Source organism: Coregonus clupeaformis, chromosome 2 (assembly GCF_020615455.1).
Source record: "Coregonus clupeaformis isolate EN_2021a chromosome 2, ASM2061545v1, whole genome shotgun sequence".
Classification (NCBI taxonomy): domain Eukaryota; kingdom Metazoa; phylum Chordata; class Actinopteri; order Salmoniformes; family Salmonidae; genus Coregonus; species Coregonus clupeaformis.
This window is the reverse complement of record NC_059193.1, coordinates 4,602,986-4,740,496: the sequence shown is the minus strand read 5'-3', so window position 1 is coordinate 4,740,496 and position 137,511 is coordinate 4,602,986. Positions and strand designations below refer to the sequence as shown.

The 137,511-nt window shown below is 43.2% G+C and overlaps 6 protein-coding genes and 1 pseudogene across 9 annotated transcripts; 4 read left to right on the top strand and 3 right to left on the bottom strand.

Annotated features, from left to right (window-relative positions):
* Window positions 1-3,928: 3,928 nt before the first annotated feature.
* Window positions 3,929-13,040, bottom strand: LOC121586320 (next to BRCA1 gene 1 protein). Of its 3 annotated transcripts, none has more exons than XM_041902923.1 (21): window positions 12,832-13,040; window positions 12,557-12,619; window positions 12,191-12,209; window positions 12,044-12,066; window positions 11,737-11,925; window positions 11,420-11,497; window positions 11,046-11,293; window positions 10,590-10,709; window positions 10,024-10,281; window positions 9,564-9,723; window positions 8,973-9,221; window positions 8,573-8,704; window positions 8,340-8,415; window positions 8,109-8,210; window positions 7,731-7,889; window positions 7,264-7,422; window positions 6,503-7,067; window positions 6,177-6,262; window positions 5,772-5,853; window positions 5,415-5,514; window positions 3,929-5,124 (listed from the first exon to the last, which is right to left on the bottom strand). In XM_041902923.1, the coding sequence occupies exons 1-21, from the start codon at window positions 12,931-12,933 to the stop codon at window positions 4,945-4,947; spliced, it is 3,150 nt and encodes a 1,049-aa protein (XP_041758857.1). In that variant the 5' UTR covers window positions 12,934-13,040; the 3' UTR covers window positions 3,929-4,944. The 3 variants fall into 3 exon arrangements, with proteins under 3 accessions (XP_041758857.1, XP_041758867.1, XP_041758875.1); XM_041902933.1 differs by having other exon boundaries at window positions 7,264-7,416; XM_041902941.1 differs by lacking the exon at window positions 10,590-10,709.
* A 68-nt stretch (window positions 13,041-13,108) lies between these two features.
* On the top strand, window positions 13,109-17,799 carry psme3 (proteasome activator subunit 3). Its single transcript, XM_041843385.2, has 11 exons — window positions 13,109-13,267; window positions 13,744-13,776; window positions 13,885-13,947; window positions 14,044-14,148; window positions 14,242-14,290; window positions 16,425-16,543; window positions 16,654-16,722; window positions 16,843-16,910; window positions 17,001-17,055; window positions 17,225-17,311; window positions 17,417-17,799. Exons 1-11 carry the CDS (start codon window positions 13,226-13,228, stop codon window positions 17,495-17,497), a joined length of 771 nt encoding a protein of 256 aa, XP_041699319.1. The 5' UTR covers window positions 13,109-13,225; the 3' UTR covers window positions 17,498-17,799.
* An 11,206-nt stretch (window positions 17,800-29,005) lies between these two features.
* g6pc1a.1 (glucose-6-phosphatase catalytic subunit 1a, tandem duplicate 1) lies at window positions 29,006-33,844 on the bottom strand. 2 transcript variants are annotated; one of them, XM_045225966.1, is made up of 5 exons: window positions 33,448-33,844; window positions 33,153-33,262; window positions 32,554-32,686; window positions 30,471-30,586; window positions 29,006-29,984 (listed from the first exon to the last, which is right to left on the bottom strand). In XM_045225966.1, the coding sequence occupies exons 1-5, from the start codon at window positions 33,663-33,665 to the stop codon at window positions 29,476-29,478; spliced, it is 1,086 nt and encodes a 361-aa protein (XP_045081901.1). In that variant the 5' UTR covers window positions 33,666-33,844; the 3' UTR covers window positions 29,006-29,475. The 2 variants fall into 2 exon arrangements, with proteins under 2 accessions (XP_045081901.1, XP_041758883.1); XM_041902949.2 differs by having other exon boundaries at window positions 32,581-32,686; window positions 33,448-33,841.
* A 1,617-nt stretch (window positions 33,845-35,461) lies between these two features.
* On the top strand, window positions 35,462-38,882 carry LOC121586342 (glucose-6-phosphatase catalytic subunit 1-like). The gene is made up of 5 exons (XM_041902962.2): window positions 35,462-35,771; window positions 35,961-36,070; window positions 37,068-37,179; window positions 37,608-37,723; window positions 37,838-38,882. Exons 1-5 carry the CDS (start codon window positions 35,542-35,544, stop codon window positions 38,341-38,343), a joined length of 1,074 nt encoding a protein of 357 aa, XP_041758896.1. The 5' UTR covers window positions 35,462-35,541; the 3' UTR covers window positions 38,344-38,882.
* Window positions 38,883-40,900: 2,018 nt separating this feature from the next.
* On the bottom strand, window positions 40,901-48,282 carry LOC121585578 (annotated as a pseudogene).
* Window positions 48,283-51,446: 3,164 nt separating this feature from the next.
* On the top strand, window positions 51,447-53,472 carry LOC121536087 (putative protein PTGES3L). Its single transcript, XM_041843392.2, has 7 exons — window positions 51,447-51,622; window positions 51,843-51,956; window positions 52,082-52,148; window positions 52,353-52,454; window positions 52,778-52,867; window positions 52,947-53,009; window positions 53,139-53,472. Exons 1-7 carry the CDS (start codon window positions 51,582-51,584, stop codon window positions 53,145-53,147), a joined length of 486 nt encoding a protein of 161 aa, XP_041699326.1. The 5' UTR covers window positions 51,447-51,581; the 3' UTR covers window positions 53,148-53,472.
* Window positions 53,473-69,351: 15,879 nt separating this feature from the next.
* LOC121586352 (formin-like protein 1) lies at window positions 69,352-132,006 on the top strand. Its single transcript, XM_045225954.1, has 26 exons — window positions 69,352-70,223; window positions 92,646-92,729; window positions 97,685-97,768; window positions 97,999-98,072; window positions 102,577-102,660; window positions 112,046-112,171; window positions 114,570-114,678; window positions 115,000-115,076; window positions 117,232-117,325; window positions 119,147-119,221; window positions 119,430-119,540; window positions 121,450-121,599; window positions 121,805-121,906; window positions 122,022-122,274; window positions 126,734-126,961; window positions 127,118-127,242; window positions 127,565-127,767; window positions 128,164-128,398; window positions 128,535-128,603; window positions 128,724-128,804; window positions 130,003-130,296; window positions 130,508-130,609; window positions 130,835-130,939; window positions 131,073-131,190; window positions 131,577-131,683; window positions 131,918-132,006. The coding sequence occupies exons 1-25, from the start codon at window positions 70,065-70,067 to the stop codon at window positions 131,666-131,668; spliced, it is 3,234 nt and encodes a 1,077-aa protein (XP_045081889.1). The 5' UTR covers window positions 69,352-70,064; the 3' UTR covers window positions 131,669-131,683; window positions 131,918-132,006.
* The last annotated feature ends 5,505 nt before the right edge of the window (window positions 132,007-137,511 follow it).

The window sequence follows — 137,511 nt, the reverse complement described above, 5'->3', positions numbered from 1 at the left end:
ATTTGAAATGGAAATCATCTCTCAAATATCACTATTTCTAAAACAAGCCATAGAAAGTTGGTTGCAATTTCAATTTCATCCACCAGAAACGAAAGAACAAATAATACAACAAATATTGTGGTTAAATTCAAATATACTAATTGACAAAAAAAACAATATATTTTTGAAAAAATGTTTTAAAAAGGTAAAATCTTTCGTAAATGATATCATAGTTATGCAGTTATGTCGCACATGCAGCTAACAAAAACATATAGAAATGTCTGCTCTACCCAAAATTACAAACAACTAATTGCAGCATTACTGCAAAAATGGAAGAGGAAAGTGGAAGGGGGGAAATGTAAGGAACTTGTCTGTCTGCCCTGCATTAAAGACGTTAATTGGTTAAAGAAAATTGTGATAAATAAACAATAAAATGTTATTTATATGGGGGATACAACCTTCCCAGCTCTGCACATTTTGCAGCGAAGAGACAGAATCATTAGATAATTTGTTTGGGTACTGTCCATATGTAGCTTGTTTTTGGTCACAGGTCCAGGAATGGCTGAGGAATTGCAAAATTTACCTGGAACTAACCCTGCAGATAGCACTACTGGGTGATCTGAAAAGTCATAGTCAATCGATCAATAATATAATAATACTTTTAGCAAAAATGTTTATTTTCAATTTACAATCTGTAGAAACAATGAGAATAGAAAGGTTCAGAACTTTTGTGAAACATCACAGCACAGTTGAAAAATATATGGCAAATAGAAATCCAATATGGATGGTGTTAAGAGATAGATGGGAGGGGTTGAATGGAGCTGAAGGTTGGGACAAATAACAAATAATAACAACAAGATAACTAATATAAAACATACTATGTCTGTGAAACGTATATAGGTTATAGGTTAAGAACTGTTGTGAAAGTTTGCCAAGAGAATGCCAAGAATGTGCAAAGCTGTCATCAAGGCAAAGGGTGGCTACTTGGGAGAATATAAAATATAAAATATATTTTGATTTGTTGAACACTTTTTTTGGTTATTACATGTGTTATTTCATAGTGTAGAAAATAGTAAAAAATAAAGAAAAACCCTTGAATGAGTATGTGTGTCCAAACCTTTGACTGATAATGTATATACACTACCGTTCAAAAGTTTGGGGTCACTTAGAAATGTCCTTGTTTTCGAAAGAAAGCACTTTTTTGTCATCAAATTAATCAGAAATACAGTGTAAACATTGTTAACGTTGTAAATGGCTATTGTAGCTGGAAACGGCTGATTTTGATGGCACGTTGTGTTTGCTAATCCAAGTTTATAATTTTAAAAGGCTAATTGATCATTAGAAAACTATTTTGCAATTATGTTAGCACAGCTAAAAACTGTTGTGCTGATTAAAGAAGCAATAAAACGGACCTTCTTGAGACTAGTTGAGTATCTGGAGCATCAGCAATTGTGGGTTCGATTACAGGCTCAAAATGGCCAGAAACAAATAACTTTCTTCTGAAACTCGTCAGTCTATTCTTGTTCTGAGAAATAAAGGCTATTCCATGCGAGAAATTGCCAAGAAACTGAAGATCTCGTACAATGCTGTGTACTACTCCCTTCACAGAACAGCGCAAACTGGCTCTAACCAGAATAGAAAGAGGAGTGGGAGGCCCTGGTGCACAACTGAGCAAGAGGACAAATACATTAGAGTGTCTTGTTTGAGAAACAGACACCTCACAGGTCCTCAACTGGCAGCTTCATTAAATAGTACCCGCAAAACACCAGTCTCAACGTCAACAGTGAAGTGGCGACTCTGGGATGCTGACCTTCTAGGCAGAGTTGCAAAGAAAAAGCCTTATCTCAGACTGGCCAATAAAAAGAAAAGATTAAGATGGGCAAAAGAACACAGACACTGGACAGAGGACAGAGGACGATTGGAAAAAAGTGTTATGGACAGACGAATCGAAGTTTGAGGTGTTCGGATAACGAAGAACATGTGTGAGACGCAGACCAAATGAAAAGATGCTGGAGGAGTGCTTGATGCCATCTGTCAAACATGGTGGAGGCAATGTGATGGTCTGAGGGTGCTTTGGTGGTGGTAAAGTGAGAGATTTGTACAAGGTAAAAGGGATCTTGAAGAAGGAAGGCTATCACTCCATTTTGCATTGCCATGCCATACCCTGTGGACGGCGCTTGATTGGAGCCAATTTCCTCCTACAACAGGACAATGACCCAAAGTACAGCTCCAAACTATGCAAGAACTAGTTAGGGAAGAAGCAGTCAGCTGGTATTCTGTCTATAATGGAGTGGCCAGCACAGTCACCGGATCTCAACCCTATTGAGCTGTTGTGTGTGCAGCTTGACCGTATGGTACGTAAGAAGTGCCCATCAAGCCAATCCAACTTGTGGGAGGTGCTTCAGGAAGCATGGGGTGAAATCTCTTCAGATTACCTCAACAAATTGACAACTAGAATGCCAAAGGTCTGCAAGGCTGTAATTGCTGCAAATGGAGGATTCTTTGGCGAAAGCCTAGTTTGAAGGACACAATTATTATTTTAATTAAAAATCATTATTTCTAACCTTGTCAATGACTACATTTCCTATTCATTTTGCTATATTTCCTATTCAAACTCATTTCATGTATGTTTTCATGGAAAACAAGGACATTTCTAAGTGACCCCAAACTTTTGAACGGTAGTGTATATTTGCAAAAAAATATATGGGGGATTGGAAGTGATGCAGACAATTACATTGATGGAAGCTACAATCTATCTGCAATATTAAAGCTGATATACCCCCTAAAAAAAAAGAGAGACTTGGCCAAAGCAATGTATGGAAGTCGGTAAGCCAATGTCCAATTTCTAAAGATACTGAGCATAACTTATTTAAAGTTGCAAACAAGGTTGTAATACCTTAGTGCCAATGTAATGCCCAGTAATTCAGTGTACATCCAGTTTGAGAAAGTAGAACATATTTTATAAAGCCATTTCAGTATAATCTTTATGTATTCCACTAACCACAGCTACAGAAGGCTATAGAAAGGAATTTCATAAGAAACAGCCTTGGCCAATTGCAACCAATGGGTAGAACTTAAAGGGATAGTTAACCCAATAAAATGAGATATTGCTTTCCTTACCCTGCAAGCAGTCTATGGACAAGGTATGACCGCAATCCATGCTTTGGTTTTGTTAACCTGGCCACTGTTTCAAATGCTAACTTTTTTTGCATTCGTGGCACAAATCCAATGCAGTCAATGGTACCTATATTAGCATTTTCATAATTTATGTCCAAATCATCTTGTATCTAAAACTGATTGTTTAGCTCAATGAAGTCATATAAATGATGTGGACATGAAGCGCACAAATGCTAATATAGGTACCATTGACTTGCATTGGATGTTTGTAATCCTGTAGACAAGTTATTCATGGTTTACATAAATTGTAAGTAGCCAACACCAACATGGGTAAATTGCCACAGTAGATTTGTTGTGGTAAACAAGGGAATACTTCATTTCAGTTGTAGGGAATTATTATCAAATAGTTCAATCTGCACATAGTCTGCTCAATGAGTAGGTTTAATTTATACCGAATATAATCGCCTGTAGCGAAGAGGGCAAAAATGTCTTGAATGATTTTGGGAGAAAGCAGGACTAAAAGTGAACACCGACAGCTTAATGCGTATTGATGCCGTTTAGATGATAACCAGACCTTCTATGTCCTCAAATGAGGGAAGTCCAATTTTTGCTGTAAAACTGTGCTTACATAATAAAATACCATCAAGCATGACAGTTACCCTCTGTTCTCTACATGTCAACTCTTTTGTGCCGTACACATTAACTAAAGTTAACCTAAGTTCAACAAGTCATCAGACACAAAATGTACAGAAACCCATACAATAAATCCCATAAAAAGCAGTGCCAGTCAAACAGCCATGTTGAAAATACAACATTTCAGCCACTAAAAGAGAATTGTGCAATTTGTTTATTGGCTGATTGACAATTGCAGGGTACTTACATACTGATTGAAAGGAGACCCCTTTAGCAAGCACAATTAATATATTCAGCATTTCTTTAGAAAGCATGATCTTTAAACTGTTAGCATTTGAACATATCACAACCACAAACATGTGTCCAGTTACAAACCTCTATTTTCTTTCTAAAAGGAAAAGTACACACAGACAGGCCAAACTGTCAGACATAGTATAGGCCTACAAGGATTAAAACCTATGCACTTAAATCACCATAGTAAAGCATTAATCGTTCACGGATTTACCGTTCATAAAAACAAACTATGAGAAACTTGGTTCCATTAACAAACTTAGGAATGTCTCTTACAGAGGTTATGGTTGGTTATACGTAGTGTTGTATGATGTAAATATATGAAAGAGGATGATTCTTACAATGTAAAAGGAGGAAAATGAGGACGTGATGCAGTGCCAACATTTATAGCTGTGAGTCCTATGGTACCACAAGTATATGACTCATATGCTTAAAACTGACATGCAGGTGTCTCCTAAAAATAAACAGCTTATTTCCTTAGTTTGCAGTGTCTGTTCCTTATACAATCAACAGGTCAAATGTTGCTTGTGGCCGAACATCTAAAATAACAGTACTTTTGATACATACATACATACAATATTGCATTGTTTAAGCCGATTCAGTACTATATCTAAGAGAAATCAAAAGGAATCTGACATCAGTTCTTTAGCATTCCTATGTAATTGAATCCCCCTGTGAATCAACCATGTAAGTCCTTCAAAACAACAAGAGTAGTCCCAATACCATCCACGATGAAGAAGAGTCGACTTCTAATTCTGATTACATTCAATACCCACAACCTCCATTATCTTTGGACAGAGAACCCACCCTGAACCTGTCAATAGGTAGGGCCCATGACCTGACATCAGTGCCATAATGAAAACCCCTCTCTGTCACTGGGTGTCAGAGGTCAGGGGCCGTGTAGGGGCCCGGCTGATTGGCCAGTTAGTAGTGCGTGTTGGCACGCCATTCGTTGTCGGCCATGGCAACCAGCTCGTTGACAGTGTGCAGCAGGTTGTGCTTGTGCTTCCTCAGCAGCCACTGGTTGAGCCGCTGATCCCTGAAGCCCATCTCCAGCAGCACGGCCATCATGGAGGTGTCCTGGCTGGCCGGGTACACACCACGCTGCAGTGGTGAAGGGGGTGGGGGAGCCAGGTCAAAGGTTAGTTCTGGTTTGTCATGTTAAAGTGCACAGGGTTTATACAATAATACTGTACATACAATACTGTAAAAGAAGACATGCATCACTTTGGTCTTTTGAGCCAAAAGCGCTTTCAAATAGATAAGCAACTTTTATCACAATTGTATGTAATAATCACTATAATCTTTATGATATTATAACCATTTATCATAGTCTAGTTTATCTGATGGCAGTGTGTGACGAGGTGGCGTATTGTGCTGTATGTGGGACCTACCTGTGTGGAGCAGCTATGTCCAGGGAAGAGAGCCTTGTAGGCAGACGCTGCCACTGACAGAACCCCCTTGACTAGTCCCTCTGTGATACCGCCTTGGCCCCTATAGAACAGGAAAGATGTGGTCAGCCACTATGGGGAACAATCTGTTCCAGGGCCAGTGGTTTAGAGCTAGCAATGCTTTCACAAGACCCAAAATGCCACAAAACGTGTGTCAAGAAGAGTTGTTATGTCACATTGTTATATCACATCATAAAGGTCTTTAAATATCTTCTATTTATAGCGGTTTTATCATTTACAGTTACAAATGAGGTACTAGGGAGGCTGGAGTGGGTCTTTAATATTGTGTAGGTGTTTCACCTTGGGTGCAGGGAGCTGCAGGGTCTGGAGTTGTACGTCTCCAAGGCACTGGCTGAGTCTGCTGGTCTGGTTGGACTAGATACTGAAATATAGATGGGGGGAAAAAGAGAGAACACATACTGGATGAGAGAGAGAGAGCCATTAGAACAGTCAATACATTTTGCTGTTCCCCTCTCTCCAAAGACACGTTTCCTTTCTGGCCAGTAGCCGCAGACAGTGATGTGAACACATCCTCAAAAACATGAGTGCACAAACACAAGACTTGCTAGTCACATTAGTTAATAGCATATTATTTTCCTGTGTGATCAGAGCTTCCAAAACATGTTGTGTCTGCTTCATGCAGTGAAAAGGCTGTTTTTTGTAGACACTTTTCCAACCTGCCGTGTGTGTGTGTCTAACACTCACCATTGAAATGGACCGCTGGTTGGCATGGTTCTACTGGTCCAGACGCTTGTTGACTTGTTGGCTCTGCAACATGGACTACTTCAGACCTGGAAAACACACCAAACATGATGATATACTGATCGGAGAGAGAAGGGACAGTGGACAAGAGTATAGTATGATTCCGATAGTCCTCCTACAGCAGATACTGAACAATTTGCACACTTCACTTCAATAAATCACACTGCAAACGTGTGATTGAACAGTAACATATATCATCTGTCGTGATATCATTGTCTCCTGTAATATCTAAGCTGATAGTCTACTACTGCATCAGAGAGCCCTCTCACCTGTGTGTGTACATGCCCTGTGGGGGCAGGAGAGGGACGGGCGGTGGCACCACCTCAGGGGTAAGGGGCACGGCATCCAGCGTCTGGGAGGCACACAGCATCTGGTTGACACTGCTGTGGATGGTGGCCTCCGTGACTGTGGCTGCAGCCTCGGCCTCCTCTTGCCTCTCCCCCTCTGGGGTGGCTCTGTCCAGCTCCTCAGGCTCAGAGTCTGGCTCCTCCTCCTGCTCCGCGGCTGCAGTAGTGACAGGCTCCGAGAGGGCGGAGCTGCATATGGACTCGCCCAGTGGCTGATTGGTGTCGAAGCAGTCGGGCAGGACGATGATGTAGTCCTCGCAGGAGGACGAGGACAAGGTGGAGATCTGGCTGCTCACCTCGTCCCAGTCTGCGGTCTCTTCTTCTTCCTCCTCTTCAATCTCAACGTAGTTCTCATCCTTTTCATCTTCTTTATCCTCCGCTTTCTCGTCCTTCACATCCTTTCTGGCTTTGTAGTCATCCTTGTCCTCCTCCTTCATTGCATACAGCTCCATGTACACATTTTCAACCTCTGGAGCCAGAAGCACCTCTGAGGACAATGCATTGAGAACAAATATCCATTAACCAACCAACCACTTTCTGATTATGTCTCGTAATCATGGCTTGTGCCAATTTACAATTGCCAATGTGTAAAAGGTGAGAACATTACTTGGTGCGTTTTGACTTAAGTTACTAGCGAGTCTGTAAACAGAAGCAGACAGGCTGCAGTGAGAGTTGTTCCTTACCTGTGACAGTCTCCTCCTCTGACAGTGTGATCTGGGGAAGGCCTGGAGGTGAACCTTGACCTCTCATAACCCCCATCATCAGCACATCTGGTCCTGCCCCTCTTACTGCTGTGTCAAGTACTTTCCTCTCATAGTCAAAGACGGGTCCCGGGGCTACAGCTTCAAATACAACTTTAGTTTTTAACTTCAATTTAGACTATTTAGTTATTTAGCAGACACACTTATCCAGAGCGACTTACAGTAGTGAGTGCATACATTTTCATACTGGTTCACCGTGGGAATCGAACCCACAACCCTGGCGTTACAGAGTATAGTATGACGGTCAGATAACAAATACCACAGATAGTGAGTGCACAGAACAACCATAATTTATTGTTCAACTGAGTCTCATATCATTGTCACTTAGTGATGTTTGCATGTTTTCCCATTTTGTTGGGAAATTCAACTAAACAAGATGGCCGCCTCACCTTTGGGCTTGCAGTAGCTGGGCTGATGTCTGCGGGGGGGCTTGTGGTCAGGAGCCTCCTCGAGGGTGAGGGAGCGGATCACAGTCTCACACACAAACTGGGTCCCGCTGATGTCCCCCTCCTCGTGGCCAGGGGGGTCCGAGTTCTCCCCCTTCACTCCTGACCCCAACACACAATACAAAGATTAGGGCTGTGTCTGATACAGGGTCATCACTGTGATCAAAGCTTTTTTCTCTCAACTTATTTTACTCAAGCTGACATATCCCTTAGTTAACACAACAAAACATCTCACAATTTGATATATATTGTTTTCACTTATTTACTGTATAAAGCAGTATGGTGAAAGACCACGACATTCACCTCTGCCCTCTGTCTTACCTAGCAGGTTGTTGACCTCAGTGTTGTCTTTGATCAGGTCAGGGCCTGGGTTCTCCAGTAGCGGGCCATTGTGGGGCAGAGGGGACATACAGGGGGTCAGATCTACCAATGAAACAAAAATAAACTAATCTCAGTTTGACACAAGCATTATGTCTTGAAACTCTCTGAATATCAGAAAAATGCCCACCAAATAATCTTGACATGCATTGTGGTGGTATCATTATTTCTTACCGACTGGAGTGTTGTTTGGAACTTTCTCCAACTCTTGCACAATGTTAATATCCAGCAATTCAAAGGACAACAGATCCTATTTAAAAAAAACATACAAAAAACCAAAGCACAAATATTGTTGAGTCATTGAATAAAGCATGAAGTTGCCCCATGGTGTATGATGATGTCATACTACCACATCTACCTTTATGGCAAAGCCAACATACACTGCCTTCACCTAAGCCTTTCTTCACCTGTGCAGTGAGCAGGTCTACAGAGGAGAAGTAGTAGTCTCTGTGGCAGTAGTCTACAGACATGGCCAGACCACTGTCGCTGGAGCTGCTACTCGACATCCCCTCCACAACCACAGGCCTGGGCTCCTCCTTCTGAAGCACAGTGCAGGAGAATGTACGAACATGAGCAATGCTTGGAATGATATAATGATATTAATAGTGGTGGATTTTGAAGTTTTATTCCTGAACATTTTACCTGATGTAAATGCTTTGTTAGTCCAGCCCTATATAAGTGTCTGCATTTGCTAAGTAAATATTATTGCTTTGTACCTGGTTCAAATTTGCTTAGTAAATCCGTCCCTGCACTAGTGTATGTACTGGGTAAACAAATGTGAATGGGACACAGAGGTGGTTGACTTGCCAGGCGTTTGTTCTGAGGACAGTGGGCGTGTGGGCTGGTGCTGTGGGCCACCACAATGCTGCACCACACGCGAGGGCCAAACTGCTCTCCGCAATGCGACAGGCGCCAGTGGGAGGTGTAGGTGCCCTCCATCACCGGGGCAATGAAGGCCACACTGACCACGCCCACCTGGCCCGGCTGCAGCAGGGGCACGGCCACCTCGCGCTTCTCCTCCGATGCCAGTGCAAGGTTACCCCACATGCACTTCAGCTAAGGACACACACACACACACACACAAAGACACAGGCATGCAAAGAAGACGCACATACATTGACACAAACCCAAGGACCAAAACACCAACACTTAAACAGAGAACTTACACTGAATTCACAAAAGGCTGTAGCACTGGTCTGGTTAATCAGACAGGGTAAGTACTAATCACATGTAATCAATAGTTACAATTAGGTGGGGTTAGTTCTAGTATTCGGGTTAGGGAATGAGATAGTTGTAGTATTCCAGTTATGGAATGAGATAGTTGTAGTATTCCGGTTAGGGATTGAGATAGTTCTAGTATTTGGGTTCGGGACTGAGATCGGTCCGCTTGGGGAGTACCTTGGTCTCTGAGGTCCAGTTGATGATGCCCGAGTTCTTCATCTTCCAATACTTGAAGAACTTGGTGCCGGGCTCTCGGCGGGTCCCGTCGGGCAGATTTTCATCCAGAAACAAGGCAGCCATAGTGGGCACCAAGGTGGTGTAGGAGACCTCGGGACCCCTAGTGTTTCAAGTGTACAGAGCATTGTTGAAAATAGCCCTGGCTTCAGACCCATCCCTCTTTTTTATGAATCATCAAAAAAGCAAGATCCTTTTTGCAGCTCAAAGTAATTTTTTGTTTAGAAATATATGAAGCAGCAGCATCAGATTCACACGTGAGGTAGTTCCATCATCCACCAGCGATAAACTCTATTACAACTATTACAAAGATGGGCTATTTCTTGAGAAAATATTTGATTTTTGCTCCATGCTGGGCCTAGAAACACCCAGCACTCTGACGCCCTCCCGGGGTGGCGCTTACTCTGGACTGGAGGCCTGGGGGTCTGGGGAAGGGCCTGGTTCTGGGGCCTGGGTTGCAGCAGGGGCCAGGGCTGGAGCCTGTGTGGTGGCCATGTTGGATCTGGCTGACGTAGAGGCTGGGCTGCTCCATTGCAGGCCCCTCTTCTCCAGCCTCAGCTTCTTCTTAATCTCCTTCACCTCAGCTTTGAGCTGCCTCCTCTCGGCTTTGAGGCGCTGACGCTCAGCCTTGCGCACGGTCCTGTCTCCTCGCCTTGGAAACCTGGGTACAAACAAAATATAGAGAGAGAGGTGTGAAAGCTGAGCATCTCCTGACAACACAAGAAAGTAAAATAGGTAAAGTAACGCATAGACAACATCACGTGGTCCTCTGTAGCTCAGCTGGTAGAGCACGGCGCTTGTAACGCCAAGGTAGTGGGTTCGATCCCCGGGACCACCCATACACAAAAGAAATGTATGCACGCATGACTGTAAGTCGCTTTGGATAAAAGCGTCTGCTAAATGGCATATTATTATTATTATTATATTATTATCACAGTAAAGGCAGGATTCTACATCCAGCAGACTAACCTTAATTCTCCTGACATCCCATGCTCAGGGATGGAGAGGGGTGTCTTGGTTCTCACCAGGTTGTGGCTGGGGTCGTGGCTGTGTCGACACAGCTCACATAAGATGCAGGACGGACACACACTGGAGAAAAACAGGACACCAAATAGAAGGTAAGGGCAAGGTTACTTATATTATAAATAATAATAATATGCCATTTAGCAGACGCTTTTATCCAAAGCGACTTACAGTCATGCGTGCATACATTTTTGTGTATGGGTGGTCCCGGGGATTGAACCCACTACCTTGGCGTTACAAGCGCCATGCTCTACCAGCTGAGCTACAGAGGACCATATTACTAATTGATAGTGACATATTTCATGAGGAATAAGTAAAATAAACATTTTATATTATTTCAACTTCTGAGTTACTCATTAGTAACATAATAATATTGATCTGTTATTGTTGTGCTGTGTTTACCTGCACTTATAAGCTCCATCAGTGGCTGGTCTCTTGCATTTGCTGCAGTCTGGAGTGTAGCCCAATGAGGAGTAGGCAGGGGGGCCGGTGGAGGAGGAGTTCACCTTTGTGCCTTTGATATTGACTCTGCCCACTGCTCCAAGGGCCTCGAGGGGCCCATCAGGGTCAGGGGCCTTGTGGGTGCAGCACTGGCCAGAGAAGTCATTACACATCCTCTCCACTACCTCCTTCACCACCTCATCCTTGAACTGACAGGAGAGAGGGATCCAGTGAAAAGGGTTCTTAAGTAAAAAAGTAGATTTTTAGGGACTTTTTTCTTTATATTTCTGAAATATAAAGAAATAGTAAAGAATATCATTTCAATATGGACTTACTTTTTCCATGTAAGATCTGAACCAAGCTGGGGGAAGCTTATCCTCTGGCTTAGTCACTTTGTTGTCCTTCACAACCACCTATAAAATCAAATGATTGACATTAAACTCATTAGGATTAATCAAATTCATACTATGAAACCAAATTGTGTGTTCATCAAATCTTAGCTCTAGTTTTATTATTACATTGTCACATTTCATGAAGAGAACAATTATAGAGAACGAATACACCATCCTGACACGTATAACACTTTTCTTACATTCAGACAACATTGCATCAACATTGCATCAACATTGAAAGCTGTGTGTGGTGCTCTTACAGCATCTCTCTCGGGGGTGACCTGTGTGCCTTTGTCCACAGTCTTGACCCTGGAGGGGTACGGAGGGGCTGGCCGGAGGTCCCCCTTCAGCTCCTTCACTTCTTGGGTTTTGACCGGCCCAGTGCCAGCCTGACCCTGCTTCGCCTTGTAAACGTTCATGTGCAACTGGTTCCCCTGCTTCTCTGCACTCTGGAGGAAATACATACACCACATGCCACTGGCACTTTCAGTAATTACATACAGCAGGTTCATAGAATGTATTTTCTTAGCCATTGAAATCCATGAAAGAACATGTAAGTTAGAATACCTTCACACCCTCCTCATATTCCTCTGAAACATAGACAAGCAAAACAGATCAGAGAATACGTTTGTGTTGGTGAAGATTATGAACTGTAAAGCTTTAATAACAGTCACAATAAAGAAAGCCTATTAAGTTAACACTTTATTTGCATACCTTGGCTATTGATGGAAACCTGGAACAAAGAAAAAGGAGATACAGAAACAGATAGTGTTACACAATGTCTTCAGTTGTATACTGAATAATAAACTATTGTTAATATTGGGGAGGCAGGTTGTCTGGTTGGGGAGGCAGGTAGTCTGTTTTTAATACCGGAGCAAAAAAAGACACGGGCGCTGTACAATGCATTGCGACCCTGGCCGTGACCCCACTCTCTGGGGAGTTACACTTGTGTGTAAGAGGACAAATATAAGCTAATGTATCGCTTGTGTGTTATTATTACTACTGTTGTTGTACATCAGAAATGTTGGCACTGCATTCGTTTAAATAATACACAGTAGTACAAAATACATTTTATCTCACCTCCTCATTGTCCTCATCAAAATATTTCACTTGAAAATGGCTTATTCCAAATGATGCTTTTATCTGCAGATTCAATTAAAAAAGCTTGATGATTGAGGATCAGCTTAACAGGATAACATCACATATAATAATAACTTGATTTGTTGTTAGAAAGATAATTTGCAGACAAATGTCATTCAAGTGGTCCAATGTTGTGCTAGCTAGGCCATGGTTAGGCCTGCTATACTCGAGCCTAGAATAATCCAGGCTAACTAAACTGCGCCAGCGCTACTTACCCAGGCTTCCACCGACTCCCATTCTGACTTGTCCAAATCTGGAGCCACAAATCTCTTTACATTCCCCCTGAAATTCACTTTAATAGTAACAGGGAGCCCCATGGCTGCTTTTTGCGATTAAATAAGGACAATCATTGAAGATACTAGTGGACAAAACGAGCTCTCGCACTCGCCAATCCTCTTGTTTACATCCTCAGCTGCGTTTAGGAAAATACGATGACGCGTTCAGTGCATGAATAGTGCGCATGCGTATTCGTTTGTCATGTTGTCGCATGTTGAATACGTCATTTTTAAGCTCACAAGTGTGGCTGACAGGAGTGGGAAAACCACACGTTTAGCCCCGAATTGAATGTAGTGAGGACAGTCGTACTTTTTCCATTTGTTGTTAAAGAAGATGAATTCTCTCCTCAAGGTGGACAATGAACTCAAAACGAAGGTAAAACGTGATTTATCAACGCCCCATGTCACTAGACATCATGGGGGAAAGTTGCTTGTTAGCTAACTAGCTAATGTAATGCTAACGTGACCTAGCTTGCAATTATATGAATCAGAATGAGGCCAAGTGTTAAAGGTAAATTGCTTTATCTTCCTGCGCCCGTCATAGCGGACAAGGCAAACTGTCTAACAACAGGGTGCACCTCCCTGAACAAAAGGGTTGCTGTGCCGCATGTTTCATAAAGGGCGTGTATTGGTAGCTAGCTAACGGTGTCGAGGTACCGGTAACTCAATTCGGCACAATTTTTAGGCCTAGCCAGTAGAGTAAGCATGTTGAAGTGACGTTGATGAACTGATGACTGGCATCATCTTTCAGAAAGTAGTCTACTCGAATCCCACTCACTTGTTTTATTCAAGCAGGCCTGCTGATTATTTTACCTGTGATATGACAGTTGTTTGGTGGTTGTATTTGTACAGGTCGATGCTTTCAGAGAACGAATTACTGGGGAGGTGAGTTTCCTTTCAGTTTATTCATTTTGGGACAAAAGCAAATATTGTACCTAGCTACCTGTATCTAGATCTGAATGTCATTTCCCAAATAAACTCTTTGTTTCATAGGCGGAGGAGCTAGTTGCAAGTTTTTTCCCAAATAAGTTATTGGAACTCGACCATTTCCTCAAGGTAAACTTATTTATGTCAACAAAATGAAATGATTAGTCAAATGTCCTCCGACTTCCCTTTATAGAGTGTGTATGTGTTGTTGGTCATCTTTTGCAGGATCCCGTCTTAAACATATGTGAACTGAAGGAAATACACTCAGAAATCAACTTGACGGTGCCAGACCCCATTCTACTCTCAAACCTGCATGACGGACTTGAAGCGGTGAGACTTGGAATGGAATTTAACACCCTGTAATGACCAAATGCCATCTGATTGCATGTGTCCATTGTAAACAACTTGATATCCTCTTCACAGCAAAATGCCAAAAAGAGGAAGATGGAAGATGGCTCTGGGGAGGACAAGGGTGAGTAATTCACCCATATTTTCCCCACACTGTGTGAGTTTTCTTCTGGTGTTTAGTTTTTGTTAGGAAAAGCCTAGTCCATGGGTGCCTGGCTTTGTCTGAAACTGTCTTGACTTTTTGGTGCTGTTTGAAGCACTGTCACAATGTTTATTATTTTATATTAACTTGTCTCAGCAGCATACATATTTGATGCAGAGAAGGTAGAATGGCTTATTTGCTTGATATTACTTATCAAGCCAAGCAAAAGGACCCTGCGCAGGATAAAGTGACTAAGGGGGCAGTTGAAATCGGTTAGGGGGCACATTTTTTGGGGGGGTTCTTGCATTGGAATTTATATTGAATTCTGCTTATATCACACTATATCACAAACATAAAGTTCAATTGCTGAGACTCAGAGACCATTGAGTGCTTTTGAAGTGACAGGTTGGCGCGAATACTGTAGCCCATCTCCGCTGCGCTGTATCAGCACAATGGACAGCGCCCTACACACTAAAGCAAGGCCATTTTGGCAATGAATAGGCTGTAGGCTACAAGATAGATAGGCTGTTTGTAATAGGTTAATTCACCTATTACAAACAGCCTACAGTGAGGGAAAAAAGTATTTCATCCCCTGCTGATTTTGTACATTTGCCCACTGACAAAGACATGATCAGTCTATAATTTTAATGGTAGGTTTATTTGAACAGTGAGAGACAGAATAACAACAAAAAAATCCAGAAAACGCATGTAAAACATTTTAGAAATTGATTTGGATTTTGTTCCACTCCTCTTTGCAGATCTTCTCCAAGTCATTAAGGTTTCGAGGCTGACGTTTGGCAACTCGAACCTTCAGCTCCTTCCACAGATTTTCTATGGGATTAAGGTCTGGAGACTTGCTAGGCCACTCCAGGACCTTAATGTGCTTCTTCTTGAGCCACTCCTTTGTTGCCTTGGCTGTGTGTTTTGGGTCATTGTCATGCTGGAATACCCATCCACGACCCATTTTCAATGCCCTGGCTGAGGGAAGGAGGTTCTCACCCAAGATTTGACGGTACATGGCCCCGTCCATCGTCCCTTTGATGCGGTGACGTTGTCCTGTCCCCTTAGCAGAAAAACACCCCCAAAGCATAATGTTTCCACCTCCATGTTTGATGGTGTTCTTGGGGTCATAGGCAGCATTCCTCCTCCTCCAAACACGACGAGTTGAGTTGATGCCAAAGAGCTTGATTTTGGTCTCATCTGACCACAACACTTTCACCCAGTTCTCCTCTGAATCATTCAGATGTTCATTGGCAAACTTCAGACGGGCCTGTATATATGCTTTCTTGAGCAGGGGGACCTAGCGGGCGCTGCAGGATTTCAGCCTTCACGGCGTAGTGTGTTACCAATTGTTTTCTTGGTGACTATGGTCCCAGTTGCCTTGTTGTCACCTTCTCACCAAGCTGCTTGGCGATGGTCTTGTAGCCCATTCCAGCCTTGTGTAGGTCTACAATCTTGTCCCTGACATCCTTGGAGAGCTCTTTGGTCTTGGCCATGGTGGAGAGTTTGGAATCTGATTGATTGATTGCTTCTGTGGACAGGTGTCTTTTATACAGGTAACAAGCTGAGATTAGGAGCACTCCCTTTAAGAGTGTGCTCCTAATCTCAGCTCGTTACCTGTATAAAAGACACGTGGGAGCCAGAAATCATTCTGATTGAGAGGAGGTCAAATACTTATTTCCCTCATTAAAATGCAAATCAATTTATAACATTTATGACATGCGTTTTTCAGGATTTTGTTGTTGTTATTCTGTCTCTCACTGTTCAAATAAACCTACCATTAAAATTATAGACTGATCATGTCTTTGTCAGTGGGCAAACGTACAAAATCAGCAGGGGATCAAATACCTTTTTCCCTCACTGTATATAGAATTGACATATCTATTTTAATACAGACTAGCTCAAAACATTACTAATCATTGAAAATGACAAATTACCCAATGGATCATGATCATTTTCTAGTAAAAAAGTGGGGATGCAAAAACACAAGTTTGCACCCCTATTTTGAAAGTGAGGGTGCAGCTTCTCCGTTTGCTCCATTGGTCATGCACCTATGGTCAAGTCCACAGAGGTAAGAGCTCTGTTCTCTTGTTCATCTTCTCTTCCCCTTCTACAGTGGCTGGCACCAAGGTCTTTGTCATGCCTGGTGGGATGATGAAGAGTAACGCCAAGCTGGTGGACCTGATCGAGAAGGTCAAGCCAGAGATCAGGACACTGATTGAGAAATGTAACACGGTACATAGCTTTATCCCACACAGTTTCTTCCTTAATCTATTTCGGTGGGTGCTCATGTCACTCATTACTTATCACCCATGATCTAATAATCAGTCTTTCTTGTTCTTCAGGTCAAAATGTGGGTTCAGTTGCTTATCCCACGAATAGAAGATGGCAACAACTTCGGAGTTTCAATTCAGGTGCCACGTTTACTTTATATGTATTAACAGGTAAAGTGTTATTGCTGTCTGTACCTAAGGTCTCATCTAAGTGTATAGCTAAATTGAACCATTACTCAATTACTGATTTGGCCTCTGCAGGAGGAGACAGTAGCTGAACTCCGAACAGTGGAGGGGGAGGCAGCATCTTACCTCGACCAGATATCCAGGTACTAACCTCAACCCAGTCTTTACTTTGTTTACACTGAGTACTCTTACTAGTAGGCTATATGAACATCTTATTTCCTATCTACCCATAGATACTACATCACAAGAGCAAAGCTGGTATCCAAAATAGCAAAATACCCACATGTGGTAAGTGTGATTGCTAACTGTAGGTCTGGTTGGCAGGCTTCTTCCAGACAGAAACCTATCTACACAGTGGGCATTTACTGAGGGCAAAATGACGGTATGAACCGTAGAATGCATTCTTTTACCTGCAACTACATGACTATTTACCTTATCTCTCTCTTTCACTAAACAGGAGGACTACCGGCGCACAGTGACAGAGATTGATGAGAAAGAATACATCAGCCTCAAGATCATAGTTTCAGAGCTGAGAAATCAATACGTGAGTCAAATGTTCTGTTATACACAGGAATAGTTTTCCTCACCATCCGTTTCTATCCACAAGTTAACACATTGCGTTCTAATCCTGAACTCTGCTCTGCTACAGGTAACGTTACACGACATGATCTTGAAGAACATTGACAAGATAAAGAAGCCTAGGAGCAGTAATGCTGAGGCATTGTACTAAGACTGACCCAACCACCCTTCCCCTGCCATGTTGTCGAGGTAGCGGTACCCCAAGCCTGGGTTTGGGTCGTCTGACAGAGTAGAGCTAGACCATCACATCCAGATCAGTACAATCCAGAAACCATAGCCCCAGTAGAGAAAACCGCACGCATATTTTCGTTTGATTTGTAAAATATCGTCATTGTTTTAAAAACCTTTGAAGAATACGTTATGAGATCGCTCGACGAACGAAGAGAGATAGGTCTAGAAAAAGAAGAGTGCTATGTATTTTTTAAAATGTAATTAAAAACCATTTTGTCCATGCATCTCCCACTGTCTTTTGTTGAACTTTATTTAGACCTGGCTCTGTTTTGGATTGGTCCAAGATAGCTTTTACCATTTTGTTATGTCTACTGCTTTATTGAATGTGTTCTATGGCTGCAATAGCAGACAAGTCTCATGTATGTCACTAAAGAAGTGCTTTTAGTGGCTGTGTATTCAATTACCCTGGTTATAGTGGTAATGGCTGACTGACTTTATGCTGGATATTATGGACTCAAAGCAGAACAATTATTTCAGAATGTCTGTAAGATTATTTTTTGGTATTTCTTTTAAATGTGTTTTTAAAGACATGCTCCGGAACTTTGGTGACTACTAAACTGTGCTGCGCCATTTTCCTCATGTGGGCCAGCCCCCTAGCAATATGAGTTCTAGCCAATGAGCTTCAGCTCCTCGCCATTTGAGTGACGGCTGGCAAGATGCACACACAGCGGAGTGAGAGAGCAATGACGTGGTGCATATATGTGATGTAGTATGTAGTTTCCGGGGACCAATTTTTGTTCATGAGTTCAACATTTAGAACTACTGGTTAAAAAGTACGGGAGAATCTCTTTAAACAGGGAAATCCCATTGAGACCAAGGCCTCTTTTACAAGGGAGCCATGCACACAATCATACAAATTCACAATATTTACAATTCTAACGCAATGAAATACTTTTTACAAGCAATTGAAGAAAAGTAACTTACAAAACATGATCATGAAAAACAAACACGTTCCTCAGTAAAAGTCAAATACATTACATTGTAAGGGCCCTTGTTAGATTAACTACAACAATAATGTTAACTCCAAAAGGTGTTTCTTCAACTAATTTTACTGATTAAGAAGGCATTTGGAATAGTTTAACTTTTAATCATAATTGATGTTCTTCAGGGGTGAAAGGGATCACGCAATATTACAGACATCGTTACACTCATTTCATAAACCATTGGAGTAACCATAGACTGTCCCGTAACCCATGTTTTAGCAATGCCCTTGTCAACCAGTAGATGGCGCTAAATAGTACATGAAAGGCTGATGTTCAATGAAGGTACCCATCAGTGCAAAAGTCAATCATGATTTACATTTTTATAATAATCATACATCTGATTCCAACAAACTGCATCTTGATCACTTACATAATGGACCTTATGTTTTACAGAAGATTTGATTGGAAAATGTCCCTTTGTATGCATCAGTTCAGAGAACAAATGTGCCTGTCATTAGTTCACATTAGTTACAGACAATGTTTTAATTTGTTTGTTTTGTTCTGGTATTCAGAGGAAATTATATCCACCTTTCAAACAATGTATATGAATGATAAGAGGCCATCTGTGCTCTTTTAAGGTCCCTACTACTGAATAGTCTGTTCCAGGTCCATAGGAGTTAAAATAAGAATATTGGAAAAGACCACATGCTGTCGAAAAAATGAATAAATCCAAAACTGAAGCTTAAATGCAAAATAAATGTTTATTAAAACATCATAGTCCCCAAAAAATCATAATGCAAGAAAGTGCATAACTCAACGTTGAAAACAAAGAAGTTTCGGCCTCAGGCCATAATCATTGTAAATCAGCACACACCTGGCTTCTATCTCAAGGATAATTCCATATGTCACATGATTTTTATTTTTTATTTTTTTATTTCACCTTTATTTAACCAGGTAAGCCAGTTGAGAACAAGTTCTCATTTACAACTGCGACCTGGCCAAGATAAAGCAAAGCAGTGCGATAAAAACAACAACACAGAGTTACATATGGGGTAAAACAAAACAAAGTCAAAAATACAACATAAATAAATATATATACAGTGCGTGCAAATGTAGCAAGTTATGGAGGTAAGGCAATAAATAGGCTATAGTGCAAAATAATTACAATTAGTGATCAGGTGTCCTTAATGATTTGTATACTCAGTGTATATGTTTTACATGCTTTTTATTTATTTTACATGTCAAAATGCCTTTGTTGTAAATGTTTTCGCACCAAACTGGTGGCACTTGTGAAAAAAGTCAATAGTTGGAAGCGTTGCAGAGTTAATTGAAGTTAATGCCACTGTTGATTATATTATTTTTTCATTAAAAACTCCTTAGAACCCATAGCGGCCGTCAACGGCCTTTCTTTAAATTACTATAGCGGCCGCGAACGGCCTTGTTTTTCTAACAATATCTGTGTCGCAAAATGTACTTTCTAACAAACTGTTGTCGTATTCGCGTGGCTGTTGTCATCAACCGGAAACGGTATGCTGTCATTCGACCTTTAAAAGAAAAATAACTTCATTACTCTAAATGACGGCACCGAAGAGGCCACGACTTTTTCCTCGTTTTGTTTCGTTACAGCCTTATTCTAAAATGGATTCAATAGTTTTTTATGTATGACGCTACAAGCTTGGCACACCTGTATTTGGGGAGTTTCTCCCATTAATCTCTTCAGATCCTCTCAAGCTCTGTCAGGTTGGATGGGGAGTGTCGCTGCACAGCTATTTTCAGGTCTCTCCAAAGATATTAGATCGGGTTCAAGTCCGGGCTCTGGCTGGGCCACTCAAGGACATTCAGAGACTTGTCTCGAAGCCACTCCTGCGTTGTCTTGACTGTGTGCTTAGGGTCGTTGTCCTGTTGGAAGGTGAACCTTCGCCCCAGTCTGAGGTCCTGAGCGCTCTGAAGCAGGTTTTCATCAAGGATCTCTCTGTACTTTGCTCCGTTCATCTTTCCCTCGATCCTGACTAGTCTCCCTGCCTCTGAAAAACATCCCCACAGCATGACGCTGCCACCACAATGCTTCACCGTAGGGATGGTGCAAGGTTTCCTCCAGACGTGGCGCTTGGCCTTCAGGCCAAAGAGTTCAATCTTGGTTTCATTAGACCAGATAATCTTGTTTCTCAGAGAGTCTTTAGGTGCCTTTTGGCAAACTCCAAGTGGGCTGTCATGTGCCTTTTACTGAGGAGTGGCTTCCATCTGCCCACTCTACCATAAAGGCCTGATTGGAGTGCTGCAGAGATGGTTGTCCTTCTGGAAGGTTCTCCCATCTCCACAGAAGAACTCTGGAGCTCTGTCAGAGTGACCATCAGATTCTTGGTCACCTCCCTGACCAAGGCCCTTCTCCCCCGATTGCTCAGTTTGGCCGGGCAGCCAGGTCTAGGAAGAGTCTTTGTGATTCCAAACTTCTTCCATTTAAGAATGATGGAGGCCACTGTGTTCTTGGGGAACTTCAATGCTGCAGACATTTTTTGGTACCCTTCCCCAGATCTGTGCCTCGACACAATCCTGTCTCGGAGCCCTACGGACAATTCCTTCGACCTAATGGCTTGGTTTTTGCTCTGACATGCATTGTCAACTGTGGGACCAATCATGTCCAATCAATTTAATTTACCACAGGTGGACTCCAATCAAGTTGTAGAAACATCTCAAGGATGATCAATGGAAACAAATTCACCTGAGCTCAATTTCGAGTCTCATAGCAAAGAGTCTGAATACTTATGTAAATAAGGTATTTCAGTTTTTTATTTGTAACAAATTTGCAAAAAATTCTAAACCTGTTTTTGCTTTGTCATTTTGGTATATTGTGTTTAGATTGATGAGGAATGTTTTTTTTTTGTTGATCCATCCGTAACAAAATGTGGAAAAAGTCAAGGGGTCTGAATACTGTCCGAATGCACTGTATACCCTTCCAATTAGTGGATTTGGCTATTTCAGCCACACCCGTTGCTGACAGGTGTATAAAATCGAGCACACAACCATGCAATCTCCATAGACAAACATTGGCAATAGAATGGCCTTACCGAAGAGCTCAGTGACTTTCAACGTGACACCATCATAGGATGCCACTTTTCCAACAAGTCAATTCGTCAAATTTCTGCCCTGCGAGAGCTGCCCCGGTCAACTGTATGTTTTGGTATTGTGAAGTGGAAACATCTAGGAGCAACAACGGCTCAGCCACGAAGTGGTAGGCCACACAAGCTCACAGAACGGGACCGCCGAGTGCTGAAGCACGTAGCGAGTAAAAATAATCTGTCCTCGGTTGCAACACTTACTACCGAGTTCCAAACTGCCTCTGGAAGCAACATACAAGAATTGTTCATTAGGATCTTCATAAAATGGGTTTCCATGGCCAAGCATCCGCACACAAGACTAAGATCACCATGCGCAATGCCAAGCATCGGCTGGAGTGGTGTAAAGCTCTTAGCCATTGGACTGGAGCAGTAGAACGCGTTCTCTTGAGTGATGGATCACGCTTCACCATCTGGCAGTCCGACAGATTAATCTGGGTTTGGCGGATGCCAGCAGAACGCTACCTGCCCCAATGCATAGTGCCAACTGTAAAGTTTGGTGGAGGAGGAATAATGGTCTGGGGCTGTTTTTTTATGGTTCGTGCTAGGCCCCTTAGTTCCAGTGAAGAGAAATCTTAACGCTACAGCATACAATGACATTCAAGACGATTATGTGCTTCCAACTTTGTGGCAACAGTTTGGGGAAGGCCTTTTACTGTTTCAGCATAACAATGCCCCGTGCACAAAGCAAGGTCCATACAGAAGTAGTTTGTCGAGATCGGTGTGGAAGTTGTCTGGCCTGCACAGAGCCCTGACCTCAACCCCATCGAGTACCTTTAGGATGAATTGGAATGCCGACTGCGAGCCAGGCCTAATCACTCAACATCAGTGCCTGACCTCACTAATGCTCTTGTGGCTGAATGGAAGCATGTTCCCGCAGCAATGTTCCAACATCTAGTGGAAAGCCTTCCCAGAAGAGTGGAGTCTGTTATAGCAGCAAAGGGGGGACAAACTCCATATTAATGCCCATGATTTTGGAATGAGATGTTCGACGAGAAGGTGTCCACATATCTTTGGTCATGTAGTGTATTTTGGTTGGTGATACGATTTGGACATGTCCTCCTTGCACTTTTTAAACGGTGTTGTTGAAGTTTGATGCTGTGAAATTTTGGGAAAAGCAGCCAGATTAGAAAATCCTGTCATGATCACTTGGTTGCCTACAGGCGATCACATCAGTGGTGGAGCAGGATTGCTCTCTGTCTCATGGAAATAGTTGCAGTGTTTAGCTGTATATAGTCAGCTAACTAGTTGGTTGTTTTGTCCTGTTTCTACTGATGTAATTCCTATGGTAATGTACCAAGCTGATTGCTATAGCTAGCTAGCTAATCTGCAAAGTAAGAAAAGTGTGTGGCGGTAAATTTGGGCTGCGTTTGCCAAGCGTCAACCTCAACTGTCACTTTCACTAGCTAGGCTCACAGACAACCAGCTAACTAGCCACCGGAATGGAGATTAGAGTAATTTGTGTTTATCTGTTTAGGTCATGGTTTGTAATGTTTGCTAGGTACAGATATTCATAGGCTATACATTGCTTTGTTTTCTATTATTTGACAGTTTAGCTGTCGTGTTAGGGTAGATGCCCGCGCAGTGGAGCTCATACGATATTGAGTTGCAGTGATACAGCCAGCTACAAGTTGCTTGTTTTGTCCTGTTTCTACCGATGAAAACTGTCCCAGCTTCGTAACTAATTAGCTAACATTGGCAAACTCTGTAGTAGTCTGTCAGGCAAGAAATATAGAGTTGGAGGCAACATTGTTCTTCGCTTGCGACGCTGTCACTTGATCGTCTCACTCCCTCCCTACCAAGACAATGTCGTATCGAGTGAGTGGTGGCAATTATTGCTGATGAACAAAAGGAGTCTGCTCATACTGAACGTTGATCATAAGGTTTATTCAGATCAGAAGCTTCAGCATGAGTGACAGGTGACATGACACCCGGAGAGCGACGCCTCAGAATGGCTGCTCGTTCTGCCTTTCTTCTTCGTTTTCCCCCCTATTTATAACCAATGATGCTCCCTCTTCTGGCCAATCCCCAGTCTCCCCTGTCTACAACACACTTCCGGTCTGTTGTATGTGACGTTACACCTAAAACATTCCCTCTTGATACTAACATAAACAACATTCCATTTCTTCATGAAAAACATTTAACACCATCATAATCTTAATACACTACAACAACCAGCTAACTATGCCCATCGAAATAGATGAAGAATTATTCTAAACCTGTTTGGCTAAATTGCACATTTTTGTAATCTTCTACTTTCAAAATCTTAAATAAATAAACAATAGTTGATGTGTTGAATCTGTTAACCATTGTGCCACGTATTTTGACTTCTTACCATCTATGAAAAGTAATCTGACCATGGGTCTTGAAGTGTGCGTATCCTATATAGCCTTTATGGTTATAATCTGACCCATCTATGAACATATTCATGAATGTATTTTTGTGTAAATTATCCTGTCTGATTATGCGTCAGTCTGACATATATAGGCACACCATGAACTGAGAAACAATCTGACCACTAAGGGCTTCATAAAATAATTTTGATTGATTGAAAATGCTGTATAGCATCATGATGATACTGTTTAAGGTTTACTGTGTGTGTGGGTGTGGAATGGGAGGCGGGTAACTGTATCACACAATTTATTATGGAAACCCCTAATATGTGATGTGAGTATGTGTATGGTTGAGAAAAAGAGAGGAAAGAAGAGAGACAGAGAGAGATGATGTTCCTAACCAAAATTGTATCCTATGTGATGCTCTGCTCCTCTCTCTCTCTCTGTCTCTCTGTCTCTCTGTCTCTCTGTCTCTCTCTCTCTCTCTCTCTCTCTCTCTCTCTCTCTCTCTCTCTCTCTCTCTCTCTCTCTCTCTCTCTCTCTCTCTCTCTCTCTCTCTCTGTCTGTTCCTCTAGGTCAGTGAAAGCGAGGGAAGTGATGTGGAGAGTCAGGGGTCAGCAGCAGAAGGCAGGGAGAAGAGGAGTTAGAGATGATAGGAGGGATATAGATGTGGAGCGAGAGAGGAAAAGTAGAGTGAAGAGGAGTGAGGGGAGAGGAACATGGAGAGGAGGAAGCAGAGGGAGAGGAGGAGGAAGAGGGGGAGGAAGCAGGGGGAGAGGAAGAGGGAGAGCACACCCGAGAGGGGAGCCTACGTTTCCATGAAGTGCATCTGCCACAAGTCCCACCGTTCACCCTTTTGCCACACAGCCTGGGCCTAAAGTGACGGTGGCAGGGGATTTGGAGTTGTTTTTAAAAGTGGTAGGAGTTTTTTTTTCTTCAGATCTGGTGTTTAACACCAACCTGTCTGCCACCACATCCAATTCACTGAGTTGTTGTCAAAGTAGGCTACTATTTCTAAATTTTGTGTCAGGCCTAGTCTCTAATATTTTTTATTTATTTATTTTATTTCACCTTTATTTAACCAGGTAAGCCAGTTGAGAACAGGTTCTCATTTACAACTGCGACCTGGCCAAGATAAAGCAAAGTAGTGCAATAAAAACAACACAGAGATTACATATGGGGTAAAAAAAAAAACATAAAGTCAGAAATACAACAGAAAATATATATACAGTGTGTGCAAATGTAGCAAGTTATGGAGGTAAGGCAATAAATAGGCTATAGTGCAGAATAATTACAATAGTATTAACACTGGAATGCTAGATGTGCAAGAGATTATGTGCAAATAGACATACTGGGGTGCAAAAGAGCAAAATAAATAACAATATAGGGATGAGGTAGTTGGGTGGGCTAATTTCAGATGGGCTGTGTACAGGTGCAGTGATCGGTAAGGTGCTCTGACAACTGATGCTTAAAGTTATTGAGGGAGATAAGAGTCTCCAGCTTCAGAGACTTTTGCAATTCGTTCCAGTCATTGGCAGCAGAGAACTGGAAGGAATGGCGGCCAAAGGAGGTGTTGGCTTTGGGAATGACCAGTGAGATATACCTGCTGGAGCGCAGACTACGGGTGGGTGCTGCTATGGTGACCAATGAGCTAAGATAAGGCGGGGATTTGCCTAGCAGTGATTTATAGATGGCCTGGAGTCAGTGGGTTTGACGACGGACATGTAGTGAGGACCAGCCAACAAGAGCGTACAGGTCACAGTGGTGGGTAGTGTATGGGGCTTTGGAGACAAAACGGATGGCACTGTGATAGACTACATCCAATTTGCTGAGTAGAGTGTTGGAGGCTATTTTGTAAATGACATCGCCGAAGTCAAGGATCGGTAGGATAGTCAGTTTTACGAGGGCATGTTTGGCAGCATGAGTGAAGGAGGCTTTGTTGCGAAATAGGAAGCCGATTCTAGATTTAACTTTGGATTGGAGATTCTTTTATGTGAGTCTGGAAGTTGAGTTTACAGTCTAACCAGACACCTAGATATTTGTAGTTGTCCACATACTCTAGGTCCCGACCGTCGAGAGTGGTGATTCTAGTCGGGTGGGCGGGTGCTAGCAGCGTTCGATTGAAAAGCATGCATTTAGTTTTACTAGTGTTTAAGAGCAGTTGAAGGCTACTGAAGGATTGTTGTATGGCATTGAAGCTCGTTTGGAGGTTTGTTAACACAGTGTCCAATGAAGGGCCAGATGTATACAAAATGGTGTCGTCTGCGTAGAGGTGGATCTGAGAGTCACCAGCAGCAAGAGCGACATCATTGATATACACGGAGAAAAGTGTCGGCCCAAGAATTGAACCCTGTGGCACCCCCATAGAGACTGCCATAGGTCCAGACAACAGGCCCTCCGATTTGACACACTGAACTCTATCTGAGAAGTAGTTGGTGAACCAGGCGAGGCAGTCATTTGAGAAACCAAGGCTATTTAGTCTGCCAATAAGAATGCGGTGGTTGACAGAGTCGAAAGCCTTGGCCAGGTCGATGAAGACGGCTAATAAATCTTATTGAGAGAGGCTATCTACATTTTGAAATAGTCTCTGAATAGTTGTTTGAATTTTTACATTGTTACAGAAGTAAGAATCGTTGTCAATCAAATCGCCTATTTTGTGGGTTTTGAAATACTTTCTGAATATTGTCCTCTGGTCACATTTTGGATTATTTTACAAATATTTAAATGTAAATAATATTTATAAGTTTAATATATTATACTTAGTACATTTTGAGTGAGTAATTTAATCAAATGTACTACAATTTAAATACTCTAGAATTTTGTTTTAATCGTTTTTTGATAGTGAGTGTCTTTACACAATTAAAGACAAAATAGTGTTATTCCTATTGACATGAATGTGGCGTCATGTTAAAGAAGAGGTTGTGCTCTTTAAAACTTGTAATTGTCATTTGGTATTTGTTTTTGAGCTATGTCTGTTTGAAATGTGTAAGAAAATGAGCTTTATCTTGAAAATTCTCATTAATCTACAGCAGCATTCTAGAATTCTATTGGGGTCTACAGGGTTAATTAGGCTATTTTCTCTTTAACCATATAGTCTATCCACTAGAAACTCAAGGACAATATGGACACAGATATAAACAATGAGTACGTATGAATACTTTAAAAAAAAGTTATTAATGTATAAATGACCAGTTGCCATAGATTGCCTATTAATTACCGAATATTCAACTTTGGCACATTACTGGTAGCTTTGCAACCCTAGGTTGGATGGATGTACAGTATTATGTCACCATAGGAAATATGCATGTACGTCACAATACTTGTCTATGATAGGCTGGATTGTCACCGACTTCATATCGGGGTTAAGGTGATTTTGTACAGTAGTGTTGACATGTGACAATGTACAGTAAAGTCTTTATTGATTTATTGCTGGTATGTTTGTTTGAAACAGTATACTGGGTATGTATCACTAATGCACAGATACACATGGTGCACACAAAAAGTACTGCTCTTTGAACCTCCATGCCCAAAACCCCCAACGTCAGTGGCATGAGGTACAGAGAAATAGTGTTGCTATGTATTGAGCTGAGGAATGATGGCCTGGTAGTTAATGTTTAATGCCTGGCTCTGGTGAAAATTAATCAGCATTGGCATTTTGGAAAAACAGGACCGAATCTTTCTCGGAAGAACAATCAAACTCAAAAGTATGACAATCTCTGTCTGATATTACTCATTAGTTAATCTCGGCAATCTTGTTCACAATATCTAGTAAATAAAATGTAAAAAATGGTCAAACACTTTAACTTCTTAAAATCAACCAGGCTAACTGCAACAACAACAAAAAAAGTCAGATGCATGATCATATTCACCACCTGTGCATAACCATATCCATATATAAGTCTTGAATGTCTAGGATTCCATCAGAAGCTACACAGCAGCATCTACAGTGGTAAAAGTAAAAAGAGTTAGTCAGCAGTCTGACATCCCTGTGGTACATAGATTATAGTACAACCAGTCTTGATCCTCACTGCTCATGGTCCAGAGTCCAGGGCCTGATAATCACCCTTTGTCCTCCTGTTGTCATTGAATGAGCCACACCAGCACAGTATCATTCACCAGCATCATTCACAAGTTTCAGATAAAAGAGCGTGTGTTAATATGAACCCAAGAGACATAACCACAATGAAATAGAGAAACTCCAGTATAAATGCTCTGAGAGAGGTGCAATTTTGGAATTTAGTTGTGCATCAGCACTTAATTAGCTAATGTCAGCAATTTTGGGGGGGGGGATTGGTAAATTAGTCTAGCGGCCAGCTATCTAAACTTGTAGAAAGCATGGTCGAATTACCGACCAGGGTGAAGCCCATTGATCATCAGTTATCATATTAAAAACTGCAATCATTTGCCTCCACCCTATGGCAAAATGTTTAGAATTGCTGAAAATCTGCTGTAAAACTGCATGAAAATGGGGGGGGGGGGATTTTAGTCACTGGCCTACACACAATACCACATAATGTCAATGTGGATGTATGCTTTTCGAATACTTTTTCTTCTAATTAATTAAAAATGAAAAGATGACATGTCTTCAGTCAACCCCATTGTTATGGCAAGCCTAAATATTAATTTGCAAACATTTCTAAAAATATGTTTTCACTTTGTCATTATGGGATATTGTGTGCAGATGGGTGCGATAAAAATAAATAAATGTAATCCATTTTGAATTTAGGCTGTAACACAACAATATGTGGAATAATTCAAGGGGTATGAATACTGTCTGAAGGCACTGTACATCTACCTCTGTACTAAATGTGGTGCTGTTATCTCAAAACAGTCCTTCTGCATTGTATAACAGTTTTACGATATTTACATTTACATTTTTACATTTTAGTCATTTAGCAGACGCTCTTATCCGGAGCGACTTACAGTTAGTGAGTGCATACATTATTCTTTTTTTCATTTTTTTATTTTTTTTCATACCCCCTGTGGGGGTATGAAAAACCCACAACCCTGGCGTTGCAAACGCCATGCTCTACCAACTGAGCTACATCCCTGCCGGCCATTCCCTCCCCTACCCTAGACGACACTGGGCCAATTGTGCGCCGCCCCATGGGTCTCCCGGTCGCGGCCGGCTACGAGAGAGCCGGCCGCCAGGGGCCAAATCTGTGGGGTTTCCATTTCTTAATTCTTTCAGGGTACATAATGTACCTACGTAGCACATTTGGTGCAGTTATCTCAAAACAGTCATTCCAAATTGTAAAAAAGTATTACATTATGTTGCCATTTTGTAAAATGGCTGCTGTGTCCAAGGGGCCAAATCTGTGGTAACTCCATATATACATATTTTCAGGGCACATACATCTACCTCTGTAACAAATTTGGTGCAATTATATCAAAACACTCCTGAATTGTAAAATGTTGTGTTACTTTCAGTGGCTATTTTGTAAGATGGCTACCATGGCCTGATATCTAAATATTTATATAAACCTACCTCGGCCAAATGTAGTGCTTTTATCATAAAGTGAATGGTTGTTATGAAAATTTCAGCTTAGCCGCCCCACTACCTGGGAAGATCCAGGAGAGTCCTCCGGGAACCAGAGCTGTGGGGATGAAGAGAGCAGCAGCACTCTTACTAAAGGACAACACATAGAACATTGCCTGGTCTCTGGAGGAGAACGTCAAGCCATCCAGGACCTGTAGCAACAATAAAGAGACAGTGATACATCCCACCCTGAAGGGGATGCTGCTCTTCTTGCTCTCAGTGTAGAGGGGCGAGTGCAGGCCCAGGCCCAGGCCAAACAGGGTGCCCATGTTGCGCAGGAGGCTGGCAAAGGGGGTGGAGTCCATGTGGACCCATTCGGCTCTCACACACCACTTCTGGGCTTTCTCTAGGGTCCACAGCAGGTCCACGCCTAGAGCCTTCAGCAGCTCGTAGAAGCCCACAGCGAAGGAGAGCAGAAAGAGGGTGGTGTAGAAGTACTTCTTCAGACTGGCTCTGTAGATCCATTGCACTCTGGAGAAGACCTCAGCCACCATGATACCTGCCATGGATGTAGACAAGAACATTGTAGAACAGAATCGAAACCCAATACCCCTTTTATATTGTAAAGAACAATCTAGTTCTTTTACGGTAACTTACTGTATTTTACCATAAATTCGAAAGAAACTTTGGTTTAATAGTACATTACTGTAAACTTTACAGTAAAAACTGTACTGTAAAAAGTACAGTATGTTACTGTAAATTCCAAAGAAACTTGGGTTTGACAGTATATTACTGTAAAGTTTACTGGCTGCCAGTAAGTTACCATAAAAACAACAGTATTTTTTTTACAGTGTACTTGCTGATCCAAACCAAGCTAAGCCGAGCTGTACTGTGCTGGCCTGGTTGCGCATTCAACACAGTTCCTGGAAAGGACGACAATGTGAAAGGAAAATAACCAAGCCAGCACAGTTCGGTTCAGGTCAGCACAACCTGCTAGGGGTACAAGCTGCATCTTGAAATCTAGGTCAAGCCCTGGTTCTCTGACCTGTGATGACCCCACTGATGACCTGGTGCGGGAAATGGGCAGCCATGTAGACTCTGGACATGCACACCAGCAGCTCTACTGTACACAGCAGCATCCACAGCCCCACTTGCAAGAAACTGGGGAAGAAAAATTAACTAAGGCCCTGCTCCGAAACAACAATAGATCCTTCACCCTAACTAAGTTTTTTTTTTACAGATTTGTTCGTCCAAAAAATATATTTGAGGGCCAGAGAAAGGGCAGTTATTTGAAAATATATCGGTCTATTACCATTTCAACATACTTTATACACTGCTCAAAAAAATAAAGGGAACACTAAAATAACACATCCTATATCTGAATGAATGAAATAATCTTATTAAATACTTTTTTCTTTACATAGTTGAATGTGCTGACAACAAAATCACACAAAAATTATCAATGGAAATCAAATTTATCAACCCATGGAGGTCTGGATTTAGAGTCACCCTCAAAATTAAAGTGGAAAACCACACTACAGGCTGATCCAACTTTGATGTAATGTCCTTAAAACAAGTCAAAATGAGGCTCAGTAGTGTGTGTGGCCTCCATGTGCCCGTATGACCTCCCTACAACGCCTGGGAATGCTCCTGATGAGGTGGCAGATGGTCTCCTGAGGGATCTCCTCCCAGACCTGGACTAAAGCATCCGCCAACTCCTGGACAGTCTGTGGTGAAACGTGGCGTTGGTGGATGGAGCGAGACATGATGTCCCAGATGTGCTCAATTGGATTCAGGTCTGGGGAACGGGCGGGCCAATCCATAGCATCAATGCCTTCCTCTTGCAGGAACTGCTGACACACTCCAGCCACATGAGGTCTAGCATTGTCTTGCATTAGGAGGAACCCAGGGCCAACCGCACCAGCATATGGTCTCACAAAGGGTCTGAGGATCTCATCTCGGTACCTAATGGCAGTCAGGCTACCTCTGGCGAGCACATGGAGGGCTGTGCGGCCCCCCCAAAGAAATGCCACCCCACACCATGACTGACCCACCGCCAAACCGGTCATGCTGGAGGATGTTGCAGGCAGCAGAACGTTCTCCACGGCGTCTCCAGACTCTGTCACGTCTGTCACGTGCTCAGTGTGAACCTGCTTTCATCTGTGAAGAGCACAGGGCGCCAGTGGCGAATTTGCCAATCTTGGTGTTCTCTGGTAAATGCCAAACATCCTGCACGGTGTTGGGCTGCAAGCACAACCCCCACCTGTGGACATCGGGCCCTCATACCACCCTCATGGAATCTGTTTCTGACCGTTTGAGCAGACACATGCACATTTGTGGCCTGCTGGAGGTCATTTTGCAGGGCTCTGGCAGTGCTCCTCCTGCTCCTCCTTGCACAAAGGCGGAGGTAGCGGTCCTGCTGCTGGGTTGTTGCCCTCCTACGGCCTCCTCCACGTCTCCTGATGTACTGGCCTGTCTCCTGGTAGCGCCTCCATGCTCTGGAGACTACGCTGACAGACACAGCAAACCTTCTTGCCACAGCTCGCATTGATGTGCCATCCTGGATGAGCTGCACTACCTGAGCCACTTGTGTGGGTTGTAGACTCCGTCTCATGCTACCACTAGAGTGAAAGCACCGCCAGCATTCAAAAGTGACCAAAACATCAGCCAGGAAGCATAGGAACTGAGAAGTGGTCTGTGGTCACCACCTGCGAAACCAGTCCTTTATTGGGGGTGTCTTGCTAATTGCCTATAATTTCCACCTGTTGTCTATTCCATTTGCACAACAGCATGTGAAATTTATTGTCAATCAGTGTTGCTTCCTAAGTGGACAGTTTGATTTCACAGAAGTGTGATTGACTTGGAGTTACATTGTGTTGTTTAAGTGTTCCCTTTATTTTTTTGAGCAGTGTATTTACAGTAGTTTCAGATGTTCAAGAATAGCCTGGAGTGGTTTTTTAAACCAAAATAATAATTTCCCCAAAACAAACAAATCTACCTCTGTATGGTCTCCCTCGCGGGCCGAATAACATTGACTGGAGGGCCGTAGTTTTCCCACCCCTGCCCTAACTCCCAGGCACTTTGTGTAGATCTGTAAGCATTGAATTGGGTATAAGCAGTAACACCACCATTGACTCCACTTCTCTTTGACCCACTTGTACAGGAGAGGGGGGAACCGTCTTTCTGCCGCCACTGAGAAGACAGCCGTTATCATCACGTACCACACCCCAGCCGAGCCCATGGCATGACCCGAAGGGCTTCCTATGAAAAACAGCACTTTGGCTTCATTGACCATTTAGGATATAAGAGTTGGCTAAAGCACACACATATCTGGCTACCAGGGATATGATGGTAAAGTCTCTTTGTTCAGTATCTATTGTCTGCAGTATTTTCCCATAATCACATTCCACCTCTTTCCCATCCCTGTTTTGTTGTCTTATTTGGACAGTGGACACACACCCTGAAGATGCAATTAGTGAAACAAAAATGACACACTACACTACCGAATTCCTTTCCAGATAAGATTATTCTCTATGTATTTACCCTGCGGAATGGGAATCAATAAGTGCAAAGGTTGTTATGGCACTATAGTACTGTTATCAGTCATTTATTAGATATAGGTTAAGCAAATAATGCTTCCATTTGCCAAGACTGCTATAATCTTGAGGTGTGTTGAGTGATAATCAGTGCTAGACTCTGGCACACATCTATCTATGGCATTGCCTACCTGGTCCAGTTTCACAGGTGATGGGGAATTGTTTTAAGGCAGGGGCTGGATCTTTCCCATAGAAGCGGGTATCATGGACCCACCAATAGGGTCTCTCTCCAAATAGAACCCTGCCATGGAGAGAGAACATCGTTAAACTCTTTGAAATGTTACGACTTTGCAATATATAATGACAATTTCCATTTTAAATTATGTTCAAGTCAGCGTAAGTTCTTGTTTATGTGTACTAAATCGCAATGTGTACCAAAATCCATGACAAACCAATGACAGAAAACCAATTGAATCCGTTCCTTACCACTTCATGACCAGGTTGAGCCAGTCCCCGATGACAGCCACCCAGATGAGCTTTACACCCACATCCCTGCGTAGATAGAACCAGACTGGGAAGAAACAAAAGAAGGTGGTATGCAGGTCTGCCACTGTAGAGGCTAGGCTAAACCAGCCCTCATAATGCCCATACTGGGTCTGCAGATGGACGGCCACCTCCACCCCCCAGCTGTGGAAAATATCCATGACTGTGGTGTTGATCCAGATCAGTCCCCAGGGAAGGTACACCAAAGCTGGGAGAGGATTGGAGAATGGTCAGGAGTAGTCCTCTTGAGCTCCAGGACTGTCGTTCAGTCTGTTGTTCCCACTGGACTTTATTCAAGGTTAGGGCATTTGTTTGCCTCCTGGAGGTTGTTGCAGACATACTCCCTAACCTTTAGCCTACACAGGGGTGGACTTAGTGATTTGGAGGCCAGTCTGAGGCCCCTGGCCTAAGTGATATTTGGTTAACCCCACACCCACCTCGCGGGCAAAACATTTTAACGGCCTCCCTCTTGGCAGCGGAGATAAAAAATATATAATTTTAAAGTTAATTTCCAGCAATTATACACATTTTGCTATGAATAGAGAACGTTGCAGTTTCAAAGCTGCTTTCCTGCAATTCTACACATTTTGCTATGGGGAGGAGAGAAAATGTTGCAGTTTTAAAGCTAATTTCCTGCAATTCTACACATTTTGCCTTGACTTATGCGATGTTCATACTAAATTATATCTGGTTGACTAACAAAATCAATGGGGGCCCCCTGGAGGTCTCACTGATGATATGAGGCCCCAGGCAATTGCCTTGGTTGCCTAATGGTAAGTCCGCCACTGAGCCTACACCCCTCCATGGAGCTCCTGCTGCCAAAGGCGGTAAACAGAGGTGGTCTGCTCTGGAGTGATAAGCTAGCCCCTGAAACAGGATGACTGTGCAATGGTGGGTGAATGTTTTTCCACTCCAGGACTATACGTCTCTTGGCGAGGATAGTAGCAAGGACACTTTAAGCAGTCCAATGAAAATTGATTGACCTATTTATGTCCTACTACCTCAACCACATCCATCATTAACATGTGAAACGAATGGGACTAAATCCATTGACAATTCACAATTGACTTTGTGACCTGCTATAATGATAATAGTTCATTGGCTATTTCTTTCCGAGATAAAACCCTGGCTTGGGGGTTGCCTAGTCTGACCTATTTACAGTAGAGTGATTACCATATCCAGGACCTAGTTTTATTGGTCATTTATCTTCTCAGCATCTCCTGAGTAAGTCCCAAACCATTTAATGATTGATTCCTTTATGTAACCGACAGGTGGGCTAGCCGCTGGATTCTGGCCAGACTCAATTTTCACAAAGTCGTCAGAAATGTATTATATAACTGACAGATTATTGTCTGCAAGTTGTCGAAGGATGGGCGTATTTAGCATATTGTCAATATATATATATTAGCCTTTTTATAATTCAAATGTTTTTGATTTCTTATTTTTTAAATGTGTTGTTTAAAACTGGCCAGAAAGTGGGCTTAGTGAAGTCTGTGCATTTGTGTGACTCTTCTAGTCCCTATCTTATCCATTTCATGGTCTTACAAGGACAACTTACTGTATTACAGATAAAGCAGACTGTAGTGTAGTAAAACATTGGGTTTTGCATTTCAATAGATAAAAGCAAAAGCAATGCCGTTGTCCACACATCCCCTTGCTTGGCTTGTTTTGCCACAAACTGTATTGTGTAGGCTATTTGTTAGGTTTGAATTTGAATTCCACTGGTCAATCATAAATGAAGTATTTTTGTCTATTTCAGGGTGAGAGACACAGAGACACTGATTGACTATTGTTTTTACCCATTCTTTGTACTTATTTGTATGGTCTCTCTCCTTAGTACAACCCTCCCAAACTCCCCTGCCCCGCTGTGTTTTATTACACATGTGCAAGGTCCAAAGATCAGGCTGTACATGCCTTTGGGTGGTGGGTCGCTCTGGTATAAAAACAACAGGCAGACTCCTATATACAGTGCTCTCATACCCCACCACATCTCATATTGGCTTCCTAGACTGACAATTCACTAGGGACAGCTCGAAAATGGAGACAGTCATGAATGCCATGCAGGGCTATGGGGTGAGCACCACTAATTACCTCCAGACCAACTATAAGGATGCCCAGGGTTTGTTCCTGTGGGTGTCCTGGGCTGCTGACCTCAGGAACACCTTCTTCATCTTCTTCCCTCTCTGGTTCCACCTGCGGGAGTCGGTGGGCATCAAGCTCATCTGGGTGGCAGTGATCGGAGACTGGCTCAACCTGGTCTTCAAGTGGTGAGTCGTACTGTTTATGAATGTGTTATGTATGGTTTATGCAAATAAATGGTTACTGGGCTACATCTGGCAAGTTGAAATGTTGATAAATGTGCACAGTCCCTGTCAATTTAATTAAAATAAAATGCAATAGACTTAAATTCCCCGCATTCATCTTAATTCTAAGTGGCTTGTGCTTTCCTTCCTAAGGATTCTGTTTGGTGAGAGGCCGTATTGGTGGGTCCATGAAACACCTTACTACATCAATACCACTGCACCTCACATTGAACAGTACCCCATGACCTGTGAAACTGGCCCAGGTAAGAAGCATCACTTTACTTCCATATACTTTTACCATAGTGCCTTATGATATGAAATATACACTCCCCTGCATATTTATTTGGAAAGTGAAGTGAAAACTTTTAATTTGGCTCTATACTCCAGCATTTTGGATTAGAGATCAGATTTTTCATATGAGGTGACAGTACAGAATGTCACCTTTTATATAAGGGTATTTTCATACATATCTGTTTTACCATTTAGAAATGAAAGCACTTTATGTATCTAGTCCCCCCATTTGAAAGTGTCATAAGTATTTGGACAAATTCACTTTGAGGGTATTTTCATACATAGCTCTTTTACCATTTAGAAATGAAAGCACTTTGTTGAAAGCCCTTTACAAAAAAAGTTATTCAAAATGACACAATACATTATTAACCATTCATTTCTATTGGGCACAACATCATCCGAAACGCAACCAAAACAAACTGCAAATGCATCCAGCAAGTATGTAGTCAAAGGTTTAGAATTTGATCCCATATTTCTATCTCACAATGACTACATCAAGCTTGTGACTCTGCAAATGTATGGATGCATTTGCAGTTTGTTTTGGTTGCATTTTAGATTATGTTGTGCCTAATAGAAATTAATGGTAAATAATGTATTGTGTCATTTTGGAGTAACTTTTTTGTAAAGTGCTTTCAACAAAGTGCTTTCATTTCTAAACGGTAAAACAAATATTTTTTAAAATACCTTCAAATAAAAGGTCACATTCTGTACTGTTGCCTCATATGAAACATTTTATCTCAAATCCAAAATGCTGGAATATAGAGACAAATTAAAAGTTTTAGCTTATATGTGTATGGGAGTGTATATGCTATGATTCAGTGAATATAGCCAACGCTTTATAATTGTAATGATGTTGATAATATTCATGGTTTACAATATTATATAGTATTGTGTTGGGTTTTCATTTTACTTGAATAAAGTGCTATGACCATTGACTGAAGTATGCTTCTCTGTCTGTGTGCCTGGTAGGCAGTCCCTCCGGCCACGCTATGGGAGCCGCAGGCGTCTACTATACTCTGGTCACCTCCATCCTAGCCATCATGCTGACCAAGAGTGAGACGAGATCTTCCTCCAAGGGCCTGTAAGTTCCAGAACCTTCAACCCCTCTTTCTCTTGTCCTCAGTGATCTTGTTCTTGTTTGCCATCTTTCGTTCAGTGCTTATCAGTTTTCTCCCACCTATCTGTGAAGCACTGTAGTTGATGATTTACCCTGAAAACTAACTTCAGTTGTCGAAGGGAAGGGGATGTGCAAAAGATTCCATTCGAGCGGTTTTGTTGTAAAATCAAAGGAAGCAACAGTCTATTAAAAGTATTACATGTGTAGCAGTAGAAGCCTATTTACCTGTAGTGACACAGGAAAAACAAATTCCCCTGCTGTGAATAATATTCATTTGCACATTTACTGGTATTCAAGGTTTCTTATACACTATCTTAGCAGCCAGACAAATTTCAAAACGCTTAAAGATGTATTTGCTGAAGGTTCCTCTCCCTCTCCCCTTGTCTGGGCAGGTATCTGCGGGGCACTCTGTGGGCATTCTTCTGGGCGGTCCAGGTGTGTGTCTGTCTCTCCAGAGTCTTCATTGCTGCCCACTTCCCCCACCAGGTCATCTGTGGAGTCATCACAGGTCAGTATGAAGCCCTTATACCAGCCCTTATAACAACCCTCATAAATATGGTACAAAATGTGCAGATTGTTCAACTACATGATGCTAATATTACGTTTTCTATTTGATTTCCAGGTATGGTTGTGGCCGAGGCCTTCAAAAGAACCCAGTGGATCTACGGAGCCAGTCTGAAGAAGTACTTCTACACCACCCTCTTCCTGCTCTCCTTCGCTGTGGGCTTCTACGTGCTGCTGAAGGCTCTAGGCGTGGACCTGCTGTGGACCCTAGAGAAAGCCCAGAAGTGGTGTGTGAGAGCCGAATGGGTCCACATGGACTCCACCCCCTTCGCCAGCCTCCTGCGCAACATGGGCACCCTGTTTGGCCTGGGCCTGGGCCTGCACTCGCCCCTCTACACTGAGAGCAAGAAGAGCAGCAGCACCCTCTTTAGGACGGGATGTATCGTCACCTCGCTGCTCCTGCTGCACCTCTTTGACTCCTTCAAGCCCCCCACGCACACTGCCACTGTCTTCTACCTACTGTCTTTCTGCAAGAGCGCCACTGTCCCCCTGGCAACCGTCAGCATCATCCCCTACTGCGTGTCTGGAGCTCTGAGCAGCGTGCAGAGCAAGAAGCATATGTGAGGTCGTTGGTGGTCAACACGTACAGATATGGATATGACTCCAGAATTGAACCGTGCTTTAATCCTTAATCATTTCATACATTGACTTTCTTCCCAAATAGCCCAAGCGATCAACAAGCCCTTGTGGTCTTTGTCTTCCCTACTTTCATCCAGTCACTCACTGCAAATGTCTTATTTTCCTATTTACACACAGTGTGAACACTAAAATGAAAGGACTATCCAGTGAATTACTCAGTGGCACTTAAGACCCTGTGATTTGATTGTATAAAAAATGATAATTTATAAGTAGTTCAGTGCGAACTCATGAGTCCAGCAAGTTAATGTTCCCATTTTGAAAACGAGATAAAGCCGGATCAAATCCAGGAGAAAATGAGCCCAAAAGCTCTGTCAGGGACTTTAGTGGCCCGCTTTACAGTGCGTTCTAAGAATATGTTATATATAAATAACTTTGTTAATATTTGTTTTGTAACAGTATTTTTCCTGTTTAATATATTTTTTGAAATTCTGTCAGATATTTATAATAAAAATCTTTCAAATATATCACTGAACATTACTAAACATACTATTAGGGATCAGTTCAGACACATGATTCTACATTCAGTTTAATTGTTTCCTAACATTAATGACAAATTACTGACAAACTATCAGCAAGTCCACAAAACTTTGAAACTGCAGCAGTGGTAAAATTGAAATCCTCACACTATCAGTGACATGCGTCTACAGAACAAATACACATTGTAAAAAAAAAAAAAACGATTTGTACAGTACATATAAACAGAGTCAAACCAGTGGTCATCAACCCTATATGGAGCCCTGGCCTCTGGCCCCACACTCACTGATAATCCCTGATGACATAGGTCCACACGTCACACAGACGTCACTCCCTGCAAGTACTTAGAACTGACAGACTTGGCTGAACCATCAATATTTGACTGCCAGGTTTTTAATCGATAGTCTGGCCTGCTTTTGGTTATGTATTTGCTAGCCTCAAAGCGGACCAAATAAAAATGACTGTCCAAACGTATTTATTTAAATACACTGGCTCGCAGTCGGTATTCCAATTCATCCCAAAGGTGTTCGATGGGGTTGAGGTCAGGGCTCTGTGCAGGCCAGTCAAGTTCTTCCACACCGATCTCGACAAACTATTTCTGTATGGACCTCGCTTTGTGCACGGGGGCATTGTCATACTGAATCAGGAAAGGGCCTTCCCCAAACTGTTGCCACATACAGTAGTTGGAAGCACAGAATCGTCTAGAATGTCATTGTATGCTGTAGCATTAATATTTCCCTTCACTGTAACTAAGGGGCCTAACCCAAACCATGAAAAACAGACCCAGACCAGTATTCCTCCTCCACTAAACGTTACAGTTGGCACTATGCATTGGAGCAAGTAGCGTTCTGCTGGCATCCGCCAAACCCAGATTCGTCCGTCGGACTGCTAGATGGTGAAGCGTGATTCATCACTCCAGAGAACGCGTTTCCACTGCTCCAGAGTCCAATGGCTGCAAGCTTTACACCACTCCAGCCGACGCTTGGCATTGCGCATGGTGATCTTAGGCTTGTGTGCAGCTGTTCGGCCATGGAAACCCATTTCATGAAGCTCCCGACAAACTATTGTGCTGACGTTGCTTCCAGAGGCAGTTTGGAACTCGGTAGTGAGTGTTGCAAACGAGGACAGACGATTTTTTGACACTACGCGCTTCAGCACTTGCCGGTCCCATTCTGTGAGCTTATGTGGACTACCACTTCGCAGCTGAGCCCTTGTTGCTCTTAGACGTTTTCACTTCACATAACAGCACTTACAGTTGACCAGGGCAGCTCTAGCAGGGCAGAAATTTGACGGACTGACTTGTTGGAAAGGTGGCATCCTATGACAGTGCCACGTTGAAAGTCACTGAGCTCTTTGGTATGGTAACATAAGACAGATGGTTACTTAAGGCAAAAACAAAAGTAGGGTGGTTGGTTGGGGTGGATGAGTAGGCGTATAGCGCGAACATCTAGCAACCTAAAGATTGCGAGTTTGAATCCCATCATGGACAACTTTAGCATTTTAGCTAATTAGCAACTTTTCAGCGACTTACTACTTTTTAGCTACTTTGCAACTACTTAGCACGTTAGCTAACCCTTCCCCTAGCCCTAACCGTAATCTTAACCCTTTTACCATCCCCTAACCCTAACCCTTTAACCTAACTCCTAAACTTAACCCTAACCCCCTAACCCTAACCCCATAGCCTAGCTCACGTTAACCAGCTAGCTATGTTAGCCACCTAGCTAGAATTTATAACATATCATACGTTTGGCAAATTTGTAACATATAATACGTTTGGCATATTTGCAACATATTGTAAGTTTTGCAAATTCTTAACATATAATGCAAATTGTCATTCGTGACATATCATACGAAATGGGTGATGGACATCCACAAATTAATACACACCATACGAAATGTAACATATTATACTAAATGGAGTGTCTCGGATTTACGTACAGAATAATATGAAATGCTCTGAGACCAGGTTGGTGTTTCTGGGGGGGGATTCAGACACTCCAATCATCTATTACAGCTCACTCTTGCAGTGTTCCTGTAGTAGGGAGCCCACCTCACTTCGGGGTGCCATGCTGTTGACTTTGCCCTGGAAGCTTCAGTTCTTCCCAACCCCTTTGCCCTGGAGCATCTCCAGCACACTGCAATACAGACACAGATACAGTACCACGTTGTTACAAATTTCAGTTAAAGTATTTGTTTGAGTTTGAAATCTGTTTTGAAATGCTGTAGCAAATCTTCCATAATCTACTTTTTTCTTGTAAAAGTGTGCCCCCTGGCTTGGTGACTAATTCACTGCAAGAACCCACTTTACATAAGTCAAAACTCAAAACATCCAAGCTCCTGAACAGGGGCCAATCATGGATTTCCCAATGCAGAGCCCTTTCAGTTCTTACCGACCCACTGGGTCCTACCAGCAGGAACCACCTGGTATCTTCTCCTCTCCAACAGTCAGGAACACTAACGTCTCCTATAAGACAAAAAACAGGAGGGTTTATTAATCAAATCAAATCAAATTTTATTGGTCACATGCGCCGAATACAACAGGTGCAGACATTACAGTGAAATGCTTACTTACAGCCCTTAACCAACAGTGCATTTATTTTAAACAAAAAAAGTAAGAATAAAACAACAACAAAAAAAGTGTTGAGAAAAAAAGAGCAGAAGTAAAATAAAGTGACAGTAGGGAGGCTATATATACAGTAAAATAAAGTGACAGTAGGGAGGCTATATATACAGGGGGGTACCGTTGCAGAGTCAATGTGCGGGGGCACCGGCTAGTTGAGGTAGTTGAGGTAATATGTACATGTGGGTAGAGTTAAAGTGACTATGCATAAATACTTAACAGAGTAGCAGCAGCATAAAAAGGATGGGGTGGGGGGCAGTGCAAATAGTCCGGGTAGCCATGATTAGCTGTTCAGGAGTCTTATGGCTTGGGGGTAGAAGCTGTTGAGAAGTCTTTTGGACCTAGACTTGGCACTCCGGTACCGCTTGCCGTGCGGTAGCAGAGAGAACAGTCTATGACTAGGGTGGCTGGAGTCTTTGACAATTTTGAGGGCCTTCCTCTGACACCGCCTGGTATAGAGGTCCTGAATGGCAGGGAGCTTTGCCCCAGTGATGTACTGGGCCGTACGCACTGCCCTCTGTAGTGCCTTGCGGTCAGAGGCCAAGCAGTTGCCATACCAGGCGGTGATGCAACCAGTCAGGATGCTCTCGATGGTGCAGCTGTAGAATTTTTTGAGGATCTGAGGACCCATGCCAAATCTTTTTAGTCTCCTGAGGGGGAATAGGCTTTGTCGTGCCCTCTTCACGACTGTCTTGGTGTGTTTGGACCATGATAGTTCGTTGGTGATGTGGACACCAAGGAACTTGAAGCTCTCAACCTGTTCCACTACAGCCCCGTCGATGAGAATGGGGGGCGTGCTCAGTCCTCTTTTTTTTCCTGTAGTCCACAATCATCTCCTTTGTCTTGGTCACGTTGAGGGAGAGGTTGTTGTCCTGGCACCACACGGCCAGATCTCTGACCTCCTCCCTATAGGCTGTCTCATCGTTGTCGGTGATCAGGCCTACCACTGTTGTGTCGTCGGCAAACTTAATGATGGTGTTGGAGTCGTGCCTGGCCATGCAGTCATGGGTGAACAGAGAGTACAGGAGGGGACTGAGCACGCACCCCTGAGGGGCCCCCGTGTTGAGGATCAGTGTGGCAGATGTGTTGTTACCTACCCTTACCACCTGGGGCGGCCCGTCAGGAAGTCCAGGATCCAGTTGCAGAGGGAGGTGTTTAGTCCCAGGATCCTTAGCTTAGTGATGAGCTTAGAGGGCACTATGGTGTTGAATGCTGAGCTGTAGTCAATGAATAGCATTCTCACGTAGGTCTTCCTCTTGTCCAGGTGGGAAAGGGCAGTGTGGAGTGCGATAGAGATTGCATCATCTGTGGATCTGTTGGGGCGGTATGCAAATTGGAGTGGGTCTAGGGTTTCTGGGATTATGCTGTTGATGTGAGCCATGACCAGTCTTTCAAAGCACTTCATGGCTACAGACGTCAGTGCTACGGGTCGGTAGTCATTTAGGCAGGTTATCTTAGAGTTCTTGGGCACGGGGACTATGGTGGTCTGCTTGAAACATGTTGGTATTACAGACTCAGTCAGGGACATGTTGAAAATGTCAGTGAAGACACTTGCCAGTTGGTCAGCACATGCTCGGAGTACACGTCCTGGTAATCCGTCTGGCCCTGCGGCCTTGTGAATGTTGACCTGCTTAAAAGTCTTACTCACATCGGCTACGGAGAGCGTGATCACATAGTCATCCGGAACAGCTGGTGCTCTCATGCATGCTTCAGTGCTGCTTGCCTCGAAGCGAGCATAGAAGTGGTTTAGCTCGTCTGGTAGGCTTGTGTCACTGGGCAGCTCGCGGCTGTGCTTCCCTTTGTAGTCTGTAATAGTTTTCAAGCCCTGCCACATCCAACGAGCGTCAGAGCCAGTGTAGTATGATTCAATCTTAGACCTGTATTGACTCTTTGCCTGTTTGATGGTTCGTCTGAGGTCATAGCGGGATTTCTTATAAGCGTCCGGGTTAGAGTCCCGTTCCTTGAAAGCGGCAGCTCTACCCTTTAGCTCAGTGCGGATGTTTCCTGTAATCCATGGCTTCTGGTTGGGGTATGTACGTACGGTCACTGTAGGGACGACATCATCGATGCACTTATTGATGAAGCCAGTGACTGATGTGGTGTACTCCTCAATGCTGTCTGAAGAATCCCGGAACATGTTCCAGTCTGTGCTAGCAAAACAGTCCTGTAGCTTAGCATCTGCGTCATCTGACCACTTTTTTATTAACCGAATCACTGGTGCTTCCTGCTTCAGTTTTTGCTTATAAGCAGGAATCAGGAGGATAGAGTTATGGTCAGATTTGCCAAATGGAGGGCGAGGGGAGAGCTTTGTATGCGTCTCTGTGTGTGGAGTAAAGGTGGTCTAGAGTTTTTTCCCTCTGGTTGCACATTTAACATGCTGGTAGAAATTAGGTAGAACGGATTTAAGTTTCCCTGCATTAAAGTCCCCGCCACTAGGAGCGCTGCATCTGGATGAGCGTTTTCCTGTTGATTAATGGCCTTGTACAACTCATTCAGAGCAATCTTAATGCCAGCATTGGTTTGTGGTGGTAAATAGACAGCTATGAAAAATATAGATGAAAACTCTCTTGGTAAATAGTGTGGTCTACAGCTTATCATAAGATACTCTACCTCAGGCGAGCAAAACCTCGAGACTTCCCTTAGTATTTGATTTTGTGCACCAGCTGTTGTTTACAAATATACACAGACCGCCGCCCCTTGTCTTACCAGAGTCAGACGTTCTGTCCTGCCGATGTAGCGTATAGCCTGCTAGCTGAATGTTATCATTGTTGTCGTTCAGCCACGACTCCGTGAAACATAAGATATTACAGTTTTTAATGTCCCGTTGGTAGGATAACCGTAATCTTAACTCGTCCATTTTATTCTCAAAAGATTGAACGTTGGCTAGTAGGATTGATGGGAGAGGCAGTTTACTCGCTCGCCGTCGGATCCTTACAAGGCACCCGGATCTGCGTCCGCGATATCTCCGTCTCTTCCTCACGCGAATGACGGGGATCTGGGCCTTGTCGGGTGTCTGTAGGATATCCTTCGCGACCGCCTCGTTGAAGAAAGAATATTCGTCCAATGCAAGGTGAGTAATCGCTGTCCTGATATCCAGAAGCTCTTTTTGGTTATAAGAGACGATGGCAGAAACATTATGTACAAAATAAATTACAAATAACGCGGAAAAACACACATAATAGTACAATTGGTTAGAGGGCTGTATTAGGTATTAGGTATTCATAATACAACAGAACACCTCAATTTCCAATATAATCAGTCATGGTACAGTTAAGCAATAAGGCCCGAGGGGGTGTAGTATATGGCCAATATACCACGGCTAAGGGCTGTTCTTAAGCACGACGCAACGCGGAGTGCCTGGACACGGCCCTTAGCCGTGGTATATTGGCCATATCACAAACCCCCGATCTGTAAGGGTTGGGGTGAGGTGTGACCCAGGTGCGGTGCAGGATATACAGTAGGCAGTAGGCAGAGGTGAAACAAGGATCTTTACTGGTGGTCCCGAAGCTAAAATACAAAATAACAGACTTATCACGATAAAAGAAAGGCGGAGCAAATAAGTCTCCAAAAACCGGCAGACAGCCAAAATACGAAATAATACCTAAGACTGAAACAAATAACGAAACAGGGAGAACACTTCTCACCTGTACATAGATCTCCAATCAGACACTGAGTAGTACTGCTGGACATAGAGAAACTAGCAGAGAAAACTGAGCAAGAACACAGGGAAGTGAGGGCATAAATACACAGGTGAACCGATAGACACAGGTGACACCAATAGGATGATGATTAGTCCCAACTGTGAGTGAGGAGGTGCCTAAGGTTGTCGGAGGATGACACCTAGTGGGTCGCTCCGGAACTGCGACCCCCTCCTGTAACACCGCTCAGCCTTATTGCTGTTATAAACTAGTTACCAATGTAATTAGAGCAGTAAAAATAAATGTTTTGTCATACCCGTGGTATACAGTCTGATATACCACATCTTTCAACCAATCAGCATTCAGGGCTCGAACCACCCAGTTTTTAATGCTACTTATAACTTAGATGCATTTCAGTAAAGAAGATTAGACAGTAATACCTCAGTGCCTATTTCATTGGCTATGATGCTCATGAACTTGTTGTCAACCTCTTTTCTAAATGGGGAGAAAATGGAACATTATCTTTACTATTTTAATAAACTGATACGTTTTTAATGACAGATTAGCAACCCAGTCATTTCATTTGTCCATCTGAAAATAGGAGTATGTGTGGAAAGACCCTCCCTTGTGTAAGGTGAAGAAGTTGCCTCTCTCTGGGTTGCTCTTTCTGGGACTTTTAGAACAGCCATGTCTCTCAGTAGGCCCAGGTTACTCTGTCAAATGAAAACAGTTTGGTTAATGATTAAATTGAAGGCAGAATAAGGTAACTTCAGAGCAACAGGAGGTTTTCAGTAGCTTACCTTCTGTAGTGCCTTCAGTCTTCTGGATCTTGTCCACTCCATCAACATGATCATATGGTCCTGTTCTGTCAAACACAGTCAAATCAAGTGTTTGAGACTTTATTTCTTAACACATGTATTGCATTTAAAAATCACTATAATGTATATACATAATTTATAGCATTTTACGTTTTTGCCACATTGAACATTGCTTTGCGGGACACACTTGAGGAGGGACACCAGTGAGCGTTCTCTGCTGTAGCTTTTCTCAGCATACTTCAGGACCTGGTTGCCCACTAGGAATAACAGGATGATTTTGTTCTTCTTTCCTTCGTCAGTTGCCAGGAGTTTTATGACCTAATAACAGAATGTGGCTTAAAATAGCTTTATGGATTAAATGCTACTCTCACTTTTGACAGATTGAATCACCACATCAGATTCAATCTGTCAAAAGTAAGAGAAGCATTGCATCCATAAAGCCACATTAAAAACATAAGAGGTGAGCTATATCGTATCACATATTAAATCCATTGGCAAAGTAGTAGAGGAGGTGTTGTAGTTATGGCATAAACATAACATAATACTGTACATAGAAAAAGTTTAAGATAAAGTTTACCGTGTTTAGTTTGAGAGTCACCTGTAAGTGAGGCTGGTCCCACAGCACGTTAGCATCAACGCCCTTAATGTCGATAATCCGGATAGGCCCTGCTGCGTTGTCTAGGAGACCACCACTCCTCACCTTGTAGATGTACAACAATGACGAGTTTAAAATGTACAGTAGTCCCTCTACACAGCTCATGGGTTAATATATCACCATGTAGCTTTGGCAAGTGACATGAAATATGGAGAAATAGTGCAGCAGAGTAGTGACTTATTGTATTATACTGATAGTCTTTTCTCTGGTGCATGTTTGAGTGTTTACTCTATATGCATGTTATGATGCCCATCTTTTCCAATGCAGGGTCGTCTAAGTCGTCTAACGAGAGGACCTGAACAGTGACAGGGACATGAGCACAAATCTTCTCACTGACTGCTGCCTCCAGGGCCTCCATCTGGGCCGGCTTCATGGAGTGTCCAGCTCTACGGTGCTGCGCTGATGCCCTATCTCCCTGGAACATGCCAATGGAAGAGAAAGATCGGTGCAGAAATGGTCACTTAATTTAATGGTCAACCAATGCATTACTTTTGTGTACAAGTGCAAGCACTGAAATCAATGTGCTTACTGCATACTTACGAGGATGTGGTCTTGTACCCAAACATGGAATCTGCAATAGCTGTGATTAGATGTTGCCCTAAGGACCAAGTAAAAAATAACTCAGTATTTATGCAACTGTACCTTCAAGTACACTTAAAAAAGCACCTGAATGCACCGCTTAATCATATTGCATAAATAGCCTACATGTAATGGTTTCTGAGAAGCTGAATTGTAAAGTTCTGCACTGCACATAAGGTAAGCCTGTCTCTGCTCGTACCTGAGTGTTGCTGCTTGTGGTCAAACCTCCGCTCCCAGTCCACCTTCAGCTGCACCTCCTGGCCCACCTCTAGGGCTGAACCCCTGCCATGTCATCTGCAGCACCGGCACGTCCCCAATCAGCCTATGGTCATCTGGCTGGAGATGGAAGATACTAGGTGTTAGCCTGCTTCCTACCACTTACAGCCCACCTCAACAATGACCCCATCCTTATCTCACCAGAAAGAGAGGGGTAGTTCAGTGACTTCAAAGATGATAGAGTTGATGCATTCTGGCCTTCCTGTATTTACCTGACCACCTCCCTCAGGAAACAATATGCTGTGTTGGAGCTTGACATTGAAGCCTTGAACTGTTTATTCCTTCCCATTGATTTCTTCTTTAAGTTCACCAGGTGAGCAGGCCACCACTGAGATGACAAACTGCAGAGAGATAGACAATTTGCCGTCACTACTCACAACATGTAATTGGATGAGCACGTGCGTTGGGATGTTAAACACAACTAGACCCATGCCAGTTCAGTCTGGCTAGCTAGCTTGATTTATTGTGTGGCTAATGTGCCTTTTGATTAACATTTCATCATGGCATTGGAAGACTAGACATCGTGGAAGGAATGTCTCACTCTGCCTGTCAACAACTTGCTAGCTAACTAAAGTGGGCTACACACAAAATGAGGACAAGTTACTGTAAGAATGTTAGCTAGCTAGCTAGCTCGTGCTAGCTGTAAGCTAATGTTAGCTCGCAACTTTTCAGCTAGCACCTTTTCAGCTAGCAAGCTCCTGACTGTGCCAGCTAAGTCTGAAAAAAGCACAAGGTAAACAAATATGATGTTACTCTCTCTCATACCTCTTACATGTAACAGTCCCTTTGACACTGAAATGCCATATTTAAAGCAGCAATATGTAACTTTTTGGGCGACCCGACTAAATTGACATAGAAATTTCAGTTATAGATCTATCATTGTCATTGAAAGCAAGTCTAAGAAGGTAGATCTGTGCTATATGCACTATTTCTATGCTTCCTGTGCGCAAGTTCACCACAGTTTAGATGGTACAATGATTCTCTACACTATACTTGCTTGTTTTGTCACATAAACTGAAATTAGGCGAACTATTAGAATTTTAGCAACCAGTAAATGGTGGAGCAATTTCTGCATATTGCACCTTTTTAAAGAAATATAATATCATAAATCCAAGCTCTATTTTAGATCACTGTAATATGGATGAGTTTACTAAGCTAACTGGTCTACGCAGCAGCTCAGTAGCCAGAACTGGCTGTGTTCTTTTGGCAGCAAAGAAACAGTAGCAACAGTAGCTAGTATTTCCAATGTCAGCTTCTGCCTTCAAAATAAAAGCCGCTAAAAATACTTTTCCAGCGAGAATGGCTTATAGCATTTATTGAGAACTTATTGAAATGCACTTAAATTCTAAATACAAGTATACAGGTAATATATCTTTCATCCACTTTCTATTTGAATAATATAAATATGTGATATTCTGAAATGAATTTCCCAAATGTTGTAGGCCTCAGGTGTGACTTTAGTTTCTTCCACAACTTTGAGTATATTTGTATTCCAATTCTGACCAATAATAAGCACATTTACAATAAGATAATGTTGTTCTTCAACCCTATTTCAAAATTGCAGTAAAAGGAATCTGCCAATAAGAAATGAAATTTCTGAACTTATGCAGGAATATGATATTTAACTTTTAGAAGAGAGCCATCAACTACAGGTTAAACACAAATAAAGCATAGTACTTAATGGCAAATAAACCTGGTAAACATCTCACAGGGCTCACAAAACAAATACACGCCAAACCAGTTATAATCTTAAAAGATAAGGATACAGACGTGTTAATTAGAAACAACGCGATTAATGAAAATGTTTAGCGCTTCTATGAAAATCTATATAAATTAGAATAAACAGTGGGACTGATGCTACAGTCTTCTTAGACTCAACAACCCTGAAGCAATTATCAGCAGACAAAAAAAAAACAGAGATCACCCCAAAATAAATATTAGACACTTAAAACATTTGCATGGAGAAAAGCACCAGGAATGGACAGCTTTCTTACAGAATTCTATTTAACATTTTTGGGAAAAGTAGCACCCCTATTTACACAAATGACAACACATGTCACTCAATTCAGTGCTTCCTAGTTCCACGTATCAAACAATTATTTCAGTTATATTAAAACAAGGAAAATCTAGAGAGTCCCCTACTGATTACAGACCCATAAGTTTAATAAATTGTGACAATAAAATAACAAAGCTCATAAGCAATCAAATTGCAAAAGTTTTACCAGCCTTGATACATATCAATCAAACAGGGTTTACTACAAATATACACTTACAAACAAATACAAGAACATGTTTCAGTTGAATACAATAAGTTAAAAAACAAGATATAGATTTATCAATACTGGCTGTTGTTGCCGACTGTCTTGAATGGCCTTTTCTATTCAAAACTTTGGAAGCTTTCAACTTTCCATCTGAAATAATACATCTAATAAAAATATAATAACAAATAATACACTATCGAATGAAATTGCTTTAGAACGGGGTCCAAGATAGGGATATTCTTTCTCTCCCCTCCTGTTTGCACTGGCAATTGAACCGCTTGCAGAAAGAATTAGACAGGACCCAAACGTACCAGGTATCAGTATTGGTAAACATTAATATAAACTAAACTTATTTGCAGACGATCTCCTGATATACCTGACAAATTTTGAAAACTCAATGCCCCCCTGCTAAATAATATTTTCAGAATAATCTAAAATCTCAGGATATCAAATTAACGTGGAAAACCGAGAAATAATGGCAATAGGAAAAATAATACCTCATGATCTACAGCAATCCTTTAAGTGGACCACAAAATATCAAATACTTAATATGTTTAATAAGTGACAACAAATAACAAATATATAAAGATAACTTTATCCCATTACTCAACAATATGAAAGCAGACCAAATTAAATTGAACAATCTTCCCATAAATCAGAATGGCATGGCTCCCAAAGTTATTTGTCACGTATACTCCCTCTCCGGCCTCGAGGTCACCAGGCTGCTCTTTATTACGCACACCTGTCACCATCGTTATGCGTGCCAGCGCCTCATCAGACTCACCTGGACTCCATCACCTACCTGATTAATTTCCCTATATCTGTCACTCCCCTTGGTTCATTCCTCAGGTGTTATTGACTCTGTTTCTGTTACGGTTTCATTTCTGTGCGTTGTTCGTGTTCTGTTAATGTATTAAATATTCACTCCCTGTACTTGCTTCCCGACTCACAGCGCACACGTTACGTTTTTATACTTATTCTCAATAATACCAACTACTCCACCGAATACATTATTTTAAAGTATAGTCGGTCATAAGACTATATGGGCAAATAAAATTCATAGAATAAAAAGGAACGTTTTTACACTTCCTAAGTCTGAGGGTGGTTTTAACCTTCCAGACTTGGAATTGTATCAACTCGCCACCCAAGGCATTTACTTGCGACATAGTTAAATGCTCTAAAGCGGAACCATGGGTACATATTGAAGATGCGCATGCTCATCCCCAGAATCTTTTCATGTGTCTATTTTCAACGGATTAAGCTAAGAACATTAACAACTTCATAGTTAAGAACGTTATAACAACATAGAAGAAAATGTAACTTATTCTTCAAGAACCAATATCACAGAAATAAAATGGTGCAGTTTGAGGCCATGTGCCTGAGATTGATGCAGGAGATGGGGGTGTGAGCATGTGGGTCTGGGCAGGGGTGATGTAGTTGATGTTTGTGTGATGTCGTTTGTGTGTATGTTTTGTATTGTTTACAAAAATAAAATACGATCTTAAAAAAAAAAAAATTAAGCAGCTTTCAGTTTCTGTCTGTCTTCTGGCAAACTTTCCTCTCCCTCCCCCATCCTCTTGAGTTCACAGAAGGTTGGGTGGTCCTGGAGTGAAAACTGAAAATGTCCCTTCTTTCCAGAGAGTTCCACTACAGCCTATAGGGAAGGGGGGAGAGATATGTAGCCCTAGCAGCTGATAGCATCTGACCTAAAAATAGTGCAGGTCCTAACAAATAGGCTGCTAACAATTCTGAGTAGGCCACTTGCTCTCTCAGTCAACCACAAAAGAACAATACACGTCCAAGAGCATATTATCTCCGTAGAATCAACAAAGAACCAACAAGATGGCCATGTTACCGAAAAACCTTCCCAGACCAGAGGAGTGGTATGTATTCATGTGAAGCCGTTTTCTAATTTGACAGATTAGGTCTACACCCTACCACTGTAAAATTGAGTTTCCAGGTCTTTTACCCGAGTCGGTAGATCACTTGTAAATATGTTGAATGATACATGATAATGATAATAACATGGTATTTAGTGATTAGTGTGTTAACAAATGCAATATAACAATTAATTCATGATGTTTTCCCTGTTTCTAACAATAGTCAAGGAGCACGGACTCTATGGTATGACCGGAAAAAATACCTCATCATTAATTTCATGGTGCAAAACCCCAAGGATGTTGAGGTTGATATTCAGGATACCTTTATAGTTTTAAGGTGAGTTTGATTAATTTGCAACCCTGAAGTGTGCGTGATCTAGCAAATTGTTAGTCTAAATAAATAGTATCTAAGTAGCCTACGTTTAATAACATTGTTTGTCTCTGGATTTGTGTCCATGACAGTTGTAAAGACGTTGATGACAACAGCATCTACAATCACATTTACTTCTATGACAAAGTCATTAAATTCGTAAGTATTCACATTTCTCTATCATATCAAAGTTAATTTGCTTCTCACAATTAACACAGGTAACAGTTGTAAAGATGTATAAATATGCAGCATGCTTCAATGTTCAGCACGGTAATGTATAAATAAAATGGATACAAGTTACAGAGCATTATGGATACTGTAGTAAATAATGCTACAAGTAAGCTTTGTCTATTTATCTAACAGGACTCCCAAGTGAAAGTCTATGACCGCAGTATCCACATCTTGATTAGGAAGGCTAAAGAAAATGTAGCATGGCCTCGTCTTCAGAAAGATGCCGATCTCAAGGTACTGGAACATTTGATCTTCTGCTTAGAATAGTGAAGAGCATTGTAAGGGTAGACTAATGCTTCATGTGTTAAAGGTAGACTCAGCAATAGGACATCATCATGAACAGTGGGGTGACAAAGACTGTTTGTGCCCTCCCTTGGGGCATGCTCAGACTGGAAAGAGCCAATAGTCTTGGCTGATTCAAATGTTGTTATTGTTGACTTCTGAAAGCAGAAAGTCACAATGCTACACTATGATAGTCAAATTACAGAATCTACCTTCTATCTGACAGAATGTATATCAACATGTTCTCTCTCCTATCATTATTCTGTCCCGTGTAGCCAAATTGGATGGCTGTAGACTTTGATAACTGGAGAGACTGGGCGAACGAAGAGGATGAGGGAATGGCGGAGTACGAGCAATATTTTGACGTAAGTGTAACTCTGCCAAATGGGTTACTCTATGTCTATGTTTGAAAGTGTGACTTAAATTCATGGTTTTCCATTTTAGATGGTTCAGGATATGGGGAACAAGAAAGGAGGGCCACCTGCGATGGATGATCTTGATGATCTGGTTAGTACAGCAAGAATCCACCTCCAATTCGCATTTCACAACAGTCATTAGAGACATATTACCCCTGACTCGTCAGCAAGTAAAGAAAATGATGAAGTTTATAAAATTAGTTGTTTCCTCTCTCCACAGAGTGATTGAACCCTTTTCTGAAGAGAGCTTGGACAGTTTGATGTGCATTGAAAATCGCTGATGAAGACTCATCAAAGATCATGTCATGTTGATCTATTTGTGTATTTATTGATTATTGCTATGAATGCAATGTGAATTAATATATTGAATTGCTAGGTACTTTTCCTGGTACTGTTGTCTGTGTAATTTGCAGAACTTTCAATTGAATGTTATTTATTAAATCAACTGAAGTCTTGTTTCTACTTTTCTGATATGTAATCGCTTAAGTAGACTGAATAAAATATAAACGCAACATGTAAAATGTTGGTCCCATGTTTTATGAGCTGTAATAAAAGTCCCCAGAAATGTTCCATATACACAAAAAGCTTATTTATCTAAAATTTTGTGCACACATTTGTTTACATCCCTGTTAGTGAGCATTTATCATTTGCCAAGATAATCCATCCACCTGACAGGTGTGGCATATCAAGAAGCTGATTAAACAGCATGATCATTACACAGGTGCACCTTGTGCTGGGGACAATAAAAGGCCACTCTAGAATGTGCAGTTTTGTCACACAACACAATACCACAGATGTCTCGAGTTTTGAGGGAGCTTGCAATTGGCATGCTGACTGCAGGAATGTCCACCAGAGATGTTTCCAGATAATTGAATGTTCATTTCTCTACCATAATCCGTCTCCAATATCGTTATAGAGAATTTGGCAGTACATGCAACCGGCCTCACAACCGCAGACCACGTGTAACCACGCCAGCCCACACATGCGGGATGGTCTGAGACGACCCATCCGGACAGCTGATGAAACTGTGGGTTTGCACAACCAAAGGATTCCTGTACAAACTGTCAGAAACCGTCTCAGGGAAGCTCATCTGCGTGCTCGTCGTCCTCACCAGGGCATAGACCTGACTGCTGTTCGGCGTCGTAACCGACTTCAGTGGGCAAATGCTCAACTTTGATGGCCACTGGCACGCTGAAGAAGTGTGCTCTTCACTGATGAATCCCGGGTTTCAACTGTACCAGGCAGATGGCAGACATCGTGTATGGCGTCGTGTGGGCGAGCAGTTTGCTGATGTCAACGTTGTGAACAGAGCGCCCCATGGTGGCGGTGGAGTTATGGTATGGGCAGGCATAAGCTATGTACAATGAACACAATTACATTTTATCGATGGCAATTTGAATGCACAGAGATACTTTGATGAGATCCTGAGGCCCATTGTTGTGCCATTCATCCGCCGCCATCACCTCATGTTTCAGCATGATAATGCATGGCCCCATGTTTCAAGGATCTGTACACAATTCCTGGATGCTGAAAATGTCCCAATTCTTCCATGGCCTACATACTCACCAGACATGTCACCCATTGAGCTGTTTGGAATGCTCTGGATCGACGTGTAAGAAAGGGTGTTCCAGTTCCCGCCAATCTCCAGCAACTTCGCACAGCCATTGAAGAGGAGTGGGACAACATTCCACAGGCCACACTCAACAGCCTGATCAACTCTATGCGAAGGACATGTGTAGCACTGCATGAGGCAAATGGTGGTCTCACCAGACACTGACTGGTTTTCTGATCCATCCCCTTACTTTTTTTTAAGGTATCTTTGACCAACAGATGCATATCTGTATTGTCAGTCATGTGAAATCCATAAATTAGGGCCTAATGAATTTATTTGAATTTACTGATTTCCTTATATGAACTGTAACTCAGTAAAATCTTTGAAATTGTTGCATGTTGCGTTGATATTTTTATTCAGTGTCTATTTAACAGCCACAGAAGTATAAGCCTATATCAATTAAATGAATGCACAAACAGGTATTGCAGTAATTTACTTAATCATCTCAATTGAAATGCAACCCATATCCTGTATCTCACCCTGTAACGCTATAACTGAAAACCTAAAACTTTGTCTACTTTTGTGATCCCTTGGCCTACAGGTTGTCAATGCAGCTTGTCTGACAGGGTAAGTTGGCAGCATTAGTGACGTCTTCAAAATACTTCTGGGTTATGTAAATACAAATCCTTCAAGATAAAAGCTCCTATTTATAAATGCTCCCATTGCTATTCCATGACTATAAAACAAATATAACTTAGGTTACTAATTACAATCTATACTTAATCTTTGCAAAATAGTATTGCTGTAATTGCATGTTTAAATATATATATATATATATATATATATATATACACAGTGGGGGAAAAAAGTATTTAGTCAGCCACCAATTGTGCAAGTTCTCCAACTTAAAAAGATGAGAGAGGCCTGTAATTTTCATCATAGGTACACGTCAACTATGACAGACAAAATGAGAAGAAAAAAAATCCAGAAAATCACATTGTAGGATTTTTAATGAATTTATTTGCAAATGATGGTGGAAAATAAGTATTTGGTCAATAACAAAAGTTTCTCAATACTTTGTTATATACCCTTTGTTGGCAATGACACAGGTCAAACGTTTTCTGTAAGTCTGCACAAGGTTTTCACACACTGTTGCTGGTATTTTGGCCCATTCCTCCATGCAGATCTCCTCTAGAGCAGTGATGTTTTGGGGCTGTCGCTGGGCAACACAGACTTTCAACTCCCTCCAAAGATTTTCTATGGGGTTGAGATCTGGAGACCTTGAAATGCTTCTTACGAAGCCACTCCTTCGTTGCCCGGGCGGTGTGTTTGGGATCATTGTCATGCTGAAAGACCCAGCCACATTTCATCTTCAATGCCCTTGCTGATGGAAGGAGGTTTTCACTCAAAATCTCACGATACATGGCCCCATTCATTCTTTCCTTTACACGGATCAGTCATCCTGATTTCTTCAAACCAAGCTGCTTACCTATTGCAGATTCAGTCTTCCCAGCCTGGTGCAGGTCTACAATTTTGTTTCTGGTGTCCTTTGACAGCTCTTTGGTCTTGGCCATAGTGGAGTTTGGAGTGTGACTGTTTGAGGTTGTGGACAGGTGTCTTTTATACTGATAACAAGTTCAAACAGGTGCCATTAATACAGGTAACGAGTGGAGGACAGAGGAGCCTCTTAAAGAAGAAGTTACAGGTCTGTGAGAGCCAGAAATCTTGCTTGTTTGTAGGTGACCAAATACTTATTTTCCACCATAATTTGCAAATAAATTCATTAAAAATCCTACAATGTGATTTTTTTTATTTATTTTCCTCAATTTGTCTGTCATAGTTGACGTGTACCTATGATGAAAATTACAGGCCTCTCTCATCTTTTTAAGTGGGAAAACTTGCACAATTGGTGGCTGACTAAATACTTTTTTCCCCCACTGTATATATATATATATATATATATATATATATATATATATAAACACTGCTCAACAAAATAAAGGGAACACTTAAACAACACAATGTAACTCAATCACACTTCTGTGAAATCAAACTGTCCACTTAGGAAGCAACACTGATTGACAATAAATTTCACATGCTGTTGTGCAAATGGAATAGACAACAGGTGGAAATTATAGGCAATTAGCAAGACACCCCCAATAAAGGACTGGTTTTGCAGGTGGTGACCACAGACCACTTCTCAGTTCCTATGCTTCCTGGCTGATGTTTTGGTCACTTTTGAATGCTGGCGGTGCTTTCACTCTAGTGGTAGCATGAGACGGAGTCTACAACCCACACAAGTGGCTCAGATAGTGCAGCTCATCCAGGATGGCACATCAATGCGAGCTGTGGCAAGAAGGTTTGCTGTGTCTGTCAGCATAGTGTCCAGAGCATGGAGGCGCTACCAGGAGACAGGCCAGTACATCAGGAGACATGGAGGAGGCCGTAGGAGGGCAACAACCCAGCAGCAGGACTGCTACCTCCGCCTTTGTGCAAGGGGGAGCAGGAGGAGCACTGCCAGAGCCCTACAAAATGACCTCCAGCAGGCCACAAATGTGCATGTGTCTGCTCAAACGATCAGAAACAGACTCCATGAGGGTGGTATGAGGGCCCGACGTCCACAGGCGGGGGTTGTGCTTACAGCCCAACACCGTGCAGGACGTTTGGCATTTGCCAGAGAACACCAAGATTGGCAAATTCGCCACTGGCGCCCTGGGCTCTTCACAGATGAAAGCAGGTTCACACTGAGCACATGTGACAGACGTGACATAGTCTGGAGACGCCGTGGAGAACGTTCTGCTGCCTGCAACATCCTCCAGCATGACCGGTTTGGCGGTGGATCAGTCATGGTGTGGGGTGGCATTTCTTTGGGGGGCCGCACAGCCCTCCATGTGCTCGCCAGAGGTAGTCTGACTGCCATTAGGTACCGAGATGAGATCCTCAGACCCCTTGTGAGACCATATGCTGGTGCGGTTGGCCCTGGGTTCCTCCTAATGCAAGACAATGCTAGACCTCATGTGGCTGGAGTGTGTCAGCAGTTCCTGCAAGAGGAAGGCATTGATGCTATGGACTGGCCTGCCCGTTCCCCAGACCTGAATTCAATTGAGCACATCTGGGACATCATGTCTCGCTCCATCCACCAATGCCACGTTGCACCACAGACTGTCCAGGAGTTGGCGGATGCTTTAGTCCAGGTCTGGGAGGAGATCCCTCAGGAGACCATCCGCCACCTCATCAGGAGCATGCCCAGGCGTTGTAGGGAGGTCATACAGGCACGTGGAGGCCACACACACTACTGAGCCTCATTTTGACTTGTTTTAAGGACATTACATCAAAGTTGGATCAGCCTGTATGTGGTTTTCCACTTTAATTTTGAGGGTGACTCCAAATCCAGACCTTCATGGGTTGATACATTTGATTTCCATTGATAATTTTTGTGTGATTTTGTTGTCAGCACATTCAACTATGTAAAGAAAAAAGTATTTAATAAGATTATTTCATTCATTCAGATCTAGGATGTGTTATTTTAGTGTTCCCTTTATTTTTTTGAGCAGTATATATATATATTGTGATGTCACGAGAGGCTGTGTCCTGGAGGGACGTTACATCCCCCTGAGATGGCTGCAAACCCAGACAGCTATGGCTCCATCTGCTGGTATGGTCGGGAACTCCAACCCTCTATGGCCAATCTTCCCACGCAGCTGAAACCAATCAGGAGCTGATGAGCTGAAGGTTTGGGTTGTGAAGTAACACAGTCTCCAAGCTGGGCTCTCGGGAGGACAAGAGTGCTGCACGTCCACTTCCATGAGGAATATAAGGATTTGGAGATACTTACCTTTGGGAAATACTCACCTTTGGATATATGCACCTGTGGAAATACGTGTGGGATTTTGGAAGGACGTTTTGCTGGGTTGGCCACTAGCTGCAACGTGGAATACAGTAAGGCTGGGGAAAAGTTATTTGAGCGAGGGAGAGTTATGATTTTGGATGTGGAAGAGACATCCCTGAACTGTTAACCCTTAAGAGCCACCAGAGAACAGAATTGTGTTATACTTTCGTTAGTTTCCCAAGACCTTTAATAAAATCCTTGTTTTGGTTGAACCTGGTCTCCTTGCACTACTTGAGCAATCCCGCTGAAAGCTGTGTAGCCTCTCGTGACGTCACAGATGGTGGAGAACACGGGCACGCTCAAGCGTTAATAGTGCATGTCAGAGGAGGATATCGAAGGTTTGATCACCCAGTTTTCCAAGTTGGCCGTAGGCTCCCCCGCCGACTGAAATGGAGGACATATTGAAAGCCCCTTGTTGCTGGCCAGCACGCCCAGATGCAAGCAAACGTGGCTCTCTTGGAGGAGCAAAAGAAAGCCAACCTTCTGAAGGCAGAGGAATTGCAGTTGCAGAGACAGAGGGTTGTCCAAAATACCCGCCCAATAAAGGCAAGTGACTTTATATCTAAGATGGGAGCTACCGATGACATTGAGGCATACCTGCATGCATTTGAGGCCACGGCCACTAGGGAAGCCTGGCCCAAGCAACAGTGGGTTGGTCTGTTAGCCCCCTTTCTAACCGGGGAATCGCTGAATGCTGTCCGGGACCTGGGCCCTGACCAGGTTACTGACTATGATGCCCTGAAGTCTGAGATCCTCAGCAGATATGGACTCACAAAGTTTGGTATGGCCCAGCGCTTTCACAGCTGGACCTTCCAACCAGACCAACCTCCTCGGGCGCAGATGCATGAACTTGTCCGAATCGCAAGGAAATGGCTGGATCCGCAGAGGAATACAGCAGCGGCGGTGGTGGAGGCCGTTGTGGTGGATCGTTACCTACGCGCCCCTGCCTTATGAGGCAAAACGGTTCATCAGTCAACAGGCCTTGACCACGGCTGATCTGACCGTGGAAGCTGTGGAAAAGTACCAGGCCGCAGCGGAGATGCTGAATGCTTCCCGAAAAAGACCCCAGGAGGGCGGCCCCACCACAAATGGGGAAGAACCCGTCCAAAGGACCCCAAGGTCTCGAACCCAGCCACGTCAGGACTTATCCCGGCTCCAGGGGGAGCCAGAAACCAGGCAGGTCCAAGAAGAGTACACCAGGAGGGGGAAACTCGACAGTGTTACCGGTGTGGGGAGATGGGACATATCTCCTGGCAGTGTGGGAAACCAGCCGATGAACCTATGCCCACTGCGGAGTCCTCCAGCTCAGCACCCACACACCGTGTTGCCTCGCTCTTGGGAGTCGTAGATGGCGGCCCAGATCGACCCCCCACCTGCCCGGTAACTGTGAATCACCATGATGTGGAGGCCTTACTGGATTCTGGTAGCCGGGCCACCCTGGTGCGTAAGGATTTGGTGGGCCCAACGTGTCTGACCCCGGGGAAAGTCCTCCCAGTTTCCTGTGTCCATGGGGACACCAGAGAATACCCCATTACTGAACTTACAATGACCAGCACACGGGGAACCATACACACGACGGCGGGGGTGGTTGATTCCCTCCCCGTCCCTGTCCTAATTGGGACGAGACTGCCCAGCCTTTTACCCACTCTGGAGAGAGTCTCAGGAGAGGATAACCCGAGTACCTCGGAAACGGAGAGGCAAGACTCATCCTGGGAAGGCTCCGGTGCAATCCTCCGAGTTACTCACTCCCGCCCGGGCTCTGATAGGGATGGCAGGTGCCCAGACCGACACCGAGACTGGTCCGGATACGGGAGAAGAGAACGCAGCCCAGGAAAGTGCTCCGTTCTCCAGTGAAGAAGACGTCCCAGGCACCCAAGAGCTTCCCCCTCTCACAGGCCAGTATGGTACGGCTCAATTACAAGATCCGACTCTTGCAAATGCCTTAAGAAATGTGCAGGTATTAGAAGGTGTAGTGTTAGGTGATAAGACAACCCCTACTTACCCCCATTTCGCAGTAAACCGGGGGTTAGTATATCAGATAGTCAAGAAAAATGAGGAAGTGCATGAACAGCTCCTCGTGCCACAGCCCTATCGGGCCACAGTACTCAACCTAGCCCACACACACCGCTAGGGGCCCACTTGGGGGTAGAGAAGACTAAGGAAAGAATCATGCAACGTTTCTTTTGGCCAGGAGTACACAAAGAGATAGAGAACTACTGCCGTAGTTGCCCTGAGTGTCAGCAGGTTGCGCCAAAGCCCACATATAGAAACCCGCTCATTCCCTTGCCCATTATCGAAACTCCTTTTGAGAGGATTGGATTAGACATAGTCGGGCCCTTACCGAAAAGTGCCAGGGGACATCAATACATTCTGGTCATTCTGGACTATGCGTCCCGGTACCCGGAGGCCATTCCGCTGAGGAAGGCTACATCCAGACAAATCGCCAAGGAGCTGTTCCGTCTCTCAACTAGTCTGGGAATCCCAAAGAGATATTGACGGACCAAGGGACTCCGTTCATGTCCAGGGGTGATGAAAGAACTCTGTGCTTTACTGAAAATCAAACAGCTGAGAACCTCGGTCTACCACCCCCAGACAGATGGCCTAGTCGAACGTTTTAACAAAACACTAAAATCCATGCTGCGGAAAGCGGTAGGGGAAGATGGGCGCAACTGGGATCAGCTGTTACCATACATATTATTTGCGGTGAGAGAGGTACCTCAGTCTTCTACTGGTTTTTCACCCTTTGAGCTCTTGCTTTCCTACAGACCCAGAGGACTGCTCGACATCGCCAAGGAGGCCTGGGAGGAGCAGCCATGCCAACAGCGGACACTGATCGACCATGTAGGGGCTATGAGGGGAGAGAATGAAGGCCATCTATCCCATGATGCGGGAACACCTGGAGGCCAGTCAGCGGCAACAGCAAGCCTCCTACAACAGATCTGCTCAACCCAGGGAGTTTAAGCCGGGGGGACAGAGTGCTGGTCCTGGTGCCAACCGTTGAGTGCAAATTCCTGGCAACCTGGCAAGGACCATATGAGGTCATTGAACGCATGGGAGAAGTAAACTACAAGGTGAGGCAACCAGATAAAAGGAAAACTGAGCAGATTTATCATGTTAACCTTTTAAAGAAGTGGCACGCCAGAGAGGCGCTGTTCAGCTCTCTACCCCCCACAGAGACCCAGGAACCGGCGCGAGAAGAGGTTCAGCTGGGTCCAAATCTGTCCCCACATCAACGACAGATGGCCCTGGAACTCGTGGAGCAGAACCAGGATGTCTTCTCCTCCCTTCCCGGTCACACAGAGGTGGTCCAACATGAGATCCGCACCATGCCTGGCCGAACGGTAAACCAGCGCCCGTACCGCGTGCCAGAGGCTCGTAAAGTGGTTATACAGAAGGAGGTAAGGAAGATGCGGGAGTTGGGAGTAATCGAAGAGTCCCACAGTGCCTGGGCAAGTCCCATCGTACTAGTTCCCAAGCCAGACGGTTCAGTACGATTTTGTAATGACTATCGGAAGTTGAATGAAGTGTCTGAATTTGATGCATACCCAATGCCTCGTGTCGATGATTTAATAGACTCCTTGGGGGCATGCTCGTTTCCTAACCACTCTTGATCTCACAAAAGGCTACTGGCAGGTGCCCTTGACCCCGGCGTCTAAGGAGAAGACAGCCTTTGCCACCCCGGAGGGGCTCTACCAGTATACCCGACTTCCGTTTGGTCTCCACGGGGCACCTGCCACGTTCCAACGCCTGATGGATCGAGTCCTTGCGCCCCACAAGAGGTACGCAGCGGCTTATTTGGATGATGTTGTTATACAAAGTCAGGATTGGGCCAGCCACCTACCCCGGGTACAAGCGGTGCTGGATTCGCTCAGGGAAGCAGGGCTCACGGCAAACCCGAAGAAGTGCAAGGTGGCCTTCAGTGAGACAAACTACCTGGGGTACACCATTGGGCGGGGTTGGTCAAACCACAGGAAGCCAAACTGCGGGCCATACAGGACTGGCCGCAGCCCATCAACAAGAAGCAAGTAAGGTCATTTTTGGGCCTCGCTGGCTACTATAGACGCTTTATTGCAGATTTTGCTACCATAGCTGCACCGTTGACGGAGCTGACGACCAAACGCCACTCACGAATGGTGAAGTGGAACCCTGCGGCGGAGGCGGCTTTCCTCAACCTGAAGCGAGCACTCTGCTCCAGTCCGATCCTGGTGGCACCAGACTTCAAGAAGGAATTCATTGTCCAAGCGGATGCTTCGGAGGTGGGTCTGGGTGCTGTCCTCACCCAGGCACATGACGGTGAAGAACATCCCATTCTCTACCTAAGCAGAAAGTTACTTCCAAGAGAGAAGAACTATTCAACGGTGGAGAAAGAATGTCTGGCTGTAGTCTGGGCCCTGGAGTCCCTTCGGTTCTATCTCCTGGGCCGACGTTTCATGGTGGTATCTGATCACGCCCCTCTGCAGTGGATGGCCAAGAACAAGGAATCAAACAGTAGAGTAACCAGATGGTTTTTGAGCTTGCAACCGTTTAACTTTTCTGTTGTCCACAGGGCTGGCAAGCACCACGGCAATGCGGACGCCCTCTCCCGGCGTGATGCCTTCTTCGCTGCCTTTACCCCGACGAGGACGTCGGTCCCGAGGAGGGGGATGTGTGATGTCACGAGAGGCTGTGTCCTGGAGGGACGTTACATCCCCCCTGAGATGGCTGCAAACCCAGACAGCTATGGCTCCATCTGCTGGTATGGTCGGGGAACTCCAACCCTCTATGGCCAATCTTCCCACGCAGCTGAAACCAATCAGGAGCTGATGAGCTGAAGGTTTGGGTTGTGAAGTAACACAGTCTCCAAGCTGGGCTCTCGGGAGGACAAGAGTGCTGCACGTCCACTTCCATGAGGAATATAAGGATTTGGAGATACTTACCTTTGGGAAATACTCACCTTTGGATATATGCACCTGTGGAAATACGTGTGGGATTTTGGAAGGACGTTTTGCTGGGTTGGCCACTAGCTGCAACGTGGAATACAGTAAGGCTGGGGAAAAGTTATTTGAGCGAGGGAGAGTTATGATTTTGGATGTGGAAGAGACATCCCTGAACTGTTAACCCTTAAGAGCCACCAGAGAACAGAATTGTGTTATACTTTCGTTAGTTTCCCAAGACCTTTAATAAAATCCTTGTTTTGGTTGAACCTGGTCTCCTTGCACTACTTGAGCAATCCCGCTGAAAGCTGTGTAGCCTCTCGTGACGTCACAATATATATATATATATATATATATATATATATATACACTACATTTACATTTTAGTCATTTAGCAGACGCTCTTATCCAGAGCGACTTACAGTTAGTGAGTGCATACATTTTTCACTACCAGTCAAAGGTTTGGACACACCTACTCATTCCAGGGTTTTTCTTTATTTTTACTATTTTCTACATTGTCGAATAATAATGAAGACATCAAAACTATGAAATAACACATATGGAATCATGTAGTAACCAAAAAGGTGTTAAACATATAAATATATTTGAGATTTGAGATTCTTCAAATAGCCACCCTTTGCCTTGATGACAGCTTTGCACATTCTTGGCATTCTCTCAACCAGCTTCACCTGCAATGCTTTTCCAACAGTCTTGAAGGAGTTCTCACATATGCTGAGCACTTGTTGGCTGCTTTTCCTTTACTCTGCGGTCCGACTCATCCCAAACCATCTCAATTGGGTTGAGGTTGAGGTTGGGGGATTGTGGAGGCCAGGTCATCTGATGCAGCACTCCATCACTCTCCTTCTTGGTCAAATAGCCCTTACACAGCCTGGAGGTGTGTTGGGTCATTGTCCTGTTGAAAAACAAATTTTAGTCCCACTAAGCCCAAACCAGATGGGATGGCGTATCGCTGCAGAATGCTGTGGTAGCCATGCTGGTGAAGTGTGGCTTGAATTTTAAATAAATCACACAGTGTCACCAGCAAAGCACCCCCACACCATAAAACCTCCTCCTCCATGCTTTACGGTGGGAAATAAACATGTAGAGATACATTTACATTTACATTTTAGTCATTTAGCAGACGCTCTTATCCAGAGCGACTTACAGTTAGTGAGTGCATACATTATTTTTATTTTTTTCATACTGGCCCCCCATGGGAATCGAACCCACAACCCTGGCATTGCAAACGCCATCCCTGCCGGCCAAACCCTCCCCTACCTTGGACGACGCTGGGCCAATTGTGCGCCGCCCCATTCATCCACACCGCGTCTCACAAAGACACGACGGTTGGAACCAGAAATCTCCAATTTGGACTCCAGACCCAAGGACAAATTTCCACCCATCTAATGTCCATTGCTCGTGTTTCTTGGCCCAAGCAAAGTCTCTTCTTCTTATTGGTGTCCTTTAGTAGTGGTTTCTTTGCAGCAATTCGACCATGAAGGCCTGATTCACTTGAAGAAGCTTTCAAAGTTCATGAAATGTTCAAAGTGATGATGGACTGTCGTTTCTCTTTGCTTATTTGAGCTGTTCTTGCCTTAATATGGACTTGGTCTTTTACCAAATAGGACTATCTTCTGTATACCCCCCCCCCCGTATACCCCCCTACCTTGTCACAACACAACTGATTGGCTCAAACGCATTAAGAAGGAAAGAAATTCCACAAATTAACTTTTAAGAAGGCACACCTGCTAATTGAAATGCTTTCCAGGTGACTACCTCATGAAGCTGGTTGAGAGAATGCCAAGAGTGTGCAAAGCTGTCATCAAGGCAAAGGGTGGCTATTTGAAGAATCTCAAATATAACATATTTTTTGATTTGTTAAACCAGTGTCCCGTATATGGGATGGTTGAGCTAACGTGCGCTAATGTGATTAGCATGACTGTTGTAAGTAACAGCAAACTTTCCACAATAAAAAATTTATACAATGAGTGTACAAAACATGAAGGACACATGCTCTTTCCATGTAATAGACTGACCAGGTGAAAGCTATGATCCCTTTTTGATGTCACTTGTTAAATCCACTTCAGTCAGTGTAGATGAAGGGGAGGTGACAGGTTAAAGAAGGATGTTTAAGCCTTGAGACAATTGAGACATGGATTGTGTATATGTGCCATTCAGAGGGTGAATGTGCAAGACAAAATGTTTATGCAGTGCTTAATTTGAGCCGGATCCTGCCGGAACAGGATCCGGCACCTCTCAGATTTGACTTTGTTTGTTCTTGCACCTATTTGCCCAGATCCGGTACCACTCGTGGCATGATTTATTAATTATTTCACTGTTCGCACTGTAGACAATCTAATAAAAGCGATCAGCATTAAATCAAGTTGCCTCCTCGTTATTTCTCCCGCCCCCCAGAAAGACAATCATGTAAAGGCAAGGTGATCCTTCTGTGTAATCATCCTATCCTGCCACACTGATTCCAGAACTGCTCTCTTATTTGAAAGTAGATGTTATGGGGAGGGCCAGTGGGGTAAGTAACTGATCTTGACACAGGTCTTGGTAGTGGTGGTCAGCTAGTGAAGAGGTCCCTACGTAATCACATCACATAGCCTAGTATAGTAGTCTCCCTACTGAATTTGAATCGTGGGAAAGCCAAATAAAAAATGGATAAGAAAAGGCAATTGAGTTTGAAATGTTTCAAGCCCAAAATCCAGAGAAAGATGGTGGATCGAACTCAGAACGATCCAGAGAACTATCAGTGCCGGAGGAGAGGAGTGAGGGGCAAACTGTTCCTGATGGCGATGCCTTAGTTAGCAGCGCTGCTAATCCCCCCAGTTCAGCATCATCCACTAGCTTGTAGGCCTACTAGCGAGTCAGACTCAGCGGGATAGGGAGACTGGGAGCTGGGTGGGAGGGGGGCAGTGTATCCACCGACAAAGTGCTCGGAGCAGGTGCAATTTGCAGTTCAAGAACAAGCAAACGTATAACCCCTGGCTTGTCATGCAGAATTCAATGTTGGGCTGCACAACATGCAAAAAGGTAGGGAGCTTGGGTCTGGAATCGACTGGAGGGATTAAACTAGCAAAAGAGTGGATGGAATGTACAGTAAATTAATCCTATGCATCAAAACAAAGAGCCCTCAGAAAAAAAGGTTTTTAAACATTCCTGAACCAAGGCACATTTGGTGGCAGCAAGCATTGAAGACAATGCTAAAGAGGACACCCAGGTTAACACTCAAATTGAAAAACTAAATAGACACTACAGCCAGAGTCTTCAGAACAGCCTCAGAAGGAGGCTAAACATCACAGCCACATGCCAGCTCATGGCTTTGAGCAAGAAGTTGACTCAGTAGTTAAATGGACTTGACATGGCGAGAGTCATTGTGGGAGGTTTTGAAAACTAAGGTAGGACGTTTTTCTTTCCTTTACAAACTTGTTCTGTGCTGTGAAGGTAATCTGAATATGTGCTTCATATTATCACATAGGCAGGAGGCCTATATATTTTCATATGTGTGTTCTGCTGTAGCCTACATTGATTAATTTTATTTGAAGTTATATTCAGATATTGTGATATTTGTTCTACTGCTACAGTGATGTCTTGAAAATTATACGAAATTCGGGTCTTGTAAGCCCAACAGCTGAGTATGTGTGCATATGGCGGGTGTTCTGCAGTGTCGTCTAAAAATGTTGCTGTACATTGATGTCTAGAAAATTAGGCTATAAGAAATTCGGACTTGTGTAAGCCCCGCAGCTACACTTAAGTATATGAGCATACTGCAGTGAGGTCTAAAATGCTTTGAATTAATTAGCACCTTGGAGAGTGCTGTCCGTTTCATCACCATAGACAGTAGGCTACTTGGCTGCTACGTTGTGTTTGACACTTTTTTTCTCCATTTATTCCGGTACCTCAGAGCACCCAAGATACCCACCGCCCTCGCTCTCACAAATTAAGCACTGTTTAAGTGCCTTTGAACGGGGTATGGTAGTAGGTGCCAGGCGCACCGGTTTGTGTCAACAACTGCAACACTGCTGGGTTTTTCCACGCTCAATAGTTTCCCGTATGGATCAAGAATGGTCCACCTCCGAAAGGACATCCAGTTAACTTCACACAACTGTGGGAGGCATTGGAGTCAACATGGGCCAGCATCCCGGGAAGTGTCCTTAATGTTTTGTACACTCAGTAAATATATATAGTTTATTTATTTGATATATATAATGTTTATTTATTTGATATATGTCATGTTTATTTATTTGATCACAAGTTAATATGTTGGTAGACATGCTGAATAGCTGATTCATGTTAACATAAATAAATATTAGCTGCTTTAATGTGTTCTGTCGAAATGACAAAAAAACAAACAAAAAATAAAATAAAAAACAAGACAATAATTTACAGCAGAGCATTAGTATCTACATTACCAACAAGTCATAGTGATATTTTTTCCGTTTTTTTTTCTTCCAGCATGTGTCCTACCCTCCCACTCACGTGCCCTCCCTACTCTTCCCAATGTTCCTCAATGAATTTGTTTTCTTTGTATCCCCGTATTGAGGTTCAAATCATACAGATATCTACACATTTACAGTACAAACGCAAACTCAGGTACATATTCAGACACTGGTGTCAGTGTAATTGAGCGTTTCTAAAAAATATATTTTTTACATTGGCACTCAGTTAAAGGGTTAATTGCAAAAAAATATAGAACAGTTAAGTAGCAGCATAATGTAAATGGTTTAAATGATCTAGTTCAACATGTTTAGAAAGTATGAGTGCAATTCGAACATTATCGTCTTTGACATGACCATTCTACAGTTTGTTTGATCATGTTTAAATGTATCCCATGACAATGTAGTGTGTTGCTAATACCAGTAGGTGGCACCCGTATAGTGTGCACTCTGTAAAGTTTTTTTTCTGGCCCTTTTCATATAAAAGCACAACCCATTAAGGTCTAATAACACCACCAATGCTTATGGTATTAGCCAGATATTGTTGTATTGTTCATAAGTAAGTAACAATACATGGGCAACCAGCTGTTTTGCACTTTAATGCTGTCTGAAAACTCTTGTCAAGGAATTATTTTTAATAATTTATCCTGTTGCCCAAAATTCTTCTATAATGTACTATCCACAATATAATTGTTTCCTTAGGTACAAGGGTGTAGTACTACATTATATAGCCTCTGTTTTATGTAATTCTCGTGTGCTGACCAGGTGTTGTCAGTCAGACAGGTATCAACATAACCCTCATTACTAATTAAAGCCTTGCTTCCAGGTAATACACCTTTCAGTAAAACACCACTCGCTATAGTGGTAAGCCAGGGCCCAATGCCTGGATCATGAGCTGCCCTATGCCCTACTCTGAGCAGTGCCTAGTACAGTTATGTCACTGCTATAGAACTTATGAGTCTGATTAAATCCTTGATCCTGTTTTGGAGCATGCATTAGTTCACCTCACAACGTGGGGTTGTTTTTGTAGACTTTGGGCATTATGAGCTAGTTTGAATAAGGCTTTGATCCATGTTAAATCTGGTTCAACAAGCTGTAGAGGTTATGCCGTACCTCCACTCTACCTCTGGCAAGGCAGGCTTCAATTTATTACTGCGACAGAACATTCCCTTGTTGTTATGTTATTCAGCTCGCACGTAAGCTAAAATCTCATATGCGATTTAATAGAAGTTTGTAACCTTTTGGTAATGTTAAACAATCAACGATGGACTTGTAGCACCCACTGTTAGACATTTGCATTTACTCTCCATCTCTATCTCTCCCACATTCTGCCCTCCTTCCCTCTGTCTCTGTCATAAAACACACTAGCCACTGGTCACAGACATCAATTCAATGTCTATTCCACGTTGGTTCAACTTCATTTCATTGAAATGACGTGGAAACAACGTTAAATCAACCGGTGTGTGCCCAGTGGGTAGTCTGGTTTTGAGAAGTTGACTGAACCTGAACTGAAAAGGCACTAGGACCCAGGAAACACCATCATTCTCCACTCCCTCTCTCCCTCTCTCTGGAAGAGCTGCATATGCTGCTGTTGCCTCCCCTTGCTGTCTGTCCCTGTTTCAGATTATATAGTAGTTGGCTGCCTCCTTGTCCTCTTCTCTCCTCCTCTGATATGGCTGCCAGGAAACCGGTTAGCCCCAGCATCGTGTGTGGACTCCAGTCAGAAGAGAGTGGCCCCCACCTCCAATCTTTAAGACCCCCAGCTCTCTTTGCCAGCTACTGCTGCCACTCGGGACCTATGCTACTCTCTGCATAGGAGTTTTTGCACCTCTCCTTCACAGGACAACACAGGAGCTCTACCTTTTGAATGTGTTTTTTTTTTCTCCCACTCCTCGTCCTTTCTTTTCCTCTTTGAGTCTTCTCTGAGTGTCACACTCATGCTCTCCAGCCGCCTCTCTATTTCTCTTTCTCTCCACCTCTCAGTCTCTTGAGGGTTGTTCATGCCGCACAGGGACCTTGCTGACAGGTCTGACACTTTTGAGTAATTTTGCATCAACCCTTCCCCTGTCTGAGAGGATGAAGGAGCAGGAACATTGGAGAAGATGATACTTTGGGCTGGCCTGCTCCCCTGGGGTTAAGGAAATTGTCAATGGTAGCCACTCAATGCCACATAGAGCCTCATCTCAACAGGAGAAGTACTGGAATAATAAGTTTGGTTCACCACAAGATTTGAGTTCCAGTGCTGTCTTAGCTGTGCAGTCAGACTGGACTCCTGTGGATCTACTAGTGTTCGTGACTGTGTGGAAGTAGCTGTGGAGTACCTGGGTCTGTGCATCTGGGATAAGTAATCATGGGCAATGCCGCTGGGAGTATGGATGTGCCACTGGGGAAGGAGGTGAAGACGGTGTCCACCCCCCCAGGCTCAGGGGCCCCCCAGAAACAGGCGGCGGGCCTCAAACTCCCCATGCCTGCCGAGGAGGAGTTAGAGGAGCGCTTCAATGCAGTGCTGGTGAGTCTGATGGCTGAAGACACACACACACAGGGCCCAGAATATAGCGCCTGTGAGGGCACACATTCAATTTTACGCACTCCCATACAGAAACAACAAGCAAAACAATACAAAGAAACAAAGAATGCTGAACATGTGCACATTCCTCGGACAGGCTTATCAACGAGCAGGGTACATAATGTGACTGTGGGAGGACAAATAAGAAGTCCTTTATTATCTGGTTTACAGTAGTATTGAGTTCATTGTATGGTCAGTTGGGGATGGATAAAGAGGAAGTTCTATTCCATATTTGCAGTGGATAAGGTATAATAAAAGTTAGCCATTAAACACAATTATACCACATGAACTGTGAGCCTGTGACAGTACATTTCTTTGTTCAAGTTTGTAGTTCAAAGATATTAATGAATCCCAATTAGTTGTACAATTTCCCTTTTATAACTTCAGTTTTGGTTTGTTCTACCTACTGTAGTATTAAAACGTTAGGCAAGCCACTTTTTAAAAGATGGCTTTCATCAATATTACTGCAGTAATGTTAACAGTAAATCCAGCCATTCACTTCCTAACCAACTAATGCTAATTTCCTAGTACTCGATGACAATTCCTCAACAGAATCAATTGCAAGTTGGGCATTCCTCGACTCCGTAACTTGATGTTCTTGTTACTCCCTTCACTGGGCCTATTTGTCCTCGGTCTGCAAAAACATATTATAGGCTGTGGCTAAGCAACTCGTGGTCATGTTGACAGCCAAAAACCAATTGGGCAACATAATAGCTCAGCTATGTTTGATATGTTGCTCAGTGGAGTCAATGCCATGGTATATCATTAAATGCATTCTTGTTTTTAATCTCTCTCGCACATCCATCTCTTTTATCTCAAGTGACTGCCTAATCCTCAGTCCATACCTATTTGTTTGCCCTATAGATTTGCATCATAGATATAGAAACAAATAGATGGTGAAAGAGAAGAGAGCTGCCTGACTGTGTGTCCTTAAAACTTCTCTACAATGTCAATTTAACACTTATATAGGCTAACTTGGTTAACTTCACATTTTCATAGAAATTACATTAGTGAGATAGCACAGTAGTTTGTTTGTGCACGTGTCAATCAATGTGCAATTGCAGCTGCCAGATGACACTGATATTCATACTATGATATTCATTCATGTCAGTCTCATGGTTAGTTTTACTCTGTCAAAATCAATGTCTACTCCTGTAATTCAAAGCAATCTAGAATGTCGACTAGATTGCAGATAATCAACTGTACAGAAACGATATCTGAACATGGTGTTATTGTGAGGAAGGTGTGCATTATTCTGGTCAGAAAGTATTTACACCCCAGACTTTTTCCACATTTTGTGGTGTTACAGCCTGAATTTAAAATGGATTAAATAGATATTATTTTGTCACTGGCCTACACACAATACCTCATAATGTCAAAGTGGAATTATGATTTCTGAATTTTTACAAATTAATTAGAAATGAAAATCTGAAATGACTTAAGTCAATAAGTATTCAATCCCTTTGTTGAAATAAGTTCAGGAGTAAAATGTGCTTAACAACTCACATAATAAGTTGCATGATTTTTGAATAACTACCTCATCTCTGTACCTCACACATACAATTATCTGTAAAGTCCCTCAGTCGAGCAGTGCATTTCAAACACAGATTCAACCACAAAGACTAGGGAGGTTTTCCAATGCCTCGCAAAGAAGGGCACCTATTGCTAGATGGGTAAAAATACAAAAAGCAGACATTGAATATCCCTTTGAGCATAGTGAAGTTATTAATTACACTTTGGATGGTGTATCAATACACCCAGTCACTACAAAAGATACAGGTGTCCTTCCTAACTCAGTTGCCGGAGAGGAAGGAAACTGCTCAGGGATTTCACCATGAGGCCAATGGTGACTTTAAAACAGTTACAGAGTTGAATGGCTGTGATAGGAGAAAACGGAGGATGGATCAACAACATTGTAGTATTCCACAATACTAACCTAATTGACAGAGTGAAAAGAAGGAAGCATGTACAGGCCCCCTGTAGCTCAGTTGGTAGAGCATGGTGCTTGCAACGCCAGGGTTGTGGGTTCGTTTCCCACGGGGGGCCAGTATGAAAATGTATGCACTCACTAACTGTAAGTCGCTCTGGATAAGAGCGTCTGCTAAATGACGTAAATGTACAGAATAATATTCAAAAACATGCATCCTATTTGAAACAAGGCACTATAGTAATACTGCAAAAAATGTGGCAAAGCAATCAACTTTATGTGCAAAGTGTTATGTTTGGGGCAAATCCAATACAACACATTACTGTGTACCACTCTCCATATTTTCAAGCATAGTGGTGGCTGCATCATGTTATGGGTATACTTGTAATCGTTAAGGACTGGGGAGTTTTTCAGGATAAAAAAGAAAAGGAATGGAGCTAAGCACAGGCAACATCCTAGAGGAAAACCTGCTTTCCACCAGACACTGGGAGATACATTCACCTTTCAGCAGGACAATAGCCTTTTTTTTTACTGTATTTTTTGCCATATTCAATATTTTATCAAATTATTTGTTGATAACTAAAGGGGTCCTAAAATTCAAAATCAAATAGCTAAATGATCCATGGTATGACCATCTTAAAACAATTCCATATGATAACTTAGTAGACAACCCATAAACTATTTACATACATTATTGACTTTCACATTAGGTGACTCGGAGAGCAAGGCATGAAGTGGCAGTCTCCACCGTTCTCTCCTCCGTAGTAGCAAGACGGAGATGGGTGCAATTGTAGCCCACAATTCGTGGCATTCTTGCATGTGGGCAATGCTGCATCATTTTTAGTCTAGGACTCTGGTACACAGGTGGGAGAGCACCAGTACAGTAGTAATGCACCATAACGTTGGATGCCAACCGCCGATAAACCCCACGGAAGAATGGGGGGGTTAGTTAGCTAGCTAGGACACAGGTAGACAGTGTCCTTCGCCCCCGCCTGTCAGGCACTGTTTTCCCGCAGTTCTGTTAACAACGGCAAGGGCAGGTGTTCGGCAGGCATTAGCGAAGGACACTGTGTGCTAGTGAGCTAGTTAGCTAGCTAGGACTCCAGTACAAAGCATGCGGGATAGGTAACTAGCTAGCTAACAATAGCTAGGACACCGGTAGACAGTGTCCTTCGCCCCCGACCCGTAGACAGTGTTGGGCACTGTTTTCCCGCAGTTCTGTTAACGCCGGTGAGGGCAGCTGTTCGGCAGGTGTTAGTGAAGGACACTGGGTGCTAGCTAGGAGGACTCCGGTACACAGCAGCCAGGAGGTGGGTCAACCCTGGTAGCTAGCTAGGACAACTGTAGACAGTGTCCTTCGTCCCTGAAAAACTCAGGCTGGGTATTCTAACTGGAAGCATACTATTGATAGTACCAAAGGATTTGCTAGGCATTCATCAAGCAAAGAGCATTTGAACTGCACTGCACTTGTTAATGATCGGCAGCTGGCAAGCAATGTGTGTCGGCGATTGTGGACATGATTTAGTTTTTTAAACCAGCAACCACTAAGGGGGACAGTGGACGCAATAGAGTCGAGGGGAGTGGGGCAGTGGACTTTTTCTGTCTGTGATGGAATGCAATCGGAAAGTATTCAGACCCCTTGACTTTTTCCACATTTTGTTATGTTACAGCCTTATTCTAAAATGGATTAAAATGGATTAAACCCCATAATGACAAAGCATAAACTGGTTTTTAGTCATTTTGGCAAATTTATAAAAAGACCCTGAAATATCACATTTACATAAGTATTCAGACCCTTTACTCAGTACTTTGTTGAAGCACCTTTGGCAGCGATTACAGCCTAGAGTCTTCTTGGATATGTCGCTATAAGCTTGGCTCACCTGTATTTAGGGAGCTTCTCCCATTCTTCTCTGCAGGTCCTCTCAAGCTCTGTCAGGTTAGATGGGGAGCGTCGCCGCACAGCTATTTTCAGGTTTCTCCAGAGATGTTCTATCGGGTTCAAGTCCGGCCTCTGGCTGGGCCACTCAAGGACATTCAAAGACTTGTCCCGAAGCCACTCCTGTGTTGTCTTGGCTGTGTGCTTAGGGTGGTTGTCCTGTTGCAATCAATTGAATATACAACAAGTGAACATAAGCATTTTGCTACACCCGCAATAACATCTGCTAAACACGTGTATGTGACAAATACAATTTGATTTGATTTGATCAAGTTGTAGCAACATCTCAAGGATGATCAATGGAAACAGGTCGGCAGGTAGCTTAGTGGTTAAGAGCTTTGTGCCAGTAACCGAAAGGTCGCTGGTTCTAATCCCCTGGCCGACTAGGTGAAAAATCTGTCGATGTACCCTTGAGCAAGGTACTTAACCCTAATTGCTCATGTAAGTCGCTCTGGATAAGAGCGTCTGCTAAATGAGTAAAATGTAGCTTAGTGGTTAAGAGCGTTGTGCCAGTAACCGAAAGGTCGCTGGTTCTAATCCCCTGGCCGACTAGGTGAAAAATCAGTCGATGTACCCTTGAGCAAGGTACTTAACACTAATTGCTCATGTAAGTCGCTCTGGATAAGAGCGTCTGCTAAATGAGTTAAATGTAAAAATGAAACAGGATGCACCTGAGCCCAATTTCGAGTCTCATAGCAAAGGGTCTGAATACTTATGTAAATAAGGTATATATATTTATAATTTGCAAACATTTCTAAAAACCTGTTTGAGCTTTGTCATTACGGGGTATTGTGTGTAGATTGTGTGTATATTTTGTCTCAGCATTTGAACGTTATGTTTATTGTGGTATAGTGTGATATAAGCAGAATTCAATATATTTCCTTTGCAAGAACCCCCCAAAATTGTGCCCCCTCTCCGATTTCAACTGCCCCCTTAGTCACTTTATCCTGGTGCCAGGTCTGGTTAGTTGGCAATAGCAGCCAAGTATGTTCGCGATCTTATTTGTGCTTATTATACACAAGTGTCAACTGTCAAGGCCAACAGTTTCCACATACTTCAGCATGTGAAAAACCTTCCATAGCAAAATATAGCTAGCTTCCTTTGCATGTAGCTTGCCTCTTATCTGACTGGTAGTTAGCTACTAGCACTGTTGCTGCGCAACCCAAGTGCTTTGGTCTGGTTTTAGAACTCTGAGATTTGGCTGAAAATATGTTAGCATTGTCAGAAATGCTACAAAAAGGTAGCACATAGTTGGTTCTTAATGGATGGAAATATGCACGTGAGAGCGATAAATTATACATTTTATAAAAACTGTTGCACCTGCAAACGTATTCAGTCCAAATGGATCTAAGTCCAATTTTCACCTTATGGACGCTGTAGCCTCGTTTTAATTGTCTGGCGACCCTAATGCTAACGACCTTGTAAAAAATCAGGTACAAGGGTTTTCAGTAACGGCTAGACGGATCATGACGAGAGGCTCCATTAAACTTTATTTTTCAGAATTTTCATAGACATTTGTGTCATATTGGCTTAGATATGATGGTAGGGAAAATTGAATTTAACATTGAGCTTCAACAAATCCATACAGTGCATTCGGAAAGTATTCAGACCCATTCCCCTTTTCCACATTTTGTTATGTTACAGCCTTATTCTAAAATGGATAAAATTCTTGTTTTTCCTCATCAATCTACACACAATATCCCATAATGACAAAGCTCAAACAGGTTTTTAGAAATATAAATTCATGAAAAATATAGAATAAAGTATTCAGACCCTTTGCTATGAGACTCGAAATTGAGCTGAGGTGCATTCTGTTTCCATTGATCATCCTTGAGATGTTTCTACAACTTGATTGGAGTCCACCTGTTGTACATTCAATTGATTGGACATGATTTGGAAAGGCACACACCTGTCTATATAAGGTCCCACAGTTGACGGTGCATGTCAGAGCAAAAACTGAGCCATGAGGTCGAAGGAATTGTCCGGAGAGCTCCGAGACAGGATTGTGTCGAGGAACAGATCTGGGGAAGGGTACCAAACAATTTCTGCAGCATTGAAGGTCCCAACGAATACAGTGGCCTCCATCATTCTTAAATGGAAGAAGTTTGGAACCACTAAGACTCCTAGAGCTGGCTGCCCGGCCAAACTAAGAAGGAGAAGGGCCTCTGACAGAGCACCAGAGTTCCTCTGTGGAGATGGGAGAACCTTCCAGAAGGACAACCATCTCTGCAGCACTCCACCAATCAGGCCTTTATGGTAGAGTGACGAGACGGAAGTCACTCCTCAGTAAAAGGCACATGACAGCCCACTTGGAGTTTGCCAAGGCACCTAAAGGACTCTCAGACCATGAGAAACAAGATTCTCTGGTCTGATGAAACCAAGATTGAACTCTTTGGCCTGAAGGCCAAGCGTCACGTCTGGAGAAAACCTGGCACCATCCCTACTGTGAAGCATGGTGGTGGCAGCATCATGCTGTGGGGATGTTTTTCAGTGGCAGGGACTGGGAGACTAGTCAGGATCGATGGAAATATGAACGGAGCAAAGTACAGAGAGTTCCTTGATGAAAACCTGCTCCAGAGAGCTCAGGACCTCAGACTGGGGCGAAGGTTCACCTTCTAACAACGACCCTAAGCACACAGCCAAGACAACGCAGGAGTGGCTTCGGGACAAGTCTCTGAATGTCCTTGAGTGGCCCAGCCAGAGGCCGGACTTGAACCCGATCGAACATCTCTGGAGAGACCTGAAAATAGCTGTGCAGCAACGCTCCCTATCCAACCTGACAGAGCTTGAGAGGATCTGCAGAGAAGAATGGGAGAAACTCCCCAAATACAGGTGTGCCAAGCTTGTAGCGTCAAACCCAAGAAGACTCGAGGCTGTCATCGCTGCCAAAGGTGCTTCAACAAAGTATTGAGTAAAGTGTCTGAATGCTTATGTAAATGTCATATTTCCATTTTTTATTTGCAATACATTTGCAAAAAAATCTAAAAACCTGTTTTTGCTTTGTCATTATGGTGTATTGTGTATAGATTGATGAGGGGAAAAAACAATTTCATCAATTTTAGAATAAGGCTGTGACATAATAAAATGTGGAAAAAGTCAAGGGGTCTGAATACTTTCCGAATGCACTGTATATTATTATGGGGGCTATCGCCTCCACAATAATTACCTGAGTCAAGCCACCACATGAGGATGAGATGTGGCCTTAAGTATGTTAGCCAAGTGACTCACCATGTGGGAGACATGCCTACACTGCTTATTATCTTTAAGAAAATATAACTTTTTTATATATTTAGTTTTGACCACTTAAAAGAAATGTGGGCATGTTGTAACAATATTCACAATATTGCTTAGCCTACTTGTATCCAATAATCTCAGAACTCCACAAGTGTATTAGGCTTTGGACTGAGGTAGATACCTTGACAGAAGTTCAGAACTAGGTATGTGGAACTAGGCTATACTCTTAACTACAGATGTAGGATCTTAATTTGAGCCAGTTTGCTACAGCAGGAAAATAATCCTGCAGCAACAGGAAATGTTGATTAGTATGTGGATTATAATTAATGGACATTTTTGTAGGGATTGATACATTTTTCTGAAGGGAAAATTAAGTCTGAAATGTTATAGTGGAAATTACATTTTAGTAATTTAGCAGACACACATATCCAGAGCGACTTACAGTTAGTGAGTGCATACATTATATATTTTTCATACTGGCCCCCCATGGGGGGCCATGCTCTACCAACTGAGCTACATCCCTGCCGGCCATTCCCTCCCCTACCCTGGACCAATTGTGCGCCGCCCCATGGGTCTCCCGGTCACGGCCGGCCTGGATTCGAACCAGGATCTCTAGTGGCACAGCTAGCACTGTGATGCAGTGCCTTAGGCCACTGCGCCACTCGGGAGGTAATTACAAACTTCAGAAGCCTTTCTAACCAGTATGAAAAATGTATGCACTCACTAACTGTAAGTCGCTCTGGATAAGAGCATCTGCTAAATGACTCAAATGTAAATGTAACCTCAAATACACTACAAGTTTCCATTGCAGGAAAGTTCTCCTTCAACAGGGTGATCAGATTAAAATCGTATGTGGTTCTTACCCATTGGTCTCTGTCAACCTTGTTTGATTTGCTTGGTTAAAGCTATTTGATTGCTCATTTGCATTCATTTACATGCATGAACTGCCTACCTCATCTATCTACACTCAGTTCAAATGAAGACTATTTGTAGGCTAAACTGAGAATTCATCCAAAAACCTTGCTCGTGCACAGGCAACTCCCAACCCCACTTTGCTCTGTAATTTAATATGACTCCAATCAAATGAAAGAGTCTACATTATAGAACACCTTTGCCTGGTCATTAATAAAAGTCCATAATTTACATAAGCAGCTAAATAGGCAGTTGAATAAATGCATTGTATTGCTCCATATGTCACAACTTCCTCCGAAGCTGCCGCCTCTCCTTGTTCAGCCAGGCATCGGCGTTCGTCGTCACCGGCCTTCTAGCCACTGCCGCTCCATATCTCATCATTCCATTTGTTTTGTCTTGTCTATTACACACACCTGGTTCATATCGCCTCATTAGTACATGTATAAGTGTTCCCTCTGCCCCCCTTGTCCTTGTGGGTGATTGTTTAATGTGAGGAGAGAGTTGCTCGGTTGAGCTACGTGTATTTTGTATTGCCGGGGTATATTTTCCTTGTGTGCCTGTTTTGTTCCAGTGTGCCTGTTTTGTGCACTGGACTGTTTGACGCTATCCAGCGTAACTCTGTACTACGGAATAAACTCTGTATTCTGTGATTTACCCTCCTGCGCCTGACTCCTTCAAATCACCTATCACACCATAACTCATTCCTGAGATATAAACAGATTCCTACTAAGGTTTAAATCATGAGGATAATCTAATATGTGGTGAGTATATTCAATGTTATCGCTCCATACATGATTGAATTGCTACTGTATATTATTTACAGACAGTGTACTCTAACCCTACAGTTCATGTCTAATTAATTGGTTTCCATGATTCAGAGGCAGGGAGAGATAGGGGGGCCAGCTACTGTAGGGCAGTAGTGGGGCGCGTGTGTGTTCTTGAGAAATTGAACACTGGTCTGGAGTGAGGTCTAGAGATCAGAGTTGTTGTTGTTGTTGTTGTAATGAATCATCTTGGCTCAAGGGCTTGGGCATACATCCGGTGCCATCTGCTGTGCTGTCAAATCAGGCTGGACATCCCTGTGTTTGTGTCTGTGTGTCTGTCTTTGTATGTGTCTGTGTGTGTGTGTACAGTAAATTTGAGTACTGAGTATACAGTATGTTTTGCATATAACATACATGTATCAATATGTCTGCTTGTGTTCGAAAATTCATGTTTGTATATAAGGTGCACATAAGCACATTCTCCTGTGTATGAGACTGTTCCTTTTTTTGCTACATCACTCTATCGTGGGGAGCACTAAAGATAGATCGTCCCCCTACATTGTACTCCCCTCTCCACCACACACCCCCTTACCCGACGCCCCCGGACCCACCCCCTCTTCATCTAATGCTGAGTGTGCATAGCAAACCTCAGATGTGCCAAACGTCCTACTCCGACTTTATACCGAGCAGGCTGGTTGGTATGCAGGGATCCCTCTACAGTGGGCGATCTGTGCTACAGAGAAAGACATTAAAGGGAAATGTCACCGCTGCTCTATTTCACTATATATGTCCATTAATATGTTAATAACATATCATATGTGTCATAAAAATCGAGAAATTTCCTCACCGCACGCAAATACGAGCGTTTCTGCATCTCACCTTTAGAAACGGGCCATTTACATTTCCACGGGCCATCTACATTTACTACTGTAGTGTATTTTGTTAATGTTTTTCAGTGGAACCTGAGAGGATGTTTATTTTAGTGTCAGAGGGAATTGTTTTAGTGTGACGCCACATACAACAGACAGGGAGTGTGTGTTGTAGACAGGGGATTGGACAGTAAAGGGAGCCACCCATATTTTGGGGAAGATTATATATACTGGGTTTAAACGAAGAAGAGGTTAGAGCAGACATTACAATGTGGGAACCACTGCTCTCCGGGTGATCTGGACACCTGTACACTTATGCTGAAATCTTGTGATATGAATAAAACTTATGATCAAGGTTCAGTATGAGCAGACTCCTTTGTTTAACAGCAATAACTAGCAACATTGACTCGACACTACACCACACTATCCAGAATTCATAGCAATTTCAGGACGCCCCGTTGAAAGTGGATCAAGTTGATGTGTAGTCCCGTGTACCTCAGTTGGTAGAGCATGGTGCTTGCAACGCCAGGGTTGTGGGTTCGATTCCCACGGGGGACCAGTATAAAAAATGTATGCATTCACTAATTGTAAGTCGCTCTGGATAAGAGCGTCTGCTAAATGACTAAAATGTCGAGAAATGTCTATGTTTGTAGCCAGCACTTTCAGCCAGAGGATTTTGAAACTGAGGTCATCGAACGTTGAAAAGTGATGCTATTCCATAAATTTCCCGCTTCACTTCAAATAGGAAGGCATCCAATCAGTCAGCACAGCAGAAAATAAACCAAGTTGAGGTAACATAGCAAACCTTACCTAGCTAGAGAACTACATTTGTTTATCTAAACCAAAATCTAGTTAGCTGGCTTTCATAATACGCTGTGTAAACATTTGAAAGCAAATCAATGTAATTAGCCAGCTGCTATCTGGTGATGTGTTTTGCAACTTTGCAAGCTAACGTTAGCATCATTATGTTTTGTTATCTACAGCCTACCGGACCGTATCTAACAGCTAGCTAACTAGCTAACTAACTACCGCAGAGGCTAACGTGACTTTATGTTATATTTAGAGTCTAATCCCATCAACATCTGCAGTGGCATCAACATCAAACTCAGTACCAGGAACTATCGTAAGTCACCTTTGCTAAATATTTCCACAACTCCATGATGAGCAAATAAATATACTGCCGCTATGCATAAATATGGTCTGTGTCTTGTTGTCATAGTTGGTGTGTTTACAAGTATGCTACAAATTCTACTGTAGTTTTCGCTGTATTATGGAGGCTTAGTTGAAGTCTAAATTGGAGAAAAGGAGCTATTAGGTGTGGGTGACTGACTGGTGTCTGTTAGGGGTGGGTATTGTGTGTGAAGGTTAGTATGCATGATCTATTGACATGAGTGGGGTGGGTGGATATAGTACCTTGTTGGATGTGTATTAATGGGGACAAAGTAGTAAAATTAGGCTAATCACGGACTACTGTGTGTCCTACAGCCTAATCCTGCTGCTGATAGCGATGACCTTGACACCAGCTTTAGTAGTACAGAGCCTGTCCTATTTGGATGAAAGCTTTCAGCCGGGAACAAGCTCAAGCTCAACATCATCTGACTCTGAAACAAGCCAGGACAGCCAAAGGTATTTATGAAAGAACAATACCCTCTTGAGAAAACAAAATCACAAATAAACTAAACTATCTACAAGCCAAGTGCTCCTCAAACCTACTTTTCACATCCTTGCAGTCAGTTCTTTGGCATGGGGGATAGGGGCTGTTAGTATATTTATCTAGCCTATTCACTCAATTGTTTGGCACTGCTTGTCAACTCAACAGCACAACTGTATGCGCTCATACACAACAATACACGACTAGACTGTCTACAAGTCAAACTTTTCTCATCTTGTTAACAGTCCATCTCAATGCTCCATTATTGACTATGAGTGTAACAAAACACATACCAGTCTACGGGACCCTTTTTTGTTTACAGATGATCAGTCTTCATGTTTTACACTTCCTCATGATCAGTCTTCAAGTCTTTCCAGGAGACTTACAGTACAAACAAATCTTCTGCAAGAGGTCGAAACAACATCACCACAGCGCCAAAGCCTCCTAAACCAGCTGCCATTATCCAACACAAGAAGATGTGCACCAGCTGAAAAGTATTCTGGAACCTGCCTGGAACATCCAACCAACACAACATCCATATTCAGTTAGACTGATGTTGTAGTATATTATAGAATACCTAGTATGCTCACAACTGCATTGTGGTATGGATATGGTTAGTTCTAATGGTGTTTTATATAATATTTTGTGACTAAATGATTCCAGCTGCATCAGAAACCAATAAAGTGTTGACTTCAACCTCTGGATCAATTCATTGTGATATTAATGGCTTGGTATTTGGATAAACTAGCTCAATCATAGCGAAAACAAATGATGCAGGGAGTTGGTGTACCATTTAAAATGTAATTTGTTGGCAAGTAAACATGTTTCAATAAAACTGTAGATTAGTCTTTCAATATAGCAAATAAGTAGACATGGCTTATATTCAAGACAAAGTTTATTTGCTCTGGAGACCAAGGTGAGTTTACACAGCAGTATGCAGGAACAGTTATGGCAATGTATGACATATATACAGTAGAAGAAAAATATACTACTATGATAAATACTATAGTTCTAAAGAAAAGGAAATACTTGCATATGGTGTGTTTGGGTGGTGCTGTGAGGTGTTCGCAGTCACTTTGATACAAGTGGAGATTGTTGTTATGGGACCTTTCACATCTTCTATTGAGAGTCATCAACTTTTTTGTAACCAAGTAGTATTGTCTGTGAGAGAAAGACAAAAATGCTATTAGACATTCATGGACAATTGTTGTGTAGTGTCTGTATTCCTACTGTAGCAGCATGATGTATAATATGAGACATCTGACAGTCACATGTTAGCTAGCTAGCTACAACACACAGGTATAGTTACTCCAAGACTAATGAGACATCTGACAGTCACATGTTAGCTAGCTAGCTACAACACACAGGTATAGTTACTCCAAGACAAATATGAGTCATAAAGCCAAAGTCATTCCTTTAGTCTTTGTCATCATCATCAAAACATTTCTCCAGTTTTTCTCCTAATGAGATGGACTGAGGTTAGCTAGGCTAGTTAGCTAGCTAGCTATAATGTTAGACTACAGAACATTTTAGGTATAGCAAACATAGCTAGCTTAACAAAATTGTACTGTACTGAACAACACTGCCTCGTGTAAAAAGAGAGCTTATATTGCTAGCTAGCTACCCACCTTACTCGTTTGTCATTTACCCTCCTGAGTCCTGGTCCTCCTGGTCTAGGCTGCCACCTCTGTTTGCTGGTCTCGCAATATTTTTCTCGCTGTCTCAACTCCTCTTCAATGTATTCATTCTCAAATAAATAGGGCTGTATGTTCCTATGTAAAATAAAAAAATAAAAAAATTGGTGTCCAGCTATTCTTGGAAAGAGGAATCTTCAGAAGCAGCCATTGTAGCTAATTATTTAGCAATCTCAGACAGACAGTGCACGGTAGCTGCAGTGAACCTGTAAACTAGTACCGCTCCATTTCAAAAAGCCTGCCTTCGATGGTGGGAACAAGGAAGTAGGGCTCCCGTCAGGTTGTAGTTATTACAAAGCTAGGGAAAATGAGTCAAACTAGATATCCTGCAATGTCCTGACAGATAGGAACATCATTGAGACAAGTCCAATGGCTCTAATTAAACAAGGACAACCATATCTACTTGCTGCTAGCGTGATTGTGCTATCGGCTAAACAAAAAGGCCACAATAATTGCTACAAAACCTGACTCCATTCATTTTTAGATTTTTAGTCATTGGTTGAACTCTCCCGGTGCTAAAATAAATAAAAAAATACAGCTATAGTACATAATTATGTCCTCTCATCACTCAGAATTACCCTTACGAGAAAAGACTGCAGTCAGAGTGCAGTATAATTGTCAGGAGGTGATGTGTACGCGGCGAGTGAAGTCAGACGCAGGACACAGAGAATCAGGTTGACTACTTTACTGAGCGTTACGTACAAAACAAACGTCTCCAACACTGGAGGGAAAAACACCATATGCGTAATCCGAAGTAGTAGCTAGGCCGAACATCAACAAGACAATGAACAATAACACACAAAGCCCAAACGTAAAACAAGGGAACTTATATGCTACACAATCAACACTAATATGCAACAGGTGTACTAACTAGACAACACAAGACAAACACCGAAAACATCGATCGGCAGTAGCTAGTACTCCGGGGACGACGAACGCCGAAGCCTGCCCGAGCAAGGAGGAGGAGCAGCCTCGGCAGAATCCGTGACAATAATTGCAGCACACTGTAGTAAACTGCAGTTAGAGTGCAGTATAACTGCGGTGTGCTGAAAATACTGTGTCCAAAATAACACAGTTCTTTTACTCCAGTAATTTTGCTGTGTAACTGCAGTTACAGTGCAGCATAACTGCAGTTCAATTGCAGTTATTATTATTTGTGTTTGTATTTTACCCCCTTTTTCGATCTTGTCTCATCGCTTCAACGGGCTCGGGAGGCGAAGGTCGAGTCATGCATCCTCCGAAACATGACCTGCCAAACCTCGCAACTTAACATCCACCCACCCGCGTAACCCGGAAGCCAGCCTCACCAATGTGTTAGAGGAAACACTGTTCAACTGACAACCGAGGTCAGCTTGCAGGCGCCCGGCCCGCCACAAGGAGTCGCTAGAGCGCGATGAGCCAAGTAGGCTGACGTTTGGCAACTCGAACCTTCAGCTCCCTCCACAGATTTTCTATGGGATTAAGGTCTGGAGACTGGCTAGGCCACTCCAGGACCTTAATGTGCGTCTTCTTGAGCCACTCCTTTGTTGCCTTGGCCATGTGTTTTGGGTCATTGTCATGCTGGAATACCCATCCATGACCCATTTTCAATGCCCTGGCTGAGGGAAGGAGGTTCTCACCCAAGATTTGACGGTACATGGCCCCGTCCATCGTCCCTTTGATGCGGTGAAGTTGTCCTGTCCCCTTAGCAGAAAAACACCCCCAAAGCATAATGTTTCCACCTCCATGTTTGACGGTGGGGATGGTGTTCTTGGGGTCATAATAATAATAATAATATGCCATTTAGCAGACGCTTTTATCCAAAGCGACTTACAGTCATGCGTGCATACATTTTTTTTTTGTGTATGGGTGGTCCCGGGGATCGAACCCACTACCTTGGCGTTACAAGCGCCGTGCTCTACCAGCTGAGCTACAGAGGATAGGCAGCATTCCTCCTCCTCCAAACACGGCGAGTTGAGTTGATGCCAAAGAGCTCCATTTTGGTCTCATCTGACCACAACACTTTCACCCAGTTCTCCTCTGAATCAGTCATTGGCAAACTTCAGACGGGCATGTATATGTGCTTTCTTGAGCAGGGGGACCTTGCGGGCGCTGCAGGATTTCAGTCCTTCACGACGTAGTGTGTTACCAATTGTTTTCTTGGTGACTATGGTCCCAGCTGCCTTGAGATCATTGACAAGATCCTCCTGAGTAGTTCTGGGCTGATTCCTCACCGTTCTCATGATCATTGCAACTCCACGAGGTGAGATCTTGCATGGAGCCCCAGGCCGAGGGAGATTGACAGTTATTTTGTGTTTCTTCCATTTGCGAATAATCGCACCAACTGTTGTCACCTTCTCACCAAGCTGTCTTGTAGCCCATTCCAGCATTGTGTAGGTCTACAATCTTGTTCCTGACATCCTTGGAGTGCTCTTTGGTCTTGGCCATGGTGGAGAATTTGGAATCTGATTGATTGATTGCTTCTGTGGACAGGTGTCTTTTATACCCACCACTGTGACCTGTACGCTCTTGTTGGCTGGTCCTCACTACATATTCGTCGCCAAACCCACTGGCTCCAGGCCATCTATAAATCACTGCTAGGCAAATCCCCGCCTTATCTTAGCTCATTGGTCACCATAGCAACACCCACCCGTAGTCTGCGCTCCAGCGGGTATATCTCACTGGTCATCCCCAAAGCCAACACCTCCTTTGGCCGAAATTCCTTCCAGTTCTCTGCTGCCAATGACTGGAACAAACTGCAAAAATCTCTGAAGCTGGAGACGCTTATCTCCCTCACTAACTTTAGGCATCAGTTGTCAGAGCACCTTACCGATCACTGCACCTGTACACAGCCCATCTGAAATTAGCCCGCCCAACTACCTCATCCCTATATTGTTATTTATTTTGCTCATCTGTACCCCAGTATCTCTATTTGCACATCATCTCTTGCACATCATTCCAGTGTTAATACTAAATTGTAATTATTTTGCACTATAGCCTATTTTATTGCCTTACCTCCATAACTTGCTAAATTTGCACACTGTATATTAATTGTATTTCTGTTGTATTTTTTTGATTTTTGTTTTGTTTTACCCCATATGTAACTCTGTGTTGTTGTTTTTATCGCACTGCTATGCTTTATCTTGGCCAGGTCGCAGTTGTAAATGAGAACTTGTTCTCAACTGGTTTACCTGGTTAAATAAAGGTGAAATAAATAAATAAAATAAAATAAATACAGGTAACAAACTGAGATTAGGAGCACTCCCTTTAAAAGACACCTGGGAGCCAGAAATCTTTCTGATTGAGAGGGGGTCAAATACTTATTTCCCTCATTAAAATGCAAATCAATTTATAACATTTTTGACATGCGTTTTTCTGGATTTGTTTGTTGATATTCTGTCTCCCACTGTTCAAATAAACCTACCATTACAATTATAGACTGATCATTTCTTTGTCAGTGGGCAAATGTACAAAATCAGCAGAGGATCAAATACTTTTTTCCCTCACTGTGTGTGGGAGGGTTGTGTGTTTGGGTTGTGTGTTTGTTCCCGTCTGTGTGTGTGTGTATGTTTGCATCTGAGTGTGTGTGTCTTTGCATGTGTGTGTGTGTGTGTTACTGTGTGCACCTGCCTGCATTAATGTGTGTTATATTTTTACATTTACGTCATTTAGCAGACGCTCTTATCCAGAGCGACTTACAGGAGCAATTAGGGTTAAGTGCCTTGCTCAAGGGTACATCGACAGATTTTCACCTAGTCTGCTCGGGGATTAGAACCAGCGACCTTTTGGTTACTGGCACAACGCTCTTAACCACTAAGCTACCTGCCGCCCCGGGCGCCATGTCTGACCCACTATGCTCCCTCTGGGTTCATATTCTATGAACAACCTGTTTGTCACATAATTATGTGCTGATAGTGTTAAGTGCTGAAGCAGTTTAGCATCTAAACCGCAGACATCAGCATGATATAAGTGGTGATAATAACAAGGTGCTTAAAGGGATGGCTTGGCTCAACCCTCCTCCCTCTCCCTATTCAAATGTATATTGAGCGTCTTTCCTCTGTACTTTGCATACCACTTTGCATATTTCCCACTGTGCAATGTGGTGATGGTTGGATGTGTAAATGTGCATCTGTGGATTTGTGTACTGTAGATAAGCGTGTGTACGTGTGCGCCTGCGTATGCATTCCAGTCTGTATATGAGAGCATGAAAACATGCATTAATTATTCAGATGCAGCTTACTTGTGGGTTTAGATTTTATCAAAAGTGTGTGAATTTACTTTGAACATGTTTGTGTACACATGCTTGTATGAAATTATAGAGTACCACAGAGAAACTGACGGCCATGTTGTGTTCTGCTCCACTGAGGAGACAGGTGATAGGTTGCCGGTGTCACGGATACGGCCGAGGCTGCCCCTCCTCCTCGTTCGGGCAGGCTTCGGCGGTCGTCGTCACCGGAGTACTAGCTGCTACCGATCTATGTTTCTGTGTCTTCACTAGTTCTGTCTGTATTGTTCACACCTGTTACTCATTAGGCTTATTAGTTTCCCTATATTACCTCTGTTTTCCCTCCTGAGTGTGTGCGTGATTGTTCTTTGTTACGTCGTCTGTTGAGCTGTTGTTTTTGCTCTTCCCTGCGTGGAGGGTTTGCTGTGTTTACATGGAGTCAAGTAAAGCCATTTATTCTCAGTTCTGTGTCCTGCGCCTGATTCCGTTTCCCCACTGCACCCAGACGCTGACAGCCGGAGAGCCAAGATGGCTCCCCAGACCCCATATTGGTGGGAGCCAACCCAGGTATCAATTACAGAACCTTATACAATGGACCACTAAAGCCCCCTAAAGGTTGTTTGGTTGACAGGTACAGCACAAGACTGAGTAGAGACCGTAATGATGACAATGTCTCAACTCCACCTGAATTCACCCTAGGCAAGATTTTGACAGCTTATTAATTTCCATGCCCTAAACACTGTACATGCTGTATGTCAAAGTAATTTGCTATTAGTTTAACAAATAGGACGCAATGCAGGTATTCTCATTGTCACCCTTTCCACCCTCTCTGTAGTATTGTTTACCCATTTGGCGGAATTTAGCCTCTCACATACTGACTGTTCGCCTATCCCCAACTGCCAAAATGACCTATTTAGATCAGAAACGGATAGGAGCTAACTGCCCTACCTCCTGAGTGGGCCTCTGTTAAACATAGCAGCTTAATTAAAACAGAAGGAAGCGACATGCTCCCAGGCTACTTGACATGGCAGCCTCAACCACACTTCTTGAGGCCTCCTGATAGCCGAGATAGACAGTGTCCTTGGAGAGTTACGGATCTAGAGTTGATCAGCCTATTTAAAGTGAATGATGAAATTGGAAGTGAAGCCTAATGTCTGAGTGCCACATTTACTTTGATATGACAATGAGAGCAATTTGATACTATACTGTATGCTCTCTCATGCCGTGCATGTTCACCTGCACGCCACGCATATGCACGTAAAAAACCTAACCAACTGTAACACTCATTCTGCTTTATCACACAGCAGAGAGGGTGTGTCACTGGCAGTGGTACCTTATGGGGCATGGCTGTGTATGTACTGCATATGTGAGGGAGGAGAGCAGGGTGGAGGTCTAATCAATAAGATCTGAAATGGGATGAGTGCAGTTTGTCCCATCACTACTGTCTTTTAAGATAGAGCTCCTAAAGAGACTGGTGGCCCAGTCAATTTAATGGTAACAAATGGACCTACAGTACTAAGTACCGGTATGTACCATTTTTTTTTTTACAGAGAATTACCAGGGTATTTTCCAGATTTGGACCACATACAGAAATGCACATCTCTCATATGTAACACTAGCTTCATGATATAAATGAGATAAAAACAGGTGACTTTCACGCCATATTGCCCCTACTGTGCATATACACTATCGTAAAACTCCAGTAGGTTTCTCCTCTGCGTGCCCCTGTACAGGACTAGCCACCAGCCAACTCTGATCCCAGTTTATTGATCCAACATAATTTATCAAGCCTGATATATCAGAGCACTGGCTGTACCATTGATTTAGCATGCTGTTCGTTATCAGTAGTGCACCAGTTTTCCCACCCCCGTGTGTGACACAAATCACTTTTAACTGACTGACCAGATGTGTAGAAAGAAACTAGAAACAATTAAAATATTTGTTGGGATTCATCAAAACCAAAAGGCCATTAGCCTTCAGCGTTAGGAGGAGGAGTGGGTTGGCGAGGTAAAAATATATATATATATTTTTTTCCTTGAGTGGGAGTCTCCTGTCGTCTAGCCCAGTTTCACCGGGTGGCAGGGCTGTGTTGGGCTATAATTAGTACAGAAGGATGTGCTGCGTGTGTGTGTGTGTGTGTGAGGAGGGAGGTGTTTTGGTTGGGGCGGGGCAGGCAGCTGAAGCCGGAGGCCCAACAATAATATAGGACAGTGTGGGTGTGTTAATGAACATGGAGTCTATGGGGAGGTGTGTGCATTGTGTGCATGCATGTCTGTGTGTCTTGGGGTGAAGGATCCCCTCTGCTGCGCCTCTCATTCATAACTCTCACTGTCACCAGAGGTCAAGTTGGGAGTTGGAAAGAGTCCGTGAGAGACTATGGTCTGACAAGGACACAACTGTATATTCAGCTAGCAGTCTACAATTCATTATCATGCACATAACTTGACTTCTCATAGCAGATGGCAACCTCACCAACAACAATCTGTTGGCTCTGCTCAGAGAAGGATAAAGTATTCCAGCCTGGTCCAAGATCTGTTTGGCCACTCTATGGTCATTGTGATTAACAGCACAAACAGATCTGGGATCAGGCTAGAAGTCCTCAGGTAGGAGTGGTATTCCGGGTCACCTACTACTTTGACTGCAAAGTAAAGGCTTAGTCTAGGTAGCATGACATAGGATGTTTATGCAAGAGTAGAGTTTATGTATTGGAGAACGTGTTTACAGTAACAAGTACTGTTTAAAAATACTAATAAATGAAATAGTTGAGCACCTATGTTACAGCAATGAACAATGATTCCTTTATGAATGGGTGCTATGTTAAGTCTTTCACTTTGTCTAACCGCTTAAAGTAGTAAAGCTTCTGTTTTGTACTGTAGGCAGTAAAACATCAAAACAGTGACTCATATGAATGACTTTTGAGGTTCAATATCAGTGAGAATGGGGACTGTTTCACATCTGACTTCATTCTAAAAGTCGGCTTACAATCTGCTTATAAACACCTATAATGTAAAAATGGGAACATTATAATATGCTATGTTCATCCTTTTACTAACATTACATACAGTAAACCATGAACAACAGGACTTATACAGAATACTTCACTATGGTGAATGATGTAATAATGTTTACAGGCAGACCTTCTCTGTAGCTCTCTACCAATCTCTCCAGCAACTTTTTTGAGAGTGTGTGAGTGAAAGAATTTACGAGATTATGTCAGAATGATGTAAACTATTGTATCAGGCTAGAACTGTGGAACTGTCTTGAACGCACCCTCTTGGCCTGTTAGTTCCCAGGTGTGCCTCATTGTAATTAAGGGCGTGGCCCAAGGTATAAATGTATTTCGTTTTCATTCATTCAGGGGATCCTCTTACTGGGTGCAGGCTGACTTGCCTTGGGTGGATGGGAGTGGCGACCATGGCTTAGCCCAAATTCAGAGAACATCTCGTTTCAAGTTTTATTGTCACATGCACAAGTACAGTGAAATGCTTAACTTACAAGCTCTGCCCAACAGTGCAGTAATCAATATTAAAATAGTATAACTAATAATATATATTTCTTTAAACACGAGAAATAAGAAATAAGAGAGGAAGCTATATACAGGGTCAGTGTCAATACCAAATGTACAATATGCAGGGATACTGGAGTATTTGAGGTAGATATGTACATATAGGTGGGGATTAGGAGTGGAATGTTATATGAAGATGAATGCTGTAAATCTGTATTGAAATAACCATGTGTTTGTTGTCAACAGACATTGTTCTGAGAGCGCTAGGCGCTTGATGTTGCTGAAACAAAGAGGTGTCCAAGAACGAGCATTGAGTTGCTGAGTAAATTAAAACACATTTCATATCATTTCTTTCCCCCTATCCCTTCCCCTGTCTCTCCATACCTCCCTCTTGAAACATTCAGTCAGACCAATAACAAAGTCTCTTTAGCAATACACTCTCTGGTGTTGTGGCAACAGCCCCAGGCCACTAAGTGTAACAGGAATACTATCTGTCAGCAGTTAGGGTCACCTGTCGGTAGTGAAATTGACCTCTGAGTCATGGGGGCCCTGAAGAAGGCGACTGTATAGGGACAGGATTGCTGTCGCTGAGTGACGCTTAATGAAGTCATTGAGGTACTGTTGCATTATTGATGAGTTTGTCATAGCAACTGGCTGCATTGTGCATTCAAGGGACATTGTGTGCCTGTCTATTCACGTGGCCTATTCATATGGTCAGGATTTTCACAGAGTGTACAAAACACTAGGAACTCTTTCCATGGCATAGACTGACCAGGTGAATCCAGGTGAAAGCTATGATCCCTTATTGATGTCACTTGTTAAATCCACTTCAATCAGTGTAGATGAAGGGGAGAAGACAGGTTAAAGAAGGATTTTTAAGCCTTGAGACAATTGAGACATGTATTGTGTATGTGTGCCATTCAGATGGTGGATGGGCAAGACAAAATATTTAAGTGCCTTTGAACAGGGTATGGTAGTAGGTGCCAGGCGCACCGGTTTGAGTGTGTCAAGAACTGCAACGCTGCTGGGTTTTTCACGCTCAACATTTCCCCTTGTATATCAAGAATGGTCCAACACCCAAAGGACATCAAGCAAACTTGACATTAACTGTGGAAGCATTGGAGTCAACATGGGCCAGCATCCCTGTGGAACACTTAAGACACCTTATAGAGTCCATGCCCGGACGAATTGAGTCTGTTCTGAGGGCAAAAGGGGGTGCAACTCAATATTAGGAAGGTAATGTTTTGTACACTCAGTGTACATTATATCTGCAGGCTAAATGTCACACAGCAATTTGTGTTTATAGTTTTCAGTTGTAGTAAGAAAAGGTTTTAAGATAAACTCATTATGATTAAAATTAGTCCAATGGAACCTGTTGCAACCAAACATAATTTGGCATCGTTGCTTATCAAACTCCAGTCAAAACATGACATTTCATAAAGGCCAAATGTTTTCACCAACACCACATGGTATCAAACTGTTTTCTGACATATTAATACTTTCTCTCTCTTTGTCCCTATATGCTCTTCCTCCCTCCACCTCTCTCTCTCTCTCTCTCTCTCTCTCTCTCTCTCTCTCTCTCTCTCTCTCTCTCTCTCTCTCTCTCTCACTCTGTCTGTTTGTCTGTCTGTCTGTCTGGCTCTGGCTCTTTCTCTTTCTTTCTCCATAGAACTCCATGAATCTGCCTCCAGACAAGGTGAAGATCCTGTGTCAATATGACAACGAAAAGAAGTGGGAACTGGTCTGTGATCAGGTGGGACTCCAACTCCACTGCACCATACAACAGTCTACTGTACTGTTAAAGTTTCAATAACACCTAGTGGATAACATTACAGTAACAGGATGTAATCATAGTTCTTAGGGGAACTTCAGTGTGAGTTTGTATGATAACCAAGTGAAACTTCTTTAGAGAATTCTACGTTGTAATGAATCAATCCCTGATGATATGCACTACATCCTTTAAGCTTGGCAGACCTTCGTATAGCAGCATTGAGGTGTCAAGTATTTTTTTTTGTCAGTGTGTCCTAGTTTCTAGGAAAGGACCCCATTGACACACTAATGCAGTGAGAATGGTTGTTCACACACACACACTTGCGCACACAAGAAACAACCACCCACCACCACACATGTGCACACACACACACACTTTGTGTCCTGCTGGGAACCTCATCAAAATTGTACGTTGCTGTGGCAACATTGACAAGGCAGATAACTTCCTGTGGCTCAGAGGGGAGTGACACACAGGACACCTGTCACTGTCACTGTAGCACAGACCTGCAATGGTTCAATGTTGTCCCTTCCCTTATCTAGCACAGCTAAAGCCATTGTTAACAAATGCCGTCTAACTCTACTCTGACCTGGCATTGAATGATAGATTGGCATCCCGACATACAATGTCCCAACATTGGCTCAGCCTCACCAACAGATATATCATTGGTTATATTTGCATAAATGAGGCCTCCCGAGTGGCGCAGCGGTCTAAGGCACTGCAAAGCTGTGCTTAAGGCATCACTACACTTGACCGGGGGGCTTTACTTGGCGCATCGCGCTCTAGCGACTCCTTGTGGCGGGCCGTGCTCCTGCAGGCTGACCTCGATCATCAGTTGAATGGTGTTTCCTCCGACACATTGGTGCAGCTGGCTTCCGGGTTAAGCGGGCGGGTGTTAAGGAGGGCGGTTTGGCAGGTCATGTTTCGGAGGACGCATGACTCGACCTTCGCCTGTCCCGAACCCGTTGGGGAGTTGCAGCGATGAGACAAGATCGTAATTGAAATTGGGAGAAAAAGGGGGTAAAATACAAAAAATATATAAATACAGTACCAGTTAAAAGTTTGGACACACCTATCAAAACTATGAAATAACACATATGGAATCATATAGTATCCAAAAAAGTGTTAAACAAATCAAAATATATTTTATAGTTGAGATTCTTCAAATAGCCACCCTTTGCCTTAATGACAGCTTTGCACACTCTTGGCATTCTCTCAACCAGCTTCATGAGGTAGTCACCTGGAATGCATTTCAATTAACAGGTGTGCCTTCTTAAAACTTAATTTGTGGAATTTCTTTCTTTGAATGAGTAGGTGTGTCCAAACTTTTGACTGGTACTAGACAGTACCAGTTAAAAGTTTAGACACACCTACTCATTCAAGGGTTTTTCTTAAGTTTTTACTATTTTTTACATTGTAGAATAATAGTGAAGACATCAAAACTATGAAATAACACATATGGAATCATGTAGTAACCAAAAAAGTGTTAAACAAATCAAAATATATTTTATATTTAAGATTCTTCAAATAGCTACCCATTGCCTTGATGACAGCTTTGCACACTCTTGGCATTCACTCAACCAGCTTCACCTGGAATGCTTTTCCAGACCATCTCAATTGAGTTGAAGTCGGGTGATTGTGGAGGCCAGGTCATCTGATGCAGCACTCCATCACTGTCCTTCTTGGTCAAATAGCCCTTACACAGCCTGGAGGTGTGTTGGGTCATTGTCCTGTTGAAAAACAAATGATAGTCCCACTAAGCCCAAACCAGATGGGATGGTGTATCGCTGCAGAATGCTGTGGTAGCCATGCTGGTTAAGTGTGCCTTGAATTCTAAATAAATCACAGCAAAGCACCCCCACACCATAACACCTCCTCCTCCATGCTTTACGGTGCGAACGACACATGCGGAGATCATCCGTTCACCCACACCGTGTCTCACAAAGACACGGCTGTTGGAACCAAAAATCTCACATTTGGACTCCAGACCAAAGGACACATTTCCACCGGTCTAATGTCCATTGCTCGTGTTTCTTGGCCCAAGCAGGTCTCTTCTTATTAGTGGTGTCCTTTAGTAGTGGTTTCTTTGCAGCAATTCGACCAGGAAGGCCTGATTCACACAGTCTCCTCTGAACAGTTGATGTTGAGATGTTGATGTTGAGATGTGTCTGTTACTTGAACTCTGTGAAGCATTTATTTGGGCGGCAATTTCTGAGGCTGGTAACTCTAATGAACTTATCCTCTGCAGCAGGGGTAACTCTGGATCTTCCATACGTGTGGCAGTCCTCATGAGAGCCAGTTTCAATATAGCGCTTGATGGTTTTTGCGACTGCACTTGAAGGAACTTCAAAGTTCTTGAAATTTTCCGGAGTGACTGACCTTCATGTCTTAAAGTAAAGATGGACTGTCGTTTCTCTTTGCTTATTTGAGCTGTTCTTGCCATAATATGGACTTGGTCTTTTACCAAATAGGGCTCTGCACCAGTACCCCCCTGTACAGTGGGGAAAAAAAGTATTTAGTCAGCCACCAATTGTGCAAGTTCTCCCACTTAAAAAGATGAGAGAGGCCTGTAATTTTCATCATAGGTACACGTCAACTATGACAGACAAAATGAGAAAAAAAATCCAGAAAATCACATTGTAGGATTTTTTATGAATTTATTTGCAAATTATGGTGGAAAATAAGTATTTGGTCAATAACAAAAGTTTCTCAATACTTTGTTATATACCCTTTCTTGGCAATGACACAGGTCAAACGTTTTCTGTAAGTCTTCACAAGGTTTTCACACACTGTTGCTGGTATTTTGGCCCATTCCTCCATGCAGATCTCCTCTAGAGCAGTGATGTTTTGGGGCTGTCGCTGGGCAACACGGACTTTCAACTCCCTCCAAAGATTTTCTATGGGGTTGAGATCTGGAGACTGGCTAGGCCACTCCAGGACCTTGAAATGCTTCTTACGAAGCCACTCCTTCGTTGCCCGGGCGGTGTGTTTGGGATCATTGTCATGCTGAAAGACCCAGCCACGTTTCATCTTCAATGCCCTTGCTGATGGAAGGAGGTTTTCACTCAAAATCTCACGATACACGGCCCCATTCATTTTTTCCTTTACACAGATCAGTCGTCCTGGTCCCTTTGCAGAAAAACAGCCCCAAAGCATGATTTTTCCACCCCCATGCTTCACAGTAGGTATGGTGTTCTTTGGATGCAACTCAGCATTCTTTGTCCTCCAAACACGACGAGTTGAGTTTTTACCAAAAAGTTCTATTTTGGTTTCATCTGACCGTATGACATTCTCCCAATCCTCTTCTGGATCATCCAAATGCACTCTAGCAAACTTCAGACGGGCCTGGACATGTACTGGCTTAAGCAGGGGGACACGTCTGGCACTGCAGGATTTGAGTCCCTGGCGGCGTAGTGTGTTACTGATGGTAGGCTTTGTTACTTTGGTCCCAGCTCTCTGCAGGTCATTCACTAGGTCCCCCCGTGTGGTTCTGGGATTTTTGCTCACCGTTCTTGTGATCATTTTGACCCCACGGGGTGAGATCTTGCGTGGAGCCCCAGATCGAGGGAGATTATCAGTGGTCTTGTATGTCTTCCATTTCCTAATAATTGCTCCCACAGTTGATTTCTTCAAACCATGCTGCTTACCTATTGCAGATTCAGTCTTCCCAGCCTGGTGCAGGTCTACAATTTTGTTTCTGGTGTCCTTTGACAGCTCTTTGGTCTTGGCCATAGTGGAGTTTGGAGTGTGACTGTTTGAGGTTGTGGACAGGTGTCTTTTATACTGATAACAAGTTCAAACAGGTGCCATTAATACAGGTAACGAGTGGAGGACAGAGGAGCCTCTTAAAGAAGAAGTTACAGGTCTGTGAGAGCCAGAAATCTTGCTTGTTTGTAGGTGACCAAATACTTATTTTCCACCATAATTTGCAAATAAATTCATAAATAATCCCACAATGTGATTTTCTGGATCTTTTTCTTCTCAATTTGTCTGTCATAGTTGACGTGTACCTATGATGAAAATTACAGGCCTCTCTCATCTTTTTAAGTGGGAGAACTTGCACAATTGGTGGCTGACTAAATACTTTTTTCCCCCACTGTATATATAGCCTCCCTACTGTTATTTTATTTTACTTCTGCTCTTTTTTTCTCAACACTTTTTTGTTGTTGTTTTATTTTACTTTTTTATTAAAAATAAATGCACTGTTGGTTAAGGGCTGTATGTAAGCATTTCACTGTAATGTCTGCACCTGTTGTATTCGGCGCATGTGGCCAATAATATGTGATTTGATTTGATTTGATTCTGTATACCCCTCCTACCTTGTCACAACATAACTGATAGGCTGAAACGCATTAAGAAGGAAAGAAATTCCACAAATTAACTTTTAAGAAGGCACACCTGTTAATTGAAATACGTTCCAGGTGACTACCTCATGAAGCTGGTTGAGAGAATGCCAAGAGTGTGCAAAGCTGTCATCAAGGCAAAGGGTGCCTATTTGAAGAAACTCAAATATAAATATATTTTGATTTGTTTAACACTTTTTTTGTTACTACATGATTCCATATGTGTTATTTCATAGTTTTGATGTCTTCACTATTATTCTACAGTGTAAAAAATAGTAAAAATTAAGAAAAACCCTTGAATGAGTAGATGTGTCCAAACTTTTGACTGGTACTGTATATATTTGCATAAACTAAGCAGTGTAATCATCCCCAGCTTCCAATTCTCCTGTAACTATTCCCCAGGTCGTTGCTGTAAATGAGAATGTGTTCTCAGTCAACTTACCTGGTAAAATAAGGGTTAAAATAAAAATAATCAAGGCTGTGAAGTCCATGCTGAGTTTTGCCCTCTGGTCCCCTTCTCCCACAGTGCACCCATGTAATCAAAAATAATTAGATACATCTCTCTCGCTCTCTGTCTGTCTTCTCTCCTTCCTACAGGAACGATTCCAAGTGAAGAATCCTCCCTCTGCTTACTTGCTGAAGCTCAAAATGTATCTTGACATGGGAGGTGTCAGTCGCAAGGTATTGTACCATTACAGTCCTGTAAGAGGCCATTCTGGGCTATGGCCCTGCTCAGATACTTTCAAAAATATCATTTCTTGAAGTAATCACAGAGATAACATAACAGAATTTGCAAAAGCTATATTTAACACTGGTTTCGTCCATAGCTAAATTAGCACTTATTTTGTTCACTATAACCAATCAAACATTTCTCCACAACGATAATGACCTTGTTGTGCATGTTATGACAGTTCAAGAGGCGTGTCCAGGAGTCCACACAGGTCTTAAGAGAGCTGGAGATTTCCCTGAGGACCAATCATATCGGGTGAGACCCGCCCCTTACCCAACTTTTCTGCTTCCATCAGCACTCAATCTATTGATCATTACACAACCTACATTTATTTTATTTTACCTTTATTTATACAGGTAAGTAAATTAAATGGCAATCCCGCCACTTTTCAACCTCATATTCATTATCTCCAGCACCAAACCAGTGTCTACATACGCGAAAAAACGGCGTGTTTCTATGATCTGTGTTTAAAAAGATAAGAAGAAGTGTCCTAAAAAAATGCTTCACAGGGAAGGATTAAAAGCAAAAAAATAAGAGGCCCAACCCACTTTTTCATTCACAATGGGGAGTTCTATAACCATCACCAGTAATAAACCTAAGGGCACAATGGAAAACAGCATCTACTGGTTTAAGTAGATGCTGCTGCATGCATACAGATAATATCCCCATAATTTAAAATAGACATAAGTGGCCTGGACAATTTCCTTCCTATTATCAAAAGTCAGACATGCTTTGTGTCTGTAAAAGAAACCAACCTTGAACTTCAACTTCTTCACCAGCTCAGTGACATGTTTTTTAAGTGACAGTTTGTCATCAAGCCAGATACCAACATATTTGTAGGAAGGAACTCGCCTAATTTTTGTACCTTTCAAACTTTGAAAACCCGCTTCAGTGAATTATTGGTTTTTCAGAATTTAGAGGGATCACTAACAGAGTCTGTCATAGCGCTAAGGAAGTAGTTTGATTTGGCCTGTTTAACCTAGGCAGTGCACCCATTTCTCAATTCCATAAATACCTGCCAATCAGCTAATGAGCCAGTGTGTCTAGCCTTGGCCCAGGCTTGATTTCTTATCAAGGGGAGGTCTGAGAGTACAGGAGAGTACCATGGATTAGTTTGGTTGAAAGGGGCATGTTTATCAGCCAGAGAGGTAAAAATGGATGAGAAAATTCAAGTGCCAAAACAGAGTCTGTGCAAGTGTTGGTTCTGGAGACCAGAGGTGGCAGAACGGAGTGCTCAGGTTGTGGTGTAGGGTTTGAGCATAGCCTGAAGGTAGGGAGGGACAATTCCTCTTGCTGCTCCGTAGGCAAGTACCATGGTCATGTAGTGGATGCAAGCTTCGACTGGAAGCCAGTGGAGTGTACAGAGGAACGGGGTGACATGAGAGAACTTGGGAAGGTTGAAATCCAGGCGAGCTGCAGCGTTCTGGATAAATTGCAGGGGTTTGATGGCACAAGCGGGGAGCCCAGCCAACAGTGAGTTGCAGTAGTCAAGTGCCTGGATTAGGACCTGGGGCACTTCCTGTGTGAGGTAGGGTTGTACTCTACGGATGTCGTAGAGCATGAACCTGCAGGAGTGAGTCACTGATTTGATGTTTTCAGAGAATGAAAGGGTGTTGTCCAGGGTCACGCCAAGGTTCCACTGGAGTTGTCAACCATGATGGAAAGGTCTTTGAGCGATCAGGCCTTCCCCGGGAGGAAGAGCGCCTCCGTCTTGTTGAGCTTGAGGTGGTGGGCCGACATCCAAGCTGAGATATCTGCCAGGCACACAGAGATGCGTGTCACCACCTGGGTGTCAGAAGGGGGTAAGGAGAAAAGAGTGTCATCCGCATAGCAATGATAGGAGAGACCATGTGAGGATATGACGGAGCCGAGTTACTTGGTGTATATAGAGAATAGGAGAGGGCCTAGAATCGAGCCCTGGAGGACACCAGTAGTGAGAGTATATGGTGCAGACACAGATCCTCTCCACGTCACCTGGTAGGAGTGGCCTTCCGGGTAGGATGCAATCCAAGAGTGTGCAAAGCCTGAGACGCCCAGCACTGAGAGCGTGGCGAGGATGATCTGTTTCACGGTGTTAATAATAATAATAATAATAATAATAATATGCCATTTAGCAGACGCTTTTATCCAAAGCGACTTACAGTCGTGCGTGCATACATTTTTTTGTGTATGGGTGGTCCCGGGGTTCGAACCCACTACCTTGGCGTTACAAGCGCCGTGCTCTACCAGCTGAGCTACAGAGGACCACAGTGTTGAAGGCAGCGGATAGATCTAGGAGGATGAGAACAGAGGAGAGAGAGTTAGCTTTGGCAGTGCGTAGAGCCTCCATGACACAGAATAGAGCAGTCTCGACTGAGTGACCACTCTTGAAGCCTGACTGGTTAGGGTTAGGAAGATCATTCTGAGAGAGATAACAAGAGAGTGATCAGAGACAGCATGCTCAAGTGTTTTGGAAAGAAAAGAAAGAAGGGATACAGGTCTATAGTTTGATGTCAGATGAGTCGAGTGTTGGTTTCTTGAGGAGGAAAACGACTAGGGCCATTTTGAAGTCAGAGGGGACGCAGCCAGTGGTCAGGGATGAGTTTGAGGGAAGTGAGGATTGGGAGAAGGTCTCCAGAGATGGTCTGGAGAAGGGAGGAGGGGATGGGGTCGAGCGGCAGGTTGTCAGGCGGCCAGATCTTACTAGTCGCAGGATTTCATCTGGAGAGAGAGGAGAGAAAGAGGTCCAGGCATAGGGTAGTTCTTTGTGAGTGGGACCATTGCACTCAATAGGCTGTGTGAATGAAGAGCGGATGTTGTCAACCTTCCATAGAGAGGGAGGAGGGAGGGGCAGGGGGTGACAGTTTAAGGAGGGAGGAGAAGGTGGAAAAGAGTTTCATAGGGTTAGAGGCAGAAGCTTGAAATTTAGATAGAAAGTTGCTTTAACAGTGGATACAGAGGAAGATAAGGTAGAGAGGAGGGAGAAGAAGGATGATAGGTCCTCCAGAAGTTTAGTTTTCCTAAATTTTCACTCAGTTGTTGGCAGCTCTGTTCTGTAAGCTCGCAATGAGTCACTCAGCCACAGAGCGTCGTCCAGGGTAGGGGAGGGAATGGCTGGCAGGGATGTAGCTCAGTTGGTAGAGCATGGCGTTTGCAACGCCAGGGTTGTGGGTTCGATTTCCAACGGGGGGCCAGTATGAAAAAATAAGAGCGTCTGCTAAATGACTAAAATGTAAATGTAAAAAACGAGGGCCGAGCCGGCCAGGAGGAAAGGGGACAGTGCTAGTCATAGGATACGGAAAGGGAGGAGAGTAGGGTCGAAGAGGCAGAATCAGGAGACTGGAGGGAGAAGGATTTAGCAGAAGGGAGAGATGGTAGGTTAGAAGAGGAGAGAGTAGTGGGAGAGAGAGAGCGAAGATTGCAACGGCGCATGACCATCTGGGTAGGGGCTGAGTGGCTAGGTTTTTTAAATTTACTTTATTTAACCAGGTAAGCCAGTTGAGAACAAGTTCTCATTTACAACTGCGACCTGGCCAAGATAAAGCAAAGCAGTGCGATAAAAACAACAACAACACAGAGTTACATCTGGAATAAACAAAAACGTACAGTCAATAATAACACAATAGAAAATAGAACATCTATATACAGTGTGTGCAAATGTTGTAAGTTATGGAGGTAAGGCAATAAATAGGCCATAGTGCAACATAATTACAATTTAGTATTAACACTGGAGTGATAGATGTGCAGAAGATGATGTGCAAATAGAGATACTGGGGTGCAAATGAGCAAAATAAATAACAATGTAAATAACAATATGGGGTTGAAGTAGTTGGGAGGGCTAATTACAGATGGGCTGTGTACAGGTACAGTGATCGGTAAGCTGCTCTGACAACTGATGCTTAAAGTTAATGAGGGAGATAAGTGTCTCCAGCTTCAGAGATTTTTGTAGTTCGTTCCAGTCATTTGCAGCAGAGAACTGGAAGGAATGGTGGCCAAAGGAGGTGTTGGCTTTGGGGATGACCAGTGGGTGTTGCTATGGTGACCAATGAGCTAAGATAAGGCGGGGATTTGCCTAGAAGTGATTTATAGATGACCTGGAGCCAGTGGGTTTGGCGACGAATATGTAGTGAGGGCCAGCCAACGAGAGTGTACAGGTCACAATGGTGGGTAGTATATGGGGCTTTGGTGACAAAATGGATGGCACTGTTATAGACTACATCCAATTTGCTGAGATGAGTGTTTGAAGCTATTTTGTAAATGACATCGCCGAAGTCAAGGATCGGTAGGATAGTCAGTTTTACGAGGGCATGTTTAGCAGCATGAGTGAAGGAGGCTTTGTTGCGAAACAGGAAGTTAATAAAACTATTAATAGCATAGGTGGAGCTAACAACAGTTGGGTTACTTACGGTAGCTAACAGAGCTTTCAATGGAAATTAAATTAGCAGGGTGAGAGCACTGAAATACTGAACAATTATTGATATTCATATGCAAACCATAATATGCTGGATTTAGGTTTCCCACTAGTTAACAGAGCCACAAAGTCAAAATTTGTGTGGTTATCAGTGTGGTTAAGGTTAGGGTTAAGGTTAGGGTTAGGTTTAAAATCTGATCTTAAGAAGGTAAATTGTAGAAATAGGTGGAGTTCAGCCATAATTATGACTTTTTGGATGTGTTATCTAGTGACGACCTGGCTTTAGGCTTGCAGGGTCTAGCATCAGGGTTAGATGCTATTGGGTATTATTATTATAACTATAATTTCCCCCTCCTGTTTCCCATCCAGCTGGGCTCAGGAGTTCCTCAGTGAGGAGAACCGAGGTCTGGACGTCCTGGTTGACTACCTGTCCTTCGCCCAATGTGCCGTCACGTAAGTACGAGTCCTTCACGTCTACAATGCCTTCAGAAAGTATTCCTACCCCTTGAATTATTCCACATTTTGTTGTGTTACAGCCAAAATTCAAAATTGATTAAAGATATATTTTTTTCTCACCCATCTAAAATCATGTTTTTAGATTTTTTTCTCAAATTAATTGACAATGAAGTACAGAAATCTCTCTTTAAATAAGTATTCACATCCCTGAGTCAATACATTGTAGAATCAAATCAATCACATTTTATTTTATTTGTCACGTGCTGAATACAACAGGTGTAGACCTTACATTGAAATGCTTACTTACAAGCCCTTAACCAACAATGCAGAGTTTAAAAAAAAGTAAGTAACAAAATATTTGCTATAAAAATACGATACAAATGTCCAATAAAAAAAAGATACACAATAAAAGAACAGTAACGAGGCTATATAAAGGGGGTACCGTTACCGAGTCAATGTGCGGTGGTACAGGTTAGTCGAGGTAATTGAGGTAATATGTACACGAAAGAAAAGCAATTTATTTGTCCATTAAAATAACATCAAATTGATCAGAAATACAGTGTAGACATTGCTAATGTTGTAAATGGCTATTGTAGCTGGAAACGGCTGATTTTTTATGGAATATCTACATAGCCTTACAGAGGCCCATTATCAGCAACCATCAGTCCTGTGTTCCAATTGCACGTTGTGTTTGCTAATCCAAGTTTATCATTTTAAAAGGCAAATTGATCATTAGAAAACCCTTTTGCAATTATGTTAGCACAGCTGAAAACTGTTGTGCTGATTAAAGAAGCAATACAACTGGCCTTCTTGAGACTAGTTGAGTATCTGGAGCATCAGCAATTGTGGGTTCGATTACAGGCTCAAAATGGCCAGAAACATATAACTTTCTTCTGAAACTCGTCAGTCTATTCTTGTTCTGAGAAATGAAGGCTATTCCATGTGAGAAATTGCCAAGAAACTGAAGATCTCGTACAATGCTGTGTACTACTCCCTTCACAGAACAGCGCAAACTGTCTCTAACCAGAATAGAAAGAGGAGTGGGAGGCCCCGGTGCACAACTGAGCAAGAGGACAAATACATTAGAGTGTCTAGCTTGAGAAACAGGCGCCTCACAGGTCCTCAACTGGCAGCTTCATTAAATAGTACCCCCAATACACCAGTCTCAACGTGAACAGTGAAGAGGCGACTCCGGGATGCTGACCTTCTAGGCAGAGTTGCAAAGAAAAGCCATATCTCAGACTGGCCAATAAAAATAAAAGATTAAGATGGGGCAAAATAATACAGACACTGGACAAAGGAAGATTGGAAAAAAGTGTTATGGACAGACAAATTGAAGTTTGAGGTGTTTGGATCACAAACAAGAACATTTGTGAGACGCAGACCAAATGAAAAGATGCTGGAGGAGTGCTTGATGCCATCTGTCAAGCATGGTGGAGGAATGTGATGGTCTGGGGGTGCTTTGGTGGTGGTAAAGTGAGAGATTTGTACAGGGTAAAAGGGATCTGTGGACGGCGCTTGATTGGAGCCATTTTCCTCCTACAACAGGACAATGACCCAAAGCACAGCTCCAAACTATGCAATAACTATTTAGGGAAGAAGCAGTCAGCTGGTATTCTGTCTATAATGGAGTGGCCACCACAGTCACCGGATCTCAACCCTATTGAGCTGTTGTGGGAGCAACTTGACCGTATGGTACGTAAGAAGTGCCCATCAAGCCAATCCAACTTGTGGGAGGTGCTTCAGGAAGCATGGGGTGAAATCTCTTCAGATTAATTCAACAAATTGACAACTAGTCCCGTGTAGCTCAGTTGGTAGAGCATGGCGCTTGCAACGCCAGGGTTGTGGGTTCGATTTCCACGGGGGACCAGTATGAAAAAATTATAATAATGCACTCACTAACTGTAAGTAGCTCTGGATAAGAGCGTCTGCTAAATGACTAAAATGTAAATGTAACTAGAATGCCAAAGGGCTGTAATTGCTGCAAATGGAGGATTCTTTGACAAAAGCAAAGTTTGAAGGACACAATTATTATTTCAATTAAAACTAATTATTTCTAACGTTGTCAATGACTACATTTCCTATGCATTTTGCTATATTTCCTATTCAAACTCATTTCATGTATGTTTTCTTGGAAAACAAGGACATTTCTAAGTGACCCCAAACTTTTGAACAGTAGTGTACATGTAGGGGTAAAGTGACTATGCATAGATAATAAACAGCGAGTAGCAGCAGAGTAAAAAAGGGGGTCAATGAAAATAATCCGGGTAGCCATTTGATTAACTGTTTAGCAGTCTTATGGCTTGGGGGTAGAACCTTTTAAGGAGCATTTGAGACCTAGACTTGGCTCTCTGGTACCGCTTGCTGTGCGGTAGCAGAGAGAACAGTCTATGACTTGGGTGGCTGGAGTCTTTGACAATTTTTTGGGCCTTCCTCTGAAACCGCCTGGTATAGAGGTCCTGGATGGCAGGAAGCTTGGACCCAGTGATGTACTGGGCCGTACGCACTACCCTCTGTAGCGCCTTGTGGATGCCGAGCAGTTGCCATACCAAGCAGGGATGAAACCAGTCAGGATGCTCTCGATGGTGCAGCTGTATAACTTTTTGTGGATCTGAGGACCCATGCTAAATCTTTTCAGTCTCCTGAGGGGAAATAGAGATTGTTGTGCCCTCTACACGACTGTCTTGGTGTGTTTGGAGCATGATAGTTTGTTAGTGATGTGGACACCAAGGAACTTGAAGCTCTCCACCCGCTCCACTACAGCTCCGTCGATGTGAATGGGGGTGTGCTCGGCCCTCCTTTTCCTTTAGTCCACAATCAGCTCCTTTGTCTTGCTCACGTTGATGGAGAGGTTGTTGTCCTGGCACCACACTGCCAGGTCTCTGACCTCTTCCCTATAGGCTGTCTCATCGTTGTCGCTGATCAGGCCTACCACCATTGGGTCGTCAGCAAACGTAATGATGGTGTTGGAGTCGTCCGGGCCACACAGTCATGGGTGAACAGGGAGTACAGGAGAGGATTAAGTACGCACCCCTGAGAGGACCCCGTGGTGAGGATCAGCTTGTCAGATGTGTTGTTGCCTACCATTACCACCTGGGGGTGGCCCATCAGGAAGTCCAGGATCCAGTTGCAGAGAACTGTGTTTAGTCCCAGTGTCCTTAGCTTAGTGATGAGCTTTGCGGGCACTATGGTGTCGAACGCTGAGCTGTAGTCAACGGACAGCATTCTCACGTAGGTGTTCCTTTTGTCCGGGTAGGAAAGGGCAGTGTGGAGTGCAATAGAGATTGCGTCTTCTGTGGATCTGTTGGGGCGGTATGCGAATTGTAGTGGGTCTAGGGTTTCTGGGATGATGGTGTTGACATGAGCCATGACCAGCCTTTCAAAGAACTTCATGGCTACAGACGTGAGTGCTACGGGGCGGTAGTCATTTATGCAGGTTACTGGTGTAGTAGGATTCGGTCTTAGTCCTTTAGTCCTGTATTGATGCTTTGCCTGTTTGATGGTTCGTCGGAGGATATAGCAGGATTTCTTATAAGTGTCCGGATTAGTGTCCCGCTCCTTGAAACCGGCAGCTCTAGCCTTTAGCTCAGTGCAGATGTTGCCTGTAATCCATGGCTTGTGGTTGGGATATGAATGTACGGTCGCTGTGGGTCGACGTCGTCGATGCACTTATTGGTGAAGCCGGTGACTGATGTGGTATACTCCTCAATGCCATCGGATGAATCCCAGAACATATTCCAGTCTGTGCTAGCAAAACAGTCCTGTAGCTTAGCATCTGCGTCATCTGACCACTTCTGTATTAAGCGAGTCACTGGTACTTCCTGCTTGAGTTTTTGCTTGTAAGCCGGAATCATGAGGATAGAATTATGGTCATATTTGCCAAATGGAGGACGAGGGAGAGCTTTGTACGTGTCTCTGTGTGTGGAGTAAAGGTGACATGCTGGTAGAAATGAGGTAAAACGGATTTAAGTTTTCCTGCATTAAAGTCCCCAGCGCCGCTTCTGGGTGATCATACTCTTGTTTGCTTATGGCCTTATACAGCTCGTTGAGTGCGGTCTTAGTGCCTGCATCGGTATGTGGTGGTGAATAGACAGCTACGGTTTGTGGTGGTAAATAGACCACACTCTTGGTAAATAGTGTGGTCTACCTCAGACGAGCAACACCCCTCATCTTACCGGAGGTTGCTGTTCTGTCTTGCCGATGCACGGAAATCCAAGTCAACTGTATATTATCCATGTCTTCGTTCAGCCACGACTCTGTGAAACATAAGATATTACAGTTTTTAATGTCCCGTTGGTAGGATAGTCTCGAACGGAGCTCATCCAGTTTATTCTCCAGTGATTGCACGTTCGCCAGTAGAACGGATGGTAAAGGCGGATTATCCACTCACCAACGAATTCTCACCAAGCACCCGGATTTGCGGTGCATGTATCTGCGTCTCTTCTTCATGCGAATGACGGGGAGTTGGGCCTGTTCCAGGAAGAGCCATAAATCGTTTGCCTCCTATTCGTTAAAGAAATAATCTTCGTCCAGTCCGAGGTGAGTAATCGCTGTTCTGATAATCCAGAAGCTCTTTTCTGTCATAAGAGACAGTGGCAGAAACATTATGTACAAAAAAGTTACAAACAGCTCGAAAAAACACACACAATAGCACAATTGGTTAGGAGCCCGTAAAACAGCAGCCATCCCCTGGCGGCGACTAGAGCTTTGACTCGTCTTGGGTATATTGTATCAGCTTTGCACATATGGATTTGGGGAATTTCTCCCATACTTCCTGGCAGATTTCCTATAGCTCTGTTAAGTTAGATGGGGAGTAGCTGTGAACAGCAATCTTCAAGTCTTTCCACAGATTGTCAATGGGATTAAAGTCTGGGCTTTTTTTATTTTTTTTATTTTTATTTAACCTTTATTTAACCAGGTAAACCAGTTGAGAACAAGTTCTCATTTACAACTGCGACCTGGCCAAGATAAAGCAAAGCAGTGCGATAAAAAACAACAACACAGAGTTACATATGGGGTAAAACAAAACAAAGTCAAAAATACAACAGATATACATATATATACAGTGTGTGCAAATTTAGCAAGTTATGGAGGTAAGGCAATAAATAGGCTATAGTGCAAAATAATTACAATTTAGTATTAACACTGGAATGATGTGCAAGAGATGATGTGCAAATAGAGATACTGGGGTACAAATGAGCAAAATAAATAACAATATAGGGATGAGGTAGTTGGGCGGGCTAATTTCAGATGGGCTGTGTACAGGTGCAGTGATCGGTAAGGTGCTCTGACAACTGATGCTTAAAGTTAGTGAGGGAGATAAGTGTCTCCAGCTTCAGAGATTTTTGCAATTTGTTCCAGTCATTGGCAGCAGAGAACTGGAAGGAATTGCGGCCAAAGGAGGTGTTGGCTTTGGGGATGACCAGTGAGATATACCCCGCTGGAGCGCAGACTACGGGTGGGTGTTGCTATGGTGACCAATGAGCTAAGATAAGGCGGGGATTTGCCTAGCAGTGATTTATAGATGGCCTGGAGCCAGTGGGTTTGGCGACGAATATGTAGTGAGGACCAGCCAACAAGAGCGTACAGGTCACAGTGGTGGGTATTATATGGGGCTTTGGAGACAAAACGGATGGCACTGTGATAGACAACATCCAATTTGCTGAGTAGAGTGTTGGAGGCTATTTTGTAAATGACATCGCCGAAGTCAAGGATCGGTAGGATAGTCAGTTTTACGAGGGCATGTTTGGCAGCATGAGTGAAGGAGGCTTTGTTGCGAAATAGGAAACCGATTCTAGATTTAACTTTGGATTGGAGATTCTTAATGTGAGTCTGGAAGGAGAGTTTACAGTCTAACCAGACACCTAGATATTTGTAGTTGTCCACATACTCTAGGTCAGACCCGTCTAGAGTAGTGATTCTAGTCGGGTGGGCGGGTGCAAGCAGCGTTCGGTTGAAGAGCATGCATTTAGTTTTACTAGTGTTTAAGAGCAGTTGGAGGCTACTGAAGGAGTGTTGTATGGAATTGAAGCTCGTTTGGAGGTTTGTTAACACAGTGTCCAATGAAGGGCCAGATGTATACAAAATGGTGTCGTCTGCGTAGAGGTGGATCTGAGAGTCACCAGCAGCAAGAGCGACGTCATTGATATACACAGAGAAAAGAGTTGGCCCAAGAATTGAACCCTGTGGCACCCCCATAGAGACTGCCATAGGTCCAGACAACAGGCCCTCCGATTTGACACATTGAACTCTATCTGAGAAGTAGTTGGTGAACCAGGCGAGGCAGTCATTTGAGAAAACAAGGCTATTTAGTCTGCCAATAAGAATGCGGTGGTTTACAGAGTCGAAAGCCTTGGACTGGTCAATGAAAACGGCTGCACAGTACTGTCTATTATCGATTGCGGTTATAATATCGTTTAGGACCTTGAGCGTGGCTGAAGTGCACCCATGACCAGCTCGGAAACCGGCTTTGGCTGGGCCACTCAAGGACTTTCACATTCTTGTTCTGAAGCCATTCCAGCATTGCTTTGGCTGAATGCTTGGGGTCATTGTCCTATTGGAACGGAAATCTTTACCCCAGTCTAAGGTCCTTTGCACTCTGAAGCAGGTTCTCATCAAGGATTTGCCTGTATTTGGCTCCATTCATTGTTCCCTCTATCCTTATCAGTCTCCCAGTCCCTGCTGCTGAAAAGCATCCCCATAGCATGATGCTGCCACCACCATGCTTCATGGTATGGATGGTGTTTGAAAGGTGGTGAACTGCCTAGATTGGGGAAGTGCTGTAGAGACTGTTATCCTTCTGGCAGGTTCTCCCATCTCAGCCAAGGAACTCTGTAGTTCTGTCAGAGTGGTCATTTGGTTCTTGGTCACCTCCCTGAGCAAGGTCCTTCTTGCCCGGTTGCTCAGTTTGGTCGGACGGCCAGCTCTAAGCAGAGTCTGTGTAGTTCTATATTCTTTACATTTCCCAATGATGGAGACCACTGTGCTCTTGGAAACTTTCAACACTCTAGAAATTGTTTTATACCCTTCCCCAGATATACAGTGAGGGAAAAAAGTGTTTCATCCCCTGCTGATTTTGTACGTTTGCCCACTGACAAAGAAATGATCTGTCTATAATTTTTATGATAGGTTTATTTGAACAGTGAGAGACAGAATAACAACAACAAAATTCAGAAAAACTAATGTCAAAAATGTTATAAATTGATTTGCATTTTAATTAGGGAAATAAGTATTTGACCCCCTCTCAATCAGAAAGATTTCTTGCTCCCAGGTGTCTTTTATACAGGTAACGAGCTGAGATTAGGAGCACACTTTTAAAGGGAATGCTCCTAATCTCAGCTTGTTACCTGTATAAAAGACACCTGTCCACAGAAGCAATCAATCAATCAGATTCCAAACTCTCCACCATGGCCAAGACCAAAGAGCTCTCCAAGGATGTCAGGGACAAGATTGTAGACCTACACAAGGCTGAAATGGGCTACAAGACCATCGCCAAGCAGCTTGGTGAGAAGGTGACAACAGTTGGTGCGATTATTCGCAAATGGAAGAAACACAAAAGAACTGTCAATCTCCCTCGGCCTGGGACTCCATGCAAGATCTCACCTCGTGGAGTTGCAATGATCATGAGAACGGTGAGGAATCAGCCCAGAACTACACGGGAGGATCTTGTCAATGATCTCAAGGCAGCTGGGACCATAGTCACCAAGAAAACAATTGGTAACACACTACGCCGTGAAGGACTGAAATCCTGCAGCGCCCGCAAGGTCCCCCTGCTCAAAAAAGCACATATACAGGCCCGTCTGATGTTTGCCAATGAACATCTGAATGATTCAGAGGAGAACTGGGTGAAAGTGTTGTGGTCAGATGAGACCAAAATGGAGCTCTTTGGCATCAACTCAACTCGCCGTGTTTGGAGGAGGAGGAATGCTGCCTATGATGACCCCAAGAACACCATCCCCACCGTCAAACATGGAGGTGGAAACATTATGCTTTGGTGGTGTTTTTCTGCTAAGGGGACAGGACAACTTCACAGCATCAAAGGGACGATGGACGGGGCCATGTACCGTCAAATCTTGGGTGAGAACCTCCTTCCCTCAACCAGGGCATTGAAAATTGGTCGTGAATGGGTATTCCAGCATGACAATGACCCAAAACACACGGCCAAGGCAACAAAGGAGTGGCTCAAGAAGAAGCACATTAAGGTCCTGGAGTGGCCTAGCCAGTCTCCAGACCTTAATCCCATCGAAAATCTGTGGAGGGAGCTGAAGGTTTGAGTTGCCAAATGTCAGGCTCGAAACCTTAATGACTTGGAGAAGATCTGCAAAGAGGAGTGGGACAAAATACCTCCTGAGATGTGTGCAAACCTGGTGGCCAACTACAAGAAATGTCTGACCTCTGTGATTGCCATCAAGGGTTTTGCCACCAAGTACTAAGTCATGCTTTGCAGAGGGGTCAAATACTTATTTCCCTCATTAAAATGGAAATCAATTTATAACATTTACATTTACATTTAAGTCATTTAGCAGACGCTCTTATCCAGAGCGACTTACAATACCAACACTTTTGACATGTGTTTTTCTGGATTTTTTTGTTGTTATTCTGTCTCTCACTGTTCAAATAAACCTACCATTAAAATTATAGACTGATCTTGTCTTTGTCAGTGGGCAAATGTACAAAATCAACAGGGGATCAAATACTTTTTTCCCCCACTGTATATGCCTCATCACAATCTCTGAGATCTACGGACAGTTCCTTGGACTTCATGGTATAGTTTCTGCTCTGACATGAACTGTCAACTATGGGACCTTATATAGGCAGGTGTGTTTCTTTCTAAATCATGTCCAAACAATTGAATTAGCCACAGGTGGACCCCATTTAAACTGTAGTGACATGTCAAGGAGGATCAAAGGACATTGGATGCACCTGAGCTCAATTTGGAGTGCCATAGCACAGGGGTGTGAATACTTATGTAATTGAGATATTGCTTTATTTTATTTCCAATAAATGTTCAAAAATTTCACTTCGTCATTTTGTGGTATTGTGTGTAGATGGGCGAGACAAACAAATAGATGTAATTCATTTTGAATTCAGGCTGTAACACAACAAAATGACAAATAAGTCAAGGGGTATGAATACTTTCTGAAGGCACTTGTATGTGGATGGGACAATCTGAGAGGAAAATGTTTTGATATAGAGGCTTCAACCTGATGTGGGTCTTTTTGGTAGTTCTGGGTCTTTGCTTCTTCTTTTTGGGACACTTTAGTAATGAAACATATCCGAGGGCTTTAGATTTAACATTTAACGTCACTTTAATATTCCACATTGATAATATTGGGTCAACTCTCCCATTCATGTCCAAATTCCTGGTTCTTTGGACTCTCAGCTATGACATGGACAGTTTGGACAATGGGACTTCCACACCAGAGAAATCGGTGGAGGACTTGACGAGGAGTGCCAGTAACTCTCCAACCCATGGTGCTTCTAAAGCGGCTCGTGCCCTTACTGTGAGGTGAGTGTCACCAGGAATTGGTGAGAAGTATGGAGATGAACTTCTGTCTGTTAGATGGGACTGAGGTTGGGCTACACTTGTAGTTCTTGCATCCTAGATTCATGGGCGTTAATTGCGAGGAATGAACAAGGACTCCCACTCCTCCCCACACCCACACTCTGTGACACACACATTGTGACACATACACACACACCATTCCCCCTTCCCAGTCCCCCCCCCTGGGAGTTGATGTGTCCGTAGATTGATCTCTGTGGATGTCTGTGATTGACGTCACTGCACGACTGGATCATTGCAGCGGGTGGTAGGCTGACACACACACACACAAACACACAGAGAGATTCGAGAAGAGTTTTCCTGGGAGACAAAGGCCTGGCTTTATAACTATGTTACAGTATTATGAGATGCAGAGGCAGGTCAGTACTGTGATATGAGATATGTCTGACAGATTATTTGAATTAGATACAGGGGATTTAGTCCCCTGTCTGTAGCTATATGTTTCTCTTTCCCCCAACTTTTTCACACTACTGTGGACTGTGTTGTAGTCATCTTATAGATAGATTACATCTAATTCAAATTATGTGGTGGTGTTGACATTTTTTTATCAAAACACAGGTGACATTCATTCCATGGGCATTGACAACCTGATTCACTTTGATGTAGATGACATTGAGCACGTTTACATATCCCGCTTAAGGTCTTATTTGGGATAAGCTGTTTACATGCACCTTTGATATTCCGCTCATGAGTATGTATCCCTGTATCCATGAATAAACCGAATATTCCTCATTTAAGTTCATATGGGATACATGGAATAGTAACTGAAATATGGACTGTAGGCCTATAACCTCTCACATTTAGTGTACTGTAATATTAACTCCTGCAGAATTATGCATTTCTTGCAGTGCAATTATAAAACAAATGTTAATTTAGTTTCAGGAACAGGAGTGGAGAAATATTATTACTGATACTTTTGATCAAATGTGAATGCATGTGTCTGAGTTTCCTGAAGGCAGCTGATGCTTGCTTGATCCTATTTAGAATTTTGAAGTCGATGCTGCAGTCCTCCGAGAGGATGCTGCCCAGGTATTTGAAGGAGGGGACTATTGCCAGTGATTTTGTTTAATGGTGAAGACAGGCATGGTGGGTGGAGGGCTGGATCTCCATTGGCAGACCACCTCTGTCTTGGTGGTGTTGATAGACAGTCCCATCCTGCTATAGACCCTCACAGCCGTTACATGGATGGACTGAAGGTCTTCCGGAGTGTGGGCCACAAGAGCACAGTCATCAGCATTCTGCAGCTCAAGAACCCACTCCGTCAAAACCTTGGTGGTTGCTTGGAGCCTCCTAATGTTGAATAGGTTTCCATCCAGCCTGAAGTCCACCGCAACCCCGCTGCTGTCCTCAAGCCCCTTGTGGAGAAGCTGGGTGACACATAGGAGGAAGATGTTAAAGAGTACAGGTGCCAGCACACACCCCTGCCTCACACCGATGCTTACTCCAAAGGACACTGACTACTGCCCTCCTATGGCCACCCGAGTCATCATCCCATCATGGAACTGGCAAAGAATGTTGACAAATTTGTCTGGACAGCCAAAAGAATGCCCCATAGTAGTTCTCTGCTCACAAGGCCTTGGAGAGGTCGACAAAGGCCATGAAAAGGTCCTGATGTTGTTCACAGCACTTCTTCTGGAGTTGCCGTGCCGTGAATATCATGTCGACCGTACTCCTGTTCTTTCTGAAGCCACACACACACACACCTCTATAATCCTTTTCATCTGTAGGGTAAACGTTGGATGCAGCATGCCTCCCTCTCAACAATGTAGTCTATGTCTAAATGTAAACATTGTGTAAACGTGAATGTGAGCAATGTCTGACTAGGGCCAAACCATCAGACATTCCACCCATCAACAGACATCTTGGAGGGTCCATTTTGGGGCACTGCCTGTCATTGAAGGGTGTGTAAGAACCATTTCTCATCATCGCCTCCTCTCTCTTATGTTGGATTGTCTCTGTTTCTCTAACCTTTCTTTGTCCCTCTCTCACTCTTACTAACTCAGATGTCATTTTGAAGGGACTATTAATATGCACACCACCATTATGCCTCTCGTTGTGGTGTTGAGAATGGGAATAAAGACTAATTTCTTAGTTCATCATTAACAAGAATGACCCTAGCAATGAAAATGTAGGCGAGAGAGTAATTCTTATTTATGAACAATTTTGAAATATGTAGACATTATAAACACCTAGAGTTTACATTTTATAGTTATTTAAACATACCGCAAGGGCTTTGAATGAAAATGTGTTACTGTGGCTTTGTAATAACCTAATATTTACATAATGCATAGCGCTATGCATTAGTAATAACATGGTAATAACAGCTACATTTCTCACCTGGCAGATTCAACTCTCTCCACAACAGGAAAGCGCTGAGGAACTCACGCCTCGTCAGTCAGAAAGACGACGTTCACCTCTGCATCATGTGTCTACGTGCCATCATGAACTACCAGGTACACACTGCTCCATGTAAACCTTATTTAACCTTTATTCAACCTATAACATTTGGCCAGGTAGGCCTATTCACCTTTATTTCTACTGTTAAAACAGAGTGACTAAATAGAGTTAGCTAGGAATAACATTTATTTTAGCCTCATGGCTTGGTGTTTTACACGCCATTACTTTATGCCTCCCTCCTATGCTGGAAGACATTGTCCATTGAAAAAGCGACAGTTGACAGGCTTTGTGTCAGTAATAATCAAGTCTACACTGCAGTATATGTCATATGACTGACGATGGCGATGACTGACAACTGTGTGTATGTGTGGGTTTAGTCTGGGTTTAACCTGGTGATGACTCACCCATGCTGTGTGAACGAGATCACGCTCAGTCTCAACAACAGGAACCCCAGGTGAGGACCAGTATTATTAGTGTGTGTGTGTGCTGAGTCTGTATGTCTGTCTGTTGTGTAAAATAATATTGTTGTTGAGTGTGTGTGCATGTGTGTGTTTTTAGTTTTAGTATCCTTGTGGGGACCAGAAGTGGGGACGTTTCGCCAGTTCCCACAAGGAAAAAGGCTATGGTAAGCTTAGGGGTTAGGCTTTGTCACGCCCTGGCTCTGGGGACTCTTAAATGTTGAGCCAGGGTGTGGATTTTCATTGTTTAGTTTTCTATGTTTTTCGTTCTAGATCGTTTATATCTATGTTGGCCAGGGTGGTTCCCAATCAGAGACAGCTGTAGCTCGTTGTCTCTGATTGGGGACCATACTTAGGCAGCCTTTTGGCATGTTAGTTTTGTGGGATCTTGTTAAGTAGGGTTTTGTGTATAACCTAGGACTTCACGTATCGTTTGGTTTATTGTTTTGGTTCGTGTGTGTACACAAATAAAGAATGTACGCTTATCACGCTGCGCCTTGGTCCGCTTCATCTGTCAGCGATCGTGACAGAAGATCCCACCACCAGAGGACCAAGCAGCGTGCCCAGGAGGAGAAGTTGGCGATGTCCCAGGTGGGAAACTGGTGGTCTTGGGAGGACATATTCGCGGGCAGAGGGCCATGGGCAAAAGTAAATGCCCAGGCAGGAGAGGAGAAACGGCGCCAACCGTGCCGACGACGGACACACGAGAGGCAACCCCAAGACATTTTTTGGGGGGGAGCACACGGCGTGGACGACGGGGCTGCTGGAGGCAGCTACAGGGCGAATCGGCGGACTAGGAGAGGAGGCCACCAGGTTTGGGGGGCTGGAAGGCTGGTTGGCGGAGCCTAGAGGTAGAGCAGAGCCAACTCCCCGTACTCAGGCTAGGCAGCGTGAGACTGGGCAGGTTCCGTGTTATGCGGAGCCACGTACTGTGCCGCGAGTGTTCCGGCACAGTCCTGTACGTCCTGTGCTAGCACCACGCACGTGTCGTGCTAAGGTGGGCATGCAGCCCGGTCCGGCCCGTCCCTGCTCCCCGCACCAAGCCAGTGGTGTGCATCGCCAGCCCGGTCCGGCCTGATCCTGCTCCCCGCACCAAGCCTGTGGTGCGCGTCGCCAGCCCGGTCCGGCCTGTTCCTGCTCCCCGCACCAAGCCAGTGGTGCGCGTCGCCAGCCCGGTCCGGCCTGTTCCTGCTCCCCGCACCAAGCCAGTGGTGCGCGTCGCCAGCCCGGTCCGGCCTGTCCTGCTCCCCGCACCAAGCCAGTGGTGCGCGTCGCCAGCCCGGTCCGGCCCGTTCCTGCTCCCCGCACCAAGCGAGTGGTGCGCGTCGTCAGCCCGGTCCGGCCCGTTCCTGCTCCCCGCACCAAGCCAGTGGTGCGCGTCGTCAGTCTGGCACGGCCCGTGCCTGCTCCACCGGTGTCCAGTCCAGCTCCGGCCAGTGGGGCCAGACCAGACCAGGGGCGCAACGGGGGGGTAGAGAGAGAGTGGTGGTCACGCCCGGAGCCGGATCCGCCTCCGAGGCGGAATGCCCACCCGGCCCCTACCCTCTTGTGGGGGGGGTGTACTGTCACACCCTGGCTCTGGGGACTCTTAAATGTTGAGCCAGGGTGTGGATTTTCATTGTTTAGTTTTCTATGTTTTTCGTTCTAGATCGTTTGTATCTATGTTGGCCAGGGTGGTTCCCAATCAGAGACAGCTGTAGCTCGTTGTCTCTGATTGGGGACCATACTTAGGCAGCCTTTTGGCATGTTAGTTTTGTGGGATCTTGTTCCGTAGGGTTTTGTGTATAACCTAGGACTTCGCGTATCGTTTGGTTTATTGTTTTGGTTCGTGTGTGTACACAAGTAAAGAATGTACGCTTATCACGCTGCGCCTTGGTCCGCTTCATCTGTCAGCGATCGTGACAGGCTTAGGGGTTAGGTTTAGGGTTAGGTTTACAATAAGGGTTAGGGTTAGAATTACGGTTTAGTTTTAGAGTTAGGAGTTAGGGTTAGGGTTAGGGGTTAAGGTTAGGTTAAGGGTTAGGGAAAATAGGATTTTGAATGGGAACCAATTGTTTGGCCCCCACAAGGATAGTAAAACAAATGTGTGTGTGTGTGCGCGCGTGTTTGTCTGTGGATGAGGGTATTATAATGTACACTTCTACCCCTCAGGACCAAGGCCCTGGTGCTGGAGCTGCTGGCTGCCGTGTGTCTAGTGAAGGGGGGTCATGACATCATCCTCTCTGCCTTCGACAACTTTAAAGAGGTTAGAGGGGTATCCATGACGACAGTCTCTTCGCCAACAAGTCCTGTCAAGCCCTACATCCTTCTGAAGTCTCTCAATATCATATTACATGTCATAGATGCTCCCATCAGTGCTCAATTTACGCAAAGCTTACATGAGTTACATGCAGATATCTAAAAAAAAGTTAGGATGTGGCCATCAGTCGTCTGCATGCTTTCCTTGATGACTCACACTAGCAGTGTGAACACGGCACAATCAACCCCCATCCAAAGACATCCTGTCTCAGTTTGAGATACATGGCATTGGGGTGCCACAGTAGGCTCAGGTTGGCATACCTCTCGTTCCTTTTGTTACTTGGGAAGAGATGGGGAACCCCACCACCCCCTTCACACACCGAACCCCATGGCAGCTGTCGGGGCAGTTGCCTCCTATAAGCAGACACAAAGTATGGAAGGGGCGGGAGGGGGTGGGGGCAAAAACATTTGTAACATTTGTTGGCGTCGTGACAGTTGAACCTTTCCGTGGACCTCTCACCACTGTCTGTCAAGGGAGCAACTGTTTCCAACAGAAAAATACCCCCATGGATAGGGCTACCCAGAGATTGCGATGTAGACCTGGATGTAGACCTGGGAATTATTAGAAATGGGCAAGGTCAGGGAAGCTAGGTCTGCAACCTGTGGTATTTATGGATAGTGGCCCCTAAGCACTGCTCTGTGGTCAGTTTTGTCTTTGAAGTCCTGATTGGTATAACTAGGAATGATGAGTGAAGCTGATCCTAGACCAGTAGTTATGGGAAACCTCTCCCTAGAGCGGATAATTACATGGACATTGACCAGAGCAGATAACTCTCTATCAAAATGTCTCACGTTCACTCGTTTCCTATGACGTATGTCTGGTGGCTTGAGGAAGTATCAGAACACGATATATCAGTGTTGGTTACTTACAGTCCGTCTTTTTAAAGCCCAATAATATGACACTCAGAGATAGGCATCGGTTAAACAATGCACACAAAGTTGTGAAATATTTAAAGAGGGATTGAGTTTTTCAACACTCTCAAATCAGCTCGATAAAAGTCATCAATAATTGCAGTATCCAGAGCTCTCGCCTTCTCATATCCAATCACGCACATTGTTTAAGCAATACTTTAGAGTAGTATCCTATTATCAGTTACAGAGCTGGCATCAAAAGCGGCACAGTGAGTGGTACTTGTTTTGGTACAGCGCAGAGAGACTGTGTGGGTGAGAGACTAATGGAGGGAGAGAGAGCGAGAGATGATAGATAGCACATTGTAGAGGAGTGAAGGAGTGTAGTAGTGAAGGCGGAAGGCATAGTGCCAGGCTTGCTCCTGTTACCCACAGTGGCAGAGCGTGAGCGTTGTTGGGGTACAGGCTGGCAGGTTGAAGTGCAGGCCTGTATTATTTAGTGGACATGAGTGGGCGGGGTGACGTTAATCCTTAAAGACAAATCACACATGTTCAAAGGGTGCAGCTAATGGATATCACACAATAGAGTAGTCTAACTGATATATTTCAGTTTCAAACACACTACTTACTCCTAGCGTGCAGAGTGTTCTGAACCCACTTTTGTATGTATGAGTAATGTTCATATTATAGGTTCCATTATTAAAGTCAGCTAACTTCCATTATAGAAGTCATTTCGGATAGCCTAGGGGTAGAGAGAGAGTGGAAGAGAGAGAGAAAGGCATAGCAAGATAAACTGCATGGGGAACAGGTGGCTGTATTTAAGGATACCCTGCCCCCCTGTGCATATTTGTGGTGTGGCAGTGCAGAATGATGTGCCCAGTCGAAAACCTTTTCCCCTTCCATCTATGTCGTTCATAAGGTATGTGGAGAGAAGAGCCGCTTTGAGAAACTCATGGAGTATTTCTGCAATGAAGAAAGCAACATTGACTTTATGGTGAGTCTGGCTCCAAATTGCACAATTCGTGTTCATTAGGTGTTCATTAGGTCCATCTCCTTCTGTGCACAGAAGAGATAATGCTCAGACTTGATAAGCAAGTTATAGTAGATGTCAACTTGATTCCATTGATGTAAACCATTGAAGTTACGTGACCATAGTTTTCCCACGGTGTACCATGCCATCTCCTACTGTTTATGTCCACCAGGTGGCGTGCATGCAGTTCATCAACATCATGGTCCACTCAGTGGAGAACATGAACTTTAGGGTCCATCTGCAGTATGAGTTTACCCACCATGGCCTGGATGACTATCTAGAGGTGAGTGAGCCAGAATCACAGAGAGAAGTTGCCCCTAACCACTGACACGTGGTCAGATATTTTCAGAAAATATCAAAATACTGTATACCCCCAGTTTTTTAAAGAATACTACTTATAATACCTTATGAGATTACATTACTACAACTGTCTTTCCTTATCATTACCAAAAACCTAAGGACTCATAATTCCATTGTGTATGTTTTTGTTGTCATAGGAGACTTAATTTGAAGGTAAATCAATTATGCATGTTTGGGCACATAATTAAATAGAACAGTAGTTTGTCTATGTATACAGTGCATTCAGAAATTATTCTGACCCCTTCAATTTTTCCACATTTTGTTACATTACAGCCTTATTCTAAAATTGATTAAATAAATAAAAATCCTCATCAATCTACACACAATACCCCATAATGACAAAGCATAAACAGGTTTTTAGAAATGTTTGCAAATGTATTACAAATAAAAAAACGTAAATACGTTACTTACATAAGTATTCAGACCCTTTGCAATGAGACTCGAAATTGAGCTCAGGTGCATCCTGTTTCCATTTATCATCCTTGAGATGTTTCTACAACTTGATTAGAGTCCACCTGTGGTAAATTCAATTGATTGGACATTATTTGGAAAAGCACACACCTGTCTATATAAGGTCCCACAGTTAACAGTGCATGTCAGAGCAAAAACCAATCCATGAGGTCGAAGGAATTGTCCATAGAGCTCCGAGACAGGATGGTGTTGAGGCACAGATCTGGGGAAGGGTACCAAAAGATTTCTGCAGCATTGAAGGTCCCCAAGAACACAGTGGCCTCCATCATTCTTAAATGGAAGAATTTTGGAACCACCAAGGCTCTTCCTAGAGCTGGCCGCCCGGCCAAACTGAGCAATCGGGGGAGAAGGGCCTTGGTCAGGGAGGTGACCAAGAACCCAATATTCACTCTGACAGAGCTCCAGAGTTCCTCTGTGGAGATGGGAGAACCTTCCAGAAGGACAACCATCTCTGCAGCACTCCAGCAATCAGGCCTTTATGGTAGAGTGGCCAGAAGGAAGACACTCCTCAGTAAGGCACATGACAGCCCGCTTGGAGTTAAAAAAAAAAAGGCACCTAAAGGACTCTCAGACCATGAGAAACAAGATTTTCTGGTCTGATGAAACCAAGATTGAAAAATGTGGCCTGAATGCCAAGAGTCATGTCTGGAGGATACCTGGCACCATCCCTAAGGTGAAGCATGGTGGTGGCAGCATCATGCTGTGGGGATGTTTTTCGCCGGCAGGGACTTGGAAACTACTCAGGATCAAGGGAAAGATGAACGGAGCAAAGTACAGAGAGATCCTTGATGAAAAACTGCTCCTGATCGCTCAGGACCTCAGACTGGGGCAAAGGTTCACCTTCCAACAGGACAACGACCCTAAGCACACAGCCAAGACAACGCAGGAGTGTCTTCGGGATAAGTCTCTGAATGTTCTTGAGCTGCCCAGCCAGAGTCCGGACTTGAACCCGATCATACATTTTTGGAGAGACCTAAATAGCTGTGCAGCGACGCTCCCCATCCAACCTGACAGAGCTTTAGAGGATCTGCAGAGAAGAAAGAGTGCCAAGCTTGTAGCATCATATCCAAGAAGAGTCGAGGCTGTAATCACTGCCAAAGGTGTGTCAACAAACTACTGAGTAAAGGGTCTGAATACTTATGTAAATGTGATATATATTTTTAATAAACTTGCTAACATTTCTAAAAACCAGTTTTTGCTTTGTCATTATGGGGTAGTGTGTGTAGATTGATGAGGGGAAAAAAACAATTTAATCAATTTTAGAATAAGACTGTAACGTAACAAAATTCGGAAAAAGTGAAGGGGTCTGAATACTTTCCAAATGCACTGTATGTGTGTATGTGTCCCTCTGTCATGTACAGAGGTTAAAGTTCACGGAGAGTGACCGGCTGCTGGTGCAGATCCAGGCCTACCTGGACAACGTGTTTGATGTGGGTGCTCTGCTGGAGGATGCAGAGACCAAGAATGCCCTGTTGGAACACATGGAGGAGCTGCAGGAGCACAATGCACAGGTGACCATATGTCCTTTGTGTACATAAAAGAACACACACCCTCTATGTAAACTTTATTCTGATGTGTTGCACCTGGGTGAACTTGACGCTTTGCTTGTGCAATTTTTTTTTGAAGATTTAGAATAAGTAGATGTATGTGGTGTGCTGTGTGTTTCTACATGTGTCTGTACGACTATATATATGTGTGTACATGTGTGTGTTATAGATAAGCAGCAGACTGGAAGAGAGTGAGAGGGAGGCGTTGGAGAAAGTGTCAGAGCTGGAGAAACAACTCATCCAGACCACCAAAGAGGTGGAGCTCCTAAAGGTATGCCTAACTATAGTCCATTACATTGACAAAGAAGACTTGCGTTAGATCCCGAGCTAATGTCTAGGCTATAGCTCAGAGGGCTAACACATGGACATGTTTGTCTGTGTAACAGGTGAGTCTGCGTGAGTCCTGTGCCCAGGTGACCATTCTACAACAGCGGGAGATAGAGAGAGAGATAGAACGAGAGAGGGAAAGAGAGCGGGCGAGGGAAAGAGATCGTTCGGCCCAGGCCTTAGCGGAGCTGGAGGAGAAAGTTCAGGGGCTTGTGTGCCAGGGGCTGATTCGAATGGAGCGCACGTCCTCGGGACACCTGGACCTCCATGTGGTCCCTGTCATCCCTCCTGTTTCCGTCCCTGCAGAAACAGGTGAGCTACGAGCCACACACATGGGCTCAGAAACCATGTCAGAAATCAAGAGTTTCACTGCAAAACGCTATATATCCATTTTCTGAAATGTTGGTAAATTAGCTTTTATTGTTTAAAGAAATTATGAAAGAGATTGGTGTGTTTTTTCACTATCTACAGTCATGGTCAAAGGTTTTGAGAATGACACAAATATAAATTTAAACAAAGTCTGCTGCCTCAGTTTTTATGATGGCAATTTGTATATACTCCAGAATGTTATGAAGAGTGATCAGATGAATTGCAATTAATTGCAAAGTCCCTCTTTGCTATGAAAATGAACTTAATCCCCCCAAAACATTTCCACTGCATTTCAGCCCTGCCACAAAAGGACCAGCTGACATCATGTCAGTGATCACTCTGTCATGCTGATTGAGTTAGAATAACAGACTGGAAGCTTTAAAAGGAGGGTGGTGCTTGAAACATAACTTCCTCTGTTAACCATGGTTACCTGCAAGGAAACACGTGCCGTCATCATTGCTTTGCACAAAAAGGGCTTCACAGGCAAGGATATTGCTGCTAGTAAGATTGCACCTAAATCAACCATTTATCGGATCATCAAGAACTTCAAGGAGAGAGGTTCAATTGTTGTCAAGAAGGCTTCAGGGCGCCCAATAAAGTCCAGCAAGTGCCAGGACCGTCTCCTAAAGTTGATTCAGCTGTGGGATCGGGGCACCACCAGTGCAGAGCTTGCTCAGAAATGGCAGCAGGCAGGTGTGAGTGCATCTGCACGCACAGTGAGGCGAAGACTTTTGGAGGATAGCCTGGTGTCAAGAAGGGCAGCAAGGAAGCCACTTCTCTCCAGGAAAAACATCAGGGACAGACTGATATTCTGCAAAAGGTGTCCCTTTCCGATTGTTTGGGGCATCCGGAAAAAAGCTTGTCCGGAGAAGACAAGGTGAGCGCTACCATCAGTCCTGTGTCATGCCAACAGTAAAGCATCCTGAGACCATTCATGTGTGGGGTTGCTTCTCAGCCAAGGGAGTGGGCTCACTCACAATTTTGCCTAAGAACACAGCCATGAATAAAGAATGGTACCAACACATCCTCCAAGAGCAACTTCTCCCAACCATCCAAGAACAGTTTGGTGACGAACAATGCCTTTTCCAGCATAATGGAGCACCTTGCCATAAGGAAAAGGTGATAACTAAGTGGCTCGGGGAACAAAACATCGAAATTTTGGGTCCATGGCCAGGAAACTCCCCAGACCTTAATCCCATTGAGAACTTGTGGTCAATCCTCAAGAGGCGGGTGGACAAACAAAACCCCAAAAATTCTGACAAACTCCAAGCATTGATTATGCAAGAATGGGCTGCCATCAGTCAGGATGTGGCCCAGAAGTTAATTGACAGCATGCCAGGGCGGATTGCAGAGGTCTTGAAAAAGAAGGGTCAACACTGCAAATATTGACTCTTTGCATAAACTTAATGTAATTGTCAATAAAAGCCTTTGACACTTATGGAATGCTTGTAATTATACTTCAGTATACCATAGTAACATCTGACAAAAATATCTAAAAACACTGAATCAGCAAACTTTGTGAAGACCAATACCATTCTCAAAACTTTTGACCACGACTGTAGTCATGGCATGGGGTTGTTCAATGACAGACATGTATTTGTTTAAAATCTATCACTGGTTTCTTTTCAGAGAGACAAATGATCATGTTTTTTTTGTGCAAAATGCTATGTATCTACCCCACTCTCAGAGAAATAAGTAGTACTGCTAGGTTCTTCACAGTCAAATGTAACAAATAAATACATTTATAGTAAATAACTGTACAAATGATACATTTGTGACATACATTTTGTTAAAAACTTGTTTAAAAATATTTAAATACAGTAATATGAGATCTGTATGTAAAACATTTACATTTGACATTTTAGTCATTTAGCAGAATATCTGATCCAGAGCAACTTAAAGGTCCAATGCAGCCGTTTTTATCTCAATGTCAAATATTTTCTTGGTGACAATTTAGTACCTTATTTTGATTGTTTGCAATTCAAATGGTCAAACTTAAACAAAAATAGCAATTTCTCAAGCAAGAATTTAGCTAGGACTGTCTGGGAGTAAAGTGGGGAGGGGAAAACTGAAAACGAGCTATTATTGACTGAGAGGTTTGGAACTCTCTTTCTTATTGGTCTATTAACTACAGTTCCTTCAAAAAGTATTCATACCTCTTGACTTATTCCAAAAAAAATTGTGTTACAGCCTGATTTCAAAATTGATTAAATTATTTATTTTTTCTCACCCATCTACACACATAACCCCATAATGACAAAGTGAAAACATGTTTTTAGAAATGTTTGCAAATTTATTGCAAATTAAATACAGAAATATCTCATTAATATAAGTATTCACACCCCTGAGTCAATACTTTGTATAAGCACAGCTGTGAGTCTTTCTGGATACGTTTCTAATAGTTTTCCACACCTGGATTGTGCAACATTTGCCCATTTATTCTTAGATTTCCAAGTAGATTTAAGTTAAAACTGCAACTCAACCATTCAGGAACATTCACTGTCTTCTTGGTAAGCAACTCCAGTGTAGCTATGGTCTTGTGTTTTAGGTTATTGTCCTTCTGAAAGGTGAATTCATTTCCCAGTGTCTGGTGGAAAGCAGACTGAACCAGGTTTTCCTCTAGGATTTTGCCTGTGCTTAGCGCCATTCCATTTATTGATTTTTTATCCTGAAAAACTCCCCAGTCCTTAACAATTAAAAGCATACCCATAACACAATGCAGCCACCACTATGCTTGAAAATATGGAGTGGTACTGTTGTATTGGATTTGCACCAAATGTACTGTAACACTTTGTATTCAGGACAAAAAGTTAGTTGCTTTGCCATATTTTATGCCTACTTTAGTGCCTTGTTGCAAACAGGATGCATATTTTGGAATATTTTTTATTCTGTGCAGGCTTTCTTCTTTTCACTCTGTCAATTAGGTTAGTATTGTGGAGTAACTACAATGTTGTTGATCCATCCTCAGTTTTCTCCTATCACAGCCGTTAAACTCTGTAGCTGTTTTAAAGTCACTATTGGCCTCATGGTGAAAATCCCTGAGATGTTTCCTTCCTCTCCGGCAACTGAGTTAGGAAGGATGCCTGTATCTTTGTAGTGACTGGATGTATGTATACATCATCCAAAGTGTAATAAATAACTTCACCATGCTCAAAGGGATACTCAATGACTGCTTTTTGTATTGTAACAAAGGGGTTTCATTTTTTTAATTAATTTGTAGAAATGTCTAAAAACATAATTCCACTTTGACATTAAAGGGTATTGTGTGTAGGCCAGTGACAAAAAAATCGGAATTTAATACATTTTAAATTCAGGCTGTAACACAACAAAATGTGGAAAAAGTCAAGGGGTGTGAATGCTTTCTGAAGGCACTGTAATTTATGTCACCAGGCAGGCCAAAACTCCATCCCTCCAAAACAGTCGTCCTTTCAAACAGCTCTTACTCTAAAAGGGCATTATTATAATTTTAACAATTTCACAGTATTATTCTGACCTCATAGTATGGAATATACAGGTAACTGACTAAATAAAATAAAGGAAACACCAACATAAAGTTTCTTAATAGGGTGTTGGGCCAGAACAGCTTCAATGCACCTTTGCATAGATTCTACAAGCGTCTGGAACTCTATTGGAGGGATGTGACACCATTCTTCCACGAGAAATTCCGTCATTTGGTGTTTTGTTGATGGTGGTGGAAAATGCTGTCTCAGGCGCTGCTCCAGAATCTCCCAGAAGTGTTCTATAAGTGTTCTATTGGGCTGAGATCTGGTGACTGAGACGGCCATGGCATATGGTGTACATCGTTTTCATGCTTATCAAACCATTCAGTGACCACTCGTGCCCTGTGTATGGGGGCATTGTCGTCCTATGGGGGCAGAGCCATGGTAGCCAAATTAATGGCCTGCCCAGTATGTTTAGACATGACCCTAAGTATGATGGGATGTTAATTGCTTAATTAAATCAGGAACTACACCTGTGTAGAAGCACCTACTTTCAATATACTTTGTATCTCTCATTTACTCAAGTGTTTCCATTATTTTGTATATAAAACACAGGAAATCATGTTTTTGACTGCACTCGGCCTTTAAGATGGCTAGGTTAGACAACCACATATCACAGTCAAATATACAGGATACGAACATTCCAGATAAACAATGGATATATAGCGTTTAGCAAAAAAACACATTTTCATACACATCTCAAATCTATGAATAAAAAATCGTTATTTTAAACAGACATGAAGGTACCCATAAGCAATAATTTCTGATGAAAAACACAAATGTGAAACATTTGTAGATATTGTGTTTTGGAAATAAACTCTTTAAATATTAATTTGGTTTGGTTTAGGGAATCAAATTCATCATAAATAATTAACATTGTTTCATTTTCCCTGCATCCACAGAACAAATCACGACTGTTGATGGCCCTGTGGCCCCTCCCACATCTGTAGTCCCGCCCCCTCCCCCTGCTCCTCCATTACCTGGTGCAACAGAGGCCACAGCACAAGCCCCTCCTCCTCCACCTCCTACTCCTCCCCCTACAGGCTCGACTGCACCACCTCCTCCGCCCCCACCTCCTCCAGGGGGTGGTATGCCCCCACCATTTGGGGGTATGCCTGATGGACACACTGGTAAACTAACACACGATAGGTCAAGATAGTTCTGTCAGTCGTGGTTCTAATGACAAAACTCTCAGTTAATTGGTCCCCACTAACAAGGACTGGCCATTAGAAATGGTTTTACACAATGAAAAGTGCTGTTAAAGAATGTGTTCCTCTTCTGGACAGGTAACAGAAACAAGAAGCCCATTCAGACTAAGTTCCGTATGCCTTCACTCAACTGGCAGGTCCTTAAACCCAACCAGGTGTCTGGAACTGTCTTCAATGAGCTGGATGATGAGCACGTGTTGGGGGTGAGATCACAGTAGTCTACTAGCTATCTGCTTACAATCTGTATTCTTGTCCATCTCAATCTGTCCTCATCTGTATGACTGCTGTTTCTCTTTCTTCTCCTTCCAATCTTTCCATCCCTCTTTCTCTGTCTCAGCCACTCTCTCTTTTCTCTTTCTTCTCTCATCCTGAAATCCTTTGTATTTCTCCCTCTATCTGATCTGTTTCCCGTCATATGACAACATTTCCTGCCGAATCAACGACCTGTTTAACTGTAAATCGTACAGTTTGGACATTACCAACAGCTCCTGCATGAGTCATCTACCTCTCCCCTCCATGTCCTAGGAGCTAAACATGGATGCGTTTGAGGAGCAGTTTAAGACCAAGGCCCAGATGGCCCCGGCTGACATGAGGACCCTGAGAGCAAAGGTGGCCCAGAAGACCCCCAGCAAAGTGTCCCTACTGGAGCCGAACAGAGCCAAGAACCTCGCCATAACCCTGCGCAAGGGGGGCATGGCCACCTCAGACATTTGTACTTCTATAGAGACGTATGTGTCTGTTATCAAGTTGTTATACGAAAATAATACTACATGTAATTTGTGCGTAAGACTAGAAGTAGTACTACTATATATAGTTGAATGCACTGACTGTAAATTGCTCTGGATGAGAGCGGCTGGATGACCAAAATGTAAAATGTATAACTTTTTGTATTGTGACTATGCACAGCCAGAGAGAGGAATATATAGTTAGCTTTGGTTTTACTAAGCATGTGATAGTAACTGATAAACGTAGAACCAATGTGAAATGTGTGAAGGCTCACTACACTCATAAATCACTTCTATTGTCATCTTACAGTAATCTAAGAGTATGAACAGAGTGTCTGTATGAAGTAGTAGTTGTACATAATCCTTGCCCTCTCCACTTCCTCTTGCCCCTCCCTACAGGTATAACCAGGAAGCTCTGAGCCTGGACTTCCTGGAGCTACTGGAGCGTTTCATCCCCTCAGAGTACGAAGTCAAGCTCATCCAGAACTACGAGCGAGAAGGGAGGCCCCTGGATGAGCTCCCTGAGGAGGACCGCTTCATGGTACGCTTTGGCAAGATCCCACGCCTGCCCCAGCGCATCAGTATGCTCACCTTCATGGGCAACTTCCCAGAGAGCATCCAGCTCATCCAGCCGGTCAGTAGAAATACTGAAAACAATGTTATTTCAATGTTATTTCAAGATTGTTTCAATGTTTTATCATCTAGTTGGATGCGCAAAGCTTCACCATAATACCAAAATTCACCATAATATGTTCCCATCTGTCCAACAGCAACTCAATGCAATCATCGCTGCCTCAATGTCAATCAAGTCCTCTAGCAAGCTGAAGAAGATCCTTGAGGTATTGTTAGGAGACTGCTCTTTTGATATACTGCATGGATGGTGTGCGGTCATAGTGTTTGGTTTTGTATGATTACATAACATTGGTGTGTAACTTTGGTATGCCTCTTCTGTCCCTAAGATCATCCTAGCCTTTGGAAACTATATGAACAGCAGCAATAGAGGAGCAGCCTATGGGTTCCGCCTGCAGAGTCTCGACTTGGTGAGAAAGACTTCAAACATAAAGCATACATATTTATGAACCAAATGTTAGAGGCACATTTTCTGTTCCTTTTCCTACAACGAGGCACATCGGTTTTGTACTCCAACCCTAGTCCAGAAGATTCACTTGGGTTAGCAGAATGTCATTTTAGCACAGCATCTAATTGATTATCTACAGTAATTATACAAATGGGATTCCACCTCAGTGAGAGATCCATAGATAACCGATTCTGACAGGCCTACTCTGAATTAGCCACAGTGACTGAATGACTAGAACACTAAGGTGGAGCTGTGGAGGATGTGTCTCAACTCACAATGATTGCTGAAGATAATCAATGACAGGCAGAGTTACCCAAATCATCAATTAATGTCAAAATTGATTTAATTGGAGACGAGTAACAACTGCATCATCAGGATTGGACACCTTTGCTCTTGATCACACTGTATTTCTCATTTTGATGGGGTGCTGTATCCCTTGATTATCTGATCCCAGATCTGTATGTGCTATCGCCAACCCCTCTGACTACCACTGTCATAAAGCAAATACAGATCTGGGATCATGCTAACCTTTTCACATTGTATCCTTTTCTCCATTGGTTCCCTCTAAGTATGGCTCTGGTTTAATCTAGCTGTCAACCCTTAAAGGCCCAGTGCAGTCAAAAACGTGATTTTCCTGTGTTTTATATATTTTTCCACACTATGAGGTTGGAATAATACTGTGACGTTGTGAAAATGATTATAATACCCTTTTAGTGTAAGAGCTGTTTGAAAAGACCGCCTGAAATGTTCCTGTTTTAGTAGGATGGAGTTTTGGCCTGCCTGGTGACGGTGGTAAATTAGTTAATAGACCAATAAGAAAGAGAGTTCCAAACTTCTCTGCCAATAACAGCTAGTTTTCCGTTTTCCCCTACCCACTCAGACCACTCCCAAGCAGTCCTAACTAAATTCTTGCTTGAGAAATTGCTCTTTGTTAAGAAGCTATCTTTGTTTCTTTTTCACAATTTTAATTGAAGACAATCCAGTAAGGTACTTAACTGTTCCCAGAAATGATTTGATATTTAGATAAAAACAGCTGCATTTGACCTTTAAGAAGGCACCACGTTGCCAAAACTTTGGTTATTAGGTTAACCCATTAAATTGTTTGGAGCATATACTGTATAGCATGTGCAACTTTATTTATTTATTTTTATTCAATCTAGCTGTTAGACACCAAGTCCACAGACCGGAGACAGACTCTGCTTCACTTCATAGTGAACATCATCCAGGAGAAATACCCTGAGCTCCAAGCGTTCCACAGTGAGCTGCACTTTTTGGACAAGGCTGCTCTGGTGTCCCTGGACAGCATTCTGCAGGACGTGCGTGCCCTGGAGAGGGGCATGGAGGTGACCCGGAAGGAGTTTGCCATACAGGAAGACAACCCTGTGTTGCAGGAGTTCCTCACCAGCAACAATGACCTGCTGGACTCTGTAGTAGGAGATGGCAAGACAGCCCAGGTCAAATCTCACTACTAAATATATATAAAAAATCTACAATCAGTGTGGCAAAATGTACAGCCTACTATATGGGGCTAACCTAGTAACGGTTTTATGACACTAGACTAAATTAATTTAGGAGAGGCTAATAATATTTGTAAAACACAAGTACTGCTACAGAAAGCAGTGAGGTACAGTGTAATGGAGGTATGATTAATGTTTCTCATGTTAGGATGTGTATGAATCAGCGGTGGAGTACTTTGGAGAGAACCCTAAAACCACACCTCCCTCCATGTTCTTCCCCGTCTTTGTTAGGTTCATCAAGGCATATAAGGTTAGTCACCACATTGACTAATTACATTTTTAATTGATTCAATATATTTAATCATTCATACAGTACTTGTCATATAGCCAACTATTAAAACGTAAGTACGTTAATGTATCAACATAGACGAGCTGAGCTCTTTGCCACACATCAAACAGTAACTGTTGCATTAATGTGACAGTGCGCCATACATAAATGATCACAAATGTCTTTCTCTCCCTCCCCCCCCGGCAGCAAGCAGAGCAGGAGAATGAGCAGAGGAGAAAGCAGGATGTGTTGTCCAGCGAATGGAAAACTGGACCACCGTCGACCTCGCCTAAGCCTGAAATAGCACAGAAGGTAGTCCGTGACACATTACCAACCACGTAGGAGCAATAAGACACAGGGAGAGTTGACCCACTCCACTTACCCTCAACAATGTATAATTTAGACCCCAACTCCTTTTGGCTGCCCTTTGACCCCCCCCCCCCAGCAGGTACTCATGATGCCCAAGATGCCCCAAATGGATCTGATAGCGGAGCTGAAAAGGCGGCAGGTGACCCCCCTGGTTCGGGAGGGCAAGGATGGCGCCATCGAGGACATCATCACAGGTGGGCCTGGTGGGGTCAGGGATAATGGGTTGAGGTCTCCAGGACAGTGTATGTCTGCTATATAGGTCTAATATACTGGATATAAAGCTGTAGTTGTGATATACTCTTGTTGACATGTACAGTATTATAACGCTTGTTTTTCTGTACCCTTTTTCCATTTCCACAAATACATGATCACTAACTGTCGTCATGCAATATCCACCACCACCTACATTATCCTGTTGTCTCTGTCACATCCACATTCATCTTCTCCCTTCACTCCCTTTTTCACTCCTTTTTTCATGTAATTCCCACTCATTCCCCTGTGCATATCTCTCCTCACCCTTGGTTATGTCTTTCTGTCACCCTCTTCTCCCTTTCTTTCTCTCTCTCTCTGGGGTTTTCAGCTTTAAAGGCTGTGCCCTTCACGGCTCGCTCTGGCAAGCGCTCCTCTCGCCTCTTCTGCGACTCTGGCTTCAGTGATGAGAGCCCTACATAGTCCCCTCAGAATTGTGTAGGTCTCTCTTTCGCTTGCTCTCTGTCTCTGGAGATGTCTATGTCTCCTATGCACACCACTAGAGTGTAGCACTGTGTTTCTCTGTCTGTGGATCTCTCTGTCTCTTGGTGCAGTTGTCTGTCTGTCTGTCTGTCTAAGGTTTAGTGGCAGTGTCAGTACAAAAGCATGTTTAGACCAGTTCGCATGTTGTGGTCTCACAGTGTTGTTGTTATCCATCATCTCCCATGCTAGACCTGAGGAACCAGCCGTACAGACGGACAGACGGGTCCCGAGTCAGCGCCAAATGGAAGCCCAGACAGAAGCTCCAAATCTCCTCCGATATCTCCCTGTGAAACACTACAAACACATGCATGCACGCTTACACACAAACACATACACACACACATTCTCCATTCAAAGCATCACCCAAATCTAATTGATATAGAGTGCACACAAACTTGAAATAGCTCCCCTAGGCTTAGCCCAGTATGGCAGGTGATTGGTTCTACATGTGGTTCTACCCACAGCAAACCTCACTTTTGACTGCCTGCCCTCTAAGCAGAGTTTTAGGTATATTAGACTGTGAGGTGCTGTTTCCTAATACCTCTCTGATCCACAACAAACACCTACAGTAAATACACTCCATTTCTCATTATAAACTTGGTGGTTCGAGCCCTGAATGCTGATTGGCTAAAAGCCGTGGTATATCAGACCGTATAACATGGGTATGACAAAGTTTATAATAGCAATAAGGCACCTCTGGGGTTTGTGATATATGGCCAATATACCACAGCTAAGGGCTGTTCTTATGCACGACGCAACACTTAAGTAAACACTTCCTATTTCTACATAATGTTAATAGAGTAAGGGCTTGGCCATGGATGGACTTTATAGTTCAACTGCGTGATTTAAATGAGAATCACCATCATTCTCTGCAATCTTCATTAGAGCTTTTGGACATGTGTATGGGAGGTCGAGCACTGGGACAGTGTACATACAGCAACAATTAGTGAAAGCTAGGCAAGACTCTACAATTGTGTTTCATAATTAATAGTTTATTCTATTTGTGGTACTCAGATGGCTGCAAACTGCCAAACCCAATAACTGCTGTATCTGGTGTAAAGGCATATTGACCTGTCTGTCTGTCCTAGGACTAGTAGGATTACAACAGCTCAGGACGGAGCTTAGAACAAGATTTGTATTATATTAAAAATATTTGTATGGATAACCCTTTCTTTGTTTCACTATTTTGAGTTTGAACTAATAAACATTTTATATTGTGATTGTCTGATACTTTATAATATCAGAAGTCATGAAACATGAAATTGGTTTGGAGTTCTTTTCAGACACTGAATGAATTTGAATCAAATACTTTCTTGTATAAGAGGTTCACTTTTATTGTCACAAAAAACAAAACAGACAGGTACAAAAGCAGCAGTCTTTGTTAAGTGCCATAGTTGATCTTCTCACAAAAAGCAGCAACAGTTCTTTCAATATGTAGAATTGGCATAGCATTTGCACTGTTAGTTGGTCTTTAGCATTCTGTTTTACTGTCATTCTTCTTCAGTACTCATAAACAACACTTATCTCACACACACAGCAAGAATCACTCTCAGAATAAAGGAAGAGTAGTTACTCTACAATATTTTAATCTCTTTTTCTTTACATTTACGTTGACAGTAAAATTAGTTTTGACTGACCCTGTTGCACATGATACAAAATCTATTGTCCTGTACAATGTTTAATCTAATATACACTAACAGTTATACATAGAGTAGAGTTATTGACAGAAGTAACATAACCTTTTGTTGACCCAGCGTGCAAATTCCAGGAATGTACAGTATGTGCATGCTGTTTGGATTACGTTTCTCTCACATAAAAATCCATATAAGTAACATATCTTCGGTCTATGTACATGATTTATAACACCCACAGACTACTTTAAACAACCACACATTCATCAAGAAACCATATTGTACATACTATATTGTTTACTTTTGATTACGATAGAGGAAGACAGTTGTGGGTAGTCATCAGTGAGTACTTGTAAAGAGGGATGAGGAAATGTGCTCTGGGTCTCTATTTCTTTCGTTCCCTCTCCCTCTATCCGTGCCAGCTGAGTGTAGTGCTACTTTAAGTAGTTCACAACCCTTCATCATTGATTTCTATTGTTTCCCAAACAAGCCTCCCAAAAGTTTCCGATCTTTCACAAATGTCACTGCATGTGTTCTTTGTATCCTGCAAATGAACCATATTAATCTATGACAAGAAATGATACTAACAATTTGTTCAATGGTCTAAGTAAGTAGGAAGGAACCAAAACGATGGCAATTGAACACAAAACAAAACACACAACAAACTCATTTACAGAATACATGTTCAAAATGTGGTTATGAATCCTCTTTTCAAGTATAAAAATACAGTCTTGATTATATAAAACATAGATGAAGATTTCATTTTGTACATTATATAATCTCTGCAAACAATAACTATCGGGTAGTATACTATTTTCTCACAATACAGTATATCTGATATGATTTAGATTATTCTGAGGTTAATTATGTGGTCTTTATTTTCATATTAGCTCTTATTTCTATATTTAATTAATGTCTATGATTTACAAGGTGCTGTTTCATCTCCAGTTATGTATATTTTTTGTGCCCGTGGTATATATTCGTGCACAGAGAGCTTCCGTGGCAATATTTTGACACTTTCCTCCAGAAGCTTCAGACAGCACATAACGCTTCTGTGGGATTATCTGACTTGCATTTTGTGGAGTGGTACATTCATTTTATTTTTTTCAGTCGCGCATCAAATCTCTGGATGGAAATCTTCATATTGCTGTGGCAATGATGACAATGCTGGCTAGTGTATAAAACTGTGCTAATAAGTCCAGAACCTTTCACATTATGGATAGAATACCAGTGTTTACTTTAGGATTTCAGGGTCAATATGTGTTCAATTTGCAACATTTGGTGTCAGAAGTGGGATCCTGTGCTGAATCTTGCTGTCCACCATATTACCTCCAGTGTTTATCTCAGTACTCATACTGACCATGATAGCAGAGGATATAAAGCAGTTGCCCTCAGACCTGGAAAAAGAGAGAACATTGCTCACATGATCTCTATCTCAGCTCCTAACCTAACCAAATGCAATAGGGTGGCTGTGAAAAGGCAGTCTGCAGCTTTTTCCTTTGCATTCTCATACTTCTTAAGGGTTTCAATTGTGTTTTAAAATCACATTTGTTTTCCCTGTTCTTTGCACTTATTTGGTGACCCCTTCTAGATAGAGACATACAAAGGTCAAGAGCTACTGTCTTGGTCATTGGCTGTCTTACATCTTACATCTATGTGGTCACATGGGGTGCTATGCTTCAGCCAGTGCAGTGTATTTCCCCTGACTGGCCACAGGGGATGCTGTGTTTGGTGTCGTCGCGCTCGTGTCAAGATCTGGGCCATGTGGCTGTCGCTAAGCAGAGCATAGGCAAAACTGGGGAAGTGATGCTGTGATCAGTACTGCACTGCTGTCAGGACTTGAGGACGGGCAATCTGTCCTGATTCAGCCTCTCCACAGTGGAGAGGAGAGGAAGGGGAGTTGGGAGAAGAGAGGAGAGGGAGGGGTGAATCGAGAAGAGGAGAGGAAATAAGGATTGAGATTTCAGAAGAAGAGAGGAAGAGGTAGAGAAGGATAGGAATAGGAGTAGGTAATGGAGGAGCTATATTCTGAGTTCAGGATAATAGGTTTCCTCAAGTTATATGATCTGTATAAGTGAAGGCTGAACTCTGCTTTCACCCTGGTTAACCCTAGGCATACATTCTTGCTCTGTGATTGGTCAATGACGTTTTGGTTTGTACTTTTGCCCTCGGCTCCTGGCTAGTTTGGACACATATAGGGCTAAAACCCAAATCTACTATTGGCTGTTAGGATCAACCAGACCATTCTCACCCCGAAACAACACACATTTTCAATGAATTGGTCATGTCTGAAACAGTTAAGATGCTTTCTTTGTCCAGACAGTGGGCTGCCTCCCAGACTAAATGAACGGATCTGAATTATCCTCCCGTCACTTTGCACCTACAGGGGCTTCTCCATAGAGCCTTGGAGACCCAAACAAACAAACCCAAAGAGAGAAAAGCCGGCGCTGAGCCTCTCTCGCTGACACATTTGGACACATCATCAAGTGCAATTTGATGCCAATGCTAATTAATTGCCTTGGCCTTTAACAAACAAGAGATTTCCCCCTCCGATTAGATGTCTAAGGGCCCCCACAACGCTGCCACATTGGTTTACACGTCCAACCGTTCAACGGGGCAAAAGGGTTACGGGGAGAAACAAGACAAAAGCCCAAGATTAACGACGCAGACTTCCTATTAAGCCAAGAGCATAGACAAAGGGAGGTAGGAGAAGAGAGGAGAGGCATGCCTTTAAGGATGCCAAGAGAGCTGGTTGCACTGATGCAGCTTTAGATCAATGTCATCTATATTCTGGCTGTATTCTCCTCATGATAGATGGGGCTGGGGTGTGTCCTTGGAAGGCCCACTGCTCACAGTGTGATAGACTGGGTGGGATGAAGAGCAGTAGATGACTACACTAGCTTTGGTCTACATGGGGCATGGAGGTTATAGATATGTCCATTCAGGACATTCAATGTGGGGAGAGGGAGGGGCAATTTGTAATTGTGGAAGGAGAGCTAGGGGCAAGAAGTGCAGCCTGGACTCTGAGCCGCAGAGCCACCCGCAATAACATCTGCTAAATATGTGTATGTGACCAATAACATTTGATTTGATTTAATTTGAATATACTATACGAATTTCTGAGCACCACTCAAGACATACGATATGTACTAATGGTCTAGTTACTTTAGACAGAAACGAAAGTAGGGAGGTTGGTTGGGTAGGATGGTTGGGCGTATTCCGTGACCGTCTAGCAATCCAAAGGTTGCATTTTCGAGTCGCATCGGGGACAACTGTAGCATTTGAGCTAACTCTTCTCCTAACCCTAATTCTAACCTTAACCCTATTAATGTAACCTGCTACGTAAATTCTCCTAACCTTTGTCATTTTAGTTCTCCTAAACATTTGCGGAAATTATGCTAACCTTTGACGTTAGTTCTCCTAACCACCAACGTAAATTCTCCCCGTAATTCTCCTTTGTTGTTCCAACACGACAAGCAACCTGGTCTCAGAGAAAGACATATAATACTATACGTCCTGCAAGATGTATGATACATACTTCATCCAACTCGTATGCTATTGTACGACCAGGTAAGACGTACTGTACATCCTCTAATTTGTATGATATTGTAGGACCGCCATTCCATTCATAATGTAACCAAAAGTAACATAATATATTATACTATCTGGACTTAACAGATGTACGTACCAAATCCTACAAAATGTCCTGAGAACAGGTTAAAAAGTGGTACAGCAAATGATATTTTGGGTCTTTTCAACTGAAGCATTCAAGGGTTAAAAAGGATGGGAAAGGATAGTTTACATCAGCTAGAGTAAAATTAAAAGGGAAAAGTATCTTGTGACATGATCCTCATCTTTTCCTCGAGGGACACCAGTACATCTGTAGCTCTTGGAGCCTGTTTCACAAATATCCTTTACAAGGACATGAACAGACAGGTGCACCATCACCCACAGAAGACACGAGAGCCTCCATTCCCCAGATAATTCTAATTCATATTGGATCATGAAAAAGGCATTAATGCCAAAATCATCCATTCAGGGGCAAACAAAAAGTCCACCTACTCAGGAGAGATATAAAGGATAGCACCTGGTCATTGCCTGTTGGCATTCCTTCTGGACAGGTATTGAAACAGTGAATGTAGCTATAGCACT

Excerpts from the sequence above, each read along its gene's own strand:
- LOC121586320 (XM_041902923.1), bottom strand. The coding sequence starts at position 12,933 with ATGGGGCTCCCTGTTACTATTAAAGTGAATTTCAGGGGGAATGTAAAG. Across the intron at positions 7,423-7,730 it reads CAGCTACTGCAAGCCCAAAG|CTGTAGCCCCGGGACCCGTC; the intron begins GTGAGGCGGCCA and ends TTGTATTTGAAG. Across the intron at positions 5,515-5,771 it reads TGCAGCTCCCTGCACCCAAG|GGGCCAAGGCGGTATCACAG; the intron begins GTGAAACACCTA and ends CCTGTTCTATAG.
- psme3 (XM_041843385.2), top strand. The coding sequence starts at position 13,226 with ATGAATTCTCTCCTCAAGGTGGACAATGAACTCAAAACGAAG. Across the intron at positions 16,911-17,000 it reads TACCTCGACCAGATATCCAG|ATACTACATCACAAGAGCAA; the intron begins GTACTAACCTCA and ends ATCTACCCATAG. Across the intron at positions 17,056-17,224 it reads TAGCAAAATACCCACATGTG|GAGGACTACCGGCGCACAGT; the intron begins GTAAGTGTGATT and ends TTCACTAAACAG.
- g6pc1a.1 (XM_045225966.1), bottom strand. The coding sequence starts at position 33,665 with ATGGATATTTTCCACAGCTGGGGGGTGGAGGTGGCCGTCCATCTGCAG. Across the intron at positions 33,263-33,447 it reads CTCAACCTGGTCATGAAGTG|GGTTCTATTTGGAGAGAGAC; the intron begins GTAAGGAACGGA and ends TCTCCATGGCAG. Across the intron at positions 29,985-30,470 it reads CATCAGTGGGGTCATCACAG|GTATCATGGTGGCTGAGGTC; the intron begins GTCAGAGAACCA and ends CATCCATGGCAG.
- LOC121586342 (XM_041902962.2), top strand. The coding sequence starts at position 35,542 with ATGGAGACAGTCATGAATGCCATGCAGGGCTATGGGGTGAGCACCACT. Across the intron at positions 35,772-35,960 it reads CTCAACCTGGTCTTCAAGTG|GATTCTGTTTGGTGAGAGGC; the intron begins GTGAGTCGTACT and ends TTCCTTCCTAAG. Across the intron at positions 37,180-37,607 it reads AGATCTTCCTCCAAGGGCCT|GTATCTGCGGGGCACTCTGT; the intron begins GTAAGTTCCAGA and ends TTGTCTGGGCAG.
- LOC121536087 (XM_041843392.2), top strand. The coding sequence starts at position 51,582 with ATGGCCATGTTACCGAAAAACCTTCCCAGACCAGAGGAGTG. Across the intron at positions 51,623-51,842 it reads CTTCCCAGACCAGAGGAGTG|TCAAGGAGCACGGACTCTAT; the intron begins GTATGTATTCAT and ends TTCTAACAATAG. Across the intron at positions 52,868-52,946 it reads AGTACGAGCAATATTTTGAC|ATGGTTCAGGATATGGGGAA; the intron begins GTAAGTGTAACT and ends TTTCCATTTTAG.
- LOC121586352 (XM_045225954.1), top strand. The coding sequence starts at position 70,065 with ATGGGCAATGCCGCTGGGAGTATGGATGTGCCACTGGGGAAGGAGGTG. Across the intron at positions 97,769-97,998 it reads TGGGAGGTGTCAGTCGCAAG|TTCAAGAGGCGTGTCCAGGA; the intron begins GTATTGTACCAT and ends ATGTTATGACAG. Across the intron at positions 119,541-121,449 it reads GCCTGGATGACTATCTAGAG|AGGTTAAAGTTCACGGAGAG; the intron begins GTGAGTGAGCCA and ends TGTCATGTACAG.